Here is a 144,179-nt window from a genome sequence, read left to right on the forward strand (position 1 = left end):
TTTTCTTTTCTTTTCTTTCTTCTTTTCTATCTTATCATTCTCTTTTACTTTCTTACATTTCAACAATATAAATTATCTTCGCACTCTTCTCTCGCCTTTTCCTCGATGTTTTATGAAGGAAGATCGGAAAATTCTTAGCTTAGATTTGTCTTTCTAAAACTTTTAGAAAAGATTACTGTTTATCCTTCTATTATATCATAAATAAAATAATATCTTTTAAATAAAATACTAATATTTATATAAGTCTTTGGGATGAGCAAAAAAAAGAGACTCAAGCTAGGAGTGAGGAAGGCAATAAGTCAGCCACCTAAACATATAGACCTCACACTTGATTGAGGCTTCAAACTCTTTAGGATTTTCTTTTGATATGTAATGTTGTTATGTAGGGGTTTTAGTCATATTATGCCATGTGACTCTTCTTTATTTATGGTATGGACCACTTTTATTATGTGGGTAGACCATTGTTATGAGTTGGTAGATTATTTATTTTGTGACTATCTAAGTGTCTTAAAATATATAATACAAAAATACTTGGTGTCTATTATAAACTATAGATACATTGTCTATAATTCAATACATCTTTTGTTGTCACTACTTTTTACTCTATATCATATTTATGTGCATCTTAAATAGTAAAGGAACAATATTCATTGAAAGAAATTAAACATATAATATATCTTCACTGCATTCAAAATAAACAAGACACTTTTGAATTATATAGACTATTATATTTTCATGACAGCTATAATTTTTACACCTTTATATATAAGACTGCAACAATCAAAACACTAAATATCAATATCAACATAATTTGAATCTTGTTTTGCTTCTTTATAGTGTCTTCCATTTTACCAAGTTGCTCTTGGACTGAACTGAGCTCACCACACAACATTTTCACACAAGCATCTATTTGTCCACTTTCCGTATTTAATTTCTCTAGATCGACACTTAATCTCTCTATCTTCCTTTCTTGTTTTTCTAATTCTCTGACCCTTTCAAACTCTTGCTGGGAATCCACTAATCCATCATCACCAGAATTTTTTTTTCGTTTTCATCAACCCATTCAAAAAACTTGTATCTCTTGTTAGGATAAGAAATGAATCTTCTGTTTAAATTTTTTGATGTATTTGAATTCCGGAGAATGAGAGTGCCTTCACAAAAGCAACGAACCCTCCTTTCTTTTTGCTTCAACCATCAACTCTTCTATCTTTTTCATCATCAATCTATTCGAATAACTTATATTTTGGCATTCTCCCACAACGAACATATCTTCTTCTATGGCTTGCTACTGCTGAAGAAGACATGACAGCAACTGTCTCACCACAAAAATAAAGATGACTCTTTCTTATGAGGGTTTTGGAGCTACAAATTTCTGAAGATAAGTGACTTTCATCCATGAATATTCACAGACTATGAGAAGCAAACAGAGGAGAAGAAGGGTTAGGAAGAGGCGAAGAGAATCAGAACTTAGAACTCTACTGAGTGTGAGTGATTTGTAAAGGGTAAATGATGGGTATAATGTTCGATTTACTCATCCTTAATGTTTTTTGTAATGTTTACTGTCAATAGAGACTTAATTGAAAAAAAAAATTGATACAGGACCCAATTAAAAGGAAAAAAGTATAGAAATTTAATTGAAAATTTGGTGAAACGATAAGGACCAATAGAATAATTAAACATTAAATTATATTATATCTAAATTGATTTAATTTGATCTAGTATAAATTGTATACTTTTTTATTTTGTAAATCGATCAAAATCACAGTATGAATATTATTTTAATCGTAAATTTTTTAAAATAATATATTTTTTTAAATTTCATATATCTCATTTTAAGCAATTTTAATTCGTATAAACGAAATATGTAAAAGAAATAGAAATGAGTAAATATGCTACAAATTACCTATATCTATAAATAAATATTTAAATTATTTATTTATAAAAAATCCCAGCAATGACAATATTTAATTAAAAACAAACAAAACAAATAAATAAAATAAAAATAATAATATTAAATTAATTTAAAAAAAAAAACCCACGTCAATAATTAATCTGTAAGATGCGCCAGCAGCAGCTATTGGCCACCATAACCACCGCCATCGCCACCATGAGTCCCCCTTGTCCTCCACCTCCACCGCCACCAAAACCCAAATCTACGCCGATTTCCGGCGCGTGCAGCTGCAAGCACTCACCGTCGGCGACTCTGGACCTTCTCATTCTCATATTAGTGCTCTTCTCTGGCGCGTTCCTCCTCTCATCGTATTTCTCCTACATCTTCAACTCCCTCTCCCTCCTCCTCGCGCAATCGGCGCCTAACCTCCACCAGCTCCCGATCTCGTGGCTGCTAGGGTTCTTCACCTTCTTCGGCGTCTCGATCGTGATCGTCGATTTCTGGTGCGGCGCGCGATCCAGGAAGTGCCGGGCGCCGGGCTGCAAGGGACTCAAGAAGGCGATGGAGTTCGATTTGCAGCTGCAGACGGAGGAGAACCTCCGTTGCGGCGCCTCCGATGAGATTGACAGGCTGCCATGGAAGGGCGGCAGGGAAGGCAATCCTGACTACGAGTGCCTTCGGTCTGAGCTCAGGAAGATGGCTCCCGCCAACGGACGCGCCGTCTTACTCTTCCGAGCGCGTTGCGGCTGCCCCATTGCCAAGCTCGAAGGTTGGGGCCCCAAGAAAGGAAAGCGCCATAAGAAGTCAGTTCTTCTCCCCTCTTTTGATTTGCTCAATTTATGAATTTGCTGTGTTTTCTGTCCTATTGCAATGTGACTAGTGTTGTTTGTTTTTATAAGTGGTTCACTTTTTTATTGGTTGGGACTTTATTAATTTGCATGAATTATCTTGAGTCATTGAAGATGTAATCTGATTATGTCTCTTTGAATGGAGAATTGTTGCTCTGGCTGCTGCATTGTGCTGTGTTTCTGAGTTCTGGTTGATATCTTAGCCGTTAGGCGTAGAAGCTATCACCCTTTATCTGGTTTTTCCATTCGGTTGTAGATCAAGTTTAAGATTTATCCCCTTTGGTATAATAGCAAGTTAGCAACTCCATGTATGCATCTGTAGACTCTGCTGAACTTGGCTTAGTTCACAAGTCACAACCACCTTTGAGTCTATACCTCTTTCCACAGAGTTTCATTTCCTAAATCGCCATTAAGTGACGGCCTTCTCGCCGTCATATTTCTATGAGCCCTGGGAAAGAGAGTTGTCAGTAAGAATACAGTGTTCACTCTTCATGTGCAAGATTACCTGTGATTTTCTCCCTATCGCTATAGTATGAGCTTCCTTTGAGTTTAGGATTTCATTGACAGTAATCTTAATGCCTATATCTGAGGGTCTAAAAGTTTGAGGAGTGTCTAAGCAGTCCATACCTGTTGTATACCTGACAAAATAAAACTTGTAGGAGCCTTTATTAGACATTCCGAATATTATTGGGGTTGTTTGAGTGTTTCTGCTACTTCTATGTTCCAGTGCCAGCAACTTTTTGGGTTGGAAACGTTTTTATTGGGTGTTTTAAGTGTTTTTGATTTATGACTTACTCTGTTTCTTACTTCATCAATTTCTTATAACCTTAATACTGAAAAACATGTGAAATCTTTGGAGTTTCCTGGGAGATAACTCATTTGACTTCAAAGTGAGCATGCAGTTGCTAGTTGCGGTATACTAAAGTTTATGACATCAGTTATTAGACTGTGTTAAGTTTTGAAATAAGGGGCAGGTTTAGACTAGAATGGCATGTAGTTACGGTTCTAAGTCGAAGGAATGTAGTTTTGAACCTAGTGATTGCATTCCAGGCTTTGGTACATATTTGTAAAAGAAACATGTAATTACCTATATACGAATGTTTTTAGGTCGTTGGTACATATATGTATAAATGATAGAATTAATTACCAACGCATGAATTTTTGTAGGTCTGAATTCTACTTCCATTAATCTAGAATATATTTTAGCAAACAGATGCCCTCGACCTGCTCAGGATTCAGGACAACATTCAACGACATGTATGGATCATATGTAAGATGTTGAATGCAAATACTGCAGTAAACAATTGAGACTTTATAGGCTTAAGCATAAGATATATACAGTGGAAAACATTACCAGGAAAAATAATTTGTTAATTTCTCTTTTCCTCGGGAAAAATAGGGGAAAAAAAAAACGACGACAGAAACCAGGAAACACAATAGAAATGAGAGAGTAAAAAACCATGAAGTTGATTGTCAGGTGAAGAACTGTTCTAGTTGAATAATGCATTAATAATTCAATCTATGATCAATAATTATGCTAGTATTCTTCTGGTTCAGAGAACTTTAGACTTGGCTTACCTGGTTACTGTGTCTGTGAGGCTTAGGTGGATGATCAGAGAATAAATACCATATTTCACAGATTGGGAAGAAGGAAAACTGATCAAATTCTGGGTTAGATATTCTCAGTTCTCAATGTGTTATTTCATTCTTGTCTGAATGAAAACTTACTGGTGACATGGTCGCTTGATATTATGGTTGAGAGTAAGTAGTAAGCATAAGTTTGTTAACCAAAAGTTTGAACCTCCAACTGTGTTTCCCTTGTTCAACAATTTTCAACGCTGAAATAGGGTGTAAGCTTTATGCTTTATGGATCAATTGAAACACAGATAGTTTCCACACTTATGATCTCCCTGGTCCCTACTTGCATCATCTGAATTCTTTTGCAGTATTTTGCTGTGAGCTTTATTGTAAATATCTCTCTCGCTGTCGTATGCATTCAATTCTCTCATAAACTGTCCTGCCTAAATTTCTGTTAACCCACAAAATCTGAAGTGCATCATGCATTCACGTAGAAAATAGAAGTGGAAACTGACCTTGCCAATGATTCATGAATTATTTCACAATTGCATTAGCTACCCATCTAGTAGTTAAAATTTGTTGCAATCTATGACTTGAATGAGTTCTTTGAAATTCTATTTTGGTGCTTCCCTGACACAATAATTTTAATGATACGAGCAGATCCCTACAGAATGCGACTGTTAATGGAAAAGGAGATCATCGCTGATACACTGTGGTGTGGTGTGGTGTTTCCATCACCGGCATCTCAATATATATCATTACCATCTCAATGTTCAATGTTTCACTATTTACTTGGAGACTTGTTCACAATCAGAATCAATTTTTTGTTAAGGAAAAAAGAAAAGTTTATAATCTGATATTTTAGTATTACCCGTCCTTCCTTATGTCTGAACTATATCTATATATCTATCTAGGCTAGGGGTCTATCATCTTTGGAAGGATCATACAAAATTAACTGCAATATAATAAATATTGGATTTATCATCGTTGACCCCTTTCCTTGGCTTTACTTATCCACAAGTTGCTGATCCTAAACTTGTTCATCCCTTGGTTTGCTCCTTTGACGAAAATATCGTTTCGGGGTATGATTTGAAACATTGTTTGGACTGTAAAACAAACATGTTTTAAATTTAAATAAGATGCTTGATTACGCTGGTCTATACAATTGGTTGTGTACATACATGGAACTTTCCTAGGAATGTTCACTCCAATTTTGCTTGTGGAATAAATAATAATAATTCATCGACTTTGACTGCATATAAGAAAAATGAAAATATTGACATTCTGGAATAAAGGAGTTTTCTTTAGCAGCCTTTGTTTCTATGTTATTCTTAATGTTTACTATCGATATTTCGATATATGCTTAATTTTATTGGAATTAAAAAGTTGTTAGGCTAATAACCTTCAAAAAGAAAAAAAAAAAAAAAGAGAAAAAAAGGAATCCAGAAGAATATAGGTTAACTTTGAAACTAAAATATTATCGATTAGTAATCATCATGCGAAGAACTATGTCAATATTAGTCATATCGTTGTCACTCTTCCACAAGAATCCGTCAATATCAAAAGAAAGTCATTTTCATGCATGCAGAATCTGAATGCCTGGATGGCTTATTGAAAATGGAATAAAAAGTCGTCCGAATGTATGAAGAATCTGCACCTTAATCAGCATAGAGCTTAATTAAACCTGGAGTGCATATAAGAATAAATAAATAAAAAGAAGAAAGGCTACTAGAAATATTATAGTTGGACCATTTGGTAATGTCCTTGGAATTTGGATATCTTCATATTTTTAATTAGTTAGCATGCATATACCATTGTTTTGCGTTGGAACTCCATTCATACCATAAAGTATTAATAGTATTATTTTAGTTAGAATTATAAAGGGTTGGCAAACTAGCATTTATAAATAGAAAATTAAAGCTAATTGTATTAATTTTCACCAAAAGCAAACAAAATAAAATAATTTACGACTGGTAATATAAGCCAAATACACACAATTCTACAATCGAATGAAAATATGAAATCAACCTTGTAAATTAAAAAAATGACTTGTACCTAGACATGCACATTTTTCTCTAGAGATAGAACCACATAATTGGTAGCTCAACACAATTAATTTAACACCTAAACAACAATAACAAGGTGGAACCCACCACCCTAATATATCGCTGTAAGTATTTACATTCCAAAATCCCAACAAATATAATCAACTCACTTTTGTTTAATTAATTTAATTAAATTTGATGACTTTATCTTCCCATGTCATGAGCACCTGAAGAAAACGCTTTTGCCGCATGAACAAAGCTTTTCTCCTGAGACTCAACGTCGTCGTTTGACTCTTGATCCTCCACATCAAACCCCAGAGAAAAATACTGCACCTTTTCACCATAAAGCTTCACCAAACCCAAGTACATAGAGACCGCAAACACAGTGACCAAGATGATGAACCAACTGAACTCAATGTTGACGAGCGAAATGGCACGATGAAGTGCCTCATTGCTCGAGCACCTCACAACTTGGTGACCTTCCTCGTCATTGATGAAGCAACCTTTTGGTATAAGCGATGGTGTCCACAGCATGTAACCCATCACTATCAACCACAAACCCTGGAAGAATATGCTTATTGAACGCACGAAGCTCACCAAGAAGCTCTTTGGGAACCCAATCCCCATTAACGTGGTGGAAAGAGAAACAAATATAACGAGCTGAAGGAGAAGGTGGTATTGTCCTTCTGGACCCATGTGATCCGCTGAGTGAAGGTGGAAGAGAAGGAGTTGCTGAGAGAAGGCGATGGCCGCAAGCAACTGCGATAAACCATGTTGCGAAGGGGTGTTGAGTTTGTCGAGAATGATTGAAAAGACGGCGAAGACGAAGAAGGTGAGGGAGATGGAGGAGTGCTCGAAGTTGTGGAGGTGGTTGGAGGGTATGGTTCCGTCTGGGTCGAGAGGTTGATGGCGTTCAGGGCCTATGAAAAGTTCCATGGATACAGAAGCCATGGAAGCAGCCATGATGAGAATAAGCTCAAGGTATTTGAACTTGGAAGATGGGAACCATGGCTTTGAGGTGTAGGATTTAGGGTTGAGTGCATGGAGCTTGATGTTGTTGAAGAGGTGCCATAAACCAATTAGCAAGAACCCAAAACCTGGTGCCACGTGTCCCACCAGAGTCCCCATATTTGTGTTTGTTTGAGAGGGAAAATGTGTTAATATTTGTGATGATGAGGCAAATTAAAGAGAGACAGAGTTGTATTTAAGAGGGAAAATGAAAATGTCTAGAGTGTTCTCTTGTAAAGCGAAGGGTTTTGAAGTCCAACTTTGTTTGCTTATCTTTGGTTTTTGCTTGAGGAATAAGCTTATACTATATATTATATGTTGAATGTTGTTTACTTTTAATTCTTGGAGTTTGACCATATGAACCTTGACGAATGCGATGAGGGTAGCGCTGGCTTTCTAGAATATAAAAATAAACATACCACGAACTTCTTGTGCTCTTTGCTGATTTTGACAATTATTAATGATATGTTATTCCTTGCCTAAGTTTTAATTATCTTCTTTTTATAATAAGACGAAAACATGTTTTCCCCGTTCAAATTTGGCACTTGTTTTGTTTCTTTATTTTTGTATTCGCCTTAATGTTCTTGCGTGCAATTATATTTCTATTTGTATTTACTATAATTTGAACAGATAATTTTAAATTAATGGTTTGTACCATGAATCCGGATAGTGTTTGATTTTCATAGTTGTGCGATATGTTATCATTTTGATTTCATAACATGGCTTAGTTGGCCATGAAACAACAAAGAGGATAACTTAAGCGTAAGCGTCATGCAAATATTACGAAACCGGCGGCGAAAAATCGAGGGGTTGGTACCATTTGTTTCCTGTATATGTTTATCTTCTTTGTTGGATATACAAATATTCGGTCTTCAAGTTAATTCAATAAGGTTATGTTGGGTCTGACTTTCTGTTTGGTCATTGTATTATTTGCTGAGTTTTCTTATCAAAAATGCAAATTTGAATTCCAACCGCAAAATATATTGAATTCTTTCCCTAACAAAGCTGACCAACTTATATGCTTTTCTTCTTTGTGCCTTTGTTACGATAACTGTCCCTTTCAAGGCAATTTGTTGAAAAAAAAAAGAAGAAAATTCTTTTTGGACAATTTTAATTTTTACTGCTTCTTTTAATCATACTTTTCCAAATGGATTTTTAAGACAGAGATTAATCTATTTTTGTTAATAAAACTTTCTTTTAAATTAAAATAATATTATATGTCTTCCATCTTTAAAGAATATAATTTTTAGAATATTTATAAATATAAAATATCTCTCGTCTGAGATAGTTATCAAACCTTAAAGAGGATGTATTACAACTATTCTCTTTACTATTGATTTGTGAGATTATTGCAATTTTCATATATCAAGACACCAGGGACGGATGTATGTATAAGAGTGTGGGGTAATACGATTTAAAATTTTGTTGAGTAATATATGATAATATTTATTTATTTTCACTAAATTATTAAATTTGACTCTATAATAATTTTTTACTTAATTTTTGTACTTTATAGTCAATTTAAAAATTTTATATTAGATGTCATTAAAATTATCAATTCTCAATTTAAATGAAATTTGTATTTTTTCTTAGAAATCAACTCAAAAAAGTGTTATTTTTTTTTTATATATTAGTTTTAATTTTTTTCTGTAAATACATTAATTGAAAGAACTTTTTTAACTATGAATCTCAATAAGAATTGACTTCTAATTGTATAAGAAGTAAATTTTTAAATAAGTATTTACTTATATATATGTAAAAGAAATACTATACATCCAACTCTTTTTATGAATTAAGTCTAATCAAGTTAAACAATAAAACTTAAAATAATATTAGTCATAACAGATTTTTGTTGTTTTAAACAAATTTGATTGGACTTGGTTAACAAAAAAATATGAATATGTAGTATTATCCTATATAAAAAACAGATATTTATAAGGGTAAAGTATATTTTTTTTCCCCGAAGTTTGGCAAAAGTTTTTAAAATACACTTAAGTTTTATTTTGTTTCAATTTTGTTCCAAAAATTTTCGATTTGCATCAAATATACCCTCGGAGGCTAAATTTTCAAAAAATTTAAGACCAATATAACAATAATGCATGAAAATTATGCTTGATTTGCTTGTGTTGAGGGGTTGTTCTTATGAAATTGTTGTTGAATCGATCTTAATTTTTTTGAAAAATTAGCCATCAGAAGTATATTTGATGCAAATCGAAAACTTTTGGGACAAAATTAAAACAAAATAAAACTTAGGGATATTTTTAAAACTTTTATCAAACTTTAAGGACAAAAAAGTATACTTTACCCTAGCTATTTATAAATGATTATTTTAGTATTTTAATTTGTAAAATTAGATATTATAAAAATTAATCATGTTATATTTACATCGAAAATAACTACCTGTGTATATATATTAAAATAAAAAATACACATTAAAAATAAATTAAACAATATATATATTTATATACGAAGACATAATAATTAATAAATAATTTGATAACTAATTTTTATGTACACATAATATTTTTATTTTATATATATATATTTTTACCTTATTATCAAAATTTTCTGGATCAGTTACAAAGACACCAATCACATTGCAGAATGTCACCTTAGCACATGTACCGGTTGATTTGTGTTACGATTCTTTAGTAGCTATATACATTGACATTGATATGTTCTGTGTCCCACATTTTTAATTTTGGTAAAAACTTACGTTACAATTGCCTATGAGTGACGTTGATAATTAGAATCCTCGTATAAGGATTTTTTTGGGGAAAATTATTCTAAAAGATAAGATTTAATTATTAAAAAAGATTTTTAATACTAAAATTATTAAAAAGAATCAAACTTTTTTATAATATTTAAGGTGTGCGAACCAAATTTTTTTATAAAAAAATAAATATATCTTTAATTTTTTTATTTTATTTTTATAATTTTTATGTTGATAAATTTTATTTCTCTTAAAATTTTAGTGATTTTTATTAATTATTTATTTATTTTTATTTATTTTTTTATTTTTATGATCTTTATCTAACGAAAAAAAAGACAAAAGATCATAAAAGTAAAAAATAAATAAATAATAAAAATTACTAAAATTTTAGAAAAAATAAAAATTGTTAATATAAAAATTATAAAAAATAAATAAATAATAGTTAAGAATTAATATTTTAATAATTAAATCTCCATAACGATCTTTTAGAATAATTTTTTATAAATTAATTAACTAATTAATTCCAAGTGAATATTCATACATATCTATATAGCGTTGAGAATCAAACAGCATATATTAAAGATTATAAAAATAAATAAATAAATAGTTAAGAATATATTTATCTCCTTATAAAAAGATTTGGTTTTTTTTCTTAAATATTATAAAAAAATTTGGTCTTTCTTAATAATTTTGATATTAATGGTCCTTTTTAATAATTAAATCTTCCTAACGGTTCTTTAGAATAATTTTTTCTTAAATTAGAGTAATGTGAGGTAATTAATTTTTTTAGTTAATATTAATTAATTTTTTTAAAAGAATGAATATTTATTTTTACTTTTGACATTTTTTTAAAGGATTACGAGATTCTAGATAATAAAACTCTCTTTTTAGTTTTTATTTTTAATTTTGTAAAACTGATTAATTCTTTTGTTAATAAATTTTTTATGGAGTTAGAGTTAACTAAACATGCATATGTGATACGTTAATCAATTAATTTTTTGTTGGAATCTTATTTTTTTGAGGTAATTATCAGGAACTGTTTAGAATTTTTTTTTGTGACCTCTTTCATATATATTAACTAAATTTGTTGTATAAAAAATAAAAAATATTAGTGATTTTTTTTTAATTTTTACTTATAAAAATTAAATAAATGATATACATTACTGAAAATAACATTGCTTATCTGTTATATTTATTTGTCATTAATTATTCTAAAATGTTAAACTTTGAATCTTTGATATTATCTCTATCTAATTAGTTAACATAAATATTCTTATCCATTGTATTTATTTTAGATAAAATATTGAATTAATTTTTTTCATTATTCGAATAGAGCATACATTTCTAATAATAATGATTTTATGTAAAGAGAAAAATTCAAGGGCTAACAGAATTTATTATTTTTAGCCTACACTTTTAGCTATTAGCCTAATTTCTTTAATCTAAAAATCCAACATCATACTTTTAATTCATACTTTAAAATATTAATAGTTAACAACAGGCTATTACGCTAGTACTCTATCATTCCTCTTATATGAATTATGATGTTTAATACTTTAATAATTCCGCTAGATAGACAACGAAAATTGTGAACAACGTGAACAAGTTGCACTCCCGGCCTACAAAAAGTGAAAAAAAAAAAAAAGAAAAACAGTCCATCACAAATTACCCTCCCAAAAATCTAATTTTCACTTTTAGCACTTTAACCATCCACCTTCTGACCCTTTTACATTAGCACTACCATTCCCCAAATCCTGATCGCATTGTCGTTTCCTACCTCACCAGCCAATCTCAGCACTGCCGAGTTTTCTCCCCATCAAGCCGTCGGTGTTATGCCAACTTCCCTACTAGACGCATCTTTTCAACTGATTTACTGGGTGTATGGGTGATAATTCGGCAAATTTGATAGTTGTTACTTAAGAATTGAGGAGGATGTTCGTCTTGTCATGTATGCGGTTGGTTCTTTTATAAGAGAAGTGCATGTTTATTTGATTTAGTACCATTGCTCTATTACTTGAATTGATAGCTTCGGCATGCACATGCTCCGCATGTTTATTTTGTTATGTGCTTCGGATTTAATTTGGTTTAATTATGCTTGAATAGAAATTGGATTTGATTTGAGTCATTTAAGTTGGGTGCACAGGTAATATTTTGGTCAATGAGTTAGTTGTTACTGAAGTATTAAAGAGAATATTCATTTTACCTAATATGTGGATGGTTATTGCCCATCAAAAAGAGGATGTTTATTTGGATTATACCAATGGTCTTTGACTTGATTTCCTATGTAGTTTTGGAGTTAATTAAACAGTTAGTTTAAACTTAGTTTAATTGTTCCTTATTTTACATAATAAAATTAGTTTCAATAGTATGCATTTATTATATTTTTTTAATTAAAATGTATGGTTATTCTATTATTCGTTAAATATGTGAAACTTAACCCTTTGTTGGTTCTTAACAGATTATAAACCCACTTGATTTGTGTTGTTGATAGGGTAATATGCAGTTCACTGTTATTGACTTTTACTTTAACATAATTGTATTTGCTCCTTACGGCTATTTCCTTTGTTGACAGAAACTAGTAAAGACGCATTGTTCACTTTGTTACAAGAACAGTATGATAAGCCACTTGGAAAAAAATAATGCCGAAACAAAACTGGTGGAAATAGAAGCTATAGGATTCGGATTCCTGAATCCCGCACTAGCCTGTGAAGCAGGATATCATAGTTCAGCTAGCAAGGGACAACGACATCCGAACAAGCACAATGAAAATAGATGACGACAAAATTTGCATTAACGCCGAGTTAATTGGACGGGTTTTAGGCATTCCTTCTGGTGGTGAGTTTATCTTCCATATTAAGTAGCCTTTGCTGTGCCTAGTCGTTTGATTTTGATGTTTTTATCCTACCGGTAATATGTATTTGGATGTTTCAATAATGTAAGGCAACGACTTTCCCAAATTCAACAAAAAGAATATTGCCCATGTGGCTATCAAACGATAATTCCAAAGAGGAATGACCACCAAACTGCATGATTTCGTCTACAACTGCTTTATGGAAACCGAAGCAAACATGATGGATTTCAGACGATATTTTATCTTAATGGTCTTAAAAATGTTCCTGTGCCCAACAACTCAACAAACAATCTCGCCGTGGCACATACCCCTGATTTTGGATGTCTTAGACCCAAGTAGATTCAATTGGTCATTGAAGACTTTCAAGTGGTTGGAAAAGGCAATCGAAAAATATAAAGTTAAAAAGCATCAAACATGAGAGGGCTACCTGTTCGCCCTATTGGTATGTTGCATTATTAAACTACTAGTAGATGCAGCATACGATTCATATTACAAATCATGAATTGCGACCACCTTCTCTCTAGGTATTGTACTTCCAGCAACTAAAACATGATCCGCTCGATGACCGTCAAGAACTAGAGCCCTGGATCACTGCATGGACTGCCGCTGAACTCGAGAAGAAGGCAATTAATGTTCTTTCCGAGGTAGTAACTTAAACAAGTTATTCTTTATACTGTACTATGATACCTTGCTTCCACATGAATAGTATGATTTTTATAACTCGGACTTTTTTTTTCATATCTAATTTGGATGATTATTATCTGATACATTGGATCTTTAAAAATCAGGGATGCATCGCAGACAAAGCAGAAGAAGGTGAAGAACTTAAAGGCCGAGCACGTAAGACAAAAATAAAACCACATTCCAAAGAAGTACACTCAAAGAAGGCATAAAGAAAGATGAAAGATGAAAGGTTGTTTATGGAATTACGAACAAAAATTTAATAATTGGTTATTTTTGTCGAACAAAACTTATCTTATATGGGTATAACTTTAATTTTAATTTTTCATAGTCAGTTTTGTCAGCGTTCGAATCTTTCATGGTTAGAAATGGCTATTTACTCTTAGATAAAAGAAACACTTTATGCTTTTAAAGGAATTAGAATTGTAACATATGCAAAATGGACACAGGTAACAGATTGTTACAAATAACTTGCCTTTCAAAATCATATCCTCTAAGTTGCACTGGTGCTATTGATAATTTTGTGTTCCTTCTGCATGATCTGCCTTTAACAACGCACACCTTTCTCCTCGTAGCTTCCATTCTTTCCTGTGTTGTAAATATCTATCTGGGCACAAAACAGAAACAACCAATATATTAAAAAATGTAGATAAAATAAAGCAGAAGAAGATGAATCTAAATAAAAAAACATCGATTATAATGCAGAAATAAACCTCCAATTGATCCGTCTAAATAACATCCACCTATATCATAAAGACGAGCTAAAGAATGGAACCTATACACAATAAAATGTACTCATCACCTTAGGAGCTGCTGTCTATTTTTCTGATTGTTATCTGCATCTTTGTCTTGAGGGTGGTTTTGTTTTTCCATTTGTTGTGTGCGTCCTCGTCTTGAAGGTGGTTTTGTTGTGGTCTTACGGAGCTGCCTTCTCATAGATTCCTCCTTACTCTCTCTAGCATTAGTGCTTTCCTGTTCGAATACATCCAAAAATAAAAAAATAACCATGCAATTGTTTACGTAAGAATACTAAAATTGTAACCATACAAAATATCCAATGCATACTGAAACACAGAACCACTTTTACAATTAAGGAAACCTACACCAAACTATTAAATAATCTACTCACTTCAACCTAGCATCTTTCTCTTACTTAAAAGATAATGAATGGAACTTACATACATTTCAATAGGTACTTACTATGAGAGGCACTGAAGTTTTTCGTATCCTTTTTGAGTGTGCTTTTTTGAAATGTGGTTTTGTTGTCTTACGTGCTCGGTCGGCCCATAAGTTCTTCACCTTTTTTCGCTTTGTCTGTGATGCATCCTTGATTTTTAAAGATCCAATGTATCAGTTAATAATCATCCAAATTAGATATGAAAAAAGATGTCCGAGTTATAAAAATCTTACTATTCATGTGGAAGCAAGGTATCATAGTACAGTATAAAGAAGAACTCGTTTAAGTTAGTATCTCGAAAAGAACATTAGTTGCCTTCTCGAATTTAACGGAAATCCATGCAGTAATCCATGGCTATGATTCTTGACAGTCATCGAGAAAGCTATGTTTCAGTCCCTAGAAGTACAATACCAAAGAGAAGCTCACAAATTATGGTTTACAACATAATGGTATGCTGCATCTACTAGTAGTTTAATAATGTAACATACCAATAGCGCCAATATGCAGGCCTCACATGTTTGGTTCTTTTTAACTTTATATTTTTCGATTGCCTTTTTCCAACCACTTGAAAATCTTCAACGGTCAATTGAATCTACTTAGGTCCAAGACATCCTGGATCAGGGGTATGTGCCACGGCGAGATTTTTGTTGAGTTTTTTAGTACAGGAACATCTTTAAGACCACTAAGATGAAATGTTGTATAAACTTCATCCTGTCTGCTTCGATTTTCATAGAGCAACTGTAGACTAAATTGCGCAATTCGGTGGTTATTCTTTTCTGGAATTGTCCTTTGATGGCCACATGGACAGCATTCTATTTGTTGAATTCGGGGAAGTCGTCGCCTACATTATTGAAACATCCAAATACATACAATTACCAGTAGGATAGAAACATCGAAATCGAACGATTAGGCACAACAAAGGCTACTTAATATGGAAGATAAACTCACCACTAGAAGGAATGTCTAAAACCCACCCAATCAAGTTGGCGTTAATGCGAATGTTGCCGACATCTACTTTTAATGTACTTGTTCGGACATCGTAGGCCCTTTCTAGCTGAACCATAATATCCTATTTCACAGACCAGTGCGAGATTCGCTTCAAGAATCCGAATCCTGTAGCTTCTACTTCCACCAGCTTTGCTTCGGCATTTTTTACCAATTGGCTCATTATACTGTTCATGTAACAAGGTGAACAACGCGTCTCTACTAGTTTCTGTCAACAAAGAAAGTAGCCGTAAGAAGCAAGTATAATCATGTTGGAGTAGAAGCCAATAACAGTGAACTGCGTCTTACATTTTTTTTTTCATCTGACTAGACTTTTCAACAACAGAAATCAGGTGGGTTTATAATCTGTTAAGAACCAACAAAGGGTTAAGTTTCACACAATCTGAAACTTACAATCTAATTTACAATCTAATCTGAAAACAAGCATTTAACAAATAATAGAATAACCATACATTTTAATTAGAAAAATATAAGGAATGCATACTATTGAAACTAATTTAATTATGTAAAATCAGGAACAATTAAACTAAGTTTAAACTAACTATTTAATTAACTCCAAAACCACATAAGAAATCAAGCCAAAGACCATTGGTATAATCCGAATAAACATCCTCTTTTTGATGGGCAATAACCATCCACATATTAGGTAAAATGAACATTCTCCTTAGTTCTTCAGTAACAACCAACTCATTGACCAAAATATCACCTGTGCACCTGGTTTAAATGATTCAAATCAAACCAATTTCAATTCAAACATAATTAAACTAAATCAAATCCAAAGCACATAACAAAATAAACATGCGGAGCATGTACATGCTGAAGCCAGCAATTCAAGTAACAGAGCAATGGTACTAAATTAAATAAATATGCAATTCTCATATAAAAGAACCAACCACATACATGACAAAATGAACATCCTCCTCAATTCTTAAGTAACAACTATTAAATTTGCCGAACTATCACCCGTACATCCGATAAATCAGTTGAAACCATATATTCACGCATATAAAATAGTTTAAAAGAGGAATAAGCATCTGTTAGTTCAACAAATTTAAATAACATCTCATTCGAACATTCGTACATACTACCTAATCCTAGATTAATACCTAACATCAATTTAACCAAACTAAGATGAGAAACATATAGTATAGGGAAAAAAAATAAAAACTAAGCAAATTAGTAACAGTCACTTTTTTTTTCCAATTGAGACCAATTATTCAAATATCTAAAATGGTTTACAAGAAAAAGAAAATTCCACTAATTCAACTAAATCAAAGAACATCTAATCACTGTAACTATTACTTGAAGCCTAATACATAGCAAAAACATCCTCTAAAAAAATAAAACCCTAACTATCAATTAATCTTTTGCAGACCAATGGGTGAAGAAGCAAAGCAGCATGGTGGGATAAACCAATCTATAGTTCCTTCTGACAAAAAACATTAAAAAAAAAAACAGAAACACTATGAACTGAAGAACCTACACGTTACCTTGTCAATGATGTTGTTGCAGTTAATGGCGACGGCGGAATATAGACAGCGATGGGACCGACTCAGGGCTGGTGTACCGGCACCTTTGACATGCAACTTCTTCCCACTGCTCGATCTATGGCACCGATTGAAGGCAGCGGCGCAACTTCGAGCAGGGGTGCGGTGTCATGCATGGGATTGTGGAGGAGAGGGAGAGTGGGGATGGTGGCAGAGCATCAACGACGCGTCTGGTAGGGAAGTTGGCACAATACCGACAGCTTGATGGGGAGGAAACTCGACGGCACTGAGGCTGACTGGTGAATTAGGGAACGACAGCATCATTAGGGTTTAGAGAGTGGTAGTGCTGCGGTAAAAAAATTAGAAAGTGGATAATTAAAGTATAAAAAATGAAAATAGGAAGTCCAGCCTATTAGGCTGCGTTTGTTTTGTGTATATATTAAGACATAGACATTAAGAGTTAAGACATAGACACTTGAGACATAGACATAAAATATTTGTGTTTATGTATGCCGTTTGGATATGATAGACATGGTATTAGTATAATGTCTAATATTATGTTTGGTTTACATAGAATAAGACACTACATAATTAAAAGAAAAAAAGCTATTCAGATTCCATTTTTCTCAAATTGGTTCAAGGGTTCCCACCCCCCCCCCACCCTACCCCAAAAAATCTCTCTTCTCCCTAATTGACCTCCTCCTTCTTCGCCGTTTGCTGGATCTTTTCTGTGCGGTTCTTCTTCGTCGAGGATTCTTCTTCTTCGAGATGAATCTCTTTGCCGTTGTTGTTGTTGTTGTTGTTCTTCTTCTTCTTCTTCTTCTTCTTCTTCTTCTTCTTAATTGTTTTGTGGGTATTTGCAGGTATAGTGTATTTGATGATTTGTTGCTGGGTTTAGGACATTGGGTTCAAGGGTTTCAATGCTTCCCATGGTTGGCAGTGAATTTCTTCCTCAAGGATGGACTCAATGTGGACTCTTCAAAACTCCAAATTCTCCTGGATTCAGCTAATCGTCCAATGGTTGGGAAGCCCCTATATGGACTTGTGTCGGATTGAATCCACATTTCTGACCAGCATCGTGTTCCCCATACAACCCTTAGAGGTAAGAACCCAATGTCAAACAAATTCACATACTGTTTTGTTTTTCTATCTGATTTTAGTCACACTAACTCGAAGTTGTGCAATTTGTTAGTTAGGAACTTTAATAATTTGTTTTCAATTTCATGGTATTAGTGAAAATAGAGAGAGAATGAAAGAGATTACTTTCCTGTGATTGTTATTGTCATAAGAATTGATTGAAACCACCTCATTGGATGTGATTTTTTGTCATCTGATTTCGAAAAACACTACTGCATAAAGGAAAAAAGAATGAAAAAAAACTTAGGACTAAGAAACATATTTGACATTATTTCTTAAATTAAATCTGAATTTCTTTGCTATTTTTGTTAAGGTCTTTTAATACACTCAGATATTGCAATTCAATTATTCCTAATAATACTAAAAAAGGTGTTATGGTTAACACCTCGTAAAGCTTGTTTTTGTCTCTCTATGATTCATTCCATTTTTCTAATAAAATTAATGTATCTAAACTTACTCTTCTTTTTGCAGCTATTTATTATGTATGTTGAGGTAAGTAGTTAATTAATTTTATGACTAGATTAATCAATTGGCATATCAGGAATTTATCCCATTTTCAGTTTTTGGTGAAAATATCTTACTAATTTCTAGATTGTTAAAATCAGAACTGGAGGAGTTGTTCATGATACTTTTTCTATCCATTTATCATCTAAAAGTCTAAACCAATTACTTTGATTTCTATTAGGATTTTTGGGTTTTTGTAACAAACAATTTCTATGTTGGATAAGATGTAAGTAGTTTTCATTTGAATTAATCAAAAGGCATTCATACTTCTTGTTGCTTTAAGGATAATCATATCTATCAAATCTTTGAATTATTCCCATCATTATAGTTTGTTGTTTTTTAAAGTTTTACCGATGATATAACTAATTCATAAATCCCCATTCATTTGTATATGCAGGAGACTTGTAGGCATTGTCATGGTTAGTCATAGCAATCTAGTTGGCAAATATGTTGATTTTCACAATATCTATATACGTCCTCCATCAATCAAGAACTCTCAGTCATCTTCCTCATGACTACTACTCAGTCTCCAATTCTTGATAACATTCTGTTTTTGAAAGCTCTCTTGGTCTTCCAAATAGTACATCTGCAGGGATAAGGAAACTATTCTCACAGCTATTGGATGCTTTAAGAATAGTATAAGAGTTATATTTGTATAGTTTTAGGAAATACACAATTTTTTGTTGGTTCCTTCACTTGTAATGAACTTATGTAAATTGAAAATTCAATGGAAAGTGGTTTCTTTTATATGTATTTTGGTTTGCTGTTTCTTTTTTTAGCTAATAGTATCTTTTTTTAACTTATAAGAGTATACTTTGGTTTCTTTTTATGAATATGTAGGTGCAAAAATTAAGAACTCAGGTTGTAAATATTATGCAGAAAATTAATAAATATTATGCAGGAAATTAACATAAGAGATACATTAGACCCATTGATTAACTTAAGTACAAAATAGCAGAAAATCAACACATAGTAACCAAAATTTGATGAAGTAAAATTACAGATACTTATTAAAGTATATTTTGGGGCAAAATTACCCAATACAAGTAAAATTCACCTGAGAGTTAACATAGATAATGCAGAATTGAATAAAATTTTGTGGGATTGCATAGTTTTAAGTGCAAAATTGCATAATGCAATTAAGATTCACCTAGTGGATAATTTAGTTGTATAATAGCAGAAAATCGACATAGACAAATTACCCAATACAAATAAAATTCAACAGAACGCATAAAAGAGTTGCAATGTAGGTAGTGTACTTCAATTGTCCAATATAAGAAAAAAACAATATAACGCTGAGAAGTCTATTAAGTTTACCAAAATACTCTAGTAAGTTTACCAAAATATCTCGGTAAGTTTAGCAATACACCCAACAATAGCTAAAAGTTTTCCATTATATCTCGAGCGAATGTCGCCTTTTCCTCGTTCAAACTCCAAAAAGTTGCCTTCAATTCTGGATTCTGCACAAATTTTTTTGCAATTTGCACGATCTCCATTGTGTTAAAACCAAGACTCTTTCGCGTTCGGCCAAGATTCACTTGTTCATTAACACCGGACAGGGACGGACCCAAGCATAACAATGAGGGGGCACTTGCCCCCATGATGTTTTTAATTTTTGTTTTAAAAAATTATAGTTATATATAATATACCCCCACTTCAAATTTTAAATGACCCCACTACAAATAAAATAAATTCAATTAATTAAAGTTTTAAATTTATTATTTTATTTTTTTATCATTTTGACTATTATTTAACCTACAAATTTAATTATTGTACCGTCAATTCTCCAATTTTTTTATATAGCTCTCCATCAAAAAGCAAATTTTAAATTCTCCAATTTTTTTATATAGCTCTCCATGACTCTATGTATCTTTCAATTTTATTATTTTTCTTTTTGATATTTTCAATTACAATTTTTAATTCAAACAATTATAGTTTAGGTATCAATTTAATATTTTATTTTTTTTCGTGACTTTATATATTTTATTTTATTCTCGATTTATCCATCCTTATTACTTATTTTTTATCTTTTGTTCTATTATATGTACCTATGTTGCATATAAAATTTTAAAATGAACTGATTAATTTACTAATTTAGAATATATATTTTATTTTTAAAAATAATGATAAAATTATTTTAATTATAATATATAATTAAACGTATACATAAAATATTTTATCTAACATTATATCAAAATTAAATTAAAAAATATATAACAAAATTAATTATTTTAAAAAAATAAAAAAATTGTAAAAATTATATTTTTATTATTTTATATAAACATACTTTTCATATAAAGATTTAATTTTTCTAGTATTTATATATAATTCTAATTTTAAATTATAAATACTAATGTATCATTAGGCGTTAATATGCCAGTTAATTCAGTCTTTTATTATTAAATGTATATAAAAAGATTAGTTAGGATAATAAGTTATCTATAATTTAATTAAAATATTTTAATTTTAAATTTTAGAAATAAAAAAATATTTTTTTATAAATTATATATAATAAATAGTATTTTAAGAATAAAAGTGTTCACTAACTCTTTTTAATTTTTATATCTCCATATAATTAATAATATTTAACAAAATTTATTTAATATATATATATTTTTGCCCCCACTCCTAAAATTTTCTGGGTCCGTCACTGACACCGGACATTACATTGGCTAGTACCTGCACATGCTTTCCTTGATCCTCAACCGTAGCTCTAAAAGTTTCAGCTAAGTTTGATAGCACTGTAGCATCATTACTTTTTTTAGTTGCACTGTGACGTCCTTAATTTTTCTCACTTGATGAAGCAAACGAGGTTGAAAAGGTATTGGGTAGTTCGCTCTCGGCAGCTGCTAAATCCTCCATGTCAACATCGTCTCTGCCTAAACCCAAGATAACAATTAAAAAGCTCACCTATTAATAATTTGATAAGCAATTTGATTAACATATTAATCAGTAATTAGAACAACATTTTTATCACTAGTTTAACCAACAATCAGCACTAATAACAAGAGCGGATCAATAACAAAATTTTATTTATCGCAGCAGCAAAAACTCCTTCTACAACTCTTTTCTTTTTAAAGATTTTGCTGTATAGTTGGCCAGAAAATGTTTGATGGTGAGAACAATTTATCAAGTATAATTTATAATAACTTGTTTCTTTCAATTAGACACATGGCTTTTTCCATTCTTTTTCCTTTTGGATTAGGGAAAATAACTTATCAAGCTTCAAAATGCATTAAAACAACCACCACCGAGATTATCCATTGCCTATTGAAAATTTCAGATGAAAATAAAATGAATAATGAACAATACCTAAATACCCAGGTTTACATACAACTCGATTGTCCACATACCCAAATACTAGAATAGCAATTAAACAACAGTATAACCCATCTGATCAATAATCAAAATTAAAACAAGAAACTTCACAAAAGAGAAAATACCAGAGACAACGAAGCAAAGCATACCGATAGAGCAGATGTTGCAGCGGTGGAGGATAAAAGACTCAACGCACAGCAGAAGCACAGCTAGGGTTTGAGGCTAATGCGACTGCAGGATGGAGAGGCAAAGGTGGCAGAGTAGCAACACAAGCTCACCGCGACCGGAGCATAACACGTAGTAATCAGAGAGGAGAGTCGGTGGGAAACATAGACGATGTGCGGTAATGGTACAGCTTCGATGATGTAGAACAATTACACAAGAAATTATCACTGGTTAGGGTTTGAAACAATCAGGGGAGACATTTAGAATTTCAAAAAATGAACGAAGATAAAATCGTCTGAAAATAATGATACAGATCCGTGTTCATCACCCAAAATCCGTGTCTCAGCATTTTACTGAGACATAAAATACATGTATCTTATGTGTGTTTGTGTGTAAGCGTGTTCTTTTTATTTTTGTGTCTTAGAATCCAAACAATAGACACCCTTATTAACGTAGTTCATAATTTTTATTGTCTATCTAATAAAATTAATATAAAAAAAGACAACTTTTCTGACCATACAAATCTATCAATCTATCAATCTTAACTAACACTTAACAGATAAATAAGCAGTTTAAGCGTAAGCACATCATTGATACACGAAATTATAAATTAAAGGCCAGAAAGGACTTTTTTCCCTGGAATTTGGTTATCTCTCAGATAATTACCAGGACTGTTTAGAGTTATTTTTTAAATTATTTAATTTAATTTAAATTTAAATTATAAATTTTTTATCACTAAATTTTAAATTATAAATCTAAATCTTAAAATTCATTAAGGTTTTAACTCATACTCTACTTTTTCCGGGTCAAACGTCTCGAATTTAACTATCAAATCTACCACAATGGGTGAGATATCCTAAAGACCTCAACTTTTAGTTTCGTTTCATATTAAATTTAATAATCATTCATCACAGAGCGGGTAAAATACTAAAATGGCGTAACAGTAATTTCAATCCAACTGAACTGTACAGCTTTAACACTTCATAGCAGAAGCATGATAACATTCACGGGCGCGGGGAGGAATGATAAAATTTGGAAAAGCATTGATACAAATTAAAATCGGTTTCGATCTGTTGCAACTCACCGTTGACAACTTCCATGCTTGCCTTCACGCCATCCGAAATATCATTAACCGTAGCATTGCCGTCAGAAACAGAAGCGAGCAACAACGAGATTGAGTCCATAACTTTGGCGGCTCTGGAAGCGCAACCGGCAATGTGGGCGTAGGTACGCTGGATGATCGCCTTCATAAATTGCGGCGACGAAATTAGGGTTTTCCATGACTTACACACGCAGCGAAGTTCCACCACGTCTTTCGCCGGAATCCTCCACAGGATCTCCTGGATCAGTTCGCCTGGAAGAACGGCAAGTGAGCCCCTCTCACGCGCTGGCTTCAAGCGCCGTTCCCTCTGCTTCCGAGTACCACCCATGTGCGCTCGCGTAATCGGAGTTAAGCGTCTTTGGTTTGGTTCATTGCTTGTTTCTGAGTTCTGACTTCTGAGTTCTCAGATGTCACGTTTTTGTAGGTTTTGGGTCGGTTGCCAAATTTCAATTTGGGCCTCCGCACCTCTTTGTTGTTTTGGTCTCAACTCGGGCCCATTAAACAAATATCTTTAATCAGACCAAAAAATAAAACAAACATCAATTCCCCTACCTTACGGCTATACACCTTTTATAATAAATACTATTTTGATATTGGTATTTTCTTAATAACCATTTATTAATTAAAAATAAATTAAATATATAATTAATTAATAACAATCGTATTTTAATATTTTATACGAATGTCAAGAATATTTAGGGTATTTCAACAATAAATGCCCCTTAAGAGAATTAGTCACTAAGTTGCTGCTTCTTCAATCTTTTATTTATTTTTTAATTGATATTGTATGATAAAAAATTATATTTTACATCATTAATAAAAAAATTAAAAAGATTTATTTTCACTTCTGTTTATGCAAGCTCCTGCAATAATGAAAAAAAAAAAAAGCTACGTATAAATTTCAAAAATTGAGTTTAACAAACATGTAATATGAAGGGATAAGTATTGTTTTGGTCCCTCACGTTGAGGGTCGGAATCGAACCCGTCTCTGATGTATCTTTTGATTTAAAATCATCCTTAACGTATTTTTTTGTATTAAAATCGTCCTTTTTTTTAAAAAAAATAATTTTATTCCTAAAATATTCCTAGTTTAATAAAAAAATTTATTAAAAAAAAAAAGAACACGTTTTGGATCACCAGCACCTTTTCTTCAACCTTTCTCTTCTCCTTTCACTACCACGAGCATCATGATCTTCAATCATCTTCGAAATAATTGGACCAAACACACTTGAAAGACCTTCCTCGTCCTTCTTAAACTCATCCACCGTTGCAAAATCACTCTCATCAATCCATTTCAATGTATAATCAATAGCTTTGTTAATCAACACAAAAATCCCTAATTCCACAAACACCTAACAGTTACACTTGCAGTACACTGAAAGCAAACCCAGTTAACACACCAAAAACCCATTCAAATCAAAACCCACACAAAAACAAAGGTCTCATAGTGCAGAAGGTAACCAATTCCTCTGCAAGAACCACAGTGTATTTCACAAATTCAACAAATCCAAAAATCAATTTAACAAATCCAGAAATAAAAAATTCAACAAATCAACCCAAATTCCACAACCAAATCAAAAAATAACACATCCAAACCAGAAGCAGAGGCAGTCACAAATGCAAAAGCAGAGGCAGTCATAGAATCAGAAACAGAAACTCAAGCAGAAGCATATGAAGAAGAAGAAGATGCTGATGCAGAAGCTGAAGCTGCAGAAACAGATACAGCAGAACAAGAAACAGAAGAAGCAGATGCAACAGAAGAAGAAGCAGAAAAAGCAGATGCAAAACCACCGGCGCTTAGCCACCCATCCCCAGCGACGGCGACGGAGCGTTCGAGGACCGGCGACGCACTCCACCCTCGGATCCCTCTCTCTCCTCGGCCACCCATCACCCGCGGACCGGCGACGGAGCATGCGCGGACCAGCTCAGCCTCGGATCCTACTCTCTCTCCTTCGCGTGCCGCCCTCCTCGTGTCGTGCTCCTCTTCCCAGCGACGCACTCCACGGCGGCAGAAGCATGCATGAACGGTCCTCCCTTCCACCAGCGCTCCCTCTCTCTTTCCCCTCTTCTCTTCTCCCCCCGTCGCAGCCCCTCTCCTTTCTTCTTTCTTCCGGTGACGGCGACGGCAGCTTCAAGCTTCGCTGTCGCGGTCCCCTCTTCCCCCCCCCCTTCCCCTTCCCCCTCTCCCTCCCCTCCCCCCTTCGCATTTCCTTTCGGCCCTCCCACTCCCCAAAAACGCGTTTCCTCTCCCACCCCCCCCCCCCAAAACGTGTTCTTTTCTTTTTTTTAATTTTATAATTTTTTCATTATTAAGGTAGGGGTATTTTAGGAATAAAATTATTTTTTTTAAAAAAAGAACGATTTTAATACAAAAAAATACGTTAAGGATGATTTTTAAATCAAAATATACATCAGGGACGGGTTCGATTCTGACCCTCAACGTGAGGGACCAAAACAATACTTATCCCTAATATTAAAATGAGAAATTCTCCACATACAAGTATTTTTTTATACAAGTCTTTACAAGTCATCTATATTAACACGCTTCGAACTGTTTTCACTACACCTCCTTCTTTTTTTTGCTGCACGTTCTTCTTCCTCTTCCTCTTCTTCTTTTCTTTCGTTTCTTGCCTTCTCTTTCTCCTTCTTCAACCGTTACTGCACATTTTCGCTGCATCTTCTTCTTCTTCTTGCTGCACGTTCTTCTTCCTCTTCTTATTCTTCTTTTCTTTCGTTGCTTGCCTTCTCTTTCTCCTTCTTCGTTTACGTGCTTTTCTCTCTGTTTTCTTTCTTCATTATTCTCGATTTCCATTATTTTTTGACATCAAGCTCTGAAATCATTTTTGAAGAAGAAGAAGCAGTAGAAGATGAGGAGGAGAAAGAGAAAGAGTTCTGAATTATGCATAAGGTGTACTTCAACGAATTTTGGGTGTATTTCTTAAATCCTTTGGGTGTAGTTTTTGTAATCCTTTGGGTGTATTTCTGTAATCCTTTGAGTGTATTTCTATAATCGTCTGGGTGAATTCCTGTAACCATTTGGGTGTATTTCTGTAATCCTTTGGGTGTATTGATGTAATTCTTTGGGTGTATTTATGTAATCGTTTGGGTGTATTTTTGAAGTTCCATTATCTTCAAAACGATTTCAAAGCTTGATTTCTGAAACCATGAAAATCGAAAATAAATAAAAAAGAAGAAGAAGAAGAGGAAGAGGAAGAGGAAGAGGAAGAGGAAGAAGAAGAAGAATCGTTCATAATACATGGTGAGTGTAGCACTTTGAAAACAGGAAACGGTTGAATAACGCATTAAAAGGCCGGTATGTGTAGCAACTTGTAAGACTTGTAAGTCAAAAAGACTTGTATGTGTAGCACGCCTCAATTAAAATACATGTTAAGATTATTGGTAATAATTTTTTTAATTTTTTAATAAATACATAAAAAATTCGTTAAAATTATAATAAACTACTAAAATGGTATAAAAAACTCATATCACTAATAAAAATAACCTTTAAAAATATGAACGACAAATAAGTCTCTGAATAATTTAAAAAAACGAAAAAATAATTAACAAATATTATATTTTTTTATAAGTGGCTAAAAAATTTTTGTATTTAACAAGCAACTTGTAGATTTGATGTGAACTTTTTGTGACAATATTTGTATAACTATTTAAAAGATACACGCAAAAAATAGAATAAAAATTAATTTTTAGATTTTTTTTATTTTTAAAAAAAAAATAGTCATTCAGAATAAATTTTTTTTAAAAATAAAAAAATGTATTATCATATCTATGTACCTTTTAAAAATTGAAGACGAAATCAATCCATTTTCTAATTTTATATTTTAAATTTATTCTTTTATTTTTTATTATTTTGATATTATATTTATTTATATTATTATATAGAATTAGATTTTATCTTATTCTCCTCCATTTACTCTTTTCTACTTATTTTATTAACTGATTGATGATGAATTTCCTAAATACATGGCATGGAGTTTTGAAAAGGGGGTAGGGTACTCCCCAAATATACTTATTTTTTTTTCTACTCATTCTAGTGATCCAAAATATCTCTTTCACGGAGGCAACGAGGTAGAGTACTACAAAAGAAAGTTAATCATGGATCATAAAAAAGAATCAATTTGATTCTTCTTATATCTACGTCCGAATAATTAATTGAGTCAGACTGTATATATATCCAACGAATTTACAGTCTGACCCAATTAATTATTATATATCAAATTTAGTTTGATTCAATTAACTATAAAAAGATATAATTATTTATTATTTTTTGAGAATAACTGATATGTTCAAATATAAGTGAAAATAAAATATGATAAATTTTTAAAAAAATTTATATACCATATATACATATAAAATTTAAATTTTGTTAATAATCTAGATTTTTATTAGAATTTCTAAGTATAATATAAAAGAGGATTAAATTCAAAAAATAAAGATAAAAAGAGACTATTTTATTTATTATTCTTTTGTATTGATGGATTTATTTTTCAATTGATTTGGTGATAATAAATGAAAAGATTATAATTAATTTATGTTAAGAGTAAAACACTTAATTAAATCAAGTACCAACTTATATTACACAAAAATTTTAAAATGAATAATGTTACATGTATGTCTCCATTCATATTTTTATATAAATCGAATCTATATGATTCGAATTAGTAAGATTTTATATAAATCAATGTTAATAGATTCAATCTACCTAGGAAAGAAATTTGGAATATAATAAATCAATAGTAAATCTAATCAATTCGATTCGATTTACTAGATATACTAGATATGTTATATCAATAGTTGATTTGATTTATTACTTCTGCATGATATATAGTAAATCGAATCTAGTTAATTCAATTTTCTATTTGTACAAATTATTGACATTTATTACTTTTAAGTTAATATTAACTTTAAAACATAAATGTCAATAAAAAATACCTCCATTTATATTCAAATAAAATATAAAAAAAATCAAAACGAATAAGAATATAAATTTAAATTTTGTGTTTTAGTTCAAATTTCAGAAAATCTACATTTTTACAAACTTACAAATTCAAAACCGAACAATAAACAATTTCTAAAAATTCGTTAAAAATCATCCTTTGACTCATCAACATCTAAAGACATTACCGGAAACTTTTTATATTGAAAAATTTAATATAAAATATAGCTCTCCAAAGTGAAATAAGAATTAAAACTTAGATTTTTCAAAGTCAGAAATAACATATAGTTATACAATATAAAAAGATTAATTATATTTATACAATATGTAATTTAAAAAAATTAAAATATTATATCAATTAAATTATCATTTTAAGTATAAAACTGATGCTTTTTTGATGTTATGCTGAGTTAGAAATAATGTCATCAATCTAGTTATATTAAAATATTTTATTAATATAGTTATACAATATAAAATATTATATTTAATATAATATAGTTGATTTTTTTATATTGTATAACTATTTTTTATTTTCGAGTATTCTGACTTTGAAAAATCTAAGTTTTAACTTCTATATCACCTTGAAGGACTATACTTTATATTAAATTTTTCAACATCAAAAATTCCGGTAATGATTCCTTAGATATTAATGAGTCAAAGAATGATATTTAACGAATTTTTAAAAATTATTTATTGTTCCGTTTTGAATTGTAAATTTGTAAAAATGTAGATTTTCTAAAATTTAAAATAAAACACAAATTTTGAATTTCTATTCTTATTCGTTTTGATTTTTTTTATATTTTATTTGAATCCAAATAGAATTATTTTCTTATTAACATTTATGTTTTAAAATTAATAGTATTAACTTAAAAGTAGTAAATGTCAATAATTTGTATAGATAGTAAATTGCATGGTTCTGAAAACCGGACCGAACTGACCGGTTCAACCGGAAAAACTGGGAACCGGTTACCTGGCCGGTCCGGGTAACCTCAAAAACCGAATGGCAAAGAACCGGTCAAACCGGCGGTTAACCAACGAACCGGAAGAACCGTCCGATTTTTTGACGGTTCAGTGGTTTGGAAATTCAGAAGCCAAATGACGTCGTTTTGGCTATTTAAAAAAAAAAAAAAAACTGGCGTACGCGTTAACCTTAACCAACCTAACCCTAATCAATCAGCCACCCACCAAACCCCCGAAGCTCCCAGCCTCCTCCCCTTTCTTCCCCCCTCATCCACCAAGGCCACCATTGCCACCGCCCACCAAGCTCCAGATTCCAGCAGCGCTCCTCATTCGCGATCCAGCATCGCTCCTCATTCGCCACCCAGCAGCGCTCCTCAGCAGCCGCGACCACCACCGTGTTGAGCCCGCCTCCTCGTCGCCGAACCTCGATGAGCTCGCCGAGGCCGCCTCTCATTCGCCGGTAAGACTGATTTTCTTGTCTTCTTGATTTTGATCATTCTTCCTTCTAGCTCGCCTGTTCTGTTTGAAAAAAAAATAACAGGGCATCTGATTCTGTTTGCTGGTTCATGGATAACATGCTAATCTTAATTTTTGTTTTTGATTCTCTATGCTGCCTGTTCTGTTTGCTTATTCTATTTGCTGGTTCATGAATATACTCTATGCTTCTGTTTGCTCTATGCTCGACCATTCTGTTTGCTTCTGCTTTTTGTTGCTTCTAAATGGAAATAGTTTTAAATTTTTATTTTACCTGAATCAGTTGATTTTTGTGACTATCAAGCTGCATGAAGTTGATCTATGCTGCCTGTTCTGTTTGTTGGAATCTGGAAATAGTTTTTGATTCTCTATGTTGCCTGTTCTGTTTGCTGGAAATAGTTTTTGATTCTCTATGCTGCCTGTTCTGTTTACTGCTTCATTATTTTCATGGTTTTTTGAAGTTGATTTCTTGTCTTTGATTTTCTGATTGTTATAGATGGAACAATCACAAAGTAACTCACAGCCACAAGATAATGCTGCTCAAAATTCTCAAACTGGTTCATCTAGAGGTAAATCTGATCCAGCTTGGCAGTATTTTACAGTGAAGTATGACAAAAATAACAAGGCTCAATATACATGTATTTTCTGCTTGAATACTTATAATGGATGGGGGATATATAGAATGAAATATCATCTTGCAAAAATTTCTGGACAAATTAAAGTTTGTAACAAGGCTCATTGCATCAATCTTATCTTAAAAGACATAGCAAGTCTTCCTCACATAGCTGACCTTGCCTCTCGTGCTTCAAAAGTGACTGCCTTTGTTTACAATCATATGATTTTCTTGTCATGGCTTAGAAAAAGAAAAGAGTGGAAAGAAATTGTTCAACCAGGTGTAACACGTTTTGCTACTGTTTTCATTACTTTGAAAAGTATATATGATCATAAACAAGACTTGCAAGCATTGGTGATTGACAAATATTTCACTTCTCATAAATTATCCAAGAGTGTCAATGGGAAGATGGTTAGTTCAATTATCTTGGATAGTAAGTTTTGGGAGGATTGTTTTACTACTGTTATGCTTGTTGGTCCTCTGATTAAGTTATTGAGGCTTGTTGATGCTGATGAGAAACCTTCTCTGGGTATCGTGTATGCGGGCATGCAAAGAGCCAAAATTAATATCAAGACAATGTTTAGAAATAGGAAATCTGCATACACACCTTATACAAGTATCTTGAAAATGCGGTGGGATAAGCATTTGAAGCGTGACCTCCATGCAGCAGCATACTTTTTGAATCCAGATTACTTCTATAGTGAGGGGTTTGTTGAGAAGGCAAATATCTTGAGGTCTTTGCTTGATTTATTTGATATTAAAACTCTTTGCGATGACTCGGTTGTCGCAATGCAAGAGATACAGTTGTATCGAGATCGAAAAGGAAGTTTTGGAAGGGAAAGTGCATTGAAAGCAATTAAGAGACTTGAACCTGGTAAGTATTTATATTTCTATGTTCAATTTACTTTGAATGTTTTTTAAATATTGAATGAGAATTGATAGTTGAATTTCATATTCTGGTAGGTGAATGGTGGAGGCTACACGGTGGGAGTGCTCCTAACTTGCAAAAAATGGCAATTCGTCTTCTTCATCAAACATCTTCATCATCCGGCTGCGAGAGGAACTGGAGCCTCTTTGAACAAATCCATTCAAAGAGGAGGAACCGATCAGAGCATCAAAGGCTAAGTGACATTGTTTATGTCACTTATAATCTACGCCTTCAATCTAGAATGCATCGCAAGAAGAAGAATTATGATCCAATTGACATTCAAAGCATTGACACAGTAGATTTTTGGGTAATGCCGGATGAAGAAGATCCTGAATTTACTAATGGAGACATTGAAGGCATTGAAAATTTAATTTATACGGATAATGCTATGCCTTCATATCCTACAGGTTATTGAAATAGCAAAACTTGTTTCATTTTCTCTCTATATCTGATGTAAAGTTCTAACTTTAATTTTTTCTTGGTTTTCTATTTTATTTTATTAGATGGAGGAGATGTGGAACTTGATGTGAATTTCCCTAATGTTGCTGATTCTTCAAATACAGCTTCTTTTGGTGGTACTTCTGATGATGGTGGCTTTGGATTACCTGTTTATGATGGAGATGTTGGAACACTTAATGATAATTATGATTTTTGATGAGTTGCATCTTTGATTAGTTGAAAACTTGCTAGTAATTGTATCTTTTGAATGTAGAATATGGGTTTGTCATTATGTACGTTTTATTTTTTGTTTAGTTATAAACTTTGATGTTTGAAGTTGTTTGTGAACCTTTAATATTAAGTAATGGATAATTTATTATATGAAATATTAAATGTTATTAAGTTAGAAATTATTGAATTTATATACTTAAGATTATTTTAAGTTTTTTAATAATTTTATTTAATATTTAATTAAACCGATTGAACTTCAGTCGAACCAGTAAACCATTAAACCAGTGACCTCACCGGTTTATTGACCGGTCCGGTTCTCGCAACCTTGATACAATGCCACTAGCCCACTATGTACGGTACGGTACGGTACGCTGCTACTTCAAGCTTTGCTCTTTCCATCCACTATGTCTCATGGTCGTTGCTACACGTATTGATAATGGGGTACACGCACAGACAAAAGCTGTTCCGCTGCAAAAGCTGTTCCGCTGCAAAAGCTGTTCCGCTGCAGTGGTTGCAGAGTCTGGATAATCACGTAGGTTAGCTTATATTAATGATAGTTATGTTTTTGTGGGTCATGGCCTCATGGGTTTTTTTGGTTGTAAGGGTGGACTTAGGATTTTTAAGGGTTATTTTTGTATTTGAAAATATACAGTTCATGTTGATATAATGATATTAGACCATGTAATATGGAAAAAGGCATTTGTTTCTTCTTTTTATATATAGTAGAGACCTGGAAGGGTTTTGTTCGGTAGGTCGGGTACCGGACGATTCGGGTTAGGACCCTGAGGTCAACGTTTCGGATGATGGAGAAGCTCGTCTGGTCGTGGTTTCCAGTCCCCGGGTGAGCGAGATCCCGAGCACTTCTGATGGAGAAAGGGGGGGTGCCACCTGCAAAGACACTCCGACGCCCTTGTCAGAATATGTGCAGGCGGAGAGGAAATGGTGTGTGAATGTGACGTACCTTGGGGGGAGAGCCAGTCTCCCCCTTATATACATGTCAGTAGTGGGCCCCTTCAATGGCCAGGCCCATGCCCTCAAGGGCGTTGTCATTCGGCTGTGTGCAAGCCGTACGGGACGCGTGTCCGGGTCGGGCGGAGGGCGTATTATATATTATATGGCCGGCGAGAACTCGGGTCGGGTCGACCCGCGCGAGTTTGGGCCAGGCCGTAACAGTGCCCCCGACGCGTCAGCGATGGTCGTGGGGGCCATTGGTGGCGCGTGACGTTCACACTCGTGCGTTGTCGTCGGGTCGGCTGATCGTGGGAGGGACGCGTCTCTTGCGCGCGTCTCTTGATCTGCTGTGGCATCTGTTGCCGTTTCGTTCTCCGCGCTGGGCATTTAATGCTCATAATGATTTGAAAAACCCGTGCGCAAAGACAATCTTGCCCCTGCTTCCTTTCGCGCTTTTGGGGGTGGTTTTTAAACAGTTTTTTCCCTATCCACCTCCCACTCTCACTATTTCCATCCCCTTTTTCTCCCTAGCATCCAAAGCTTTCTGTGCGAACTCCCTCTTGCTCCAACTTTCATTCCAGATTTTCTTCATCGTTTCAGGTAATCTTCTGGTTTCTTTCTTCTGGTATCTGTGTTATGTTCTGTTGTTGTGTGATTTGTTGTTTGCATTTGTTGCATGGCTGGTTTATTTTTGTTAAGGGGTTTTTCCAGTGTTGGGATAGGTGAGTTAGGGAAGGGGTACCATTCCAGGATAGGCCTTTTTGGGTGGTTTGTGAGGTAGGTGTAGTTTTTAGTCGTATCTGGTTATGATTGAGTTGAAAAGGTGAAGTTTCTGAGAATTTTTCGGGCTCCCGACCTCATAGACTAACGGAGTGGTACCCCGCTGTAGGTATGCCTCGCGTTGTCTCCCGGTCTTCCGGATCTGCTGCGGCTTACGACCCGTATACTTGGGTGACCGACGATATAAGGAGTTCACCCAACCAGATGGACTTGGGGGAGCTGACGGAGTTCCGGCAGGCCGGCTACTTGTGTGGGGGTACTGACGAGGAGGCCAACTACGAGGCCATTGTCCCGCTTCCTCATGAGCGTATTTATGAGCTCAATTTTCATTCTCCCCGCGTCCCCGATTGGATCTGGTTTTATAAGTCCATGTTCACACAAGTTGGTGTTTGGATACCGTTCTCCGATTTTCAAATGGCGTTGCTGAACCGGATATCCGTTCCCCCGTCTCAACTTCATCCGAACAGCTGGGCTTCGATCCGCTGCTTCGAGATGGTCTGCGAGTACTTAGAGCTGCCGGCGTCGGTGGACGTTTTTCTCTTTTATTTCAACCTTACCAACCCCTCCAAACAGGGGAAAGCAAGAAAAGGGTTTCTTTCTTTCCGTGCTGCCCAGGGTAGGAAGATTTTTAGCCTTTTTGAGGATTCCTACCATGGTTTTAAGGATAAGTATTTCAAGGTTCGTCCCGTCAAGGGTCGCCACCCCTTCTGGTTGTCGTTAGAGGGGGAGCGCCTTATCCAGACTTACTGGAGCTTCGGCGCGGGGTCGAATCCTTTTGTGAAAGTGTCGTACAAGAGGTTGTCGGCTGTAGATAAGCAGATAGCGAACGTTCTTCTTGCTATCTTTGAAAAGAATCCTGTGAATCCCCACCTTCTTATGGGAGAACGGGAGGCCGGTCGAAGCTATATTCGTGAGTTGCTTTTCTTGTTTGTCTATGTTTCTTTGTCGTTGTTCTTCTTATTTCCGGTTTGACGACTAACGTTCTTGTTGTTTATTCGCAGTGGAAATGTCTGCCACCGTGACCGGTCTCGAGAATCTGATGAAGACCTTTTTTGAGGCTAGTGATGATGAGAATGCCGAAGAGAAGGACGCCGGCAAGTCGAAGGGTCCGTCAGGGGAAAAGGAGGGCCAGGCTTCCCCTGCCCAGGATACCGAGACGTCGAGAAAGCAGGGCTTAGGGGATCGGGCTTCCCCTACCCATGAGGAGGGACCTGCCGACGGGAAGGCGACCCTCTCCCCTCATCCGGATAGCGACGTGGAGCTTATCCACACTCCTAAGAAACGAAAGATGTCTTCCAGCCCGGAGGGGGTCCTAACCGTAATGGAGAGGAATTTTGATGCTTCCAAGTTCATTGACTCCCAGCTGATACCCGGGACAGAAGAGCATTTTCATGCAACCGAGCTGTCCGGGCAGGCGAGGTGGATGTATCGCACCTTGCTTCGTGGGGCCGTGATAGCTCGGAAGGCCGAGTTTGAGCTATCTGGTATGGAGGCGCTTTGGAGGAAGCTTGAGTCTTCTGTTAAGGCGAATAATGACTTTAAGGCTCAAGTTGAGCTCCTCCAGGGTCAGCTGTCCGAGATGGGGGGAAAGCTTAATGCTGCTGAGGAGAAGTCGTCGTTTGTTGCGGAGAGGCTGAAGGCGTCCGATGAGACCGTGGCTCGGCTTCTTGAGCGTGAGATGACATTGGAAGGTCAACTGAACGCCGCTCAGGGTCGAGTTGTCGCTTTGGAAAAGGAGCGGGAGCAGGCCATCTCGGAGGCGAAAGCCGCTAAGGCAGAGGCCGTTGATCTTAAGAAGAAGCTTAAGGTGGCCAAGGAGCAAGGGAAGAATGCCATCTTGATGACCGAAGATGCCCCGAAGGCCCAGCTGAAGATTGCTGCTCCTGATTTCGAGACGTCGTCAATTGGTGTTTTCAAGACTATCCAGGACGGGAAAATTGTCGATATGCCGAGGAAGTGAAGTCTCATAACTTAGGATATTTTGTAATGTATTTGTTGAACAACCTGTTGATACTTTGTCGTTTTGTTTGCCTTGAACAATTTTACTTGTCCGTTCCGTATTTTGACGCTTTATAAGTTATCGTCGTTTGATTGCTATGATTTTTGCTTGTTTCATTATTTTGTCGTGTTGTCGTTTTCGTGTTACCGTTTATTCTGGGCGGGCTTATATCTTGTGCCCGTCTTGCCGTTTTCGCATTTGGTAGCAGTTCGGACCGATTCGGTCGCGTAGTCGTCGAATTGGTTGAGGCCTATGAGCCGTCTGGCTCCCGGGGTGATCAGTCCCGGGGTGCCGTTTTAGATTTTGGTCACGAGGAACAGATATGAAGTAAGAAAGTTTTAACAAGTAAAAAATTTGAACAAGTGAAAATTACTCGTCAGTTGGGTAAGTATTTGACAAAGTAAGTAAATAAGTTGAATTAACATGTGGATGGGGCGAATACTAACTATCTTGCTAGGCTCCCTGGTCGGTGAGCCGGTGGGTCAGGAGTAGAACCTCTTTAGGTTACTTGCGTTCCACGTTCTGGGTATTTCCTTGCCGTCAAGTTTTTCGAGTTTGTAAGCGCCCTTGCCGAGTACCTCCCTTACCCTGTAGGGACCTTCCCAATTTACCGCCAGCTTGCCTTCTCCTGGGGTCGGGACGCCGATGTCGTTGCGTCGCAGGACGAGGTCCCTTTCTTCGAAGTCTCGTTTGAGGACTTTTGCGTTGTAATGCAGGGCTATTCTTTGTTTCAGCGCCGTTTCTGTTAGGTGAGCCATCTCCCTTGTTTCTTCGATCAGGTCTTTCTCAACCGCTTCGCTCATGCCCGCGAGGAGTAGTCGGGGGCTTGGTTCGCCGATTTCGACTGGTATCACCGCGTCTACCCCGTAGGTTAGGCGAAAGGGGGTTTCCCCCGTGGCGCTTTGCTCGGTTGTCCGGTAGGACCATAAGACGGAGGGGAGTTCGTCGGCCCAGTTTCCCTTCTTACTGTCTAGGCGCTTCTTTAGACCAAGAAGGATGACTTTGTTTGCGGCCTCTACCTGCCCGTTTGTTTGGGGGTGTTCTACTGAGGAGAACTTTTGCTTTATCCCCAGGCCAGAGAGGAATTCCATGAACTTCTTGTCGGTGAACTGGGTCCCATTGTCCGAGATAACGACCTCTGGGATGCCGAAACGGGTTATCACCTGCCTCCACATGAACTTCCGGCAGTTGGAGGACGATATCGTGGCTAGTGGTTCAGCCTCTACCCATTTGGTATAGTAGTCAATGGCTACAATGAGGTATTTGACTTGTCCTGGGCCGACTGGGAAGGGTCCCAGGAGGTCAACTCCCCATTGTGAAAAAGGACGTGTAGTCGTTAGCGAGCTTAGCTCGGAGGCTGGTGCCTTGTGGAAGTTGGCGTTTTGTTGACACTTTGTGCATTTTGTGACAAATTCCTTCGAGTCCTTCATCATTGTTGGCCAGTAGTATCCTGCTCGGATGAGCTTCCTTGCCAGGGCTTTGCCCCCGATGTGATGTCCGCAACACCCTTCGTGGACTTCTCTAAGCACGTAGTCCGTTTGGTCGGGGTGCAAACACTTCAATAGGGGCTGGCTGAGTCCCTTTTTGAATAGTTGTCCCTGTATGAATGCGTATCTGGCCGCCTCCCTTCTTAAAACTTTGGCCGCCTTCTCATCTTCAGGCAACTTGCCGAGTTCCAGGAAGTTGGTAATGGGGTCCAGCCATGAGGGGCTCGACTCCGTCAGGTGGAGGGCGACCGTTGGTTCCTTCACCATGCCCTGGATGAGCGACCGGTTACCCGATCCTGGCTTTGTGCTCGCAAGCTTCGACAAAAGGTCTGCTCGTGTGTTCTTTTCTCTTGGAACGTGCTGGATAATGACCTCCTGGAACTGGCTTGTCATTTGCTTAACCTTTTCCAAGTACTTTTGGAGGAGGGGGTCCCGGGCTTGGTAGCTTCCGTTTATCTGCGAGGTGACGACTTGGGAGTCGCTGCATACTTCGACCCTTGTCGCCCCGACTTCCCGAGCCAGCATTAGTCCGCCTAGGAGAGCCTCATATTCTGCTTGGTTGTTCGACACGGGGAACTCGAACTTGGTCGATTGCTCATAGATGACCCCTGCTGGGCTTTCCAAGATGACCCCTGCTCCTCCGGACGTTTGGTTGGAGGCTCCGTCCACATGAAGCCTCCACCGTGTGCCCGTTTCCTCGGGAGGGTCGCTCGTTACTTCCACCAAGAAGTCTGCCATCGCTTGGGCCTTGATTGCGTGTCGCGGCTCATACTGTAGGTCATATTGTGAGAGCTCGATGGCCCAGGTCATCATCCTACCAGCCAAATCAGGTTTTTGTAGTATTTGCCGAATCGCCTGATCTGTCCTCACGACTATACGATGACTCTGGAAGTATTGTCTTAACCTTCGGGAGGATACTAGGAGCGCCAGCGCCAGTCTTTCCAGTTTACTGTACCTCAGCTCTGGTCCCTGGAGTGCCCTGCTCACGAAGTAGACGGGCTGTTGTGTCCTTGCCTCTTCTGTAACGAGGACCGCGGCAAGCGCTTCCTCGGTTACTGATAGATAGAGGTAGAGCGGTTCTCCGGCTCTGGGTTTCCCAAGGACTGGTGGTGCCGCCAAGATTTGCTTGAAGTGGTTGAATGCCTCTTCGCACGCTGGTGTCCATTCGAACGTCATTCCCTTTCTCATTAAGTTGAAGAAAGGTATGGCCCTTGCCGCCGATGCGCCGAGGAAACGGGACAAAGCTGTCAATCTCCCAGCAAGTCTCTGGACGTCTTTGATGCAACCCGGACTCTTCATTTGAAGGACCGCTTGGCATTTTTCGGGATTGGCTTCCACTCCTCTTTGAGTGATCATGAAGCCTAGGAACTTTTCGGCCTCCATGGCGAACGCGCATTTGAGTGGATTAAGCCTCATGCCGTGTTGCCGTAGGGACGAGAAAACGTCGTTAAGGTCACTCAGGAGATCGTCAGGTCGGGCGGTCTTTGCGAGTATGTCATCTACATAGACTTCCACTGTTTTGCCCAGGAGTTCGCTGAATATCTTATTCATCAACCTTTGGTATGTGGCTCCTGCGTTTTTTAGGCCAAATGGCATTACCTTGTAACAATAGATGCCCCCCGGCGTTATGAACGCCGTTTTTTCCTCGTCGGGTCGGTGCATCGGTATCTGATTGTACCCTGAATAGGCATCCATGAAACTCAGATATCTGTACCCTGCCGCTGCGTCGACGAGTGTATCAATATTAGGTAGGGGGTAGCAGTCCTTGGGACAAGCCTTGTTGAGGTCAGAGTAGTCTACGCACATTCTCCACCTCCCGTTGTGTTTTTTAACCAGAACCACATTCGACAACCAAGTCGAGTAATCCAATCCCCGGATGAATCCCGCTTCTAAGAGGCTGGCCGTTTGCTTGGCTACCTCGTCTGCCCTTTCCTGCAACATTTTCCTCCTTCTCTGGGCCACCGGTTTGGCTCCTGCCTTTACGGCCAGGTGATGCGACATGAGCTGGGGGTCTATCGCTGGCATGTCCGCAGGCGTCCAGGTGAAGAGGTCGGCGTTAGCCCTGATCATCTCCATCAAAGGCTCCTTTATTTCGTGCGGGAGGTTTCTGTTTATGAATGTGAACTTATCGTGCTCCTCGCCGACTCTGAACTTTTCCAAGTCTCCTTCTGGCTCTGGTCTGGGTTTGTCGTCTACCCTGGCGTCCAGGTCGGCCAGGAAAACCCCTGACGCCTCCTTGGATTTTTTCCTGAGAGAAAGGCTGGCATGGTCGCAAGCGACCGCCGTTTCCAAGTCGCCCCGGAGGGATCCCACGGATCCGTCATCGGTGATGAACTTCATCACCAGTAGTTTCGTACTGATAGCTGCCCCCAGGTCGTTAATGGTCTTTCTCCCCAGGATGATGTTATAGGCCGTCGAATCTCGTAATATTACAAAGTCTGCCATGATTGTCCTTCGTCTTTGCCCTTGTCCCACAGAGGTCGGGAGTGTGATGATTCCGTCTGGCTTGATGAAGTGGTCTCCTAACCCTACCACACCGTGCTGGTGGGTCGTTAGGTCGGAATCTCTCAATCCCAGGGCATCGAAAATGTTTCGGAACATGATGTTTGAGTCTGCCCCCGTGTCTACCAGGATTCGTTTAACGAGGCCAGTTCCGACCCTAGCCGTGATGACCATGGGCGGACTTTCCGGCACTTCGTCAAACCATTAGTCCTCCGGGCCGAAAGAGATAGGTGGGAGACCCTTAAGACCTCTAACAGGTGGGGTGGAGACCGCTAAGACCTTGGCATCTTTCTTCTGCGCCGATTTCGACCTCGGGGGGGTATTCCTGGCCGTCACCACGTTTACCACCGTGAGACCGTGGTCGTCACCCTCTGGCTCCTGTCGTCGTCTTGTTGGTCGGGGTCTGTCCTCGTTGTCGTTGTCCCGGTTGCGTCTCCTTGGTTCCCTTATAAGGTGGGAGAAGTCCTGATAGCTTGCTCGAGGGCATCCTTTAGGTCAAAGCAGTCTTGGGTCTTGTGCCCGTAACCCTTGTGGTACTCGCAGTATAGGTTCTTGTTTCCTCCCGTCCTGTCCTTCAGTGGTCGGGGCTTCAACAGTATCCCCTTTTCTGCTATCTGTTGGTAAACTTCAGTGATCGATGCCGTGAGGGGGGTGTAGTTGGTGAACTTCCCAACTCGGGGGAACAGTTTGGATGGTTTACTCGGACCGCCGTCCTTGGCGTGTTCCTTTGGTCTTTCTCTGGCTTCGAAGTGCCGGGATTGGTTGTAGGCGGGCTGCCGTTTATTGGCAGCCACGACCCGGCTGACTTCCTCGTCATTAATGTATTCTTTGGCCACGCACTGGATCTCTTGCATCTTCCAGACGGGCTTCGTGGTGAGGTGTTTCCTGAAATCCTCATTCGAGAGCCCGTTCGTTAAGCACAAACTTGCCACTGAGTCCGTCAGACCATCAATTTCCAAGCACTCGTCATTAAAACGGTCCAGGTACTTCCTGGTCGGTTCTCCGGGTCTCTGTGTCACCCCCAGCAAATTGATTGGGTATTTAGCTTTGACAATCCTAGTTGTGAACTGAGCCAAGAAGGCGCGGCTGATGTCGGAGAATTGGGTCACCGAGCCTTGCGGGAGGTTGTTAAACCACCGTATTGCCGGGCCCGCTAAGGTGACCGGGAAAGCGCGACATCTGACCTCGTCTCCCACCCCTTCTAGGTTCATCCTGGCCTCGAAGGCCGTCAAGTGTTCCAGGGGGTCTTGCGTTCCGTCATACTTCATGTCTGTTGGCTTGTCGAAATGTTTTGGTAGTCGGACCTCGAGTACAGAGCGGTGGAAAGGGGTCGCTCCTATTATGACGGGTCCTCGGGCGGTTCTTCTCGACTCATTGTTCTCGCGGTGGGCTTCCTCGTTGCCTCTGTTCGACGCGCGCCGCCTTTCGTGTCGGGCGTAGATAATGGGGTCGCGACTTCTTCTTCTGGGGCGTACCCGTTCCCCAGTACTCTCCGACTCGTATTGGGGGCTCGGCGTGCACCTCGAGCGGCTCCGTGAACGGGAACGGGTGGGGCTCCGCTCTGGGGAGCGTTGGTCGCGCTCTCTTTCTGCTAGCCTGCGCTCTAAGTCCTGCATTCTGTGGCGTAGTTCTTGCATTATCCTGGCGTGGTTATCACCTGTCCCCCCGAAGGGGCGTCTCTCGTGAGTCTGCGTCGCATCCCTCGGGGGCGACCGTTGCTGTTGCCGGGATTCCGCCGCGACGGCGCCTCCCCCGAGCACGGGAGGCGCTACCTCGGAACCTGTCCCAGTCTGGACCAGCACGAAATCCATGACCGTTTTATCCCCACAGACGGCGCCAATGTTCGGTAGGTCGGGTACCGGACGATTCGGGTTAGGACTCTGAGGTCAACGTTTCGGATGATGGAGAAGCTCGTCTGGTCGTGGTTTCCAGTCCCCGGGTGAGCGAGATCCCGAGCACTTCTGATGGAGAAAGGGGGGTGCCACTTGCAAAGACACTCCGACGCCCTTGTCAGAATATGTGCAGGCGGAGAGGAAATGGTGTGTGAATGTGACGTACCTTGGGGGGAGAGCCAGTCTCCCCCTTATATACATGTCAGTAGTGGGCCCCTTCAATGGCCAGGCCCATGCCCTCAAGGGCGTTGTCATTCGGCTGTGTGCAAGCCGTACGGGACGCGTGTCCGGGTCGGGCGGAGGGCGTATTATATGGCCGGCGAGAACTCGGGTCGGGTCGACCCGCGCGAGTTTGGGCCAGGCCGTAACAGGTTTAGAATTTCAGGTAGGACAATTGATAAATCGATAATGTATGGAGAACATGAACATTAGGTACACATGCATGTTTAGTCTAATTTTAAACGGAAATGTGTTAAATAGGAGTTGATTAGTGGAAGTGCATGTGATTAGTAGTTGCTGGGTATTTAAAGTTCTGAGGGTTTAGGTGTTAACAAATGCTGGTAATGATTAAGGTTGTAATCAGTGTATGAAGTTCAGAAGTTGATCATGGTTAAGTGTTAAAATAAATCCACCGGTTTAAGTCCCTCACTACTAGGTACAATACCATATTACCATGTGTTATTCCAATTTTCACCATGCATTCAATACATTATTTTTCTATTTCAAAGTAAACATGCATATTGGACTCATGGAAATTAGGTATTTTTTAAAGGAAAAGTCTAGGGGCCAGCAACTTTATTAAATTCTGACCAGCATGTAATCAGCAAAACAAAGTGAGTTATTGGATAAAATCTCACACCAATCTCGCACCATTAAAACCATCTTGATGGCTATTTGATGGCTACAAATCACAAAAGTTACTGCCCCTAGCATTCTTCTTTTTTAAATCTATGTAATTTATTATTATTTTATGTTTTATTAGTTTCTAATTTAATATTTTATATTAGAAAAAATATTAAACAAAGATTAGTGTAATTGTATTCTTGTAGATTGATAAAGAATTATAAGTTGTAATTTTTTGAAATTTTACTATTTTAAACTAATTTTTAAGTAATTATATTTTTTCTTTATCATCTTTAAGAAATTGGTTAATTTTTTATCTATTTAACTTAGGATTATTTTATATTTTATTGACTCCTTAATCAATTAACATAAGGTTAAAAAATAAGATAAAAAATAATTTTCTATTACATTAAAAAAGAAATGGCTGCAATGTTTAGTTTTGATTTAAATATTAAAAATTTTAAATCATTCAAAATTTAAAGAGTACCATTTAAAAGTATTTTATAATTTTTATTTATATAATAATTTTTTTTATGTTGAAAATAGATTAAATATTAGTTTTTTCACATTTAATATTATGTTTTTGGGTGTAGCTAATAATAAAACAAGAGAAAATTTCACTCCCTTCCCTTGCGAGATGCTAAAATGACACTCCCCTCCAAGGTTCTGAAAACCGGTTCGAACTGGACGATTGAACCGGTCAAACCGCGAACCGCTATCAATTATGATTCGGACAGAAGGCAAAACCGGCAAATTTGAAAACCGCCGTTGGATCGTTGAACCGGTCGGTAACCGGTTGATCGAACCAAACCGTGACCCGACCGGTTTTTGAATAACAAAAACGCGAACCGAACCCTAAGTTCCATAACCCCTCTTCCTTCTAGTCTCCAGCCTCCACAACGTGAAGCAGCAGTCCAGAGTCCAGACTCTAGCCCCAATTCGTCTCAACCTCATCGAAGCCGCCGGCGCATGTCCGTCCAGCCACCGCCGCCGTCCCAACTTCGAGCTTCGAAGGCAACGGCGCAACGTCTGTCCAGCCACCACCGTTTGATCTTCGAAAATCGAATCCACTGTCGCCGGTCTCGCCTCTTGCATCTGTCGCGCAGTCACTTTCTGCCGGTGCCAGCTCTGTTCCACACCACCACGTCGGCCACTATCTTCCCAGCCACTTCCACACCCTCGCCAGCTCTGCCCTGTTCCAGCCTTCCAGGATCCAGCTTCTAGCCTAGGTATTGATTTTTTTTGTAATAATAATGTTGAATAATTGATTTATGTTACTCTGTTGCTGCTTTTTTTAATTTCTGAATGTGAAATTGTGAAGGAAAATCAAATAATTGATTTTGTATTATTGAAATTATTGCTAAAAATAGATTTGATACTCTTTTGCTGTTTTTTTTTTATTTCTGAATGTGAAATTGTGAATGGAAATTAAATAATTGATTTTGTATTGTTGAAATTATTGCTAAAAATAGATTTGTTACTCTATAGCTATCATTGGAGCCATTCACACACCACTTTGGCCAAGCTCTCTGCTAAACGGCAAGAAGTTCTTTCTCCAGCAGGCAACATTGTTGAACGGGTCAATAATACACTAAAGTATTAATCTTGGGAGCTTCTTTTAACTTTTTTTTTCATCTGGGGTGGTGTTGTGATTGTTGTTGATGATGTTGAGGCTTTTTTTTTTTTTTTGCAGACTATTGTTCAAATCAGAGTGGTGTTGGGCTGTTGGCATTTGTTGGGGAGAATAGAGCACTGCAAGGTTACTCATCTTCATTGGGGATTGCTCAGCAGCGGCTCCGAAAAGAGCATGGTTGTGTCCCTCATAGAGAGATTCTATCAAGTAAACTTAAAAGTTACAATTTCTCAATTTGAGTGATGGCTAAGTAAAGTTGCATTCTTGTTTAGTATGTAGTTTATTTGCTTGTCAAAAAATTTGGAACTGAAGTTATGCATATTAATCAAAAGCCATATGATATGGTATAGTATGTTATGTGACACTAATTAATTGAAGAAATTGTATGTAAGACAAGTTTTGTTAGATGGGAATGATGTTAAGAGTTTAAAGCTAAAATGGTTGAGGCAGCAAATAGGACTAGTGAGTCAAGAACTGGCTTTGTTTGCGATAACAATTAGAGAAAATATGCTCTTAGAAAGATCTGATGCTGACCAAGTTGAGATTGAAGAAGCTACAAGAGTAGCCAATGCTCATTCTTTCATTATCAAACTTCCAGAGGGTTATGAAACACAAGTCAGCCAATATAGAGTTTCAATTCCTATTCTGATTTATTGGAATCAAAATTGTTTAATTTTTTGTATCATTGAAAATCTAGATGATGACTTGTAATTCTATGTTTAATTTTAGTTTTATAGTATATTTTGATAAGATCATATGGCTTTGGTCGATGACTGACAAACCCCAATTTGACGGTTTGTTTTGTATTGATTTTTGGGGATTTTATCACCTTTTACCCATATTTATTCAAGAAATAGCATGGTTTTGTATATTCTCCTTTAATTGTGCTTGAATGTGAAAACATGCTTTTTAGGACTCAAAATAGCTAAATTTAATTCACCTTGATTCTATTAGATGCCTTGATATGTTTGTTAAGTGATTTAAGGTTTAGGAGGCAAAGATTGGATCAAGGGAATGAAGAAAGAAAGCATGAAAAGTTGGAGAACTCATGAAGAAATGAAAGAACCGGAAAGCTGTCAAGCCGACCTCTTCGCACTTAATCGGCCATAACTTGAGCTACAGAGGTCCAAATGATGCGGTTTCAGTTGGGTTGGAAAGCTAACATCCGGGGCTTCGAAACGATATAAGATTTGCCATAGTTGCTACACGTATGGTGGCGCGCACGCGCAAAGTACGCGCACGTGCCGTTGCTGCCACCTAGTTCACTTAAAGCAAAACGTCGCCAACGAATTCTAATGCCTTGTGGGCCCAATCCAACTCATTTCTGATGCTATTTAACCCAAGGAGTGAAGAGGGAAACATGTGTTAGTTACCAATTAGTTTAGTTTAGCTTTGTAGTTAGTTTCTAGAGAGAGAAGCTCTCACTTCTCTCTAGAATTAGGATTAGGTTTAGTTCAATAATCTTAGATCTAGATTTTAATTCATGCTTTCATCTCCTTCTATCTCTCAATTCTTTGTTGCTACATTCATCTTCTTCCATTCTTTAGTTGTAATTTCCTTTATGTTGTTCTTATATTTTGTTGTAGATCTACTTTTGCTCCTTCTATTTTCTCTCAATTCAATTAGAGGTAATTCATAATAATTGTGTTCCTTTTGATTGTTGTTGTTAATTCATTGCCATAATTGTTGTTAGATTCTATTTTTGTTATCAAATCACTTTGCTTTTCCTTTATGCCTTCTAAGTGTTTGATGAAATGCTTGGTTGGATTTTAGTATAGATTTTGTTCCTCTTGGCTATGGTAGAGTAACTAGTGACGCTTGAGTTATCTAATTCCTTTGTTGATTGATAATTGGAGAGATTGCTAATTAGTTTGGAGTGCACTAAAGCTAGTCTTTCCTTGGGAGTTGGCTAGGACTTGTGGCTCAAGTCAATTCATCCACTTGACTTTCCTTTAATTAGTAAGAGTTAACTAAGTGGTAGCAATGAACAATTCTCATCACAATTGAAAAGGATAACTAGGATAGGACTTCTAGTTCTCACACCTTTCCAAGAGCCTTTTATAATTTTTAGTTTATTTTCATTGCCATTTACTTTTCATGCTCCCTATCCAAAACCCCAAAATAACTCATAACCAATAACAAGACACTTTATTGTAATTCCTAGGGAGAACGACCCGAGGTCCAATACTTCGGTTTATAAATTTTAGGGGTTTGTACTAGTGACAAACAACTTTTTGTATGAAAGGATTAGTGATTGGTTTAGAAACTATACTTGCAACGAGAATTCATTTGTGAAATTCTAAACCATCAAAAATCCAATCGTCAAAAATGGCGCCGTTGCCGGGGAATTGCAATGGTGTTATGTTATTGGTTATTGTACATATGTGAATAGTGTGAATATCTTGCTTTTTGCTTTATTTGCTAGTTGTAGAATTTTATTTCTCTTATTTTCCATTATCTTTTGATTTTTGTTTTCTCTTTCCATTATGAATTCTCATTTTGGCTATGAGTGTGATTACAACTATGTTGTAGGTGATGAGGACTACAATGAAGATGTGTATCAAGAATGGGATAACCAAAGGTGGGAAGAGCCACATGCACATGATCAATCTTCATGGCAACAACCTCCACCAATACACTATGAAGAAGAGCCATTCTTTGATACATATCAATCTAATGGCTATGGTGAACTCCCTTGTGACTTTCAAGAACCACCACCATATGCCTATGAGCCATACCCTCAACATGACCCTCAACCACACTCACAAGCCTATTTTCAACAAACACCTCCATATGACCATGATCCTTACCCACCATACCAACCTCCTTTTGAACCATATGAGCCATACATGGAACCACAATTCCAAGATTACTACTCCCAAGAACCACTTCAATACACACCACCACCTCACCAAGAAGAACCACCTTCCTATAATGAACCCTTTCTCCAAGACAATGAACCTTCTTATCCACTCCAACCTCTAATGGATGGAACCCTTGGTGTTCTTCTTCAAGGACATGAGGAGATGACAAGGGATGTGCAACAATTCATGACCGCCTTGGATGCAGTGGTAAACCGGTTAGCATCCCAACTTTTGGACACTCAAGGAACTCCCATGGCTCAAGAAGAGCATAGCATGAAGGAGAGATTGGAAACTCCGGTGGAAAAAGAGGAAGGCTACTTTGTGTTAGAACAATTGGAGGAACCTATGACCATTGAAGAAGAGGAAGAAGTGGTTGAAGACTTAGGAGATGCGGAACTTCCATGGGAAGCTAAAATCAAAGAAAATCCCTCCAAGAAGAGTAAATTTGATGTTGAGGAGGAATATGCACAACCTCCAAGGCATATTCTATATGAAGACTTGGAGAGAATGAAGCAAGAATTGAGTTCCCTTGGTGATGAAGATCATGCATCCAACCATCTTGGTGGTGAATCCTTTGAATTTGAAGAACCTTCTCCCAATGAGATAGAAAGCAATGTGGAGGTAGATTTCTCTCAACCTCCCATTTATGATTTGAGTGATGAGGAAGAGTTAGATGAAATTGATGAACAAAGGATTGGAAGTGAAGAAGCTTATGAAGAGGTGGAGATTAATAAGGAAGAACACAAGGGAGTAAAGCTTGCTAGCACGTTGGAGATACCTCTCCCCAAGCCACCACCATCCATTCTTTCATTCAAGTGGGTAAATTCCTTATACTCAAGCTTTATTATTCCCCTTGAATATGGTTTGCTTGAGACGGATGGTCAACTTAGACATATTTGTGGCTTTAAAAGCAAAAAGGAAATGGCTAGTGGTTGGAAACATTATTCTAGGCTCATTATGGTTGCATGTTCAAAGCTTAATTGCACGGTTTGGTATAGAGCTAGATTGTTTGGGTCTAGGGGAATGTTTGGTCACTTTATTGAGAATTCTAAGGTCATGCCACCCAAATGGAATAATGATAATCAACTTGAAGATGGGTGTGGAAATAAGATATGGGATCCGGGAATATATGAGGATCAATTTTGGGAGCCCATGGTTTGTGAAGAACTCCATCAAGGCTTGAAGATATTAAAATTGAAGAATGGAGCTTATTGGAGATTCAAGCATTGGTGGATGTTCAAGGATAGCTTCAAGCACAAGCCACCTTGAGAGGAGCTCCCCATAAGTCCAACTTAAGGACAATAAACAAAAGTGCTAGGTGGGAGACAACCCACCATGGTAAAATCCTTTCATTTTCTCTTTTGTATATATTGGTAGAATTAGTTTAATTTCATATTTTGTTTAGTTAGTTGAGTATGTTTGGTAGTTTAAGTATGTTAAATAAGGTTTTATGGTGTTTTGGTAGCTGTTTGGAGGTTTGGAATGCTTGGATTGGTGCAAAAACATAGAAAAAAAATTTTTGAAAAACAGAGCACCATCCACGCGTACGCGTACATGGCGCGTACGCGCACTTACAGCATTTCTGACCATCCACGCGCGTGCGCCATGCGTGCGTACGCGTGGATTGAGAAGTTCCAACCTCCATACATTTTCCAGAGAGTTGTGCCTGCGCCGCGCCAACGTTGTGCCTCTGGCACAAACCCCACTTGCGAACACGCGCACATGACGCGTACGCGCCACTCTCGAAATAAGCCAACGACGTGCGCGCGCCATGCGTGCGTACGCGCGGATTTCTTTCTCCCATCCACTTTTCTTTTCTTCTCCTCTTTCCAATTCTTTCCTTCTCCTTTCTTCTTCCCTTCTCCTACCCCTCATCCAACACTTCCAAACACCATGGATAACCATTTATTTTAGTTAGTTAATTAGTTAGTTGGTTAGTTAATTAGTTAGTTTTAGTTTAGTTTTCATTTTATTTTCTCTCTTTTCATCATAAGTGTTGGAGTATTGACTTTGTTTACTATACATTGCTATATCCCTTATTGCCTAAATGCTATTTTAGCATGAATGTTTTTAGATAATCTTTGTTGGATTCTATGATTGAGGTTATATTTTGTTACTTGGTTTTGAGTTCTTCATGCTTACCTTTTGAAAAAAAATACCAAGTGATGAGAATTGTCTTCGAGCTTATAACTCTTTTGAATTGCATGTTGTAGCTAGCCACCATGTGATTTGGATCCTTTTCCCTCGATTAGGCAACCTCTTGATGGATGATGTTGTGCATTTACCTTAATGCATTGTATTTCATGATTATATCCATCCATATGTTTGACTTGAATGCTTTCATACTTCTCTAATGCTTGTCTTACCTTACAAGCTTACTTAAAGCATCTCAAGCACACTAGGATAAGTGAAGTGCATGCTTCTTTTGTGACATAGCTTTTATGCTAATGTGTATTCTAAACCGTGCAATTTAGAATTCACACACCTAATATTTCTTAATGTCACACTAATTCACTCACTCAATTCTAGTGATTTACCTCATTCCAACAATGTATGCTTCCTTGCTTTTATATCTTCTCATCTTATGGTGTTATATTTTTGTTTTTCATAACAAATGCACCACAAGCAACCATGGAAGCGGAAGAAAGAACACATAGCAATCCGGAGAGTCGCCGTACCCCCTTGCTCATCTTTGAGTGCACCGAGGACGGTGCAAACTTTTAAGTGTGGGGAGGTCGTCCGACCGATCGGCAATCTTGGGTGACAAATTTCTAATCCAACACTTTTACATTTCATTTTAGGTTCTTAGGATTTTTACTTTCATTTTCTTATTTTTTTGCATATGCATACACAATAAGCTTAGTCAAAATAATGAGAATTTTTCAAGATTTCTATCTATAGGGAATGTCAATTGATTTAAGTGAAAACTTTTCATAGAACTTGCTTGAATTATATATATTATGGATCATGTTTTGAGCTAAGAACACAATCTTGTGAGACTTGAGCCTAATGATGTGGTTACATCTTATAACCACTTATTTTTCCTTCTTGTGTGCATTATTCTCTTTCTATGATTGTAATCTTTGATTTGTTTGATTCTTTATGTCCATTATTTTGTGTATTTATGCATTTATGTGATTGAGGCCATCATTTCATTAGCTCACTCACCCAAATAGCCTACCTTTTATCTTCCATTGTTAGCCAAATTTGAGCCTACGATTAACCCACTTGTTCTTAATTTAGCACATTACAAGCCTTAAAGCGAAAAACAATAAATGTCCTTATTTGGATCTTTGATTAGCTTAGGCTAGAGTGTGTGTATCATTCAAGTGTGGGAACCTTGGGACATTGGGTGAATAAAAGGGTAGTTTTGTATTATTATTGTAAATATTGGGAATTGGGTACATGCTCATGTATTGATTAAATGTATAGACCTTATGCATTGGTACTCTTGTATATAGTTTGAAAGAAAGAAAAAATGAGAAAAACAAAAAAAAATATGAAAAGTATAGAAAAAAATGGAAAAAGAAAGAAAACGAAAAAGAAAGAAATAAAAAGGGGACAAAATGCCCCAAGGTGAAGCTCAATAAGATCAATGCATATGAGTTGTGAAATGAAAAGAAAATGCATGAGTATGTGAAAAGGTGAAAAATGGGTAGCTAGATTAGAACTTAATTGTATAGGATGTCATAGGTTAGGTGGGAAGTTTAAGCTTATCAAAGATTCAAATTTCAAGCTCACTTGACCAAATATGCATCCTACCTTGACCCTAGCCCCATTACAACCAATGAAAAGACCTCATGATACTTGTATGCATGCATGAAATAAATGTTGATTGTTAGAAGAAAAACAAATCTTGGAAAGCATGAAATAGAGGAGAATTGAGTGAATCAACCCTAAACACTTGAGCGAATAGAGTGCAAACACATCCGGTGAGGGTTTGATGCTCAATTACATGTTTTCACCTATGATCATAATTTTCATGCAAGTTTATAAAAATATTTAATAACTCAATTCAATTGTGGATTAGACTTGCTAGTCCTTAGCCCTTGTGCATATATGTTTCTTGGGAATTGATTTATTTTGACCAAGCACTTGCATTCATTTAGATAGTTGCATATAGGTAGATTGCATTTAATTAGTTTCCATTGAATAAATGCCATACCCTTACTTCATTCTTGGTTTAAGCATGAGGACATGCTTGGTTTAAGTGTGGGGAGGTTGACAAACCCCAATTTGACGGTTTGTTTTGTATTGATTTTTGGGGATTTTATCACCTTTTACCCATATTTATTCAAGAAATAGCATGGTTTTGTATATTCTCCTTTAATTGTGCTTGAATGTGAAAACATGCTTTTTAGGACTCAAAATAGCTAAATTTAATTCACCTTGATTCTATTAGATGCCTTGATATGTTTGTTAAGTGATTTAAGGTTTAGGAGGCAAAGATTGGATCAAGGGAATGAAGAAAGAAAGCATGAAAAGTTGGAGAACTCATGAAGAAATGAAAGAACCGGAAAGCTGTCAAGCCGACCTCTTCGCACTTAATCGGCCATAACTTGAGCTACAGAGGTCCAAATGATGCGGTTCCAGTTGGGTTGGAAAGCTAACATCCGTGGCTTCGAAACGATATAAGATTTGCCATAGTTTCTATACGTATGGTGGCGCGCACGCGCAAAGTACGCGCACGCGCCGTTGCTGCCACCTAGTTCACTTAAAGCAAAACGTCGCCAACGAATTCTAATGCCTTGTGGGCCCAATCCAACTCATTTCTGATGCTATTTAACCCAAGGAGTGAAGAGGGAAACATGTGTTAGTTACCAATTAGTTTAGTTTAGCTTTGTAGTTAGTTTCTAGAGAGAGAAGCTCTCACTTCTCTCTAGAATTAGGATTAGGTTTAGTTCAATAATCTTAGATCTAGATTTTAATTCATGCTTTCATCTCCTTCTATCTCTCAATTCTTTGTTGCTACATTCATCTTCTTCCATTCTTTAGTTGTAATTTCCTTTATGTTGTTCTTATATTTTGTTGTAGATCTACTTTTGCTCCTTCTATTTTCTCTCAATTCAATTAGAGGTAATTCATAATAATTGTGTTCCTTTTGATTGTTGTTGTTAATTCATTGCCATAATTGTTGTTAGATTCTATTTTTGTTATCAAATCACTTTGCTTTTCCTTTATGCCTTCTAAGTGTTTGATGAAATGCTTGGTTGGATTTTAGTATAGATTTTGTTCCTCTTGGCTATGGTAGAGTAACTAGTGACGCTTGAGTTATCTAATTCCTTTGTTGATTGATAATTGGAGAGATTGCTAATTGGTTTGGAGTGCACTAAAGCTAGTCTTTCCTTGGGAGTTGGCTAGGACTTGTGGCTCAAGTCAATTCATCCACTTGACTTTCCTTTAATTAGTAAGAGTTAACTAAGTGGTAGCAATGAACAATTCTCATCACAATTGAAAAGGATAACTAGGATAGGACTTCTAGTTCTCACACCTTTCCAAGAGCCTTTTATAGTTTTTAGTTTATTTTCATTGCCATTTACTTTTCATGCTCCCTATCCAAAACCCCAAAATAACTCATAACCAATAACAAGACACTTTATTGTAATTCCTAGGGAGAACGACCCGAGGTCCAATACTTCAGTTTATAAATTTTAGGGGTTTGTACTAGTGACAAACAACTTTTTGTATGAAAGGATTAGTGATTGGTTTAGAAACTATACTTGCAACGAGAATTCATTTGTGAAATTCTAAACCATCAAAAATCCAATCGTCAATGACATTTCATGTAGTGTTTTAAATTTGGAAGATAGTTTAAGATATATATTAAACTATAATTATATTTTAAAATGTTTATTTTTTTGGTGACTGAAATAAATTAAACAAAGAAAAACAAAACAAACAAAACAAGGAACTGCCTAAATAGAGGGACAGTCCCGTTTAAGACTACTCTTAAACTCCTCCCAAGGTGAAAAAAGCTCCACATGCGAAAGTTGTAACTTCATCGCCATCTTTGCCATAGTATCTGCCACCGTGTTTGCATCTCTCATAATCAAACGAAAGTCAACCCGCCAATTTCAATGCATGATATCTCTTATTTTGAGCACCAGTGGATCAATAAACCCAAAACCATCTTGAGTAACAAGATTAAATGCTTCCACACAATCCGTCTCACAAATAACATCTCGTTGACCCACATCCCAAGCTAAGAGATATCCTCTCCAAATAGCAAACAATTCTCCTTGAAGAATACTATTACTCTCAATCATTCCCAAACACCCCCTTTGCCAGCTCCCATTACAATCTCTAATAACACAAGCAAAACCAACACTATCACCCGAACCAAAATAACTAGCATCACAATTAATCTTAAAAGTACCAATGGATGGGGGATTCCAAAAACCATTTAGAGTAGAGGGAAGGGACATACGTTGTAATTCAAAGATATTCCTAAGCTCCTTTTCTGAAGTTAATGCCAGATAAATCACTTTTTCCGGAGGCCAAGTTTCATCGGGATTAAAGATGTCATTATTCCTTGCTCGCTATATCCACCAAAGTCCCGAAAAGAACTTGAACGGATGCTCTCTGCTATGATACAAGAACCAGTTCTTCAAATCCAAAGGATGACAAGAAATATCCAACCTATGCCAGACAAGCTGAGCTTTGGGACAATCCCGAATACAATGTAAAACTGATTCCTGACTAGAAAGACATCTTGGACACTTATCCGATGACGACATCCCTCTTCTAAAGCGAAAACTTGCAGTAGGAAGAGCCTCCTTAAGACACAACCAAGCCAAAAATTTATGCTTTTCCGGAACAAGCTGGCGCCAAAGCCAAAGCCAATTCTCCCACTCCTCCCAACCAAACAGCTGCTTACACAACCACAAGTAACCATTGCGAGAGTTATAGACTTTGGCAGCAGACCCACTCCAATACCAACCCACTTCCGGACCTGCTTGTTCATCTGGATTGTAAGAAAGAATATTATCTTTCAGATTTTGAGATAAAGGAGAATAAAGAGTATCCAAATGCCACCTACCAACCGACCAAATATCCTGTATCCGGAGATTCGAATCAGAAATGTGAACATAATCGATCTCATTAGATAACCGTCCTTCTTTCCTCCAGCTAGAAAACCAAAAATTCTGGTTCAAATCTCCAATACACCAAGCAAACCCATCCTTCAACACTTCCCAAGCCTTGCAAAGACACCTCCAAATGGGAGAGTCCTTGTTCTTAGGATAACTAAAACAGTCATATAGAGATGATCGGTATTTGGCATCCAACAATTGGACCCATAGCTTGTTTGGCTGCTGGAAGAAAGTCCAAACTAGCTTCCCAAGAAGAGCAATATTTACACAATAAGGATCTCTAATCCCTAAACCTCCATATTTTTTTGGAGTAACCAGTACCTTCCAACTAACAAGATTCAATCCTCTTCCATCAACTTGTCCTTTCCAAAGAAAATTCCTCATCATAGACTCCAATTTACTAATGATTCTTTTGGGAAAAATAGAGACCTGCATCTGGTACGTGGGAATAGCAGCGACAACAGAATTAACCAAGCAAAGTCTACCAGCCCGATTGAGTAAACTTCCTTTCCAGCTTGCTAGCCTACTCCGAATCTTATCCAGGACACCATTGAAAGCTGAATGAGTCACCCTAGAATGGCTAAGGGTAACTCCAAGATACTTGCCCAAGTCCTAGACAAATCTGATAGAGGATACCCCAGTGAAAACCTCTTTCCTTGTTGCAGAGACATTCTTGGAGCAAAGCGCTTTAGACTTCTCCACATTAATCTTCATCCCAGATGCTTTGCAAAAAGTCTCTAAAACCAACATCACATTTTGCACTTGTCTCTTTGTAGCTTTACAGAATAGAAGCAAGTCATCCGCAAACATTAAGTGGGATATTCTTGGTCCTCCTCTAGAAATAGCAACCGGTTCCCACAAGCCCAAATCAACCTGATGACTAATAAAGCATGCCAATCGCTCCATACACAACACAAAAAGATAGGGTGACATAGGGTCTCCTTGTCTAAGACCTCGGCTAGGAGTAAAGCCATTCAGACGACTCCCATTCCAAAGAATAGATAAGGAAGAAGCAATGACACAATTCATAATCAAATTAAGTGTAGGAATAGGAAAACCAAAGCTTTTAAGGGTATGAGCTAAAAATCTCCAGTCAACTCTGTCATAAGCTTTCTCCAGATCAATCTTAAATGCCAGTGTGCCTTTCTTTGATTTAGTCTTCTTCATAAAGTGGAGGACTTCTTGGGTAATAATGATGTTGTCAAGAGTTCCTCGTCCCGGAATAAATCCTCCTTGAAGCGGGCCAACAATCTCCGCAAGATGAGGACGAAGCCTATTAACAAGGACCTTCGTGATGATCTTGTAAACTACATTGCAGAGACTAATCGGCCTGAAATCTTTCATAGATACCGGTGATTCAACTATTGGAATGAGAACTAGTAAAGTCTCCAACATTCTTGGATCAAGAGGAACACCGGAGAATGCCTGCTTAACCATCTTCCAAACATCAAGACCAATGATCTCCCAATATTCTTTGAAGAAGAAAGCTTGAAACCCATCAGGACCCGGAGCTTTAAAAGAGTTCATGTGAAAAACCGCTGCTTTGACTTCCTCCATAGTAACTGGTGCCGTAAGGTTATTGCAAGCTTCCTCATTTAGAGAAGGAAGAGGCACATCACCAAGGCAACCCAAATCAACATCATCCAAATGACAGAATAAGCTTTTATAGAAAGACTCTACTTCTTGACTCAGAACCTCTGGATCAGTTTCCCACACTCCATCCTTGAGAAAAAGACCATGAATCTTATTATGCTTCCTTCGCGCAAGAGTTTGAATATGAAAGAATCTTGTATTCCTATCCCCGAACCTTACCCACTGCTCTCTGGACTTTTGGAACCATAGGAGCTCTTCTTGCACTAGAGTATTATTATAATCATCAAGCAACTGTCGCTCTTTCTGATGCAAATAAATACTATCCACCACTTCCAAACGCTTTTGTAAATAATTAATCTGCTGCTCTAATTCACATTTCTTAACAAAAATGTTACCAAATACCTTCGAGTTAAACTCTAGTGAATTCTTCTGTACTTCCGAAAGCTTGCCATGAATTCCTCTATTACCAGACCACCATGACTGGTTCACAATATCCCTATACCCAGGATGAGTAGCCCAAGCAGCAACAAATCGGAAAGGTCGATTCTCTTTAGGCTGAGGACGACCTTTACAACGCACCAGAATAGGGCAATGATCAGACTGAAGCCTATTTAAAACTTCTGCATAAGCCTCTGGAAAGATAGATAACCAACTATTATTTATACAGACTCGATCAAGCTTTTTTGCCACGTCAACATAATTTTTCACCCTTCTGTACCAAGAAAACTGCCTCCCAATAGTCTTCAGATCAAACAAACCACTATCCCCTAATGAAGTAGCAAACATGTCTGCTCTTTGATGAGAAAACTGACAGCCCTTAGATTCATGAGAAAATTTGACTTCATTAAAATCACCAAGAACAATCCAAGGTCCTTGAAAAACCATGGATTGTGCAACAAGATAATCCCAAAGGAGAACCCTTTTATTAAATTGAGGACTGCCATAAATACCACTACACCTTCAAATTAAATTATCAAAGTGAACCTCAACAGTAACACCCTGATCAAAAGCATCAATGAACTTACAACAAACACCCTTCATAGAGGATAGAAACCAAATACCTCCCTTATGCCCCTCTGCTTCTACTATACCAACAGAGTGATACCCCAATCTTTCCCAGAATAATTTTAAATGCTGAAAAGGGGAGTGAGTTTCAACCACAATAAAGAAAACAGGTCTAAATTTCCTAACAAGTTCCTTGCAATGCACACGGGTTAACTTATTAGAAGCACCCCTAATATTCCAAACAATCATATTTAAACTATCCATAAATAATAGGGACAGAATAAATAAGAACATAAAACTCTAAACAGAATCACCAACCTCAATAGGTGGTTTGTCCTGCGGTACTGGCACACTCTGATCCTCAATAATTGCCACCTTCGGACCTCCTGACACTGCACCTGCCATGCTTCCATCTACTAAGGTTTCCTCCATTGTGCCACCATTTTTATCAACTGGCGAGTTCTGCAAGGAGGAAGGCCGAGGACGCTTCCGTAGAGAAATTCCACGACGTGCAGGAGTTCTGCGTGATGGAGATGGCGCAATTTCATGTTTTTCTCGCTTTCCCATCCTAATGCCAATTGATTTACCTCCATCACCATGCAAATTGGGTCTTGGAACCCTTCTCAAACCAAACTTGTGCTGCTTTCCATCTTGGTCCTTCAAACCTGATGACTGGCCCATTGTGAATTTTCCCTTACGGAGCACTTGTTGCCAGCCCTCTCCATCATCCATGCATGCCTCATTAACATGACCATCAGGCACGTGAGGAGCCAATGATTTCGTAACCACATCCTTCCCTTTAACAACTCCTAATTTCTCACCCAAATTACGAGGATTCTCACCCAAAACACGAGCTTCTGATTCAGCCTCTTGTTGAATCTCATGATTGTTGTGTGGCACTAGTGTCGGGGCTTCATTATTTTTTTCATCACCAAAGGAATTCCCGTTTCCTTCCAATGACTCCTTCTCCATGCATAACGATTTATCATGCCCATATCGTGCACAAGTAGCACAAATCAACGGTAAACTCTCGTACTCCACTTCATAAGTCACACCTTCCACTATAATATGTTTGATTACAGGCAACTCAAGATTAATTTGAACACAAGCTCGAGCATATTTTCCTCTTTCTGCAAGCTTAGTAGCCAAATCTACTTTCACCGGAATCCCTATTGCAGAAGCAATTCGCAGCATTGCTTGTTCCTGGTAGCACCAAATTGGAAGTCCCGAGACTCGAATCCATACCAGCGTTGATCCAAAGGATTTTTCGCATGGCCTAAAATCCACATCCCATGGCTTTACTGCAACATAGTGACCGTCTATCAACCACGGGCCACCAAGAATGACTTTCTCACGATCCGCAGCAATATCAAATTTAACCAAAAAATACCCAAACCCCACATCCAACAAATCAAACCCTCCTTTGATGCGCCATACTATCCGAAGCTTATGCATGAGAGCCGTGTAGCCATAATGCTTATCCAGCACCTTGATCACGATGGCTTCCTTATAAGGTTCAGCTAGACAACTCTTTGCCTCCTTGGTAAAATTGACACTTGGTGGACGAGAATCACCCTGCTTACCTGTCACCGTCGCGATACCATCCCCAGATAAAGACCCTACTAATGCAAAGGCCTTAGACTTTTCTGCACCAATGACTTTATCTCTAAAAGAGACCTTGGATGGCTTTTCTAACCCCTCTCGAGAAGAACCCTCCTTAACACCGGATACACACCCACCCACGCTCTCCCCTTATCTCTTCCGATGGCATGGCCATCTTCCTCACTGTGTTTCACCCTCAACCGTTCGCCCCCGCTCTCTCCTTCTCTCATTCTCCTTGAGTACGGAGTACGTACTCTTTCTCTGCTAGGTTTTTTTTTATGATCTATCTAATTTAGATCACGATTTGAAAATTATTTATAATTTATTTATTATTTTATATTTTTTATTTCAAAACAGTTTTTTCGGTTAAATCATGGTTGAATCGGTTGAACCAGTAAACCAGTGAACCAGTAACTAAAACGGTTCGATGACCGATTCGGTTCTCAGAACCTTGGTAAATTGTGTACTAGTAGTAAATCGAATTAACTAGCATTAAAATGGTTAATTCAAATTTCGAATTCAATGAATTCGATTTATTTAAATATATGAAACACTACTAATTCGAATCTGTTTAATTCGATTTAATACTAGAAGACCTAATTTAAATTCATTGAATTCAATTTATATAAATATATGAATGAATACATACATATAACGTTAGAACTTTTGTGTAATATTAGTATGTGTTTGGTTTATACATGTATTTTATTCATAAATATATCTATTTAAAATCCGATCTCTAACGTTATTTTTTTAGAATATATATTTAACATTTGTTTATTTTTGTCACATTTCGAAAATTTATTTATGTTAATATCATTTTTGAAATTTTTGTCAAGATGCAAACTTTTATGGTTGTTTACTCTTACAAATTATTCAATAAAACTGATAGAGGTTACATCGAAGGTCACAATCCAGTTACTTACATATACGAGGTTGTCATAGCGTTTAAGGTGGTATGTAGTTACGCCCCTGCTAACTAGTAGAAAGTTCATCATCAATGCCATATGAAAACAACTGATCCTCCTTTTCTTCTTTACCTTAAAATCCTCGTCCATTTTAATTTCCATTCTAATGGCGATGTTTTCCAACAATACCACTGCTCTGAAAACAAAATTTTAGATATGCACAACTTGTTTAATAATACGCTAACATAATACAAGGAGGCACTAAAGTGGCAACATAAGTAGTTCAGATTTCACTGTCAATGATAAGCTCTGCTGCAATGCTCATTGTCCCAATCCCACCACAACCCAATAAGGCTAGAGCAAGTTCTTCCTCATACAGTTGCCTCAGCCCATTGCTTAGTCTCTTTAACACATCTACATCCACTTCTAGCACCCAAATTGGCGTGCAACCGATCATCAGGCTCACAAACCCAGACACATAGGCTCGCCAAGTAGCCGAATCACACCCGAGCGATATCTTACCATCAAGTGCACTTGCCAGAAACTCCATGTGGATGCCTAATATGTGTGGACGTCGCTTTGAAGCAGATGAAGATGAATCAACCCCCCAGGCAAAAGCCCCGCAAAGTACTGCAAAGTAAGCAAGTGCATACCCACCAAGCATTGCAACCATTCCATCTGATTTCTCTTCCATCTGAGATCGGTGAACAGATATAAACCATGAAGGAAGAGTTTCTTTCATTAGTAGTTGAACCAGCATTAACCCTCCTGATAACCACACTAGAGAAGCTGCTAGGGAAGCTGCAAGCTTCACCTGGGTCATCGATGCAGCAAGTGAAACCTGTCCATATTTTGTGCCACCTTTGGTTGCTTTCAACTTTTCCAATTTTTCCCTTGGAAGGCCACTGGATACAATTTCCCTCACCGAGTGCATCAAGATTGAGAGAATCTCTTCAGTCAGGAACACGACATCTCTAACTGATCGATAGACACGTAGATAGAGAATCCCGGGAGCTACAGGGCAAATCCCTCCACATAAATGGGATTTAAATCCATGGCCAAGGAGAGCTCCAACACCACCATTGGATGATAAAGGATAGCTGTTCATACCAAGGGTAGCTGTGAAGCAGCTTTTAAGGAGTTGGACAACTGCGTCAGTGTTGTGGAGGAAAACAGTTCTTGATGCCGAGAAGATAAGGAAGTCAGTCCAACGTTTTGCCTTTTGTGTCCACAAGGAACCCACAATTGGCATGCAAGGCCATGGACAACTTGCAGCAAGGGACTCGAGTGCTGGGCCAGCTAAATTAAGAAAACGCTCCGCAGCTCTGTCTAGTTTGTAGGTAATAGTAAGGCTCACAAAGGCAGCCAAGGGCAGTGGAAGCGTGGCAGGAGAGCTTCCTCCTGCAAGCATGAATAAAGAATACATTTCATAAACACCAATTGGATATATTTAATCAGCACAAGAAGGATGAAATATGAATTGTATTGATACAGATTGTAATTAAAAATATGTTGGTACTTCGCATCTTGAGAAAGCATTTAGAATATACTAGGATCAGACGAGTGAACCTGGAGCTAGACTTGGCACATGAACACCAGTTGCAGCTACAATTTTCTTGATCTCTTCCTCAACAATCAGTAGATTTGCAGCAGGACTTGGCCAATCTGTTCCATTCATAAATACTGGTTTCCAAACGCCACGAGTTACTTCTGCAGAGAAGTAACTTACTATGGAGGCCAGAGATGCAGGAAGAAAATCAGCTAAATCTTTAAGCCCTGACATTAAGGAGAGCATTATGCTACTATGACACTGTTGCATGCATCAAGGAACATCTACTTGAATATTGCTTAATCTGATTTTAGAGGCCAAATATAGGGAAGTTTTGACGAGTTTTGGCAAATTTTTAAGGTTTGGAAACAGATTATCTTCCGTAACATAGAAGAGATATTTTAAAACGTATTTGGTGTGTTCCCTTGGATTTATTTGATTAAAACACATACCTATTGCTAACTCACGTGGAGATAGTCTTCCATGTGCACACGCAGTGAGAGCGGCATCAACTACAAAGGGAATTGCTTCCAGAATATCCCAAGCAGGCAATTTTGGCCTTAAAGAGGCATCATCATTCCCAGGTCCAGAAGAGCTACTGCTTCCGGATATTGTAATTGAATTCTGGTTTCCTCTATTAATCTTTTTGGTCATCATGTTAAGTAGCCCTTCAACAATCTGATGAAAAGGGGTTCCATGGACAAGACCCGAGAGTGTTGAAGCTATACACGCTTGATGCTGCCGATACCAGGCTTTCAATTTAGGAAAAGAGTCAACAAATACAGAATCTGGTGATGATAAACTTGCAATTGTTGACAGTCTCATTCGATTTCTATCGTTGTGGACACTACTGGTCGACATTAAGTGGGAGTTTCGTACCAATAATAGGTATTCAGGAGTTAATTGAGAACCAACAGTTGGTACATCTCCAATTCCATGTTCAAGAGGAGGACGATCAAACCTCCACAGTCTCAAAAGAAGAATGAATGCATTGGAAAACACAGCATGAGCAGATATTTCTTCCCCTGATGTTAGTTTCCATGAGACATTAGGGACACAAGACCCAAAAACTTCACAGATTGGCATCAAGGAACATGCAAGCGTTGGAACCTGATTGGTGATTTGCACATTGCATTAGTTCAAATCAATATAATTTCATAAAATCTTTCATTGCGGAATATAAATTCAACTTACCAAGCCATGTAGTGAAAATATTTGAACACAATCAACAGGTGCAATTCCAACTATTACTACGTTTATCAGCCGAGCATAATTAATCAAATGATTATATCCTTCAGTGTTCTCAGCTGGCTTTGATGGAGATAATAACCTGATGATAAACTGAACAGTGTGTTCCTGCATGAAATAGAGAGCTAATTGCGTTGAAGAGGATTACATAAAAATAAAATAAAATATTAAATGCTAGTAGAATAGTTAAGTAGTCTTCAACTTTAATACCTGTATATTCCATCCCCGAATTAGTGATGCCCCGCAAAGAATGGAAGCAGCAAATATCTTTTCATCTTCTGATCCTCCGGTTGCAACTTTGAATATTTTCTCCAATTCTGCTAAGCTTCCATCAAATCCAGTAGCGTAATTTCAGTTGCTTTACCTTTTTGGTAAATTTACAAATAAGAGCATCTGACATACCTGGCTTCAGGAAAGAGAAAGAGGCAAAGAGCAACTGAAGACCAGGCCATGATTTTTGTGTGGAAAAAAAAAAAAAAAAAAAAAACTAAAAGCTAACCACTAACGAACACCTAAATATGAAGCAGAATGCGTATATTACCTTGAAGCAGGACTTGAAACCAGAGCATTTGCCATCACTGAGGTAAGAGGTGCTCCCTTCATAAATGATGCCCACCCAGGTACTTGAGCTTGCATGCACTGAGGCAATTGATTGATTCGTCCATTCACATAACCTGGCCATAAATATGCAGATGTGTCGAGTAGGCCGCGAGCAATGCATGCCTCAACTATCAGATGATGCATGTTTCCAGCTGAAAAAGAGAACATTGTTAAAAACTTTATCTAAGATCCGGACATAATATTCCTTTTCCTGATTGATACTGAAAGCAAATATCTCTTACAACAGTCAATAGGCATCTCCTTCATCCCAAGGCAATCAAAATATGCACTTCCTGGTGTGATTCCAGAAACAAATAGCATTGCTTTTGCAGCAGCTTGGTTAGCATAAGCAACAACAGATTGAGGTGGAGTGAGCAAGCTATGATAATTGCTTAAAACCTGTAGACTTGATACTAAATCATTGCGACACTTTCCAGGTACCCTTTCCTCTTTCCATTGATCGGTAGGTCCAGTCTCTGTTTCATCAACTGGTGTCCTTTCCTCCTCCTCAATAAGATCAGCAATAACAATAGGTATAATACCCAAGAGCATGCATAAGCGAGTATCAAGACGAGGCATAGGACCCTCAATAGGCTCCCTTTCCTGGAATCATGTAAAAAAACAAAAACCTCATAAAGGGAGTAGCCCAAAACTTCAGTTATAAACAAACTGGTTACCAGAGGAGGAGTTCTACCCTCTGCACAAGACGAAGAGCTGCTAACCAAAGACCTAAAAATGTGTCATGCCAAGACGTGCCATTTATTGCTCGTAGTGTCCTTACCAAACCTACGAAGAATACATTCATCTAGTAAGTACCTGTTTAAAAGTAAAAGAGATGGCATCTGACAATTCAATCATATTTCCATGGTCAAACCCAGTCATACCACTAATTATTTCGATACCACTTGTTGTGCTAACTTGATAGCCATCCATGGCATCTTCCAGTACCAGATCAAGAGGAATCCAAATAGCAGAATGACTAGCACCATGGCAGAGTGAAGCAGAGGAAGAAAGATATTCAAAACCCATGACTGCATGGAACTTTTGCTGTGAACTTGTTTTGCATTCTCTAGTCAACACCATATACTTATCTGAAGTCAATTGCAAAAATGCTTCAGGACTCAAAGTTCCTGAATTCCTCAATGCTGATGAATTTGCTGCCAGGAGCTGCAGACGCTGAACAAAGCTAAACCAGTGTGCAGGCCTGAAAAAATTAGCAGAAAGATGTTGTTGAGCTGATACGACTTCAGAAGAGCCAGAAATTCTAGTCTTCACTGAAATAGTTTCATAAAGGATAATAAACAAGAGCAGTGGAAATTCATGAACTACATACGTTGAGGAAAGCCAATATAACAGGGACAAACACTCACAAGTTACGACGAGCCAAGCAAAGAATCCTTGAAGATACTTTGTCCTGCATAAATTTCCCAATAATCTCAACAGCCGCAAGAGTATTTGCATTTTGCAACTGTTCATGAAACTCAGTCTTCTTAGTGCTATAATTTTCATGCCATTCCATTTCTTGGTACAGTGCTCCCCATCTGGACTTCTTTTCAGGAGTGAGTTCCAGCAATCCCTCGTCATCCAACGATGCATCAAGCAGCTGCCAAACAATCGAGAAAACTAATTCAACCACGAGAACTCCAGGCTCACTTTGTGAAGTTCCAAATATTTGCGAAAGATGAAGAACATCATCAATAGATTTCATGATCCTGCCCAAATCAGAAAGAGAGAGGTACATAAACTAATACATCACCAAACGCCATAACAGATCCTATCATTAATTATACATAACTAACTAAACAAAGACATGAAGAAGACATATGAAAAAAAAAAAAAAAGGAAGGTTGGTTACTTTGGATAATTCGGTGTGTTAATGTGAGATTTAAGTTGAAAAGCATGTCTTCTGAGAAGTTCCAAGTAGAGTCTATAGGCGGCAGGTTGAGAGCGTCTACATGGAATAACCCTGCAAAAACACCGATAAATCAATCAATAATTTACATGAGATGGTCATATTATATCAGAATATCAGATACACACAATAAGAGAGAAACCTGAGAGATAGAAGAGAGAGAAGGAAAATCGGTGGAACGAAGTTGAGAAGAAGGGCTTTTTCTAGAAACTTCCAGAGAATTGGAACATTGTTGTCCCAGCATATGTAGGAGACTAGCACCTCCGCCAGCTCCAAGGAGGGGAGGGACTCTCCAGCCGCCTTCAGATTTGAATACACCTCAACCGCCCACAGCACCGCATCGGTCTCCTTTTTCTGCGCCGCCTTCGTCACCTCCACCACCACCTCTCCCCACGGCCTCATTCCTCCGCAAACCTCCATCCTTTGCCCATTCAGTAGTATAATTGCTACTATTATTACTATGTAAGGTTCCAAGATTCACTTTTAGTGTGTGGATCGGTTGTTTCATATGAGTGTTCATGTACTAGAAACAAAAGAAAAGTCAGCTTCCCCGTGGAATTAAATTACTACTTTGGCCTTCCAATGAGGAGAGAAAGAATCGTGGTTTGGGGATAAGGACAGAGAGTAAGATTCAAAGCGATTGGATCTCCACACTGTAGATGGAGGCCGAGGAGTATTTGCGTGGGGCCCACTTAACACTGTCAACCCAAGTGTACTATCATAAGGAATTTGCAGAGGTATATATAGCAGGGTGGTTGAACTTTTGAGGCGATGACATTTTGCAACGAACCATGTTTGTTGGGTTAGGTAGAGATGATGACTGCAGCACTATATAGCACTACTCACTCAGGTCACGTGGGTCCCACATTTTTGCCTGCCTTTTGTTCCACTATCGGAACTTGAAGCATCTCCCCAATCTTCATCCCCCTTCTCTGTGTATGCGGCTTATGATTGAATTGGTGGTAGGTAAAGTACAAGTGCCTTTTAATTGATTCCTATGCCATGTGCTTCACTACTGTTTGATCAAGCAAACAGTTACATGATATGGTTCTACCCCTAGTGCAATCAAACATAGATGTTGTGCTATATCCAGTAATAAGTGAGCTGTGAACCACATAATTACATTACAAAATTAAAATATTTCTGTAGGATTGTTTTCATGAACACTAACGTCGTTATCTGAAGTGGGATAATAATAACTTTGTACACTCGGTAATGCTAATCATAAGAAATAAGAATTGAGAAATAAATCGACTTGGTCTGTGCTTGTTTGTGGAGAAAAGCCCCCACCATTGGCAAGTGGTTTCTTTGATGGTCGTCATTTACAATTTTGCACATTCGCTTGGAATCAGTGAATCACGCCACCAACTCTACTTTCATCAATAGTTAGGCCTTCCTAATACTTCTTTAAATACCAATTAGATTAGTCAAACTAGTGTTAATTTGTTAAACAACTTAGCTTAATGTTTGTAGTTTATCGCTTTTCTTTTGTGTGATCGCAATTCTGCTCCTACAAGTAAGCATTAAGATGCACTTTCGTTATGAATAAATTAATTGTATAAGTTGTTTTAACAGGAAATAGTTTATATATATATATATATATATATATATATATATATATATATATATTATTTTTATATTAAAATAATCAAATCTGTGATAACAAAATTTGTTTATAATAGTATAATAATTTTTTTTTATAAAATATCAAATATGTATAATGAGAATGACTAATTAATAACTACTTTTTAATATACAAGTTAATTTTTATATAGGTAAACTAGAAGACAATACTATCAAAAGAAAAGTATTATTTATAGACAAAAGAACTATATACATCAAATTCTAACTGCTATTCTGGTGTACATGCAATAAACTCCGATCATTTCCAGAAAATTATAGAGAAAAAAACAAATCTAATAAAATCCTAAAAAGTAATTTGTATATTTGTCGTTCCCAGTTAAGAGAGTCATGTTAACAATGGAAGCCAGGAATATCTGTATTCATGGCCGTGTTTGCAACCACTAGAAATATTACATTCCATTGAACAATAGAACTAAACATATTATACAAGTGACCTGATTTAAGGTAGACCTACCAACTAGCTCGCTAGGAACAATTTGCATGTGTGGACTAAAATGTTGCTCAAAAAACGACAAAAAATTCTGATGCCCAATTCAACATCTTCCTACTAATTGAAGCAGTAACAGAACAAGCATGATTAGAAGTCCTCGTCAAGCTTGAAAACAAAGTTCTTCCCACTATCTTGGAGGCTTGACATTACAGATGCCTTCTGATAATCACCCACTCTTCTCTCAAAGAAGTTAGTCTTTCCTCTGCACGATCAAGTGAAAAAATTAAGATAAACATCTCAATCAACCAAGAAAAGCTGGAAAGCTTAAAGCAATAGTAGTGCAAGAATTAAGAAACCATATCTACTAAATACTCACTGCAGGGAAATAAACTCCATCCAATCAAAGGGATTGTCCACATTGTACTTTTTCTCGTACCCCAAGGCAACCTGAAACGGCAAAAAGAAAAGCGATTAACCACCTTAGGACAGGGAAGTGGGGGAGAGAATCAACTTCCCTTCCCATCTTACCCAGTCAAAGTGAAACTGAAACTTTAGTATATCATACCAATAGCCTGTCTGCAACAAATTTTATGTACTGACTCATGAGCTCTGAGTTCATTCCAATCAATGCACAAGGCAGGGCATCGCACACAAACTCGGTTTCGATTTCAACAGCATCATCTACAAGCTTATGAACCTTTTCAGAATCTAGCTGCTTCCGTAACAAACTGCAGAAAATTGAAGTCAACAGACTAATCAATGTCCCACCAATGCCTTATCAATCCTCCAAATCAAATGTATTCTAGTAATAGATAACATACATTGTTCTATATAGAAATATCAATGAAGAAAGTCAGCATTACCTGTACAGAAGGCAAGCAAAGTCACAATGAAGCCCCTCATCTCTAGATATTAGCTCATTTGAAAATGTCAAACCTGGCATTAATCCTCTCTTTTTAAGCCAGAATATAGCACAGAAGCTGAAAGCAAAACCAGAGAGCGGAAAAAAAAAATTAGGCGAAATGTAGGACAAGACCATTATAAATCACATTAAAGAAGCTTGATTAGTTTTTCTTTTTCTTGAGGTGACTACCTTCCAGAGAAAAATATCCCTTCAACACATGCAAAAGCAACAAGTCTCTCTGCAAATGAATGAGAACTGTGGCACATGCATTGCAACAAGTTAGGAGAAAGCAATTTCTATGTTCCCTTAGAAGAGACAGAAAAAACTAACAAAGATCACATAACTACAATACATAACAGAAGTACCGAAGTTACTAAGACTATTAAGACATTAACAACAAACAATTCTGCACAAGAAGTACTATATTCTTTCCTTTCCTATTTCTTTTTTATCTTTCAATTTAAAACTAAAAGCAGGAAAGTTGACTAAAATCCAGGAAATTATTCTGGCTCAAACATTCATGACCCATCCTTTTGTTGTGCGGGCCAGCCTCTGCTGGCTCAATGAATGGCAATGGTATAGTAGACCAGCAAAAAAGAAATGGCCCAAATGCACCAACCATGTCTGACAAACCTGGCTTTAATCACTATTTGGGCCTGACAGGCTCACCAATTGACCAATCAAATTTTCTAGACATGGCCCGGTTTTAACAGGTTCATTCTCTTAACAGCCGTATCAGTCATGTTATTCAGAGTGCAATTAGATTAACTTTCACCTATGATGAATAATACCAAAGAAAATAAAAAATCACCTATGAATCCAATTTACTGCCCATGCTGCTTTCCTTGCAACACAAGGAAGATTTTCAATTGCATTGAATAGTCTATGCTTCTCTTTTGAATCTTTAATATATGTCTCCAACAGCAAGCTGTACATCTCTGTGAAAACAAACCTCATATCAGGCAGAAAGTAGATATTATGTTAAGGAAGAAAAGAAGACATCAAGTACATATCTATACCAGAATGAATATTTTCCATTGCTATTTGAAACCCATAGAATGCCCGAGCCTGCCAATAATTATATTCTTATGGTTAAATGCTAATGAAGTGGCAGCAGCAAAAGAAAAAAGAGAATCATAATTCAAGGAACAAATAGTTAAAAGACATTACTTACCTCTTGTTTCTCAGAAGAAAAAACATAAACGAAAAAGCCTTCGTAACAAAGAACATTAAATGAAAAATTGAAAGAAAAAGTTATGTTACATAAAAAGTAGTATCAGAACTAAAGCATAAAGTAGTATTTGAACAGATAATCACAATTCACAAACAAGAACTTCTTCATAACTTCAAGGGCAGAGTCCATCCAACAAACTTAAAATATTACCTCTGGAATCTGAACATCATTCAGAAACCTTGCGGCCAAATTCTCCAATACAATTCCATCAGATGCAGCGAAAAAAGCTAGGACATGAGTTATGAAGTGCTTCTCAGAATCCGACAAAGTTTCCCAATGTTGCACGTCATAGGACAGATCAACCTCTTCGGCTGTCAAATTATTTACAAGCTATGTAAGAAGACACCATATTCCGGAGATAGTATGAAACATATTGCATAATAAATCAATCATATTTATTCTTTTGGATGACCATTTGGTTGTGAAATGTGAAAATTGATAACTTCTTGCCGATGTAAAATACCTAATTACTCATGTATTGTTGGTCCCAAAGGTAAACGCAAAATTAATCAAGGCAAGAAATGAGATTACTCTAATTTGTAAGAATATAAGCCCCATTCACCATGTGTAAAAGTTTCCAGACTACAATCACCGGTGTACGGGAAATAAAAAAGTTCAAAGAGAGAAATCATTACTACAAGAATTGCAGGGAAAACAAAGAAAATGAAGTTAAGAAGTGGAATAGAAGGTGAAGAAAGTGTACGGACCGGTCCAGAAACTGGCTTCGGCCTTCTTATACATCTCCCAGAGTTGCTTGTACCGAATGGGGAACATACAAAACCGCTGCGTTTGTTCCTTCAGTATGGGTTCCTGTTCCTGTTCTTGTTCTTGTTCCTGTTTTGTTGGTTTGTCGGCTACGTTATCCAAAGACCCCATTGTTGAAGAGAAGAGAAGAAAAGAAAGGATAATATGAGGGTAAACCCTACAAAAACCCTTATATCTGTATGACCGTAACTAACGCGAAGGAAGGGTACTAGCTACTAGGCATGGAATGGAATAGGAACAGAACACTACCTATAATCTGTGAACTATGATTGCTACTTTCAGTTTTGTTCCTTTTCATCCATCTTTATACTTTTTTGTTCTCCTCTGCTCATCACCTAATACGACGACGTTTACCTTTCTGAGCCTCTCATTTCTTCCAATTTGTTACCCTACCCTACCCAGCTACCCTTTCATTTTCATTTCTTTTGTTTTTTCCCATAATATGTTTTTTAAAAAAATTACCATGAATAATAAAATTTTTACTGAATTATCTGTGATAAGTTTATATACTAGTAATTCACTCTTTTGTTTGTTGTGTATAAAATTAATAAAAATAAAACTAATTGAAATAGTAAGTAACTCAATTTAATTGAGAGGGTTTGGATTCAAGTACTGAAAATAAAAAAAATATATTTTATATAAATAAAGAAAGATGTTTTGGAAAAAAATTTGACATCAATCCATTTTATATTCCTATTATATTTACTAGCGGCTCAACAGGCACTATCGTGACTGTTCAGCCGCTTTTCTATTGTTTTTAAGAAATTAATTTTACTTTTTTTGTTAATATATCATTTACTCTTTAAATTTATTAGATAAGTATTTTTTATTTTAATATTGATGTGATCTTATTTATATCATATTTTATTAAAATTAAAATTACTATAAAAAATCTTTAAAATGTTAAATTATAAAAACTCACAATAAAGAGGTATATATATATTATCAGAAAAAATATAATTTAAAAAATAATGATAATAACATTATCCTGATTCAAAAAGAGTATATATAAACTAAAATACATATTAATTATTTATAAAAGATAATGTCTACATAAATATCATGGATATTCATATTTGTCTTTATCTTTTTCTAGTGGTAGGTCAAAATATGGATCTAAATATGAGAAAGCCTTCATTTTTTTATAAATAGTAAAAAATAGAAGTAATGAGAATGCTTTTTTTTTTTTAAATATCAAACTCTAAGAATAATTAATAAGCAAAATAGGAGAGTATAAAAATCATTCATAATTCATCATATATCTCCTTATCGATAACTTCTCAATTCTTGAAAAATTGTCAGATTTATTGATCATATAAATAACTATATAAACATTTCAAGATTATTAGTTAAAAATTATGCGTAACAAAATCAAAATAAAAATTTAAAAATATTAGTTACAAATTAACTATTTATAAACGTTATTAAGTTTAATTATTTATTTTTAATTGTAGTTAATTTGAGGTCGAGATAAAAATTTATATTCAAAAGACTCTTTATCTTCATACATAATTTCAATTGTTAAAAAATATTTTATTTTTCTTTTTAATTTTATATTTAATTTTTTAAATTTTCTTTAATTTCATTAATTTTTTAAAATTATTAATTTATATTTTTATTATATCCTCTTACTATATTAAACACTATTCTTTCTCTTACTATTATTCTCTAAACACATACTTGTCATTGTCTCATCGCCATTATTATATTTTTTTGTTCTCTTTTCTCATTTTTTCCTTCTCCTTCCACCTTCTTGTCACCCGATCGTAATTAATTATCACCAAGTATTATTATCGCAACTTTTAATCTTGTCTATTACTTTGATTTATAATCATCTATTCTGTTAACATTTATGAGTTGTTGAAATTTCGTTAAAAGAAGTAAGACATAAAGCATTTAAAATTTTTACCCAAATTATCAAATTAACTTTTAGAATGTATAAATTTATAAATTTAAATTAAATAAGATATTAAACAAATTTATTATGTTGTTATTATGTGTAACATAATCAAAATTAAAATTTAGAAATATTTTTTACAAATTTACTATTTATTAAGTTTAGTTATTTATTTTTAATAGTATTTAATTTGAAGCTAAGATAAAAATTTATATTTAAAACACTATTTATCTTCGTGTATAATTCTAATTGATAAAAAATATTTTAATTTTTTTATTTTATATTTAATCTTATAAATTATCTTTAACTTTGTTATTTTTTAAAATTATTAATTTATATTTTTATTATATCCCCTTACTATATCAAACAATATTCTTTCTCCTACTATTATTCTCTATACACATACTTGTAATTGTCTCATCGTCATTATTATATTACCTTGTTCTTCTTTTTCTTTTTTTTCTTCTCCTTCCACCTTCTCTTAACCCGACCGTAATTAATTATCACCAAGTATTATTATCGCAACTTTTAATCTTGTCTATCACTTTGATTTATAATCATCTATTCTATTAATTTTTATGAGTTGTTGAAGTTTTGTTAAAAGAAGTAAGACATAAAGCATTTAAATTTTCTTTTCAAATTATCAAAATTTGATGTCAGTAATCCCAAAAAAATAATCTCAAAATATGTTATTTTTAACTAAAATAATAAAAAATAATACATAATTGTATGTTTTTTAATTAATAATTAAAAATTAAGTTGCAATTTAATATAGTACCTTAGGACAAAAGGTAATCATTGCTATTCATGTTTGACTGCTACTATTTAAGTTTCACATTTATTTTATTGTGCATATTAATTAAAGTGTATTTTATTATTTTATTTTACATGTTTTGAAATAATGCCACTGTATTATAAGGATGAGATTAATTTTTATAATCTAAAGCAAATCTTTTTATTATTTTGCTTGTCATTTGAATACTATCCATTTAAAATAGTTACTTAAAGTGAAACACTATATAAAGAGAGATAGAAAATTTTTAGATTTATGGTTTTAGTATGCTTCTTATTAATTCTCACATAATATACTCAAATTTAATAGTTTTGATGGTGGTGAATTTTTATAATTAATTAAAAAATTTTAACTTTTCCTTTCTCTCTGTCTCTCTCTACGATTTTGAACAAACTCAATTTTATTATTAAATAGTTTTTTAAGTTCAGAATATTTTTAACTTTTTACATAATAATTAAACTTAATAAATTACTAAAATTTAAACCTATATTCTCTTGAACTACTTATTGATCATATAATTCGAATCGTTTAAACGAAAGATCATTAGGCCTTAAAATTTTCAAAGTAAAAGAATAATATAATAAAATAAATTAAAAAACCTAATAAAATAAAATAGTTAAAAAATAGAATATATATATATATATATATATATATATATATAGAAAAATAATAAATTAAAACTTACATGGCTCATGAGATAGAAAAATAAAGAGAAGAAAATAATCATAACATAGTTCTTATCTTATTACATTTAAATGTTATATGTCAATCTAATAATTAATAAAAAATAATATCATCAAATGTAAAATAGATTAAAAATAAAAAAGAGATTAATAAAATCAATTAACAAAATTTTTATCTTAGGTCGCCAGATTATTTGAAAAATCAATTAACAAAGTTCTTATATTACTACATTTATTGTGTTATCTGTCGAACTAATAATCAATAAAAAATAATATTATCCAATGTAAAATAGATTACAAATAAAAAAAAAAGAAATTAACAAAATATGTGTGAGAATTTTTCATTCTACCATTGGTAGGTGTAGGTTTTTTTTATCTTTTATATGTTAATTATGTGACAAATGAATAATATTAAATTAATTAATTTTCTTGAAATACAATTTAGGAAATTAATAAATGTCAAACATACTACTCTATATAACTAAATATCAAATCCAGTACTTAGATAGTTTAGGAAATTAACATATTAATGTTTTGAACAAATCTTTGATAAGTGTGAACTTTCTTGCGTCCTATATATATGCCAATCAAATAACTTAGCCAATATACAAAATAAATAATATTGTAGTAGACAAAATTAATAATTTAATTTAGTTTCAAAGTAAATATTTATGTATTCAAATTTTGAATATAATACTCTACATAATCAATATTTTAGAAAATTAAAAAAAGATTATTGCAAAGCAATTAAAAAAAATAACAAAATATTTATGAAATTTTCATTCATTGATAGTCAAAGGCATATAAAAAAATATAAAAACAGATATCAAATAAAAAGAAATGATTTTCTTTCTGCATCAAATTGATAAGACTAAACAAATTATTTCTTTTTACATTAAATTGATAAAAACAAAAGGAGATATAGTACTATTTTCATATGTCAAAAGTTGGGAATAAATTAAAAAGGCAGAGAAATGACTGAAAATACAGATTAGATAAGTAAATTAAAGAGAAGAAGAGATATAAGTGAATGTTACAAGTAAAAGTAATAACTGCCAAATCGAAGGAAATTTGCAACTACAGAAAGACAATGGAAGAGGATGGAGGCGAGAGTGTTGAAAAAAGGAGAATAACAGAACAGAAAGAAAAATATAGAAAAGTAAAAACCAAACTGCAGTGGATGGAGGCAATGGAAGATGTGCTATTATAGTTATAGAAGTAACAAAACTGTTTTCATTTTAGTAGGAAGTTATTGGATTTTTCAAAAAAAATTTATGTCTATTTTGTCCTTATAATTTGCTTTATGAAATAGTTTATTGTAAGGTTAATATAGTCCAAAAAAATTGGACACCAAAGTTATGGTCAACTCTCTGTATTGGATTTATATATTGTTATAGTCAAAAGTTGGGAATAAATTAAAAAGGCATGTGTTATTATAGTTATAGAAGTAACAAAACTGTTTTCATTTTAGTGGAAAGTTATTGGATTTTTCAAAAAAAAATTTATGTCTATTTTGTCCTTATAATTTGATTTATGAAATAGTTTATTGTAGGGTTAATATAGTCCAAAGAAATTGGACACCAAAATTATGGTCAACTCTCAGTATTGACTTTATATATTGTTATAAAAAATATAATGGTATATATATTTTTTATGTACAATCATATAAAATAATTTATACAATAACTAATCATGTATTATTTTTATATTATGATAAACTGTATATATTTATATATGTTATTTTGTATAAAAAATACTAGATAATCCCTCTCTCTTATAATCTAGTGGATTTATTTTACCCACCAATTGTATCATTGTTACATTGGTTCAATTCAGCTAAAAATGGTGTAAATGTGCAATCACATAACATTACTTTATTCTTTTTCAAAATATTTTTTCTACTATTTTAAGTTCATTAAAAAAATTAACCTATTTAGACAATACCCTTGTCTAGATTCACACCGCATGAATTTTAAAAAACAACATACATTTATTTTGAAAAAGAAGTAGATATTTTGAGCAATAACTAGTCAACTATTTGATTGAGTGCGACTACTCAACAATTGGAAAGTAAAATAGAATTGAAAATTAGTCATTTTTTATATTCTTTACAAAGAATTTAGCTAATACATATGTTAGAAACATACGTTAAGATTATAACTAGTGAAATAAAATATTTTAAATTTTTTGTTTTGATAAATATAAAATAATTATGTTGTTGTTCTGTAAGGTTGTATTGACAAAGACACTAAACAGAAATATAAAATTTAGTATTTTTATATTGTATTTGATAATAAAATAAAATAAATTATAAAAATTTAATTTTTTTATTTAAAATTTTTAATTTTTTAAGAAGAAAAATATAATAATAAAAAATTAATAAAAATAATAAAAAAATAAAAAATAAAATATATTTCTGTGATTCTGTTCTAGAATAAAAAATAATTTTTTTAATACTGCAGAGACACATAAAATAAATGACCTTTCAAAACAAACAAGTTCCATTCCTATCCTTCGATATCGGCAATATTAAGAATTCAAAATACTGGCAGAACTGACTTTTCAAAAAACCAATAACATTTATGGAAATTAAATGGTAAGGAGTCCGTACACGTACAATAATGCACATGCAAATTTAAAAATTTAAAAAAAATAATAATAAATAAATTTCTAAAAATTTATATTTTAGATAAATTAATTTAAAAAAATATTAATAATTTTTTTAAAATAATAAATCTAAATAAATTAGTTTAAATTAAGACTTTTTATTTTAATTATAAAAATTAATTTAAAAATAATATATCTATATTTATTATATTAAAAAATTTTATTAATATTTTTTTAAAAATTAATTTATCTAAAATATAAATTTTCAAAAAGACTTATTTGTCATTTTATTCTTCCTATTAAATATCCATTAAATGTTTTTCACTTTTACTCATCAAACATAAGGTTGAAAGTTGAGAGAAGCAACCAATTTATAACTTTTAAGTGCTATGGATAAAAACCATGTGTGTTTTGTCTACTACTACTGCTGCTGATAATCTACTACTAGTAGTGTTAGGTACCGATTAATGGTGATTTTGGTTGGTGGTGGTGACAATATATATAGATAGTGAACTACTTAGTTTACTACTCAACACAAAATCAAACTAAAATAAAGAGAGAAAAAAAAAATGGCAGGTGCAGAGTGCTGCTCAAACCCTCCTACCCTGAACCCAAATGCAGGAATAGGCCATGTTGAAAAGTTTGCTGGTCTTGATTCCTATCTCACCGGCTCTTCTCACTCCAACCTCGCAGTTCTTCTCATCTCCGATGTTTTTGGTTCGTGCTTCCTACCATCACATCCTTTCACTTTCCATCTATGCATTTTTGAGTGCGTTGACTTTTTGGGTGTGGTTGGATTTCATCATATGCTTGTCTTTAAATCATTATGAATATGTGTAACTTTATAACCCCCCATAGACTTTGTGGAATTTAGTTTAAAAATCAGTTTCTTTAAGGGTTTGACTATGCAGGGTTGCCCAAGTCACTAATTAGTTCTTTATAAACTCTTCGATTTGAAAGTTCTGAAGAAATATTTCGGTCTGAGGTTTCTCATTGTGACATTGAGTTCACAGCATAATACGTTAATAAACCAATTTGTCTTTCAGGCTATGTAGCATAAATTTATTGCTGGTGTTAAACATTTTATATGTATAAATTCTACACTCACTTCAAATGTTTCATTTGTCTTTCAGGGTATGAAGCACCAAATCTAAGGTATGGCCACTTCTCATGTTTGTTTTATGAAGCTAATTTACTAACTTTTAATAGAATGATTCAAGAAATTAAATTATTGTTTATGGATTTGCTTTGACAAATTCAAAGTAATAAACCATGTTGATCATAAGGAAGGATACTATGTTGATAACTTGATATTCACACTACTTGTCCTTTTAAAACAAAAATCGACAGATTGGCATAATAGTATAGATCCATGGTTTGTGAAAGATATGCTGTACATGTTATGTTAGATTGTAATATTCTTCACACATTATATAATCAATTGGTTTTTGGTACAGTGGTAGTGGTTGTTTATCCTTTCACTTAAAATTTCTGAAGGTTTTGATAAATTATACCACCAATAGAAGCAGGAGGCTAATCTGATTCGATCTGCTCTTATTGTCAATTATCTCTGTTTCCATCTCAATGTGTTCCTGTCCTAAATAAATAACATTGTTCATCTTTTGTTGTTTAGGAAGCTTGCAGACAAGATTGCGGCTTCTGGTTACTATGTGGTTGTTCCGGACTTCTTTTATGGTGAACCCTATGATCCTCGGAATACTAACACACCTATAGAAGAGTGGCTAAAAGATCATGGAACGGTTAGTTCTTTTCAATGATTTAACATTATTTCTTTGTTCATAACTTTCTTTATTGAAGAAAAGTTTGTATTATTAGTATCATCATTTAATTCAAATTTGAACTTAGATAACTCTGATTTTGGAGGATATGTGACTGAGTATTACACTATTACTTAGTTACTTAATCTTATTATAACTTGAAATTGGCTTGCCATAGTACCACTGTTATGGCTGGTTCATAGTCTTAATGCTAAGTATCTCAGATCGGCTATATATACCCAAGTTGTGACACCTTTGATGCTTAGCTATTCTATTATGTATTAGGATAAAGGTTTTGAAGATGCAAAACCCGTTGTTGAAGCCTTAAAAAGTAAAGGTATCTCTGCTATTGGTGCAGTTGGTTTTTGTTGGGGTGGTGAGTGCCTCTTATTATGATCCTTATTGGTGGTTGGATTTAAAGCTATCGACACAGCTAAGTTAACACTGAACTCACACTATATGTTCTCTTCTTTCTCTCAGCTAAGGTTGTGGTTGAACTTGCAAAACCTAAACTTATCCAAGTTGCTGTGCTGTTACATCCATCATTTGTCACTGTTGAAGATATCAGTGGTATGTATTTCCAATATTGTAATGGCAGACAGATTCTTCTCAATTCTAACTCTTTCACTTAATCATGGCCTTGTTACCTTTTCAGCTGTTGATATTCCAATTGGCATTCTTGGAGCTGAAATAGATCAAATTTCCCCTCCAGAACTTATAAAGAAGTTTGAAGAAGTCCTGAAGGCTAAACCTTGGGTCAGATATGATTTCCTTTCCTTCAATTTGTTGTCAACCAGTGAGACATGTGATGATTGATGAACCTGATTTTATTGGTTTGGTGCAGGTTGACAGTTATGTTAAGGTAGTTCCAAATGTGGCACATGGTTGGACTGTGAGGTATGATCCTCAAGATTCAAAAGCAGTGAAGGATGCTGAGGAGGCTCATCAGTTCGTTTTGGACTGGTTTGCTAAACATCTCAAGTGAGAAATTGTGTCAAGAATATATCACTTATGTTTCTTTGCTTGTTGGACATGAATATTACATTCATCTATCGTTATTAAACACTACTATGATTGTGGAATGAGACTCGAATCCGCGACTTCGGGATGAGTATGGAGAGATTATGTCATTTGAATTATAACTCGTTGGCTGGTGTTTTAAGGATTTTCTAATAATTAATATGGACATAATCATATAATATACATATTTTATACGAAAAATTAATAAAAATAATTAATGTCATATTGATCTTCTCGATAATAAGTAGAATACATAATATTTGTTGCTGACCGCATCCTATGCAAGATTCGATCCTTATTCATTCGATAAGGAAAAATTTAGGAGGCCAGCAACTTTATTAAATTCTGGCCAGTATGTAACCAACAAAAGAAAAATGAGTAATCCCACACTATTGGATGAAATTTCACACCATTAAAAACATCATTGATGATTACTTGATAGCTACAAATCACAAAAGTTGTTGGTCCCTAACACTCCTCCATTCGATAATTATCTGTCGTTATAAATCTCCACTTATTTATAATATGTTCAAGGAGCAGATATTATTAAGAGTTTAATTTTTTTTTTGTGACTTTATTAAGATTTTAATTAATGTGTTACAAGAGCATATGATAAATTATTACTTTATTTTTTTTATAATTTGTTAACTTAATTATACTTATCATACATACTTTGAACTTCTTGTAATGTATATGTATATTATGCAATAGCAATTTTTATTAAAAAACCTATGAACCTTAGCTTTCACCACTTGTGATTATTTTTGGAAATAAAAAAAAAATGAATGAATTAATGAATGGAAGGAATGGAGCGTGGAACCTGCAACTCCACAAGCTGACTGATTAATGGTCTATTTGAAAAGTTTTAAAAGCAATTTTTTGAGCTTTTAACTTATAAAAAGTAGTAGTATTAATGTCTAGTGTAATTTTTAAAATTAAATTGTAATTTTCTAAGAAGTTATTTAGGAGTTTATAGAGAAATTAAAACAAATGACTTTTCTTATAATACTATTACTTTTTATCACATTTTTATAAAATAAGCATTTTTACGTACTATTTGGATCAATAGAAATCAAAAGAAAAGAAAATGCAAGGAAGGAAAACAGATGGAGAACTTCATTTTCCATTGATTGGATGAGAATGGAAATTGGAAGGAAAGGAAAAAGAGTGGCGTGGGACCCATCCCCAAATTTTCCTTCCAAACTTGCAATGAAAATGGATGACAATTCTAAAATGATAGACAAATTACCAATTTATCTATGGTGTTAACATTAAAAGCAAAAGAAAAATGAAGGATATTAACGTAATTTTATTTGGTTATGATTTTTTTTTTCTATTTTTTTCACTCATTTTCTCTTCATCCAAATAACATAAAAAAAAATTAATTTTTTCTCTCATTTTCTTTCTTTTTATTTTCTTTCCTTCTATTTTCTTTTTTCTCATTTTTCATCTTCCATCCAAACAAAGTGTTAAAACTAAAAATCTAAATACAAAATAACTTATTTATAAATTACTTTTAATATAGTCATTTATTATTTAAACTATTTTTTTAAAAAGAATTTAATTAACCTGTCTACCAGAGGAACAAAAACAATTTGATTATGATCCTTTATTAAGCAACCAATACAGCAAGTATAAAAAAAAAGCCGCCTGAATAGTGTCCACAGTAGAAAATCCAAATCCAAATCAAGTATAATAAAAGTAGCACAATGTGCGTAATGAATTCCCTCTTTTTTTTTAATTTTTTTGTAAAGTGTATTTAAAAAAAAAACTCAATACAAAAAAGTAAAGCAGGTAAAAACTAAAAATAAAACACAAAAAACTACAATAAAATAGGATATAATTCATTGTCATCTCTAGCATTGTTATCAATAATTAGACGAATCAATACCACACCATTTTTTAACTCAAAAACAGCGTACTCTTAATTCCATCAACACCTACTTTTGAGTTTTGGAATACTCTACTATTATGTTCTAATTAAATGTTCTAAATAACCTATTTTTTTTACTTAGAGTTACGACTAGGCACTCCAATCCAACTCTCAAAAAATCCTTTGACAGTTTTCGGAATAACTCAAACTCTATCAGCAAACAAGTGCATCACACCTGCCACGTAAACTTACAGCCAAGAAATAAATGATGCACAAATTCTATATCTTTTTTACATAAGAACTCCGCTAGGAAGACAATGAGAAATCTTGACAATCTGTACAAGGGGTTGGTTATTTAGCCCAATAAGAGTGAAACCACTCCACAAATTACCCTAAATTCAAAAAGTCCCATTCAATTTTTTCACATCCAAATCCTAATTACAAACAGTTTTCACCCCCCAAATCCTTCTTCCTCTCGAAATGGCAGCCACCCCGTCCTTCTTCACTGACCATCCAACCCTCAGCGGCGTTTAGCTTCGACTCCAGTCCATCTGCCTCTCTTGCGCGCGTGTGTCTCCAAGCAGCCAACAGCTTGGACGGACGCCTCCTTCCCGTCGCGAGTCTCCGTGTCATCCGCCGGCCGCCCGCGTGGAGGCAAGCCATCGTCATTTTGGTCGCGTGTCCTCGGTGCCTGGCTCGCCGCTCTCTCTCGCGTCGGTACCCAGCCTGGTGGTCAAGTCCTGCCTCCGCCGCTCTAGCATCGCAGATCGCCGCGCTCGTGGATGCTGAACAGCTCGGCCCCTTGCTACAACGACACCCACCCCCAGACGTTGTCGACCTGCTACCAAAGGTTAGTTGCTGAATATGTTTAATTGATGAATTTGGTTTTACTTGTAACTAGATGTTCATGCCAAGAATTTGTTTTCTCTCTTCTTTAACACCTCTGATTTGATTCTGCTCTCTTTTACAATCTAGTCGCCGTCGACTCTCTCCACCCCGCAAATGTGCTGGATGTTCAATTCATTAGGTATGTAGATGGTTTATTTTAATTCTTAATTCGATGGTTATTTTGTTCGATTCAATTTAAGTATATACAATTAACAAATGTTGAATGGTCATTTCACTAGGTAGCCGGATGATTATTTTAATAACTACGTGGATGGTTGTTTGATGACGATTTCACGACGATAACGAGGGAGGGGGCTATAGGGGTAGCTTCCGGTTGGGGAGGAAGAGTGATTTGGGAGTGAAATACTTGAAGAAGTTAAATCACATGCGAAGAGGGAGAGTTTGCCATACACGTAACTGCCATTGTTGCAAAAAAATTTTTTAATTCAAAATAGAAAATTATTAAAAATTAATTAAATTAATTATCATGTGATCTTAATTCTTTTTATTTCTATTGTATACTAAATTTATTATCTCTTTATATTTTTTTGTTTACACAAAATACAAATATTATTATTACGAAGAATAAAAATGTGATTTTTTATCATATTTTTTTAATAAGTGAGACAAAAAAATATGTAAAAAAAAGTATTAAATAATGAAAAATCAAACTTTGCACACAAAAATGGTGAGGATCAATTTTTTGCAATAGTGTTGTCAGAATATATTAGGATCAATTATGATTCATTAGAATTATTTAGTATATTTAAATATTTATTATAGAATATTACGTCTTTATTATTATGATTCTCTTAATACCTATAAATATCCTATTATGTTGTATCATTTCAGACAACTTGAACACACTCAATTATACACAAATTCTTTTTTCAGTTTAGTCTCTTGTTTCTAACATGATATTTAAACCATGGTATTCTCCTTGAGGATGATATTTCTTTTGGTGAAATCACCGTATTTTTCATATTTTTTCTATGTCATTTTTTTTCCTTCTCTTTTGTCAATACTTTGATATTTTTTCACTTAACCGATTATCTCATTCAGTACTTACTTATTCTCATGGAGAAATCATATATTTTTCGTCACCTTCAGATAGTTTGCCATCTCTTTACACTTTGTCACTTTTTTAGCAGTTTTTTGGCAGTTGGCCACTCTTTCGGCAGTTCCGTCTGTGTTTTCTTGTGTCAGTTCTGTTTGCGTTTCTTTGTGGCAGTTCCGTTTGCGCTTTCTTCAGACAGCGACAGTTTCGTCTGCGCTTCCTTCAGACAACAGCAGTTCCGTGTTTGCTTCCTTCAGACAGTTCCGTCTGCACCCGTTCTATCCGTTTATGCATTTTTTTTATTTCGTTATTTTAAATAAGTTTCAAACTCAAAGTTGTCATCGTCACAAAAAAAACTCAAGTTGTCATGAGTTTGAGGGGATGTCAGAATATATTATGAACAATTAGCATGTATTAGAATTATTTAGTATATCTGAATATTTATTATAGAATATTATGTTTTTATTATTACGACTCTCTTAGCGCCTATAAATACTCTATTATATTATATTGTATCATTTCAAACAACTTGAATACACTCAATAATAAACAAATCGAGTTTAATCTCTTTTTTTTAACAAGTGCCACGTGTATTCTTTTTGTCTTTTTCATTCACAAACTCACCGAGTTACACCTTCGACCTTTTCGGTTCAAACTAGACAGATCCTACCTCCTCCCTTTTATTTTTATTTTTATAAAGGTCTCTCTTAAGCTGCTAAACATTTACTCAGAGAATTTAAAAAATAAACAAGTATATTCCATTTTATTCTATCTCTGTTTTTAGGTAATCAGTCAAAAATTTTGTAAGCACCAAAAATTTCACCTTCTATAAATAAGTAGATATTAGAATTCAGAACCAGAAAACCCCCTCCAAAATTGAGTGAGCGATAGAACAATGTCAGGCCCAGAGTGCTGCTCAAACCCTCCTACCCTGAACCCAAATGCAGGAATAGGCCATGTTGAAAAGTTTGCTGGTCTTGATTCCTATCTCACCGGCTCTTCTCACTCCAACCTCGCCGTTCTTCTCATCTCCGATGTTTTTGGTTCGTGCTTCCTACCATCACATCCTTTCACTTTCCATCTTTTCCTCTTCTTTTATTGATCTGAACCTTTTGATGACTTTGGTTGCCATCTATGCCTTTTTGAGTGCGTTGACTTCTTGGGTGTGGTTGGATTTCATCATATGCTTGTCTTTAAATTATTATGAATGTGTGTAACTTTATAACCCCCTAGACTTTGTGGAATTTAGTTTAAAAATCAGTTTCTTTAAGGGTTTGACTATGCAGGATTGCCCAAGTCACTAATTAGTTCTTTATAAACTCTTCGATTTGAAAGTTCTGAAGAAATATTTCGGTCTGAGGTTTCTCATTCTGACATTGAGTTCACAGCATAATACGTTAATAAACCATTTTGTCTTTCAGGCAGCATAAATTTATTGCAGGTGTTAAACATTTTATATGTATAAATTCTACACTCACTTCACATGTTTCATTTGTCCTTCAGGGTATGAAGCACCAAATCTAAGGTATGGCCACTTCTCATGTTTGTTTTTTGAAGCTAATTTACTAACTTTTCATAAAATGGTTCAAGAAATTAAATTATTGTTTATGGCTTTGCCTTCACAAATTCAAAGTAATATACCATGTAGATCATAAGGAAGGATACTATGTTGATATTCACACTATGTGTCCTTTTAAAACAAAAATGGACATATTAGCATAATAGTATAGATTCATGGTTTGTGAAAGATATGCTGTGCATGTTATGTTAGATTGTAATATTCTTCATACATTATATAGTCAATTGGTTTTTGGTACAGTGGTAGTGGTTGTTCATCCTTTCACTTAAAATTTCCGAAGGTTTTGATAAATTATACCACCAATAGAAGCAGGAGGCTAATCTGATTCAATCTGCTCTTATTGTCAATTATCTCTGTTTCTATCTCAATGTGTTCCTGTCCTAAATAAATAACATTGTTCATCTTTTGTTGTTTAGGAAGCTTGCAGACAAGATTGCGACTTCTGGTTACTATGTGGTTGTTCCAGACTTCTTTTATGGTGAACCCTTTGATCGTCAGAATACTAACAGACCTATAGGAGAGTGGCTAAAAGATCATGGACAGGTTAGTTCTTTTTAATGATTTAACATTATTTCTTTGTTCATAACTTTCTTTATTGAAGAAAAGTGTGTATTATTAGTATCATCATTTAATTCAAATTTGAACTTAGATAACTCTGATTTTGGAGGATATGTGACTGAGTATTACACTATTACTTAGTTACTTAATCTTATTATAACTTGAAATTGGCTTGCCATACTACCACTGTTATGGCTGGTTTATAATCTTAATGCTAAGTATCTCAGATCGGCTATATATACCCAAGTTGTGACACCTTTGATGCTTAGCTATTCTATTATTTATTAGGATAAAGGTTTTGAAGATGCAAAACCCGTTGTTGAAGCCTTAAAAAGTAAAGGTATCTCTGCTATTGGTGCAGTTGGTTTTTGTTGGGGTGGTGAGTGCCTCTTATTATGATCCTTATTGGTGGTTGGATTTAAAGCTATCGACACAGCTAAGTTAACACTGAACTCACACTATATGTTCTCTTCTTTCTCTCAGCTAAGGTTGTGGTTGAACTTGCAAAACCTAAACTTATCCAAGTTGCTGTGCTGTTACATCCAACATTTGTCACTGTTGAAGATATCAGTGGTATGTATTTCCAATATTGTAATGGCAGACAGATTCTTCTCAATTCTAACTCTTTCACTTAATCGTTGGCCTTGTTACCTTTTCAGCTGTTGATATTCCAATTGGCATTCTTGGAGCTGAAATAGATCAAGTTTCCCCTCCAGAACTTATAAAGAAGTTTGAAGAAGTCCTGAAGGCTAAATCTTGGGTCAGATATGATTTCCTTTCCTTCAATTTGTTGTCAACCAGTGAGACATGTGATGATTGATGAACCTGATTTTATTGGTTTGGTGCAGGTTGACAGTTATGTTAAGGTAGTTCCAAATGTGGCACATGGTTGGACTGTGAGGTATGACCCTCAAGATTCAAAAGCAGTGAAGGATGCTGAGGAGGCTCATCAGTTCGTTTTGGACTGGTTTGCTAAACATCTCAAGTGAGAAATTGTGTCAAGAATATATCACTTATGTTTCTTTGCTTGTTGGACATGAACATTACATTCATCTATCGTTATTAAACACTTCTATGATTGTGGAACGAGACTCGAATCCGCGACTTCGGGATGAGTAGTTATAGCTGGTTGGCTGGTGTTGTAAGGATTTTCTAATAATTAATATGGACATAATCATATAATATACATATTTTATACGAAAATTAATAAAAATAATTAATGTCATATTGATCTTCTCGATAATAAGTAGAATACACAATATTTGTTGCTGACCGCATCCTATGCGAGATTCGATCCTTATTCATTCGTTAATTATCTGTCGTTATAAATCTCTATTTGTTTATGATATGTTCAAGGAGCAGATATTATTAAGAGTTTAATTAATGTGTTACAGGAGCATATGATAAATTATTGCTTAATTTTTTTTATAATTTGTTAACTTAATTATACTTATCATACATACTTTGAACTTCTTGTAATCTATATGTATATTATGCAATAGCAATTTTTATTTAAAAAACTATCAACCTTAGCTTTCACCACTTATGATTATTTTTGGAAATTAAAAAAATGAATGAATGGAAGGAATGGACGTGGAACCTGCAATCCCACAAGCTGACCTAACCAACTAAGTAACGAAAACAATTTGATTTTGATCATTTATTAAGCAACCAATACAGCAAGTATAAAAGAAAAAAAAGCCGCCTGAACAGTGTCAGCAATAGAAAATCCAAATCCGAATCTAGTAAAATAAAAGTAGCACAATCGTGGCGAATGAATTCTCTCGCTTTTTTTTTTTTTTTTTTGTAAAGTGTGATTTTTCTTAACAAAAAGAAGCTCAATATAATAAACTAAAGTCGATAAAAACTAAAAATATAATACAAAAATCACAATAAAATAAGATATAATTTATTGTCATCTCTATCATTGTTATCAACAATTAAACGAATCAATACCATACCATTTTTTATAACTCAAAAACGATATATTCTTAATTCTATCAATATCTTAGTTCTGGAATATTCTACTATTCGGTTTAACTAAATGTTTTAAAAAACCGCAAAGAACTCTATCAAAGTTACAACCAAACACTCCAATCTTGTTAGAAACAAGAGACTGAGAGAGTAATCTGAAAGGTGTATTATTGAGTTGTAATCAAAAGTATAATATACAAGAGGTATTTATAGGTGCTAAATGAATCAGAGTAATAAAGGCATAGAATCCTATAATTAATATACAGATATACTATATAAATATAGACGATACTAATTGATCATAATTGATGCTAATGATTCTCTAACATCCCCCCTCAAACTCAAGTGGGAGCTAAGGATACCAACTTGAGTTTGGATAACAAAGTCCGGAAACGAGTCGGGTGATGAGCTTTCGTGAAGATATTAGCAGTCTGATCTAGTGTTCCAACAGCAATGAGACGAATAGCATCAATAAGGATACGTTGCCGTACAAAGTGACAATCAAGCTCAATGTGTTTGGTGCGTTCATGAAGACATCATTATGGGCGATCTGAATAGCACTGCGATTATCACAAAAAACATCAGTAGGGGACGACTGAGGAGCACCCAAATCTTCGAGAAGCCAACGAACCGAGACAACTTCAGCAGTGGTGTCAGCGAGGGCACGGTACTCAGCTTCTGTGCTTGAGCGAGCAGTGAACGTTTGCTTCTTAGCACGCCAAGAAATGAGAGCGTCGCCAAGAAACAAACAGTAACCAGTAGTAGAACGACGATCAGTGGGATCACCAGCCCAATCAGCATCGGAGTAAGCCTGAAGAGATAAAGAGGAATGGGCAGAAAAATAAAGACCATGAAAGAGAGTGCCTTTGATGTAGCGAAGAATGCGTAGAACTGCCGCATAGTGAGTAGTACGAGGAGCTGACAAGAACTGGCTAAGTACATGAACCGGATAGGCGATGTCTGGACGGGTGATAGTCAAGTAGACCAGACCACCAACTAACTGTCGATAGAGAGTCGGATTATCCAAAATAGTGCCATCCATAGGGGTAAATCGAACATTAGGCTCAAGAGGAGTAGACTCAGTGCGACTATCTGTAATCCCAGCACGAGCAAGAAGATCTGAAGCATACTTAGCCTGAGAGAGATACTATATAAATATAGACGATACTAATTGATCATAATTGATGCTAATGATTCTCTAACAAATCTAATTCTCAAAAAATCTTTTAACAGTTCTGAATAACCCAAGCTCTATCAACACATGTTAAATAAGTGTATCACATCTATCACTTAAATTCACAGCCAAAAAATAAATGATGCACTAATTCTATATTTTTTTATACAAAATACAAATATTATCGTTATGATGAATAAAAATATGATTTTTTATTATATTTTTTTTAAGTGAGACAAAAAAATATGTAAAAAATCAAACTTTACAAAAAAAAAATGGTGAGGATCAATTTTCCACAATAGTGTGTTACCTTGGATGTCAGTGCTAACACAACCACGTGTATTCTTTTTGTCTTTTTCATTCACAAACTCACAGTTACACCTGCCACCTTTTCAGTTCAAACTAGACAGATCTTACCTCCTCCCTTTTATTTTTATTTTTAAAAAAAAGATAAATAGGTTTCTGACTTTTTAAATTTTTGAAAAATACATTTTTGACAAAATTTAAATACAAAAAGTCCCTGACTTTAACAAATGGAGAACAATTTAATTTTTCCGTCTATTTGCTTCTCATATACGAAACGGAACTGGCTGACGTGGTTGAAACAGTATTCAGGTGTCTGTTACGGTGCCACGCTGGAAGAGGAATAAAGTTCGAAGGACAAATAGGTCTTTGCTGATGAAAACGACGTCGTTTTGCAAAGGTAACCCTAATGAGATTTAAACTGAATTTTTTGACGTAACATACGCAGTAGTTGTTCATATTTGTTCATGGTGGTGTTGTTTATATTGATGGCCAGTGATGGAAGCTCATCAATCATGAGACAACGCGGAGGTGGTGGCAGACGACAGGAAGGCTCGGTTGTAAATGAAGCTCCATGTTCAGTTCAAGCTGGGGATGAGAAAGATGACGTCGCTCCAAAATGCTTCTGCGGGATGTATGCAATATTTTACATGTCGAAGACAAATACCAACCCAAACAGACTATTTTTTGGATGTCCATTCTTCAAGGTAAGCTCACAATTTTTCATGTATATGGATGAAGTTGAGAGTTTTTTTTACCAACATATTTTTATACTATCCGAATTGATTTAGGTGAAACAACCATGTTGCAAATTCTTTGTGTGGGTTGATGACCATATTGGAAGAATTGGGTGCATGGAGCCAACAAGAAAATTGGGTGACAATCAGAGCTTAAATGTTGAAGAACATTTTGGGAAGAAAGAATTGGAGAACAGAATGGCTGATCTAGAGCAAAGAATAATTTACCTAGAGAACAAGTTTAGCAGTAACTTCTGGGTCATAGTTCTAGGCTTGATTGTTGGTCTTTGTTTATTTAGGGTATGAAAAATATGAAAAAAAATGTGGATTGTAATGAATTATGTCTGTTGACTATTTTGGTTAATATGAATGAAAGAAAGAAAATTTGAATTATCTATATCTTGTTGGCTTGAAACAGATATAGAATGCGTGTAAATTAATGTTTATTTTCAAGAGATGAACCTAAGCCAGAAACAAGCCATATATAATTCATTCAATCAACAATAATTCATTCATTCAACCTATTATTTAATTATTTGTAGCTAAAAATCAGTCGCAAGTCTCACTAACTCAAGTTTATAAATTTTTGAAAAATTAAATCAAATGCATAAATAAACTAATGCTATTGGTATGATGAAAACTGAACTAATGCAGTTTGATAAATTCTAATATAATACACAAATGCACTAATGCTAACTAATGTTAACTAATGTGATAAAACTTAACGAATGCTAACTAGTAAAAAAAAGTAAAAACAGAACAAGCCTCAATTCTGCAGTTTTAATACAAATAACCTAAATTACAGAATATAACAAATTAACTAGATTTTAAAATACAAGCATAATTTTATAAACTAAATTCTCATAATAGAAGCATAATGAACTAGATTTCAGAACATAAGCATAAACAAATATATTACTAACTTTTTGTTGATCTGACATAAAGTTCCATCCGTGCACACTTGCATTCCCAAGATCTTCTTGTAAAAGATTTAAAAATCATTTCCATGACTCCTTTGTTTTGATCCGATAACAGCATAAGCAATGGTATAGAAATGATTATTGGCATCTTGTGCCATCGCTGAAAGTAACTGTCCACCAAAGTACTCTTTTAAAAAGCATCCATCCAAACTTATTAGAGGTCTACAGCCACTCTTGAAGCCTTTTTTGCATGCATCCAGGCATATATATATATATATATATATATATATATATATATATATATATATATATATATATCTTATCAAACACTGGTGAGGATTGTGGAATTGGTATCACTTCTAAGAGTGCAGTAGATCCAGGGTTGCTGCGTAAAAGTTCGAATAGATAATCCCTCAGCTTTCCATATTGCTCACTCTCGCTTCCGACCTATCTCTTGCCTCCTTTAGTGCCCTGTAAACCATCTTATCATGAGGATGTATCCCAAACTCATCTTTCAGAAAATCACTAGCCTCCTTCCTAGTCATCTGAGGATGGATAACTAGCTTTTTTTTCAATTTTCTTACTCAGCCAGTGTTGGTCAGCAGCATTACTGCCCATGTCCCTTACACATGTATGCTCAAATTTTAAAGTTTTAACCTGGAAGCACCTAAGAGAATTATTGTAGGATACATGTACAACCCATAGACATTCTTCTCCTTTGCAGCCCACCCGAACCCTTTCTTTATCATTTTTAATCCACTGAAACTTCCTACCCTCAGATATGAACAAGTCCTTCACCACTTCTTTAAAATCATCAAGAGTTGCAAATTTGGTGCCTACTTCAAAGTGGCCTTCTCCAAATCCATACTCATTATTGAACTCGGGCCAGTGTTGCTTTTCAGCTTTTTCATCAGAAGAAATAAGGGTATGCAAATCCTCTGAATGGTATTCATAGTCATACTCTGAATCAGTGCAGCTTGAGTGTTGGTCAGGCCCATTACAAGGCCCAATAGTTTTCAAAGAAGGCCCAGCTCATTGGTCTACACTGGGTCCAACACCTGGTTATACATTGAGTCTTTTTCCACCAATATTCGATCTATTCTTCCTTGGTGTATCCTTCCTCTTTAGTGGATCCTTCTTGTTCTCTTTCTTTTTTCTTTTTGGTATAGCCACTTTTTTTTCCTTGTAAGTCATACTTCTCTTCTTTTTGGTACGTTTCTCTTCTCCACTGCTATCCTCATCATCACTGTCATCATTATACCCCAGAGGTGGAGGCTTGTAAGGTTCATCTTCCGTGCTCTCGTAGCCGATATTAGAGGATGATGTCATCAGAATATCACAAATGTCATCTAGTTCTATGCACTCAACATTCCTAGTTCCTGCATTCCCGCCTCCTGCTTCTTCTACATACTTAAGTTCATTGACAACATGATCAAAGTAAACATAGAACTCATCTTTTTCTTCATTCCTAATCAAATTGTCACAATTCACGAATCCCACTATACCCTGTTAAACGATGAAGCCCAGATTCTATATCACTAGCCGTACTATTAAACCAGTATATTGCCTTGTAACCAGGATATCTTAAACCCTCATACAACTTCACCAAATCACCAAAGTTGATAAAATCTATGTCCATCTCTGGAAATTTTTTTACTTTTTCATTCACATAAACAAGTCCCTCATTACCATTCCTCACAAACTTTTTTCTATGGTGAAAAACAGGAATTACATATCTATCAGTCATCTGTAATTTTCAAACAAAAACAAAATCAACCCACAATGCATAAAACCCTAAGAAATTTTAAAATGAGGACACAATAACTTTTTTCAAATAGACTGAAACAGAAAGCAACCATGGCAGAATGCATTTGCATGCATCACACCATACACTAAATGGAACCCTAATGCGAATGTGATCATGAATGTTGTGGACTTGCTTATCTTGATTGATGACTGAACTTCTTCAGCATACGAACTAAGTCTCTCCTACTCCACCTTCTTCGATGATGCTTCAGTTTTGTTTCAGAGGGAAGGAAGCTCTGGCTTGATGAAGGGGTTAGGGCAATATATGGTAATTTCTGTCTTGCCAAAGGGTTTTTAATAAGAATGGGCTACCTTTGCAAAACGACGTCGTTTTCATCAGCAAGGACCTATTTGTCCTTCGAGCTTTATTCCTCTTTCAGCATGGCACCGTAACGGACACTTGGACACCGTTTTAATCACGTCAGCCAGTTCCGTTTTGTGTATGAGAGGCAAATAGACGGAAGGATTAAATTGTCCTCCGTTTGTTAAAGTCACGAACTTTTTTGTATTTAAATTTTGTCAGAAATATATTTGTCAAAAATTTAAAAAATCAAATACCTATTTATCTTTTTCCTTTTATTTTTATAAAGGTCTCTCTTAAGCTGCTAAACATTTACTCAGAATTTAAAAAATAAACAAGTATATTCCATTTTGTTCTATCTCTGTTTTTACTTTTTAGTTAATCAGTCGAAAATTTTGTAAGCACCAAAAAATTCACCTTCTATAAATAAGTAGATATTAGAATTCAGAACCAGAAAAGCCCCTCCAAAATTGAGTGAGCGATAGAACAATGTCAGGCCCAGAATGCTGCTCAAACCCACCAACCCTTAATCCCACCGGAGGCGCCGGCCACGTTGACAACCTCGCCGGTCTCCGCACCTATTTCAATGGCTCCCCTCACTCCAACCGCGCCCTTCTCCTTGTCTCCGATATTTATGGCAAGCACCTCCTCATGCTTTACTAATTCTTCTCTTCAGTTCATTGAACTTCATCTTTTTAACTTAACAATATGCTCCTTTTGCTTTGCATTGCAGGATTTGAAGCCCCAAATTTAAGGTATTCCTTTATTCTCTAGTCTTGCCCGTTTTTGTTTTTTTTTTCTCTCTCTCTCTTGGCATAGCGTCATCCATATATATATATATATATATGAGATTTTTTTTTTAATCATCAATTAGCCATCAATTTTAAAAGTGTAGGCTAAAATACGTTGTTAAATTAGTACACTAAAAAAATTGGGTTGATGAGTTTAGTCGAAAACAATAAATTTTTATGAACCTCTAGCATTTTTCTTATATATTATGATTATGATAATAATATGTGTAGTTTTTGTCTGGTTGTTAAGGAAACTTGCTGACAAGGTTGCAGCTGCTGGCTATTATGTGGTCGTTCCTGATTTCTTCCATGGTGATGCCTATAATCCTGACAATTCTGCCAGGCCTTTACCTGTTTGGTTGAAAGATCATGGAGCGGTTGGCTCTTACTCTATGAATTATCACACTTGGTTCTGTAAAATTCTTTTTCTATAACTGTATTATTTTAAGTAAATTTATGCCATTCTTTTTATTAATAGGACAAAGGATTTGAAGCTTCGAAACCCTTGATTGAAGCATTAAAAGCTAAAGGTGTGTCTGCTATTGGGGCTGTTGGATTTTGTTGGGGTGGTAAGTGCCTCTCATTCCACTTATTTTGGTATATGCTTTTTTTCATTTATTATTATTATTCCTTTTGTTAATAACATTGTAGTAGTCTAAATCTCTCCTAAGTGTAATTCCAGTTTAATTTCCAGTTTTAAACAGAAGTATGATACTAAATTGGTAATCAAACTCGAAGGATGTACTTATTTTCTTCTTTTTTTCAGCTAAGGTTGTGGTTGAACTCGCAAAAAACAGACTTATCCAGGGTGCTGTGCTGTTACATCCTTCATTTGTCACTCTAGATGACATCAAGGGTAAGAATTTTCAATGCTCTGATTCTTGATTTGCACTTACTTGTCCGGGGAAAATTTGTCCTCCTCTTCTAATGAAGAAAGAGTGTTAAATTTAAACCTTTTTTGTCATACTATCAATTGAAGCATGTTTACAATAATTTGTGCTGCCTTACATGATTTAGTACCCTTGTTTGTCCACCCCTACTTTATGAATACTTGAAATTTGAAAAGGCTTCTGGGGAGTGGACGAAACTTTTGTCGGAATGACCTGAAATGACTCATCATGATGGAGTGTGCTTCAAATGCCAGCATTACATTCATACTTGATAAACTTGTCATTGGTCTTTCTGTTTACATTAAGATACAAGGAGCAATTGCAAGCTGTTTTTTGGAAGCAGCGAATGGGATCTTTGAATTCTAAGTCAATGGCGGATCTTTCAGGTGTTGATATACCAATTGCTGTACTTGGAGCTGAGATTGACAAAATGTCTCCTCCAGAGCTTCTAAAACAATTTGAAGAAGTGCTTGCTGCTAAACCTGGGGTGAGATGATACTTTCATTTCTTTTGTGGTGTATTTTCCATCATTTTCAGATTACCTTTATGACTTATTGCTAGTGGCACTTTTTTGTGTATTTTTCAGTTTCAAAATTTTATGTTCTTTCTTCTCCTTTATTTATCTTTTTGGGGCTTCGGACTGGTGAGAACAAGTGGGAAATGATGCATCTATCCCTAATTAGTTTTTGTTCAAATTTCAGTTTTATACCCCTCTTCTGTTTTCTCCCTGTTGTCTGAAACAATCATTGTCACTATCTTGTCCTTTTGAATGTTGAAAACATATGATCTACACAACAGAACGCGCTAAGGAAAGTTTCTGTGATAAGAATGCTCTGTGATAAGAATTGGCATTCGATTCTCAATATTTATAACTTAGGATCTCTCCATGCAATATAATTGAGAAAGTAATTGTTTTTCTTGGTCTTTGAATTTGCTGGTACACAAGAATGAATCTCCTCTCTATATGCAGCAAATCTTTGTTTTATTTGTGTACATGTGTTTTTTAACTTATTTTCAATGTTTTTTAACTTATTTTTAATGTGTATTTTTTATTTCAACATTTATTATATATAGGTGACTAATTTGGTAGCTGATATTTTGTGTATATGTGTATGTTTTGGTTCTGTCTCCTCTTGCAGGTTGCGAGTTATGTGAAAGTGTTTCCCAAAGTATCACATGGTTGGAGTGTGAGGTACAACACCGAAGATGCAGTGACCGTGAAGGCTGCAGAGGAAGCCCATCAGGATTTGCTTGTCTGGTTTGATAAACATCTCAAGTGAGAAAATAATTAAATCTCACATCATTCTGTGAAGAAACTTATAAATGGATTTACAATGCTGCTCCTCATTTCTCATAGCACTAGTTTAATATAAAAAATAAATGCTTAGTATTATAGTGTATTGTGGAACATGCATCATCATGTTGCTACATTTATGTACCTATATTTTAGCTTTCATGAATTATCTTAACTGTGTTAGGGATAAGACAGAGTCGGAGCGGAAGCAAGCCAAATAATTTACATGGAGAGTGACGGAATCAATATGCCAATAAAATAGGTTAAGGAAGAGAGATAGAGTAACACCAATATTTTAACGTAAAAAAATCTTTAAAATGAACGAAGTAAAAAACCACAGGCCAACACTCTGAAAAATATCCATTATATTAAAGATAATTATAATATAGCGTACCACAATAAGACATTCTTATACTACAATTAGTAGTATCTAGTGAGTACTACAGAGTATAATTAAACTCTAATGTGTATCACTCACAACTTTTAGAATTTTATCACGCTCTCTAATATTACACTCACTATTTTATAAGAGAACTCATTCAAAACTAAAAAACCACATACATACAAAGCTAAGAGAAATGCTTCGTTGCTTTTGTGTTTTATGTGTTGATGAAAAATAAGAATTCATTGTGCTCTATTATTAGTTGAAGACAATGAACCACATCCACTCCTTCCTTCCATTATTTTATTTCTAATATCTTCAATAATAAAAACTACTCCATTTCACCTGCTTCAACCACTTTGCTTTCGGTGAATTGATAATGCAAGTTATTATAAATAATTCTCCACATTGACTTGAATTGTCATTTATCTTTGATTTCTGCAAACATTAACCAAGATCAAACATTAACCAAGTTCAAGCGATGCTTAAACTTGTCAATCGACAACAATTTGGTCATCATGTTGCTCGATTGTCAATTGTAGCTATTTTTTGAATTGCATCAGTACTATTGTTAATTATTTCTCTGACAAAATGAAGTCGGATGTCAATGTGTTTAGTCTGTTCATGATAAACTAGGTTTTTAGCCAAGTGAATAGCACTTTGGCTATCACAATGTATAATTGGTACATCTGAATTTAATCCAAGGCTATCCAAAAGACTTTGTACCCAATTACTTTCTTTAATAGCCTCAGTCAAGGTCATATACTCAGCTTTAGTTGTCGATAATACCACCATATATTGCAATATTGCCTTCCAGCTAATAGTACATGCAAAGACTATAAAGTAATAGCCTGTCAATGATCTCTTTTTATCCAGGTCACCAGCATAATCAAAATCAACAAAGTTAACAACTCCTTGTCTTCTCTCACCATCAAGCACCAGACACACATCAGTAGAACCTCCTAAGTACCGCATAATTCATTTCACACCCTTCTAATGCACCTTTCGGATTGCTCATAAACCTGCTTACTACACTTACAGCTTGTGAAATATTTGGTCTAGTGCACACTATGGCATACATGTGACTGCCAACAACACTAGAGTATGGTATATGAGACATGTGCTCTATGTCCTTCTCAGTTTTCGGACAATCCTTTGAGGATAGCTTAAAGTGAGCAACTAATGGAGTACCAACTGGTTTAAGCCGATCCATATTGAAGCATGGTAGCACTTTTGTAATATAATTTTTTGCGTCAACCATAGCCTGCTACAATGCCTCTCCCTGTAAATTTCCATTCCCAGAATTCTCCTTTCTGCGCCTAAGTTCTTCATCTCAAATTTCTTTCCTAGTAGGGTTTTCGACATGCTAATTTCAGCTTTATTGTTAGTTGTTATTAGCATATCATCAACATATATCAACAGATAAATCCTTGAACCATCTGGAAGCTCCTTAGAATATATGCAATTGTCATATTGGTTTTTGTTGTAACCAATATTAATCATAAATGCATCAAACTTCTTATTCCATTGCCTTGGGGATTGCTTTAAACCATACAATGACTTCTTCAGCAAACAAACATGGTCTTTCTTCTCAGGATCAGTAAATTCTTCTGGTTGACTCATCGTTTCCTCTAGCTCACCACTGTTTTCACATCAAGTTGCTCTAGCTCCAGGTCAAACGTACTTACAGTAACTAATAGGACTCGAATAGAGCTATGTTTCACAACATGAGAAAATACTTCATTGAAGTCAATACCCTCTTTCTGAGTAAAGTCCTTTGCTACCAGTCTTGCCTTGAACCTTAGCGGTTCAACTCTAGGAATCCCTTCCTTTCTTTTGAAGACGTATTTGCATCCAATTACTCTTTTTCCCTCTGAAAATTCTACTAGCTCCCATGTCTGATTTTTATGAAGAGACTCAATTTCCTCTTTCATTGCGGTTAGTCACTGCTTTGATTCCATGCTGTGAATTGCTTCATGACAGGAGTTTGGCTCATTTCCTACCACGTCATCTGCCATAGCCAATGCGAAAGCTATAGAATATGCCTCTGCTGAGTCAAATACAGAAGAAGATGAATCTTGATATCTTTTTGGTATGAATTTGTCGCTTCTCTCTGTCAGTAGCAATACTATATGGTTCTACTTCTCTGGTTTCTTCACCAATAACTCTATCATCATATTCATCTACTTGTTCTTCTTCAGGTTGAGTAGTCCTTGAAGTGTTGGGCCGAATTTCTTCTTTTTGCTTTATCTTTCCATTGTCAACGCCTAGCTCCACCTGCTTTTGGACACCATGATATGTTTCTGCCTAATCTATTTTAAATTTCTGCTTCTAATTTATCATTGCCACCTCATCAAAAGTGACATTTCTACTGACAATGATTTTTGGGGAACCTGCCTTTTCTATAGACTACAGTTTTTAGTCTTTCCCCCTCGTGCATACTGTAACACCCTATCACCATAAGTCTTACCTCTAGCCATAAAGCAAAGGATAACAAAGTGCCATGACAGTTCTAAAGCTCATATCATATTATATATATAGAAAGGAGTAGTAATACTAGAAGCCCGATGAAGGAATAAAAGCTCAAAGTCGCATAAAGCGGAATTACAAAGCGCGAAACATTCACACACGGTAACTAAACGCGTAGGTACGAACAGAACAAAACATAATACATATAAAATTTTGTAGATAGCTCCAGGATACACAAAGTAATAATTAAAGTAAACAAGATATATATATAAGTATGATATTCAAAAAGAGGACTAGTCACAGGCTGCGGAGTTTAGGCCGGCTAGTCAAACTGAATACAACAGAATTTTGAAATTTAAAACAGCAACAATCTATCTCTCAAAGTAAGCCTCTAAGGCAACAGAGTATGATAAAAAAAAAAGTGAGAGAACTACAACATAATAACCAAAATACAAAGAGATAGCAAAAGATCCTCTACTCTGTCACCATCCTGCAACTCACCGAAGTGGGTTACAACCTGCATCTGAAAAGCAACAACAACATATGGTATGAGAACTGGAGGTACAATATGGTGTTCCTGGTACAATATGGTCTCTCACTATATCATTATCTCTGCAGAACTCTATGAATTCTTGACTACAAAATTCTCTGCGATTGTTAGTTCTTCGTCACTTGGTTGACTGCCCGGTTAGCTTCTCAGCCATGGCTTTCCATTGCTTGAATCTTTCAAACACTTCATCTTTTTTCTTCAGGAAATAAACCCAAACTTTTCTAGAATAATCATCAATTAGTGTAAGAATATATCCAGCTCCACCTAGAGAGTTGACAAGGGCAGGACTCCACACATCTGAGTGGATGTACTCTAATATCCCTTTGTTATTATGGTTTTCAGTGCTAAACTTTTCTCGTTTTTGTTTTTCAAAGACAATTTTCACAGAAACCAAATTGCAATCCTTCAAGCCTTTTAACAAGCCTCTATTAGCAAGTATGGACATTCCTTTCTCACTCAGGTGACCAAGTCTCATGTGCCACAATTGTGTAGCATCATTATGATTCTCTTCAGAGGATAGAACAACAGCATTTCCGTTTACTATGCTTTTCTGCAATATGTAGATCCCTCCGTGTAACCTTCCTTTCATCACCATCATCAAACCTTTGAATATCTTCAAGAAATCTCCCTTGCCTATGAATTTGTAACCATTTTTAATTATTGCGCTCAGCGAGATTAGATTTCTGTCCAGTTTCAGTACATGTCATGCATGAAGCAATATATTGGTCCCATAATCTGATTTGATTTTGACTTGCTCTTCACCTACCACTGGAATTAAGGGCGTGTTTGGTAAACATGTTGAAAGCACAAGAAGTGCGTTTAGTCTTTTTGAACGCTGTAATTTTTGTTTGGCTAATTTTTTTCTCTAAACGCGAACATGATTTTGGGTTTGAACTCCCGTTCAGCAGAAACAACAAATTGTAGCTTTTGCGTTTAGCTTTTGTGTTCACTTCATAAATTAAAAAATTAATTGACATTCTACCAATTTTGCCATTCAATCTCATCTACAGTAAGAAATACCAAAAACAATCATCAGAGTTTTTGAATTTTTTTCATAACTATGCTTTACAAACAAATATTTTTTTAATATTATTATTAGTACTCTTTGTTAAGTTTTATTTTTATCAATTTTTATTTATCTTTTTTATTAATAGTATGGATATTTTGTTTAGAATTTTTGTATGTTCACCTATGTATATCATTGTATTTTTTTAATAGAATTTTTAGTATTCATTGTTTATGTCTTTTTTTAATTATTTTTATTAATATGTATTTTTTATAGAACTTTATTTTTTTATTTAACTTTGTATATTTTTTACTATGTATTCTTAAATTAGTATATATTTTATTTATTATTATTAATTTTTATAATATAAATTTTATTAAAAAGATATAATTAAATACAAAAAGAGTACTAAAGAAGAGTATTAACAAATTATAACAAAAGAGTACTAATTTTCAATACATAAATTTAAATTCTTTTCAAAAGTAATTATAGTAAAAAAATATTAAAATAATATAGATTTGAATGATATAAATTTATGTCCTTTTTATTAATTTTTGTCTAAACGTAATTTTGAATAATGTAATCCAAACAACATTCATTTTATTATAATCCATTTTGATACAAAATTATCAAACATAAATCACGTTAACAACAACTCACTCTTTATCACAATCAAGTTTATAAAATCAATTTTATACAAAAGTTCGTTTGCAAACTTTAATCTAAACACACACTAATTGGTTATGTTCTAGTCAGACACTTTCATCCCTATTTTTGTACGAAATAAAAATATCTTTGTTAGGTGATATGTGAAATGATGCACCAGAATCCAGGATCCACTCGTTTTCGTAGTTACCAGTGAATATGGTTAGAGCAGAACCAACATCACTATCTTCAGAATCATCAATTATTATGTTGGCAGAATTTTTTGATTTCTCCTTTTTCTGTGGGCAATATCTTCTAATGTGTCTTAATTGGTTACAATAGAAGCACTTTATAGATTTGTGCTTTTGAAACTTTGACTTCGATCTACTCTTGCTTGAGCTTGTGGACACTTTTTCTTCACTGCGACCTCTTGTCATAAACAACCCATTGGCAGGATTGCCTATAGTGGATCTAGATACTAATTTTTGATGTTCTTTTGTCAATAGTGCATCTTTAATATTTTGCACTATGATTTTAGATCTACCATATAACATGGTATCACAAAAATTATCATATGACGAGAAAATGACGTGAACAAGATCACAGCTTAATCAACATCTTCGACATTTATTCCAGCTGCAGCAACATCGGATATCATTCGATTAAAGTCATCTATGTGGACTCTCATAAATTTATCTCCTGAATATTTAAATGTATACAACCTCTTCCTTTGGTATAACTTGTTGGACAAGGTCTTGACAGAATATTTTTTATCCAAGGCCTTCCATAATGAATCAGCAGTTTTTTTTCATCCATTACCTCTTGCAACCCGTTGTCTGTTAGGCATAAATGGATTGTACTTCTTACTTTTGCCATTGTACCTGCCTTTTTATCACCAGACAATGTCTTCGGCAATTCTATTAATCCGTCCAACACCTTTGCTATGCCTTGCTGATCTAGCAAAGCTTGCACCTGTCATTTCCATAGCTGGAAGTCATTGGAACCGTCAAATTTTTCTACTTCAAATTTTTGGATCGATATCTTATATCAAGATGAAAAAATTTTTCTAATGTGGAAGATCAGACAAAGCTTCAATCACAGAGCATACGAAGAATTGAACCTTTTCCCTAAACTTAAGTGGATCTGATACCACTTGTTAGAGATAAGACAATCGGAGCGGAGACGAGCCAAATATTTACATGGAGAATGACGGAATCAATATGCCAATAAAATAGGTTAAGGAAGAGAGAGTAACATCAATATTTTAAAGTGAAAAAATTTCCAAAATGAACAGGGCAAAAAACCACGGGCCAGCACTCCAAAAAATATCCACTGTATTAAGGATAATTACAATATAGTAGATAATAAATAGGTTAAAGTAGCCTTCTAAAAATTTACTATGTTGACAAAATTGATAAATTGTTAAATAGTTTTGTTTTTGTTACATATAAAAGACTGACATGATACTATGTAAGATTATCATCAATTGTATTTGCAAATTTTTTAAATCTTTAAAGGATTTTTTTTTCATTTTAGTTGTTAATTCTGAATCTTTAAAGGATTGTGTTAATTTATATATCAATGCATGTTAAAAAAATATATTTACATATCCTTAAACTATATATTTGATACATGTTTCAAAAATATTTATAACATTTGTAGACACTAACATATTTATAATCTATTTTTTTATAATTAAATATTAATAAATACTTAATATTCTAAATAAGACATTTGTCTTGAATTAATCTATTTTTTTTTATAAATGTTTACTAACTATTTTCGGAGAAAATGATCACTATGAATATTTTAAAAAAATTTAAAAATAAAAAATTTACTTTAACTTAATATATAGTGAAAAGTTGAAGATCTAATTCTAGTTGTCAATTGGCCAAATCAACAACAGCTACTATTGGAGAAGCTAAGGTGCAACAACAAAGAAGAGAGATATTGCAGTTCAAGTCAAATGAAATGTTGGTGGCATGATTTGAAAGATGTCAAAGTCAAAAGCTCTTTCAAGTCAAATGAAATGTTTAGTGATTGTGAATCACTCTTGGATTCATTGCCAATAAATCCTTATTCCCCGGATCTTCAGCTTAACTTTCAGTTAGAGTGGGACTTATTACAGTAATTTGTTATTTCGTTTTGTTTTTTTTTCTCTTTCTTTGTTGCCTTCTTTGTGTTGAATGATGAGCGGATAATTTAAACGCTTTTTGGCATTGTTTTTAGTATGTTTTTAGTAGGATCTAGTTAACTTTAGGGATATTTTTATTAGTTTTTATGTTAAATTCACATTTCTGGACTTTACTATGAGTTTGTGTGTTTTTCTGTGATTTCAGGTATTTTCTGACTGAAATTGAGGGACTTGGGCAAAAATCAGATTCAGAGGTTGAAGAAGGACTGCTGATGCTGTTAGATTCTGACCTCCCTGCACTCAAAGTGAATTTTCTGGAGCTACAGAACTCCAAATGGCGCGCTCTCAACGTTGTTGGAAAGTAGACATCCAGGATTTTTCAGCAATATATAATAGTCCATACTTTGCCCGAGTTTAGATGACACAAAAGGGCGTTGAACGCCAGTTCTACGCTGCAGTCTAGAGTTAAACGCCAGAAACACGTCACAAACCAGAGTTGAACGCCAAAAACACGTTACGACTTGGCATTCAACTCCAAAAGAAGCCTCTGCACGTGTAAACTTCAAGCTCAGCCCAAGCACACACCAAGTGGGCCCCGGAAGTGGATTTATGCATCAATTACTTACTTTTGTAAACCCTAGTAGCTAGTCTAGTATATATAGAACTTTTCACTATTGTATTCACATCTTTGGAATAATCTTCGGATCATTTTAGTCTTGGTTACTTCGGTTCCCCTCTGGGGCCGAGACCAATGAACTCCATTATCACTTATGTATTTTCAACGGTAGAGTTTCTGCACTCCATAGATTAAGGTGTGGAGCTCTGCTGTTCCTCATGATTTAATGCAAAGTACTACTGTTTTCTATTCAATTCAACTTATTCCGCTTCTAAGATATCCATTCGCACCCAAGAACATGATGAATGTGATGATTATGTGACGCTCATCATCATTCTCACTTATGAACGCGTGCCTGACAAACACTTCCGTTCTACATGCAAACAAGCTAGAATGAGTATCTCTTAGATATCTAATACAGAGGACCGAGTCCGAGATATTAAAATCTTCGTGGTATAAGTTAGAACCCATGGATGGCCATTCCTGAGATCCGAAAAGTCTAAACATTGTTTGTGGTATTCCGAGTAGGATCTGGGAAGGGATGGCTATGACGAACTTCAAACTTGCGAGTGCTGGGCGTAGTGACAGACGCAAAAGGAGGGTGAATCCTAATCCAGTATGATCGAGAACCTCCAGATGATTAGCCGTGCCGTGACAGAGCATTTAGACCTTTTTCACAGAGAAGATGGGATGTAGCCATTGACAACGGTGATGCCTTACAGAAAGCTTGCCATGGAAAGGAGTAGGAATGATTGGATGAAGACAGCAGGAAAGCAGAGGTTCAGAGGAACGAAAGCATCTCTATACGCTTATCTGAAATTCTCACTAATGAACTACATAAGTATTTCTATCTTTATTTTCTGTTTATTTACTATTATAATTTGAAAACTCATTAACCATTTGATATCTGCCTGACTGAGATTTACAAGATGACCATAGCTTGCTTCATACCAACAATCTTCGTGGGATTGACCCTTACTCACGTAAGATTTTATTACTTGGACGACCCAGTGCACTTGTTGGTTAGTTGTATCGAAGTTGTGACAAATTATGAATGAAGATTAGAGCACCAAGTTTTTGGAGCCATTACCAGGGATCACAATTTCGTACACCAAGTTTTTGGCGCCGTTGCCGGAGATTGTTCGAGTTTGGACAACTGACGGTTCATCTTGTTGCTCAGATTAGGTAATTTTCTTTTTGTTTTATTTTCAAAAAAAAAAATTTTCTCATCTGTTTTCGAAAATTATTCTAAATTTTTAAGAATGAATTCTAGTGTTTCATGAAGCATGTTGAAGCCTGGCTGGCTGTAAAGCCATGTCTAATTCTTTTGGACTGTAGCTTCCAATCATCAGCATAGAGGCAAGTTAATTGGAATATCAGCTGTTGCATGCCTGATTTATATCCTGAAGCTGGCTGGCTATTAAGCCATGCCCAACCCTTGGATTGGAGCTTTAGGCCAACATTGAAAGATTCCTGGGATTCTTATTAAAAATTTTGAATTTCTTATTTTCTTTTTCCTATATGTTTTTCGAAAAAATTTTTTTTAAAGAAAATACAAAAAAATCATAAAAACATAAAAACCAAAAATATTTTGTGTTTCTTGTTTGAGTCTAGAGTCAATTTTTAAGTTTGGTGTCAATCGCATTTTTTCTTCTAAAAATTTATGCATTTTTCGAAAATTCATGCATTCATAGTGTTCTTCATGATCTTCAAGTTGTTCTTGGCCAGTCTTCTTGTTTGATCTTCATATTTTCTTGTTTTGTGTCTTTTCTTGTTTTTCATATGCATTTTTAACTTGTTAGTGTCTAATTATTGAAAATCTCTAAGTTTGGTGTCTTGCATGTTTTTCTTTCATTAAAAAATTTCAAAAATAAGTCTTGATGTTCATCTTGGTCTTCAAAGTGTTCTTGGTGTTCATCTTGACATTCATAGTGTTCTTGCATGCATTCATTGTTTTGATCTAAAAATTCTCATGCATTGAGTCTTTTTCATGTTTTTCTCTTTCTTCATTAAAAATTCAAAAAAAAAAAATATCTTTTCCTTTTTCACTCATAAATTTTCGAAAATTTGAGTTGACTTTTTCAAAACTTTTTAAAATTTAGTTGTTTCTTATGAGTCAAATCAAATTTTCAATTTAAAAATCTTATCTTTTTCAAAATCTTTTTCAAAAATTATATCTTTTCCATTTTTTTATTTATTTTCGAAAATTTCAAAAATCTTTTTCAAAATATTTTCAAAATCTTTTTCTTATTCTATCATATTTTCGAAAATCACATCATCAATTAATGTTTTGATTCAAAAATTTCAAGTTTGTTACTTACTTGTTAAGAAAGATTCAAACTTTAAGTTCTAGAATCATATCTTGTGATTACTTGTGAGTCAAGTCATTAATTGTGATTTTAAAATTCAAATCTTTTTCAAAACTATTTTTAATCATATCTTTCTATCATATCTTTTTAAATCATATCTTTCTCAAAAAAATTTGATTTTAAAATATCTTTTCTAACTTCTTATCTTCTTATCTTTTAAAAATTGATTTTCAAAATTTGTTTCAACTAACTAATTAACTTTTTGTTTGTTTCTTATCTCTTTCAAAACTACCTAACTAACTATCCCTCTCTAATTTTCGAAAATACCTCCCTCTTTTTCAAAAATTCTTTTTAATTAATTAATTGTTTCAATTTTTAATTTTAATTTTAATTTTATCTTAATTTTCGAAAATCATTAACTCTTTTTCAAAATTTATTTTTCGAAATTCCCTCTCTCCCACCTCCTTCTATTTATTTATTCATTTACTAACACTTTTCTTCATCTCAAATCACTGCTCCTATCCTCACCCTTGTGTTTGGATTATCCATTCTTCTTCACTCTTATTCCCTTTCTTCTTCTACTAACAACAAGGGAACCTCTATACTGTGGTAAAGAGGATCCCCGGTATCTTTAGTCCTCTTCTTTTTCACATGAGTAGGAGCAAGGACAAGAACATTCTTGTTGAAGCATATCTTGAACCTGAAAGGACTCTGAAAAGGAAACTAAGAAAAGCTAAAATACAACAATCCAGAGACAACCTTACAGGAATTTTCGAACAGAAAGAGGATATGGTAGCCGGAAATAATAACAATGCAAGGAAGATGCTTGGTGACTTTACTGCACTAAATTCCAATTTACATGGAAGAAGTATCTCCATCCCTACCATTGGAGCAAACAATTTTGAGCTGAAACCTCAATTAGTTTCTCTGATGCAACAGAACTGCAAGTTTCATGGACTTCCATCTGAAGATCCTTTTCAGTTCTTAACTGAATTCTTGCAGATATGTGATACTGTTAAGGCTAATAGAGTAGATCCTGAAGTCTACAGGCTCATGCTTTTCCCTTTTGCTGTAAGAGACAGAGCTAGAATATGGTTGGACTCTCAACCCAAAGATAGCCTGAACTCTTGGGATAAGCTGGTCACGACTTTCATAGCCAAGTTCTTTCCTCCTCAAAAGCTGAGTAAGCTTAGAGTGGATGTTCAAACCTTCAGACAGAAAGAAGGTGAATCCCTCTATGAAGCTTGGGAGAGATATAAGCAACTGACCAAAAAGTGTCCTTCTGACATGCTTTCAGAATGGACCATCCTGGATATATTCTATGATGATCTGTCTGAATTAGCTTAAGATGTCATTGGATACTTCTGCAAGTGGATCCATTCACCTAAAGAAAATGCCTGCAGAAGCTCAAGAACTTATTGACATGGTTGCTAATAACCAGTTCATGTACACTTCTGAGAGGAATCTTGTGAGTAATGGGACGCCTCAGAAGAAGGGAGTTCTTGAAATTGATACTCTGAATGTCATATTGGCTCAGAACAAAATATTGACTCAGCAAGTCAATATGATTTCTCAGAGTCTGAATGGAATGCAGCTGCATCCAACAGTACTCAAGAGGCATCTTCTGAAGAAGAAGCTTATGATCCTGAAAACCCTGCAATAGCAGAGGTGAATTATATGGGTGAACCTTATGGAAACACCTATAACCCCTCATGGAGAAATCACCCAAATTTCTCATGGAAGGATCAACAAAAGCCTCAACAAGGCTTTAATAATGGTGGAAGAAACAGGTTTAACAGTAGTAAACCTTTTCCATCATCCACTAAGCAACAGACAGAGAATTCTTAGCAGAATCCATCTAACTTAGCAAATTTAGTCTCTGATATATCTAAGGCCACTCTGAGTTTCATGAATAAAACAAGGTCCTCTATTAGAAATTTAGAGGCACAAGTGGGCCAGCTGAGTAAGAAGATCACTGAAACTCCTCCTACTACTCTCCCAAGCAATACAGAAGAGAATCCAAAGAGAGATTGCAAGGCCATTGATATAACCATCATGGCCGAATCCAAGGAGGAAGGGGAGGACGTGAATCCCAAGGATGAAGACTTCCTGGGACATCCAGTGATCAATAAGGAGTTTCCCTCTGAGGAACCAAAGGACTCTGAGGCTCATCTAGAGACCATAGAGATTCCATTAAACCTCCTTACGCCCTTCATGAGCTCTGATGAGTATTCTTCTTCTGAAGAGAATGAGGATGTTACTGAAGAGCAAGTTGCCAAGTTCCTTGGTGCAATCATGAAGCTGAATGCCAATTTATTTGGTAATGAGACTTGGGGAGATGAACCTCCCCTGTTCACCAATGAACTAAATGCATTGGATCAACTGAGATTGCCTCAGAAGAAACAGGATCCTGGAAAGTTCCTAATACCTTGTACCATAGGCACCATGACCTTTGAGAAAGCTCTATGTGACCTTGGGTCAGGAATAAACCTCATGCCACTCTCTGTAATGGAGAAACTGGGAATCTTTGAGGTGCAAGCTGCTAGAATCTCATTAGAGATGGCAGACAATTCCAGAAAACAGGCTTATGGACAAGTAGAGGACATGTTAGTAAAGGTTGAAGGCCTTTACATCCCTGCTGATTTCATAATCCTAGATACTGGAAAGGATGAGGATGAATCCATCATCCTTGGAAGACCTTTCCTAGCCACAGCAAGAGCTGTGATTGATGTGGACAGAGGAGAATTGATCCTTCAATTAAATGAGGACAACCTTGTGTTTAAAACTCAAGGATCTCCTTCTGTAATCATGGAGAGGAAGCATGAAAAGCTTCTCTCACTGCAAAGTCAACCAGAGCCCCCACAGTCAAACTCTAAGTTTGGTGTTGGGAAGTCTCAACAATGCTCTGGACATCTGTGAGGCTCCATGAGAGCTCACTGTCAAGCTATTGACATTAAAGAAGCACTTGTTGGGAGGCAATCCAATTTTTATTTATCTAATTTTATTTTTATTTTTATTGTTCTTTCATGTTTTATTAGGTTCATGATCATGTAGAGTCACAAAATAAATAGAAAAATTAAAAACAGAATAAAAAATAACAGAAGAAAAATCACACCCTGGAGGAAGGGCTTACTGGCGTTTAAACGCCAGTAAGGAGCATCTGGCTGTCGTTCAACGCCAGAACAGAGCATGGATCTGGCGTTGAACGCCAGAAACAAGCAACATCCTAGCGTTCAGACGCCAGGAATGCACACTGAGGAAAGCTGGCGCTGAACGCCAGAAACAAGCATAGAGCTGGCGTTCAACGCCAGAAACATGCTACATCTGGGCGTTGAACGCTCAGAACAAGCATCAATTCGGCGTTTAAATGCCAGAATTGCATGCAAAGGCATTTTACATGCCTCAATGGTGCAGGGATGTAAATCCTTGACACCTCAGGATCTGTGGACACCACAGGATCCCCACATACCTCCACTCACCTTCCCTCCTCATAATCCTATATCACCCTTTCCCAAGAACCCTTCACCAATCACCTCCAATTCCCCTCCAAAACCATCATACACCCACCTACACCCACCCACTCAAATTCAAACCATCACTCCTTCCTTTTCACACATCACAACCCTCCCTCTCCTCCATATTTTCTCTTCTTCTTTTTCTTTTCTTTCTTCTCTTGCTCGAGGGCGAGCAATATTCTAAGTTTGGTGTGGTAAAAGCATAGCTTTTTATTTTTTCATAACCATTTATCGCACCTAAGACCAGAGAAACCTCTAGAAAGAGGAAAGGGAATATAAAAGCTTCCACCTCCGAGTCATAGGAGATGCAGAGATTCATCTCAAGGGTCTATAGCTCAGTGGTAGAACATTTGACTGCAAATCAAGAGATCCCTGAGATACCTCATGAGATACATTTTCCTCCACACAATTATTGGGGACAACTAAGGATGGAGCACCAAGAGCACTCCATCATCCTTCATGAAATTAGAGAAGATCAAAGAGCAATGAGGGAGGAGCAACAAAGACAAGGAAGAGACATAGAAGAGCTCAAGAACATTATTGGTTCCTCAAGAAGGAAACGTCACCATCACTAAGGTGGACTCATTCCTTGTTCTTAAATTTTCTGTTTTTTCGTTTTCTTATGCTAAATGTTTATCTATGTTTGTGTCTTTATTACATGATCATTAGTGTCTAAGTGTCTATGCCTTAAAGTAGTGAATATGAATCCATCACCTCTCTTAAATGAAAAAATATTTTAAAAACAAAAGAACAAGAAGTACATGAGTTTCGAATTTATCCTTGAACTTAGTTTAATTATATTGATGTGGTGACAATACTTTTTGTTTTCTGAATGAATGCTTGGACAGTGCATATGTCTTTTGAAGTTGTTGTTTATGAATGTTAAATATGTTGGCTCTTGAAAGAATGATGAAAAGGAGAAATGTTATTTGATAATCTGAAAAATCATAAAAATGATTCTTGAAGCAAGAAAAAGCAGTAAATACAAAAGCTTGCAGAAAAAAAAAAAGAGAAAAAAATGGCAAAAAAAATAGAAATAGAAAAAGCAAGCAGAAAAAGCCAAAAGCTCTTAAAACCAAAAGGCAAGAGCAAAAAGCCAATAACCCTTAAAACCAAAAGGCAAGGGTAAATAAAAAGGATCCCAAGGCTTTGAGCATCAGTGGATAGGAGGGCCTAAAGGAATAAAACCCTGGCCTAAGCGGCTAAACCAAGCTGTCCCTAACCATGTGCTTGTGGCGTGAAGGTGTCAAGTGAAAACTTGAGACTGAGCGGTTAAAGTCAAGGTCCAAAGCAAAAGAAGAGTGTGCTTAAGAACCCTGGACACCTCTAATTGGGGACTTTGGCAAAGCTGAGTCACAATCTGAAAAGGTTCACCCAATTATATATCTGTGGCATTTATGTATCCGGTGGTAATACTGGAAAACAAAGTGCTTAGGGCCACGGCCAAGACTCATAAAGTAGCTGTGTTCAAGAATCAACATACTGAACTAGGAGGATCAATAACACTATCTGAACTCTGAGTTCCTATAGATGCCAATCATTCTGAACCTCAATGGATAAAGTGAGATGCCAAAACTATTCAAGAGGCAAAAAGCTACAAATCCCGCTCATCTGATTGGAGCTATGTTTCATTGATAGTTTGGAATTTATAGTATATTCTCTTCTTTTTATCCTATTTGATTTTTAGTTGCTTGGGGACAAGCAACAATTTAAGTTTGGTATTGTGATGAGCAGATAATTTATACGCTTTTTGGCATTGTTTTTAGTATGTTTTTAGTAGGATCTAGTTATTTTTAGAGATGTTTTTATTAGTTTTTATGTTAAATTCACATTTCTGGACTTTACTATGAGTTTTTGTGTTTTTCTATGATTTCAGGTATTTTCTGGCTGAAATTGAGGGAGTTGAGCAAAAATCAGATTCAGAGGTTGAAGAAGGACTGCCGATGCTATTGGATTCTGACCTCCCTGCACTCAAAGTGGATTTTCTGGAGCTACAGAACTCCAAATGGCGCGCTCTCAATGGCGTTGGAAAGTAGACATCCAGGGCTTTTCAGCAATATATAATAGTCCATACTTTGCCCGAGTTTAGATGACGCAAAAGGGCGTTGAACGCCAGTTCTACGCTGCAGTTTGGAGTTAAACCCCAGAAACACGTCACAAACCAGAGTTGAACACCAAAAACACGTTATAACTTGGCATTCAACTTCAAAAGAAGCCTCTGCACATGTAAACTTCAAGCTCAGCCCAAGCACACACCAAGTAGGCCCCGGAAGTGGATTTATGCATCAATTACTTACTTTTGTAAACCCTAGTAGCTAGTCTAGTATATATAGAACTTTTCACTATTGTATTCACATTTTTGGAATAATCTTCGGATCATTTTAGTCTTGGTTACTCCGGTTCCCCTCTGGGGCCGAGACCAATGAACTCTATTATCACTTATGTATTTTCAACGGTAGAGTTTCTGCACTCCATAGATTAAGGTGTGGAGCTCTGCTGTTCCTCATGATTTAATGCAAAGTACTACTGTTTTCTATTCAATTCAACTTATTCCGCTTCTAAGATATCCATTCGCACCCAAGAACATGATGAATGTGATGATTATGTGACGCTCATCATCATTCTCACTTATGAACGCGTGCCTGACAAACACTTCCGTTCTACATGCAAACAAGCTAGAATGAGTATCTCTTAGATATCTAATACAGAGGACCGAGTCCGAGATATTAGAATCTTCGTGGTATAAGTTAGAACCCATGGATGGCCATTCCTGAGATCCGGAAAGTCTAAACCTTGTCTGTGGTATTCCGAGTAGGATCTGGGAAGGGATGGCTGTGACGAACTTCAAACTTGCGAGTGCTGGGCGTAGTGACAGACGCAAAAGGAGGGTGAATCCTAATCCAGTATGATCGAGAACCTCCATATGATTAGCCGTGCCGTGACAGAGCATTTGGACCTTTTTCACAGAGAGGATGGGATGTAGCCATTGACAACGGTGATGCCTTACAGAAAGCTTGCCATGGAAAGGAGTAGGAATGATTGGATGAAGACAGCAGGAAAGCAGAGGTTCAGAGGAACGAAAGCATCTCTATACGCTTATCTGAAATTCTCACTAATGAACTACATAAGTATTTCTATCTTTATTTTCTGTTTATTTACTATTATAATTCGAAAACTCATTAACCATTTGATATCCGCCTGACTGAGATTTACAAGATGACCATAGCTTGCTTCATACCAACAATCTCCGTGGGATCGACCCTTACTCACGTAAGGTTTTATTACTTGGACGACCCAGTGCACTTGCTGGTTAGTTGTATCGAAGTTGTGACAAATTATGAATGAAGATTAGAGCACCAAGTTTTTGAAGCCATTACCAGGGATCACAATTTCGTACACCATTGAACTTTAACTTTTGATGAACCAGTTGAAAGTAATTGATATGTTCTACTTTGACATTTCACATCTAAATTTCATAACACATAATGTTTTAACTTTCAACTATAATATAATAGAAAATTTTCTACGGCATAAAAAATAAGTTATTGTGTATAATACATGTTATTTTGCACAATTTTAACATTTTATATCAGAATAATCAAGTTTATCAAAGATTTTATATTAGAATAATTAAACATATCGTTAAAGAATATATAATCATATGTTTTTAATAATAAATTCAAACTATTTTTTGTAAATACCAAACAAAATATTCTTGTTTGTTAACTAGTTAATGACTTATTTCTAAAATCTATGGAGTATTTTTTAACAATTATATGTTATATGTATATAAAAAATTAGATACTAATTAACTATTAAATATAGAAATATATATTTAACAACTCATAATTTTTTTATGATACTACTATAAAAAAATTCATTATTTATTGCATATTTACTTATTTGAGTTTATAATATATTTGATGGTTATTTTTAATATATGTAGAATATTTTTAATTTGTAATTTATTTCATAAGAGAAATAAGTCAAATAACACATCCTATAGATAATGATTTGAAGTTAATCAATTCTAGTCTGAATTTACTTTGATAAATATCAAATTAATTTACCTATTTTATAGTTATAATTGTTCATAGTTATACATAACATACATAAATTAATTTTTTTCCACTAAGTTCAAAAATTGATGTATAAAAGTTAAATAAAGAGCAAAATGCCATATTCAGCCAAATAGAAGAGGAAATTACGTCATTCTACCAAAGCAAAAAATATAACATGCATCAACCAAAAATATATTTTAATATAATTCAAATGAATCTTAGTTCGAATTATGCATGAGTGGATCCAAGGAGTAATTCGAATCATATTGATTCGAACTACATGCAAACGTGACCCATACTAGTTTGAATCAGGCTGATTCGAACTAGCCCACTATTTTGACACCCATAGTAATTCGAAACAGGTTAATTCGAATACACATAATAATCCATACAATTATTTCGATACATTAACAATTATATCTATATGGAACTAATGCTAAATCAATTAGTTCAATAATACGAATCTATGAAAAAAAATTGCATTTTATAAAGTTTAAAAATTTTTATTATGTGATAAGTTTAGTAAAAGAGTACATTACAAATTTTTATAGTACTCATCCTAATAATGTTTAATTTAAAAATTGTTATTTAAATTTTAGTTGTACTTATTACAAAATGAATAATTACAATAAAAAATTTTAAAAATTATAACAATATATAAATATACAATAAATTGACTGATTTAAAAATAGGACAATCTAATAATATTGAAAGCCATTTAATTTAAATATGTAATTTAAAAAATAAATCCTTCGCATACTTACATAATTATAAATTTATGATATGATAAATACTTCTTAAGAAGCTATTCTAATACTTGACTTCTAAACACCAAATTATTTATTTAAATAGTTTAATTTTTATCTAACCTAATATAATAAAGTATGTTTGAACCTTATTATTATTATTATTATTATTATTATTATTATTATTATTATTATTATTATTGTAAATAATTTTATAAAATGTGAAAATATTTTAGAAGATTTTATGAGTACTATTAAAATTTGTAAGTCAATTTGTAAATCGATTCAAGATACTTTTTATAATATTCATGTCATCTTTTTACCGAAGTTTTATAAAAAAAATTGATTGTAATTATTATTTTATAATGAGTACAACTAAAATTTAAATAACAATTTTAAATTAAACATTGTTATGATGAGTACTATAAAAATTTGTAATATCCTCCTTTACTAACCTATTACATAATAAAAATTTTTAAACTTTATAAAATATAATTTTTTTCATAGACTCGTGTTATTGAACTAATTGAATTCGATTTAACATTAGTTCCATATCGATATAATTGTTGGGGTATCAAAATAATTGTATGGATTACTATGTGTGCAATTCGAATCAACCTGTTTCGAATTACTATGAATGTCAACATGATGGGCTAGTTCAAATCAGTGTCATTCGAACCAGTGTGGGTTACGTTTACATGTAATTAGAATCAATATACTTCGAATTACTCCTTGAATATACTCGTACATAATTCGAACTAACCTCATTTCAATTATATTAAAATATGTTTTTGGCGGATGCATGTTATATTTTTTGTTTTGGTAGAATCACATAATTTTCTCTTCCATTTGATTTAATATGGCATTTTGCCCTTAAATAAAATTATGGATAACATACAAATTATAATATTTAATATGTATAAAAATAGACAATCAAAAGAGAGATTTTTTATTTCTATTGAATTCAATGAGACAATCTACTTTGAATATAAAGATCTCCAAGTTAAAGCCGTACTATGTGCTTTTGATTTTTTGTTTTAAGTATGCTTTAAAAAAGGTGAACAATAAATACTTTTAGAAAACAAATACAAAACTTAAAAGGAAAATTATAAGTATAATATCTTTCAAATGGATCCTTAACTTTTAAAATTTGTAAAAACAAGTATATATATTTATTTTAGTTAAAAAATATAAAACAAGATACTTATGCTAAAAAAAACTTATATTAAAAAAAAAGACTACAAACATAAATACATAATTATTTTTAATTTATCAAGTATAAATGATGTATTTGCAAGCACAATTATCTCTCTAAAAATCTTTTATCAAATTATGTTCTATTTTAATTAACCAAATACTATAATTTATAAAAAACTACAAGTCATAAATTAATTTTAATAAACTAAAAATAAAAGTTTTATCACACTAAATCACCAATAATTACGATTAATATAATAAATAAAATAAACAAATATACTAATAGTAATTAACTCAAATACTTGTGAAGAGAAACTATATTAATCCTAGTATATGTTAATAAAATCTAATAATATTTTAATATATTTATATTAACCATACATTAGAAAATGAGCATACATTTTTTTGTTAATCTATTTATATTAATAAAATCTCTCCTTGAGGTTTGTTATTCCCTAAATCTGTTAAAAAAATTTAACAAAAATGAAAACTAATAATAAACAAGAGATAATAATAATTGAAAAAAATAAATTAAAAATAAAAAATAAAAGACAAAAAAAAAATTGAATATAAAAAAATCATTCTACTTTTTATCTAATTTTTTACGAAGCAACTTGACTCCTCAACCTTTTATCTAATTGCTCGATACAACAAGAAAAGATACTCACTCAACCTAATATTATTGTCCACGTCATAGTTTTATCAATGAAACTAAAATGTACTTTAGTACTCTTTTAATTTCTCTATACAATAACTATAATAATTCAGGAGGTATTTATAATTTCTTATAAGGTTGAAATAATAAAAATCCTAAATTTACTGACATAAAATCTAATCTAGTAATTAAAATACATCAAATTAAATTAATAATAAAGTATATATTATTTTCTCTAACGTTTGTAATTTTTTTTTTCAAAAAATACTCGTGACTTTTAATGTTACTTAGTTTTGTCCCTGACATTTTCTGTATGTATCAAAATTATCGTGGATGTAAAATTGAAAAAGTCAACAACACAATTGAATAAATCGAAAACGTTAGGGATAAAATTGAATAAAATTAAACGTCAAGGATATTTTTGAAAAAAATTATGAACTTTTAAAGAAAAAAATATACTTTATCCTTAAATTAAATATCCTAAAGAGAAAGTTTAGATATCAGCATTTTTATTAAAATTTGGCCAGTATTTAGCCAGCAAAAAAAGTGAATAATTCCACACCAATAATAACTAATTAATGGCTACAAATCACAAAACCTACTAACTCTCAGTACTCTTCTATTTTAAAAATATCAACTAATAATACTTAAAATAATACTTAAACTCTCATACGCTCCGGCACGTCCCCGCGTGCTTCAACGATTAGAGCACGGATGTGCTCGATGGATGCTGCCTCCTCAAAAGAGGCTTGCACCGGATTGCTGTCGGACATTCCTTACAGTCTGGGCGCCCACTGAAAGCAGTCGGAATTGTCTATCTACTCATGCAGCAGTATGATAGGTTTAGTGTCTTCATAAAACAATAGCATCAAGTTGTAGTGGGTTCCCCATATATAGTGGACGTTAGAAGGTTCTAGGGTTTACTTTGTCCGTCGTGGTAGAATTGGTAACTTTTTTTCGAAATCACAATTTTAAACTCTTAAATAAAAGTTTTCTAAAATTAAACAGCATATTATCAACTGATCTATGGTGTTAACTGATAGATTTGTTATCGTAGTTGTAAGGATTAAACCGATTAGACTATTGGTTCATTAATCTTTTGATTCAATTCAGGAATCACTAATTGAATCGTTAAAATCGGTTCTACATAAATAAAAAAAATTAGTACTTATTAATAAATAATATTGATAAATATCATATAAGTGTAAAAACATAATTATATTGTCGTTAATAAAGGTTTGATACTTTTATTTATACATATCTAAATAATATTTGTATGAATAATTATGAATAATCAAACAGATAATTAATTTAAATATACGTGCATGTAAAATTAAAATAATACGTAAAGAAATTATTTAGCGACAACAGGAGCATATAGCATAAGTAGGATTTAGGTTCAAACTACTTCTTCATCAATTTTTGACGGAAAATAAAGTTTTTTTATGATATAGTTCTTCTTCCAGATTAACAAGGTTACTTTTGTAACATTCTTTAATACGCGCTTCATTATTTTCTTTACTATTATGAATCCTTTCATTATTATCTTCTCTAATTATAAATCTCCTTATAAAATATATTTGGTATATTTAAACTCTTTATACTATCGTCGCTGAAAATTTCAAGTACCATTATAAAATTCTAGATTTTTTTTATCATATTGTTCTTAAATTATACATTACACTGTTTATTCGAAGAGTTTTATCTTTTCTGAAACACGTGTGACGTTAAATACTTTGTTAACGGATACAAAGGGATAATGAAGTTGAAGTGCGTAACAAAATTGATTATATAATAAGAGACAAATTTATAGAATTCCTAGCACAAGTGACAAATTTTTTGTTCGACAATATATTTTTACTGTTATTTTCAAAGTTTGTTTTACTTTTTCTCACGATTTTTCCTAGATTTTTCTATTACTTATGCTTGGGGTTAATTCATCACAAATTTACGTCTTGCATAGCAAAATTTATCAATCATAAAATACAAATGACGTAACCAAAATCATTTTACGAATGTTGATTAATCACAAAATAAAAAGAAATAAATTGTATTTTAATAATGTTATAAAAGATAAATTGGGGTTTTTTCCAATTAGTTATTTCCCATTAGTGTTAACTTAAACGATAATAAGGTAAAAACTAGTACCAATTGTAAATAATAACTTATTCTACATAATTATACCGCCAAAATTCCTCCTTATTATATCTCATTCGTTTTTATTCATTGGTGATCTTCAGTTGTCTATGTTAAATACAAATTGAATTAATTGAGATGGTTTTTTGTTTTCTATTTAGTCATATAATTGTCGTGAGGAAATGCGTTGCTCAGTAATACGTTTTAGATTATCATCATTGAGGATACTAATTAATTCTGGAGGAGATAAATGTCAAAACACAAAATTAATATCTAAACTTCAACTTGTTTTTTTTACTAGACAATGAGCACATCTATTATTTTCTTTATAAATTTGTACAAAAAAAGCACTCCAATCCTTCTTTTTTCACTCATTTACTTTTCTAATTATATTTGCATCTATTATTCTATTTTGCAAACAAGAGCATTAATACAGTTCTTTTAATTAGGTCCAATGTTTGTTATTGTTTTGGTCAATAGCCCAATCTTTCTTAAATCGGGCTTCGCCATCTCACTCAAGCCCAATTGTTGTTTCTACATATTTTCAACTAGTCTACGTCTAGGGTTTCGCCACTTCCTCCATAAACAAGAACAAAGAAAGCGCAGCAGAAGCAGAGAAGAAAGATGGTGAAGTTCTTGAAACCAAACAAAGCGGTTATCGTGCTGCAAAGCCGATACGCGGGTCGGAAGCTGTCATCATACGCACCTTCGACGATGGCACCCGCGACCGCCCCTACGGCCACTGCCTCGTCGCCGGGATCAAGAAGTACCCTTCGAAGGTTGTGAAGAGGGACTCCGCCAAGAAGACGGCGAAGAAGTCGCACGTCAAGGCGTTCGTTAAGATGGTTAACTACCAACACGTGATGCCCACGCGCTACATGCTTGACGTGGATTTGAAGGACGCCGTCACAGTCGAGTCTCTTCAGGCGAAGGACAAGAAGGTTGCGGCGCTTAAAGAGACCAAGAAGAGGCTCGAGGAGAGATTCAAGACTGGCAAAAATTGTTGGTTCTTTACCAAGCTCAGATTCTAAGCATTTCAAAAAAAAAAATGGTGTTGTTTTCTATTTTACTCGTCTCTAAAAGTTTCTTAGTATTAGTTTTGGGGATTTTTGTGTTGTGAGCTTATTCGGGATCTGTTTAGATTTTAATAGTTTCATTTCTTATATTATGTTTTCCAAAGGATGCGTTTCATCAAATTCTACATTTTGGGTCATATGCCAGTAGATAACTGTTGAGTTAAGAAATTAACCAAATTAATTAGTGATGACAAACATTATTTTTGGGTAAAATAAATAATTAGTGTTGATTAATTATAATTACTTATTACTAATTATTTATTATTGCAGGCCAGAATTCAACAGCCCAAATGGAATGAAAAGCAACTAGCAAGGATGGTGGGCTGAAAGCAAAATTGAGAACCCAAGGAAAGGCAAAAAGCCAAAGAAATCAAAACGGGCTGAACTTGAGAAGAACCCGATCCAAGCCCGAATTGAATTTCAATTCCCTCTCACTTGCTTTCACCAAATCAACGTTCCTTTCTTCTCTGTCTCAGTCAAATCAGAAAATCAGAAAAGTGAGAAAGAGAGAAAGAGCTTCTTCCCTAAGCTAGTCACCAAAGAAGCAAGAGAGAGAAGGACTAAGCTTGAAACATAGAAATCTAATCAGAAAATCCAAACCAAATCAAGCTTAGGTTAAAGGTAACCCATTTCCTCTTGCATGCATCAGATCTTCTCTTCTTCCCAACTCTCTGCTCTATCCGTAATGGGATACAAAGGAAAGATGGTTTCTGTTCTTCTCTGCTGTGTATCCACGGTCTTAAACATGACTTGGGGACTAAGTTGGTTTTCAAGGGCTAAGATCAAGTTGACCATGGGAAGATTTCTATGGTTGCTGCTATATGACTTTCGGTCAAGATGAGGAAGTCAGAAGGAGAGTTTCTGCTCTGGGGATTAAGGAGAAAAAGTGTATCTGTGGGTTGGTGAAGCTCAAGGCTCAAGGTGTTGACCTTGGAAGAAGAACCCAGCAACATGCAAGGAGATAAAAGAAGACTTTCTGCTCATTCAGAAGCAAGGAGAGAAAACCAGTGAATAGAGGTTTTGTTCTGAGAGAGCTCTTTGAAGAAGTTCAACTAACTGGACAGTGTAACCTAATCAAAGGTGCATTCCGCCAGTATGAAGAACTGAATCAGAGGCTTGCCAATCTGGTTTTTCGCATAGCACAGTGTAATTTACTTTTCTAAGTTTATCTTTCTGTAATTTCTTGTGAGAAAAGGCACTGTGAGAAAGCTTAAGAAAAAGCCATGAGTGGAAAAAGGTTGAGAGAAACACTTGAGAGAAAAGCCTAGAGTTATTTTCTGATTTCTTTAGGTTGGTTAAGTGTCTTGTATCTTGTACCTGTAAGGTATCCCTTTCTTAGTTGGGTTAGCACTAAGAGTGAATAGTTAAGTATTAGCATAGCCAATGTCAAGTTAGGTTAGAACTTGAGTGTGAAAGGATTGGGTCAATCCTGTGAAATTGGTATATGTGATATTGTTAACTATAGTGAAAATTCTTTCGCTGTTGTGGAGGAGACTGGACGTAGGTTGCATAGCACAAGGCAACCGAACCAGGATACATGCTGGTGTTAGCTTTTCTCTTCTCTGCTGTATTCTGTTTTCTGATATTCATGAGACAAAAATAAATTATCTCATAAATTTCCGCTGCTTAGTTTAAACAAAATTAGAATTGTAATTTTGTTTAAAAGGGTCATAACAGCAACAAAAAGGAAGGCATAGATTCAACCCCCCTTCTCTAAGCCTACCACAACCTTCAATTGGTATCAGGAGCTAAGGTCTCAAGAATCAAGCTTAACCGCTTGGAGCAAAGATCCAATGGCGAACAACTTGGGGATCACCACAGTTGCCTACACCCTCACTGATGGCCAGTCAAACAACCGGCCACCTTTCTTCAACGGGAAGAACTACTCCTAATGGAAAGAAAGGATAAGGATTTTCATCCAATCCATTGACTACAACTTATGGAAGATTGTTGTGAGCGGTCCCAAGATCCCAACAAAAACAAGCGCTGATGGAGTGGTGACTCCAAAAGAAGAAGCTGAATGGAATGAAGATGATAAGAAGAAGATAGAGCTGAATGCTAAAGCAATCAACCTTCTTCATTGTGCTATCAGCTTTGAAGAGTACCAGAAGGTGTCTAGATGCAAGACAGCCAAAGAAATCTGGGAAAAACTCCAAGTTACACATGAAGGCACTAAACATGTCAAAGAAATGAGGATAGATATGCTGCGAAAAGAGTACAAGATGTTTATCATAAAGGATGGAGAAAGCATTGATGAAGCGTTTGAGAGATTCTCAATCATAATCAACAACCTTGATGCTATGGGTACAAACTATGCAGAACAAACCTTGGTGAGAAAACTCCTTAGAAGCCTCACAAAAGATGGGAAAACACTGCCACTGTCCTAACCGAGAGTAACAACATAAGTCCCATAACCTATGATGAGCTGAGAGGAAAACTCCTTGCCTATGAAGCCACACACACAAACACAGACTCAAAGAAAAAGGGAATAGCCCTCAAGTCACAAATAGAACCGAAAGAGAGTGAGTCTAGTAATGGTATTTCAGATGATGAGCTTTTGTTTTTTGCTAGGAGATTCAGAAGGATGATGAAGAACAAGGGCAAATACAAGGGTTCAGCACAAGATCAACTTGAGCAAAGTGATGTGCCATCATTGCAAGGAGGCTGGACACTTCAAGCTAAACTGTCCAAAGCTAAAAAAGGAGGACAAAGGAAAGAAGGAAAGGAAAAGAGTACTCATGGCAGCTTGGGAGGATCTTGAGAATGACTCAAATGAAGAAGAAGAATCTGAAGGAGATGACAAAGATTGCTTCATGGCTGGAAACAACAATCTTGATGAGGTAAATTATTATGATTTGACCATTGAGGACTTACATGCTATTATTGATGATCTCACTTTAAATTTCTCAAAATTGCTTGACAAGTACAATGAATGCAGATCTGAAAGAGATGTGTTAAGAGCTGAAAATGATTTTTTAAAAGAAAAAGTGAAGGAAACTGAATGTGCTTTGGACATCATTGAAGAAAACAGATTTCTAAAATCTGAACTTGAAAAATTAAAATGAAAGCACATTGTGGATCCTTCTCATGAGTTAATTGCTGAAAATGAAAGATTAAATGATATGATTAAAAGGCTGTATGGTGACTTAGCAAAATTTGCTCAAGGTTCTAGTAACTTGGACAAATTACTTGCAAGTTAAAGACCATTGTTTGAAAAATCTGGTTTAGGCTACATAGCCAAGGAAGATGCAGTTTCCAACACTTCCTCTATAAAATTTGTGACTTCTTCATCAAATACCAAATCCATACCAAACAGATCGGGTATTGGATATATTTCAACTTTTGAAGAAAAATTTGATGAAGTATACACAAGTGAAACTGAGCCTTCACCAAGAACTGATCCGAGTTCAAACTGGCCAGGTTTGGGTTACATTTCAAAAAATGAGGCTGTTTTCAAGAAACCACCATGTTACAACAAAACCTCATATTCGAAAGGTAAAAATGTTCAAAGAAATTATGGTGAAAATGCTTTTTCAAAGAGGAATAACTTTAATAAAAATCAGTTTGTCAAAAGAAAAGCATCTCCTCCAAAAACCAGAAAATTTCAACACTTTAATTATTTCAAGCAATATAACTCACCTCAATTTCAGCAACATACATCAGAAAATCATTGTGTCAATTGCAAGAAATTTGATCACTCATATGCATAATATTTCATTGAAAAGAGAGTTATAGGAAACAAAGTTTACAATGTTGTTGGTGATTTCAATGCACTTAGGCAACCAAGATGGATTAACTTCAAAGGATCCAAATTAATTTGGATACCTAAGGCTAATTGAAACTCTTCATGCAGATTTGCCTAGCATCCAAGAACAAAAAGGACATGTGGTACATGGATAGTGGATGTTCAAGGCACATGACTGGAAGGTCAACTTACTTCATCAAACTAAATAAGTATGATGGAGGTTTTGTGACCTTTGGAGATGATGGTAAAGGTAAAATCATTGCTGTTGGAAAAGTAGGTAATGAACAATCTACTTTCATTGATGATGTACTTTTGGTATATGGTTTGAAGCACAATCTTTTGAGTATAAGTCAGCTGTGTGACTTAGGATATTTAGTAATTTTCAAAAGAGTTGAATGCTGTGTTGTTAATGAAAGAACAAATGAAGTGAGTTTGTTGCCAAGCGTTTTAATAATATATATGGACTTACTCTTGATGAACTAAAGGATCAAAATGTAGCTTGTCTTCACTTTAAAGAATCTGAAAAGTGGTTATGGCACAAGAGATTGGGCCATGCAAGTATGTTTCAAATAAACAAACTTGTAAAGAAAGAATTAGTAAGAGGTCTTCCTTTGATAAAGTTTGACAAAGACATCACTTGTGATGCTTGCCAAATGGAAAAATAAACCAAAAGTTCTTTTAAACCAAAGGAAGACATCTCTACTAAAAGACCACTTGAGTTGCTACACATTTATTTATTTGGTCCAACAAGAACTTAAAGCCTAGGTGGTAAACATTATGGGTTAGTAATTGTGGATGACTATACTAGGTTTGGTTGGGTTTTATTTCTTGCACACAAAAATGAAGCCTTTTCGGCCTTTGAACCTTTTTGCAAGAAAATTCAAAATAAAAAGGATTTAAAAATCTCTTCTATAAGAAGTGATCATGGAACTGAATTTGAAAATAATTTATTTGAATCCTTTTGGGAGGAATTTGGAATATCTCACAACTTCTCTTGTCCAAGAACACCACAACAAAATGGTGTTGTGGAAAGAAGAAATAGAAGCATACAAGAAATGACAAGAGCTATGCTTTGTGAGAGTAATGTTCCAAAATTCCTTTGGGCTGAAGCGGTTAACACGGCTTGCCACATTTTGAATAGAATAATCATAAGGAAATTTTTGAAGAAAACCCCTTATGAACTTCGGAAAGGCTACCCACCAAACTTAGATTACTTACACATCTTTGGATGCAAATGTTTTGTTTTGAATAACAAAGAGAATTTGAGTAAGTTTGATCCAAAGGCGTATGAGTGTTTGTTTGTAGGATATTCCATAACTAGTAAAGCCTATAGGGTTTATCATCAAGATGCTAGGATTATTGAAGAGTCCATACATGTTAAATTTTGTGATACTAACTTGGTGCAAAGCATTTTGGAAGATTGTGATGCAGGAAATCAAGCTCAAAAGGAAGTTGAAACTGTACAAAATCAAGAAAATGAAAATTCTGTTCAAGCTGAATCAGAAACTGCTGTTGCTGAAAATTTAAGAGACAATTCCATTTTGTCTCACGAATCTGAAGGAAACCCTGAAGCTAACAGCACCCAGATTCTCTTGGTATATGAATCTGCCTCCAAATCCACCAGACCTCATGAATGGAGATTCTTGAAGAATTATCCTGAGGAATTTGTCATTGGGGATGTTTCTCATGGAGTGCAAACACGGTCTTCCACTAGAAAGACAAATGAAGGATCAAACATTGCCCTTCTTTCACAAATAGAGCCTCAAAATGTCAAGGAAGCCCTTAGTGACCCTTCTTGGGTTAAAGCTATGGAGGATGAGCTTCTTGAGTTTGAAAAGAACCAAGTGTGGACTTTGGTTCCAAGGCCAAGTGGAAAGAAAGTGACCGGCACCAAGTGGATATTTCGAAACAAATTGGGAGAATATGGTAGCATTGCAAGAAACAAGGCAAGGCTAGTGGCACAAGGATATGACCAAGAAGAAGGAATAGACTTTGATGAATCCTTTGCCCCTGTTGCCCGAATGGAAGCCATAAGACTTCTCTTAGCTTATGCTGCATTTTGTGGTTTTAAATTATATCAAATGGATGTGAAATGTGAATTTTTGAATGGTGTGATAGATAGAGAAGTGTATGTAGAGCAGCCTCCTGGTTTTAAAAATAAAGAGCATCCTAATCAGGTTTTCAAATTATCTAAAGATCTCTATGGTTTAAGACAAGCTCCTAGAGCTTGGTATGAGAGACTTAGCTATTTTCTTTTGAAAAATGGTTTTCAAAGAGGCACCATTGACACAACTCTATTTATCAAGAATTCTAATGATTCCTTTATTCTAATCCAAATATATGTTGATGACATTATTTTTGGATCAGCTAATGAATCCCTTTGTTCTGAATTTGGAAAGCTCATGACAAGTGAATTTGACATGAGTATGATGGGTGAACTTAATTTTTTTCTTGGGCTACAAATTAAACAAAATGAAAATGGTATTTTCATTCATCAAGAGAAGTATGCCAAGGAATTAGTTAAGAAATTTGGTATGAAAAATGCCAAACCCATGGGTACTCCCATGCATCCTAATTCAAAATTAGATAAGGGAGAAATTGAGAAAGATGTTGATGAGACTAGATATAGAGGAATGATTGGTTCTCTTATGTACTTAAATTCCTCTAAACCCGATATTGTGCAAAGTGTTGGATTGTGTTCTAGGTTCCAATCCAAACCAAAAGAGTCACATCTTTCTGCAGTTAAGAGGATCATTAGATATGTTCATGGCACATCCAATTTTGGTCTTTGGTATCCTAAGATTGATGATTTTTCTGCAGTTGGTTATTGCGATGCAGATTTTGCTGGTGATAGAGTTGATAGAAGGAGTACTTCAGGTCTATGTTGCTTCCTTGGAAAGTCATTGAATGCTTGGTTAAGTAAAAAGTAACCAACAGTGGCCTTATCCACTGCTGAGGCTGAGTATATTGCTGCTTCTTCTTGTTGTTCTCAGCTTTTATGGTTAAAAACACAGCTTGCCGATTACAAATTAAATGCTAAAAATATTCCCTTGATGTGTGATAATACGAGTGCCATTAATATTTCTAAAAATCCAGTTTTGCACTCTAGGACTAAGCATATTGAAGTGAAATTTCACTCAATAAGAGAACATGTCCAAAAGGGGGATATTAGTATTCAATTTGTTAAATCAGAGGAGCAATTAGCAGATATTTTCACAAAACCATTAGCTGAGGATAGATTCTGCATGCTTAGGACTTGTCTAGGAATTTTGAGTTATGATTTTTTATTTGAAAAATGCTGATGTATTTGCTGGAGATTTTTGTCTCATAAACAGGTATGAGACAATTCTGGGCAGGTGATGAACGTTTCCTTCAAATCAGCGTGTTCTGGGCTTGTTTCAAGTGAAAGTTAATCTGGGCCAACCTTAAGTCAGATCTGGGTAGCCCTATGTGTTTCCTTTGTTTAACCCACCTATGGGCCCAACATGAATGTTACAATTTTGTTTGTTATTTTTGATGGCTTGTGTGTTTAAGTTTTCATAAAAGGTTTTCATTTAATGTTTTGTGGCCCAAAAGGGTTTTCAAGTGGATTTAATTTTTTAGTCCAAAAAGGGTTTCAGTTTAATTTTGTTGTCTTTCAAAATTTAAAATTAATTTTCTATTTTATTTTTAAATCAAATAAAATCTTTCTTGTGTGAGGTCATGTCTTTTCAAGTCTTTTCAATAGATGATGCAGTTGCATGGTTTGAGAAACTCTCTTTTGGGTACGGTTACCAACACTCTCTCTCTTCCCTCCATAACTCTTCGGTTTCTTCCCACTCACTTTACTGCTTATCTTCCCTCAAAAGACAGAAACCAACTAAATGAGGAAGAAAACCATTGCTAAAAGGCCTCCTCGTAAAAAAGTGTACAAGCTTCCCACAAAGCCTTCCACTCGATCCCAAGACCGGACCTTTACTCCATCTCCTTGTCCTCCTACCTCTCCTCCTCGCACTACTCCCATGGCACGAACCAAGACCATGCCAAGGTACCCTGCCCCTGCCAAGCCGACACCACCACCAAAGGTCACACCTTCCAAGCCAGGCTCTTCAAAACCTGGTTCTGCGAAGCCTAGCTCCTCCAAGGGCAAACGTCTGGCGGCTGAGGAACCCGTTCCCGAACCAAGATAACCCAAATCCAGGTCAGTTCCTGTGCGCTCTCAACAAGGTAACTCTCGAGTCCCTCTCAAAAATGTTAAAGAACCAGACATTAGACCTTTTGATCGCAAAGCCTATTTTTTGACCTCTCATTCGAACTATAATCCCTATAGATTCAAATCTGTCATGAATAATGACTTTTATGATGGGGTTACAAGTATCGTACCATGTGTCCCTCTTTTCTCGCTAATCTGCTATCTTTGAAAAGAAAAGGTTTTCCATTTGTTGATAACTTGATTTTTCTGGACTGGAATCATCTTTTTGACATCAAAAAGCCTGTTTATCCCTTATTGGTCAAAGAATTTTATACAAACATGACTTATCATGAAGGCACTGCTCATTCATATGTAAAGGGCCGAGACATAGTTTTAAACAATGAAACTATCAGTGATACTTTGAAGTATACTGATGTTGGGCCTTGTGCTTACACTTCGGTTAAGTGGGACGAAGGTGTTGGAATTTCTTATCATGATGCATTGGCACACATCTGTGAATATGTTTCTTTAATTGATGGCATTACACCCACTCACAAAGCCCTAGGGTATGAGCATGCTCAGTTGCACCAAATGGTCAACCACATTATTCTTCCTCAAAGTGGCTCATATCAAAGGGTTTCCTACACAAATACTCTTGTTTTATATGCCCTTCTCACCAAAACTGAAATTTCATTTTCATACTTGATGGTTAGATATATGTTTGATACTGTTAGGAGTGAAAAGGACAAAGCACTTCCTTATGGCATATTTCTAACTTGCATATTTGAGTATTTTGGTGTTGACTTGACCAATGAGGAATATCAAAATAGACATTCATACCTAAAAGGGGGTGGTTCAGTGAAACAGCAAAAAGGACCCACTAGATCTGAAAGAGTTGTCCTAGATGATGAAGATGATGACTTTGTCCCTGAGGATTCTCCTGCTCCTTCCACTGAGGGTATATCCATCTCTACTGGAAAGAAATTTGCCTTGCTGAATGTGGTCAAAGATGTTGTTCAGGAGTTTGTTTCTCAATCAAATCACTTGATTGCTATGAGCAAAGAGCAAAGGAAGCTGGCTAGCAAGCATGAAAACTTCCTAAAGAAATAAAGGGATAGAGTGGCTGTGTTCATGTCCTTCATCGATAACCTTCAAGAGGATGAAGACCCTGCCACTGATGTTGAAGAGGAAGCTAATTCGGAAGGGAATGGTTCTGATGCCTAGAAATTGTCTCATGAAAACTGCTGCTGCTCTCTTTTTGTCTCATGAACTCTGTTTTTCTTTCGCTACTTTTGAACTATTTTATTTTGGATGACTGTAATAACTCTAAATACTGTTGCACCTTTGGTAGTTTAGTTAGTACTTTGCACTATGAACTAACTCTTTTCTGCAGGATTCAAGACATTGTATTTGTTGATCATGCTTATTATCCGCCCTTGATGACAAAAGGGGGAGTAATAGCACTAGGATAATAGGATGGTAAATATGTCCTAGGAATTTTTTTGGCAATGCTACAGCTACTAGTACTTCTTTTAGGATTTTTGTCCAATTACTGCATTAAAACTTGATTTCACATGCTGAATCCTTTTGTTGCAGATATTAGCTTGATGTTGTGCTGATTATGTGATGTTGCTTATTTGATATCCCTTAGCCAAGATAAATGTATGTAGCTCTTTATTGCGCTCTCTTTAAGAACAATGAAAAACAGGAACAAAGAGGAAAGCATAAATCCAGGGGGAGCTAATCTTGAAAAGGGAAGGGGGAGCAACATAAAAGCAAATGACAAAAATCAAAGGGAGTTTCTATACCTTACTCAAATTGATTTCCTTTTTTATTATTGCTTAAATCATGTTTGTCATCAAGGGAGAGATTGTTGAGTTAAGAAATTAACCAAATTAATTAGTGATGACAAACATTATTTTTGGGCAAAATAAATAATTAGTGTTGATTAATTATAATTACTTATTACTAATTGTTTATTATTGCAGGCCAGAATTCAACAGCCCAAATGGAATGAAAAGCAACTAGCAAGGATGGTGGGCTAAAAGCAAAATTGAGAGCCCAAGGAAAAGCAAAAAGCCAAAGAAATCAAAACGGGTTGAACTTGAGAAGAACCCGATCCAAGCCCGAATTGAATTTCAATTCCCTCTCACTTGCTTTCACCAAATCAACGTTCCTTTCTTCTCTGTCTCAGTCAAATCAGAAAATCAGAAAAGTGAGAAAGAGAAAAAGAGCTTCTTCCCTAAGCTAGTCACCAAAGAAGCAAGAGAGAGAAGGACTAAGCTTGAAACACAGAAGTCTAATCAGAAAATCCAAACCAAATCAAGCTTAGGTTAAAGGTAACCCATTTTCTCTTGCATGCATAAGATCTTCTTCTCTTCTTTCCAAACCTCTGCTCTATCCGAAATGGGATACAAAGGAAAGATGGTTTCTGTTCTTCTCTGCTGTGTATCCACGGTCTTAAACATGACTTGGGGACCAAGTTGGTTTTCAAGGGCTAAGATCAAGTTGACCATGGGAAGATTTCTATGGTTGCTGCTATATGACTTTCGGTCAAGATGAGGAAGTCAGAAGGAGAGTTTCTGCTCTGGGGATTAAGGAGAAAAAGTGTATCTGTGGGTTGGTGAAGCTCAAGGCTCAAGGTGTTGACCTTGGAAGAAGAACCCAGCAACATGCAAGGAGATAAAAGAAGACTTTCTGCTCATTCAGAAGCAAGGAGAGAAAACCAGTGAATAGAGGTTTTGTTCTGAGAGAGCTCTTTGAAGAAGTTCAACTAACTGGACAGTGTAACCTAATCAAAGGTGCATTCCGCCAGTATAAAGAACTGAATCAGAGGCTTGCCAATCTGGTTTTTCGCATAGCACAGAGGCTGTTGATGAAATCAATCTCCTTCATGTTTTACTGATTGTAATTTATTTTTCTAAGTTTATTTTTCTGTAATTTCTTGTGAGAAAAGGCATTGTGAGAAAGCTTAAGAAAAAACCATGAGTGGAAAAAGGCTGAGAGAAACACTTGAGAGAAAAGCCTAGAGTTATTTTCTGATTTCTTTAGGTTGGTTAAGTGTCTTGTATCTTGTACCTGTAAGGTATCCCTTTCTTAGTTGGGTTAGCACTAAGAGTGAATAGTTAAGTATTAGCATAGCTAATGTCAAGTTAGGTTAGAACTTGAGTGTGAAAGGATTGGGTCAATCCTGTGAAATTGGTGTATGTAATACTGTTAACTATAGTGAAAATTCTTCCACTGTTGTGGAGGAGACTGGACGTAGGTTGTATAGCACAAGGCAACTGAACCAGGATACATGCTGGTGTTAGGATTTTTCTTCTCTGCTGTGTTCTGTTTTCTGATATTCATGAGACAAAAATAAATTGTCTCATAAATTTTCGCTGCTTAGTTTAAAAAGAATCAGAATTGTAATTTTGTTTAAAAGGGTCATAACAACAACAAAAAGGAAGGCATATATTCAACCCCCTCTTCTCTAAGCCTACCACAACTTTCAATAACTGTGGCTATTGTCTGTTGAATCTAATTTGTATTAAGTATTTAATTTAGTTTAATCTAATAAAAATAGCTTACTAATAAATTGAGTAAACGTGTTGCGAGTTTTACAAATTTTGTACACAAGATTGTTAAGCCTAGTTGGTCTGAATACCATTAAAAAAATGGAGAAATGATACTTGAATCTGTAGGAGTAAACAAACACCCTAAATATAGATAGAAAGAATTGTAAAGAAAGAAAGGAATTAAATCGTGGCTCCATGTTTTGAACACATTGAAGATCTATTCATTTGGGGTCACAGGAGGATGATCTAGTTAAGGCCAGGATTTGAACCAAATTCTCTGTATTTCATGTAGGCACCAATGAACACATGCTATAGTGCTATACCATGTTATTCAATCATGTTTCTCTTTCAGTTCTCATTTTAACTATCCAGTTCTTCATATGGTAAACCATGACATCCAAATATGGAACTCCTCAAATTCACATGGCCTCAGGCCTTGTAGCTTGGACTTTTTTTTTGTTGACTGGATCTTTTATATCTTAGCTTGTTATGTTAACAATTATTATAATTTACATCCTTTAGCTTTACGAGTCTATTATCACTTGATTGCAATAGGAAAAAGATAGGATGCGCATGAATTTAATTTTGTTTATTATGATGATGATTTGATGTTTGATATTTGGAATAAAACACAATTACAGAATTGAATTTAATTTATATAAAAAGAATTTAATTATATGGATCGGAATGCCTATAACTAGAATTGGCTTTTCCTTTTTCTCTTCCCCACCCGGCAACCCCACCCAGTTACAGGAATTGAATTCTCGTATAATTTCAAAACAGATAATTTTAATTGGCTATTGTAATTTTATCATGTCCAATTCTCAGAAATATTCAAATTTATGTCATTATTTAGCGTAAAATCTAAAGAATTCAATTCTATAATATTCAGAACGCTCAATTCGGAATACAGCCTTGTGGTTAAAATTATTCATTTCCCAATTCTAGAATCATCCAAAGAGGGCAAAGTATTTTTAGCTTCAAACATTCAATATTTCAATGTATTTACTATTTACAACGTTTGTTTTTTTTTTATATTTTTAATCTTTTTTAATAAGAATATAAAATAACATTAAGCAATTGGCAATCTGATTGGTTTGGGTTGCCAGAATAACATAGCATTTTTGAGGTGATAAAGCGATTAGCCTCCCAATACTTGAACACTCAAGGAACTCCCATGGCCACATGCGGAGAATCAATTGAAGAGCATAGCATGAAGGAGAGATTGGGAACTCTGGTGAAAAATGAGGAATGTTGCTTTGTGTTAGAACAATTAGAGGAACCTATGGTTGTTAAAGAAGAGGAAGAAGTGGTTGAAGACTTAGGAGATGCGGAACCGCCATGGGAATATAAAGTCAAAGAAAACTCCTCCAAGAAGATTGAATTTGATGTTGAGGAGGAAAGTGCACAACCTCCAAGGCATATTCCATATGAAGAATTGGATGGGATAGAGCAAGAATTGAGTTCCCCTGGTGATGAAGATCATGCATCAAACCTTCTTGGTGGTGAATCCTTTGAATTTGAAGAACCTTCTTCCGTTGAGATAGAAAGTGCTGTGGAGGTAGATTTCTCTCATCCTCCCATTTATGATTTGAGTGATAGAGAAGAGTTAGATGAAATTGATGAACAAAGGATTGAATTTGAAAAATCTTGTGAAGAGGTGGAGGTCCTTAGAAAAAGAAGGATGTGAGTTGAATACGCTTTGTCAAGATCCTTGGAAGGTTACGTTCTTTACCTAGGTTGTCATCTACTCCTACATTTGAGTGGGTGAAGTTCATCTCTATTAGCTTTATTATCCCACTCAAATATGGCTTGCTTGAAACGGATGGTCAACTTAGGAAACTTTGTGGGATGAAGCGCAAAAGAAGGATGTTTCGTGGTTGGCGTTGCAAATCAAGGCTCATTTCGGTTGACACATCAAGGATGAAATACAAAGATTGGACTAGTGCTCAATTAGGTGGGTCTAGAAGGAGAATTCGGCACTTCATTGAGAATTCATCTTGCTTTCCACCCGGATAGACTAATGATGATCAATTTAAAGATGGTGTCAAAACAAAGTGTGGGATCCCGGATCGCACAAGGATAATCAATTTTGGGAGCTCATGGTTTGTGAAGAACTCCATCAAGGCTTGAACCTATTAAATTTGAAGAATGGAGCTTATTGGGCATTGGTGGATGTTCAAGGATGAATTCAAGCACAAGCCACCTTGATGAGGAGCTCCCCATAAGTCCAACTTAAGGACAATAAATAAAAGTGTTAGGTGGGAGACACCCCACCATGGTAACATCTTTTCATTTTTATCTTTTTGTAAATATTGGTAAAATTAGTTTAATTTCATGTTTTGATTGGTTTGTTGAGTTTAGTTGGTAGTCTAATATGTTACATAAGGTTTTATGGTGTTTTGGTAGCTGTTTGGAGGTTTGCAATGCTTGGTTTGGTGCAAGAACTTAGAAAAATTTTGAAAAATAGAGCACCATCCACGCGTACGCATGCCCCCAAGCTTTTCAACCATCCACGCGCACGCGTCATCCACGCATAAGTGTGGATCCAAAATTTTCACCCCCATACAAATTCTAGAGTGTTATGCCTACTTGGTGCGCGTTTTGTGCCTTAGGCACAAGCCTACCCACGCGTACGCGTCACCTCACGCGTATGCGTCGCCTCTCTGAATAACGCATCGCACGTACACGTAACCCACGTGTACGCGTCGCTCCCATTTCACCACCCCACGTGCACGCGTCACCCTATGTGTACGCGTGGATAGCCCTGTTTCATCACCTTCTTTTCTTCTCTTATTTCCATTTCTTTCCTTCTCTTCCTTTCTTCTCTTTTCATTTCTTTCTTCAACCATCATCCAACACTACCAAACACCATTTATAACTATTCCCTTTAGATAGTTAGTTGTTTAGTTAGTTTAATTTTCATCAATTTTCTATTTTTCATTATAAGTGTTGGATTGTTAATCTTGTTTACTATCTCTTGCTGCTGATTATTGATGCGGTGTTAGTTTAACATCATTGTTGTTAATTATCCTTGTTGGATTCTTTATCGAGGTTATATTTTGTTACTTGGTTTTGAGATTCTAATGCTTCATGTTTGTGAACACCAAGTGAATGACATTGCCTTCAAGCTTTTTAAGTCTTTTGAATTGCATGATTTGGCCACCATGTGATTTGAACCCTTTTCTTTGACTAGGTAATTTCTTGATGGATGTTGTGCATTTATCTTAATGCATTGTGTTTCTTGATCATATGCATCCATATGTTTTTGGCTTGAATGCTTTCATGCTTCTTTATTACTTGTTTGGTTGTCTTGACCCACAAGTTTAGAGCATCTCAAGCACATTAGGATGAGTGAAGTGCATGTTCCTTTCGTGTAACTGTGACATAGCTTTTTATGTTAGTATGTGTGTTCTAAATCGCGTGCAACTTAGAATACACACTTACTTTTATCCATGTCATACTAATTCACTTACTTTATTCTAGTGATTTACCTCATTCCAACAATTTATGCTTCCTTGCTTTTACATTTACTTTTCTTACTATCCTGTCCTCTATTTTCAGGATGAGCACCATAAGCAACAATGGAAGCGGGACGAAGAACATGCAGCAGCCGGTTGATCCACCAGCTGAAGGTGGCAATTCGGCAAGTCACCGTACCCCCTAGCTCATCTTTGAATGCACCGAAGACGGTGCAAACTTTTAAGTCTGGGGAGGTCGTCCAACCAGTCGGCATTTTTGGGTGACAAATTTCTAATTCCAACACTTTTGCATTTCATTTTTAGTCTTTTAGGATTTTAGTTGCATTTTCTTATTTTTGTATATATATACTTAATAAGCTTAGTCAAAATAATAAAAATTTTCAAGAAATTTATCTATAGGCCATTGACATCCCAATTGATTTGAGTAAAAAAAATTTTTTTCATTGGAACTTGCTTGAATTATATATTGTGGATCGTGTTTTTGAGCTAAGAACACAAGCATGTGAGATTTGAGCCTAATTCTGTGGTTACATCTTATAACCACTATTTTTCTTCTTGTGTGATTATTCTCTTTCTATGATTGTAATCTTTGATTTGTTTGATTCTTTATGTCAATTATTTTGTGTAGACATGCATTTATATGATTGAGGCCATTATTTCATTTAGCTCACTTACCCAAATAGCCTTACCTCTTATCTTCCATTGTTAGCCAACTTTGAGCCTACGATTAACCCACTTGTTCTTAATTTTAGCACATTACAAGCCTTAAAGCGAAAAAATAATAAATGTCCTTTATTTAGATCTTTGATTAGCTTAGGCTAGTGAGTGTGTATCGTTCAAGTGTGAAAAAATTTGGGACATTGGTTGAGAAAAAGGTGTGTTTTGCATTTTTGTTGAAAATCATGGGAATTGGGTACATACTCATATGTTAATTAAATGTAAAACCATATGCATTGATACTTTTGTATATACTTTATATATATATATATATATATATATATATAAAAATAGAAAAAGAAAGAAAAGAAGAAAAGCAATAAAAAAGGGGACAAAATGCCCCAAAGTGAAGTCTAATAAAAATCAATGCATATGAGTTGTGATCAAAGAAGAATGCATGAGTATGTGAAAAAGTGAAGAATAGGTAGTTAGGTTTGTTTAGAATTGTATAGGTTGTTATATAGGTTAGGTGGGAAGTTTAAGTTAATCAAAGATTCAAATTCTAGTCCACTTAACCATATACAATCCTACCTTGACCCTAGCCCCATTACAACCTATGGAAAAGACCTCAAAATATTTGTATGCATGCATAAAATAATTGTTGATTGTTAGATGAAAAATAAACCTTGAAAAGCTTGATTAGGAGAGAATTGAGTAAATCAACCCCATACACTTAAGTGATTAGAGCGGATATACATCTAGTGAGGGTTCGATTGCTCAATTACATGTTTTCACCTAGAATCATCACTTTTCTTGCAAGTTTGTAAAATTTCAATAACTTAATTCAATTGTGGTTTGGCTTGATTGTTAATACCTTTAGCCTTTATGTGCATATATACTTTCTTGGAAATTGATTTATTTTGACCAAGTAATTGCATCCATTTAGATAGATTACATGTAGGTAGATTGCATTTAGTTAGTTTATATTTTAATAAATGATGATACCCTTTGTCTCTTTCTTGGTTTAGCATGAGGACATGCTATTGTTTAAGTGTGGGGAGATTTGATGCACCACTATTTTGTGGTGTATTTTATGCTGAATTGAGGGGATTTTATCACCTTTTCTCACACTTATTCAATGAAATGGCATGGTTTTGTAATTCTCCCTTAATTTGTACTTAAGTGTGAAAACATGCTTTTTAGGCCCTTAATTGGTTAATTTTAATTCACCTTTGATTCCACTTGATGCCTTGATGTGTTTGTTAGTGAATTCAGGTTGAAAAGGCTAGGAATGGATCAAAAGAGTGAAGAGAAAAGTATGCAAAGTGGAGAGATCATGGAAAATCAAGGATTGGGAGTGCATTCATCGACGCGCACACGTGAAACGATGCGTACGCGTGAATATGGAGTCGCATGGCGACGCGTACGCGTGACATGATGTGTACGCGTGGGAAGTAAAATGCCAATTGACGCATACGCGTGACCCATGCGTACGCGTCGCAGCTCGCATGTGACCTCATTAAAGTGAAAACGCTGGAGGCGATTTCTGAGCTTCCCAAGCCTAAATCCAACTCATTCCAGAGCCTATTACATGAAAAATTCAAGAGGAGTCAAAGGGGGGGGGGAGCACATAGGGAGTTTTCATCATGCTTTAGTTAGTTTCTAGAGAGAGAAGCTCTCTCTTCTCTCTAGAATTAGGTTAGATGTAGATTAGGATTTCTTAGATCTAGGTTTAATTCATGCTTTGATTTACTTTTCCTTTACAAATTCTTGTTCCTTTACCTTTGCTTCTTTAGTTTAGTATTTTACTCTTTGTATTTGTTTACTTTGTTGTTGATGCACTCTTGTTTCTTCTATTTTCCTTTAATACAATTTATGTTTCATGTTCCTTTATTGTTGATTTGAGTTGTTGTTGTTAATTTACTTGCAATTGGTAGTTGTAGATTTATATTTCTTGCAATCTTGTTTTACTTTCCTTTTGTGCCTTCCAAGTGTTTGATAAAATGCTTGGAAGGATGTTAGAGTAGATTTTTGTGTTCTTGACTTGGGATGGTAACTTAGGTGAAATTGAGTTGCTAATGTCCAAGTCTTGATAATTGGTGTCCATTGACTCTAGCTTCCACGAAGTTAATTAGTGAGTGGCTAGGACTTATGGATTAGGATTGGTGTAGCTCATTTGACTTTTCTTCACTTGTTAGAGGATGACTTAATGAGATTGATCCTTGCAATTATCATGTTATGGTTAGTAACAAGGATAAAGATCCTTATAAAGATCCTTAACCATCAACTCTTGCCAAGCCCTTTTTACTATTAGAGTTTCATTTACTGCTTTTGCTATTTACATTTCTTGTCCCTTATTCAAAACCCCAAAATATACTTGTTCCATAACCAATAACAAGAACACTTTCCTGCAATTCCTTGAGAGACGACCCGAGGTTTAAATACTTCGGTTTATATTTTTATTGGGGTTTGTACTTGTGACAAACAAATTTTTTATTGAGGAATTGTTTGTTGGTTTAGAACTATACTTGCAACTAGATTTTATTTGCGAAATTCTTTATCGACACACAAATTTCCCTTCATCAGTCTTTCTTATAAACCAATTCTAACAAAATTAAACAATAAGATTTGGAGCAATGCTATCCAATATCGATAATTAATTTTTATTGATGTTAGACTAACTTAGTTGGACTTAGTTAACAAAAATACTTGGATATGTAGCATTCTTTTTTTCGAAAAAAAAGGTAAACATTAACATTAAGGACTAAATGATAAATTCCACAAACGAACGAAAGAAAGAAAGCGATGTTTGAAGACGTGCTAGCAGAAGCTATATTAAGTTATTAAGATTATAGGTTTGAGGAAGAAGCATTTACCGAAGAAACGTTTTCCCTTCTTTGAATCTGTCACTGCTAATGCTCTGAGTTAGGGTTTCTTTTAATTGGAGATCATCTCACCCCAAATCCTCTGTTGACTTATTGAGTCGCCCTAAGCCCAAATCCCTCGCCGATTTTGAAGACAAAACCCTCAGTCCTCAGCAAACGCTAGCAGCAACTTCATCATCTATGGAAGAACTAGCTCATCTTTTTTTTACGTCAACTTTGTTAGAAAATTAAATTTTGATGTAAATTTTTATAGTCATTATTAAAAAATAAGATTTTTGTTAAGTAAATTTTTTTTACGGGGAATGACAATATTTTTTAAAATAAAAAAATTAAAAATTAAATTTTGTTTTGAATTTTTTATATTTTTTAAGTATTTATTCAAATATTACAATAAAAATGAGATCAAATAAATAAATCGTTTATTAGATATAATTTTTTTATTATTTATAAAATATATAATATTTATTAATTCTTTTATCGTATTTTTAAATTATTTAAAAATAATTTTGTCATTAACATTTTTTAAAAACCTTCTATCAGTACTGATAGTAAACTCCTTATCTTTTATTAGGTTATAACTTTTCAACAACTGGAAGTTCCTATTTTACCCGAATTAAATCGTAAAATTGTACTTAAAGTGATTTTTTAAATTAATAGTCATCAAAATTTGCCATCCAAGTTACATTCCTCAAACATTCAATGTATTTAGTATTTACGACGTTTGTTTCTTTAATATTTTTTAATCATTTCTAATAAGAATATAAAATAATATTAAGCAATTGGCAATATGATTGGTTTGAGTTTCTGAATGGCATAGCAATTTTGACTTACCAAACTAGAACACATTATATTATACACAAATGGCATACAATCAAGTGAATTTAGATTTATTTTAAATTTGTCAAAAAAATATAAAATTGAGTGGCATTGTTTTAAAATAATCCGTTATAATGAATTCAATAGGAGTTACATATTTTCCTAAGTTTTCATCCACGTATTGTATTCATTGTTTAAGAATTTTTCTTCCTGTTATTTATTCATTTAGTTAATTTCTTCAAGTGCCATCAATGGAGTACTGAGAGCAGTATGCAATGATGCATATTAGGGGTGTTCGCGGTGCGATTTGGTTCGGTTTTTGAGGGAAAAATCATCCGATTCGATCGTCTAATTAAATTGCGGTTCAGTTTGGTTCGGTTTTTTATTAAGGCCATCCGAATCAAACCAAATAAATGGTTCGGTTTGTTCAGTTTTTTCAATCAATTCAAAAAAAATACTACCATACTATTATGCAAAGTCATAACATTGAAATCGACAAACAGAAATACACAATAACTAACAAAGTCTTGATCTAATGAAATTTAACGACAACAGAATTCAAATACGACAATTAAAGAAGTTTAATAGTTCAACAGTCAACACAACTGAAAATAAAAATAAATTGTCATTAAACTGATAGCAAAGTTATGGTGTCTTCTCTAACAAAATAGCTAAACTTCTTAATGCAAACCAACCTGAAATAAAAAAAAAAACAGTTACTAGTGGCATTTTTATGTGTATCACAAGCATAACTAGTCCCACACCAATTACATTTAGCTCTAGGATACTGTGGATTACTAGTTTCATCTTTAGTAAAGTGATCCCATGTCCAAGACCTAGGTCTACAAGGTTTTCTCTTACCTTCGTCGGTCTCAGTTTCAGCAGAGTCATATTCTCACTTGAACTGACGTCAAAATACATAAACAAATACAATAAATTAGGGACAGAAACCAACAATAAACTGAACAATAAATCAATAACCAACAATACCAAATTATCAACAATAGATTGAGCAATAAACTGACCAGTAATAAACTGAACAAAAAATCAATAACCAGCAATACCAAATTATCAAGAATAAACTGAACAAAACCTGATAATCTGAACAATTAATTAAGGACAGAAACCAGTAATAAACTAACCAGCAATAAACTGAATAATAAATCAATAACCAACATTGCATATTGCCTTTTATCTTGTGACCATATATTTTGAGCTGGCCTTTTACAATCCTTGCTTTAGGATTCATGATTTTATTATCACGTGTTAATGTTATTGATCATGAAGATGAAATCAATTATGATAACAAAAAGTATCTAATTTCTAAAGTAATCCATTCTTAACACTTTCTGATAACAAGGAAAGCTTTTTTGTAAAAAAATTGGACATGTATAAAGTTTTTGTCAGAATACATGGTGGGCTTGTATCCTGAATACACTGAGCCCAGCCCTTCGACACAGGCCCAATCATATTAGATTTTATATTCATCTAGATCTAGGGTTTAACACGCCTCACTCCTCTTCATAACCGAGAACACGCAGCGGAAGCAGAAGAAGGAAGATGGTGAAGTTCTTGAAACCAAACAAAGCGGTTATCGTGCTGCAAGGCCGATACGCGGGTCGCAAGGCCGTCATCATACGAGCCTTCGACGATGGCACTCGCGACCGCCCCTACGGCCACTGCCTCGTCGCCGGGATCAAGAAGTACCCTTCGAAGGTTGTGAAGAGGGACTCCACCAAGAAGACGGCGAAGAAGTCGCGCGTGAAGGCGTTCGTTAAGATGGTTAACTACCAGCACGTGATGCCAACGCGCTACACGCTTGACGTGGATTTGAAGGACGCCGTTACGGTCGAGTCGCTTCAGTCGAAGGACAAGAAGGTTGCGGCGCTTAAAGAGTCCAAGAAGAGGCTCGAGGAGAGGTTCAAGACTGGCAAGAATCGTTGGTTCTTCACCAAGCTCAGATTCTAAGCATTTCACAAAAATGGTGCCTTTTTTTTTTTCATTTTACATTTCTAAAGATGTTTAAGTATTTAGTTTTGGTGCTTATATGTGTTCTGAGTTTATTCAGGATCTGTTTGGATTGTAATAGTTTCATTTTCGAGATTATGGTTTTCAAACGCTGCGTTTTACCAAATGCTACCTTTTGGATTATATGCTGGTAGATAAATGATGTTGTTGAATCTAATTTAGTTTAATCCGATAAAAATAACTTATAGCTAGAGTAAATGTGGCAGCAATTTTGTTAAGATTAATGTTGATTTTCTGAGTTTTTGCCTTTGGTTTCATATGGTACTGGGTTTCACCTTTTTATAATACAGAGTACAGAGTGTTGTAGCATGCCTTTAAGAATGTTCAGATAACATGTTCAGCAAAGAGCTATGATTTTGTGAACGATGACTTTTAAGAGTTAAGACCGTGGTAGATGAATTGCCAAATTTTGGTGGTGTTACTGAGAATGCTATTCAGTGTAGTAGTATATATTTCATCTTTGTTTCTATTGTGGTAAGAATAGCAGGGCTGTTGAAATACCTTGTTCTGGTGCACTTTCAATGAGTGAATGTTTTTCTATGTTGCAAGTTTTGTTCAATAATTATACCCTCCTTTCAATGTTGCAAATTGTAAGACAGAATATACTTCAATTCTAAATATGACATCACAATGAAACTTAGAGCTGCAAGACCTCAAATTCTTTAAACCTTTCTGATGAAGTCATATCAACGCTGGGTTTCTCGCCTGAGCCGTAAGATGAAATAAGTGTGTTTGGTATAGCATGAATACTGTTTGGGTGAGAACAATAATTTCAATCTTTGTCAATATTCAATAGAGAAGCTTTAGTTAGCTTGCTTCCTTGAATGAGAATTGAGAAAACCGTTATTATCTGGTAACAAAAGTAATAGATGAATTTTAAATCAATTTTAAAGTAATAGATGAATTTTAAATCAATTTTAAAATAAAAATTGATTTAAAAAAACAATTTTTTTTTTCATTTAAAGATCGAATTTTTTACTTGAAAACCAATTTTTCATTTAGAATTGATATTTTCATTTAAAAAGTCACTTTTATGTAAAATCAATTTTAATTTATAAATAAGTTTTTGATGCTTCAACAAACCAATGTAGCCTTTTTTTTTTGTCCTTATAAAACTAGGTTAAATTTGTAAACCAATTTTTTACCTTTTTGCCTACCTTATAAGTTAGAACACATTTATGTTGGAAAAATTTAATCTAAAACTCCAAACTATCAATATATGTTTGCCTAGGTCAGATGGTAATTTTGTTTGCCTCACTTGGAGCTGCACTAGGTTAAAATCCTCATGGAAGAATATAGAACTATACTAATAGAGTAATAATAGAAGTGGGTGATTCTATGCTAATAGAGTAATAATAGAGATGGGTGTGTGAGTTGGTGAATGTTGTGTAAGACAAAAAAAAAAAAAAAGAACAATCAATATATGTGTTTTGTATTTTGTATTTTATACGAAAAACTGATTTGGCGATTATTTTTTGTATACACATATTGATTTTTTTGTGTATACATATTATAATCTATTGGAAATGGAATGCTCAAATTTAAACTAATTTAAACAAAATCGCTCATTCAATCTAATACAAACCGAAATCCAATCAAAATTCGATACTAAGTTACTAGCCGAAATTCAAACTAATTTGGATTAGATCGGCTTCTATTTTTATCAAATCGCATGGATTTGATCGGATTTTGTATCCACTTTTAAAAACTGAACCAATTTAATCTAAATTACAAAATGTAATATAATATTATTATTTATTGTTAAATTTAAATTTTAAATATAAAATGTTTAATTTGTTACGTATTTTTATCTTATTCATATACTATTATTAGTAAGTATTTTGTAAATATAAAATGAGATTCATTTATTTATTTGTTTTATCAAATTAAAATTATTTCTATTTTTAATAATAAAATTTTAAAATTTTGTTTTTTTAAAAACTAATTAAACCAAACCAATCAAAAGCGCAATAGCTTGGATATGTCTTGATTGAATTTAAAAATAAAATCAAACCGATCCAACCTAAGGTGCAACAAATTATATACTTCAAATCGTATTGAATTTTTTTTTTCAAAACTAATTTAAACCGAACCGTAACATGTGGAAATTTGATTAAAAAAGGCGTTTATTCTACTAATTCGTTTGTATAGGTTTTGTAGGAAGAGACTTTGGATGAGGAGCTTCTGAAATTCAGGTTCACCAAGAAGATATGGAAAGGCTTAGTTCCGCCTCGTGTGGAGCTGTTTGCGTGGTTTGCTTTGGTAGGCTGGGTCAACACAAAGGACCGACTAAGTAGACTGAGAATCCTACAACAGAATGATGTGATGTGCGTGCTGTGCAAGAAAGATGTTGAAAATATACAACATTTATTTATTACATGTGAGTACTCTTGGCAGGTGTGGTGTGCTTGGATCTCGGCGTTTGGACAGACATGGATTGTCCCTGGTACGTTGAAAGAGCACTTTGAAAGTTGGAGATCCGTGTCAATGAAAAAAGAGAGGCGCAAGCATTGGCTAGTTGGGTTCTTCTCATTTATATGGATTATCTGGTTACGCAGGAACGATGCCATATTTCAGTGTAAGATAACAGGGATTGGTGACTGTGTCGAGCAATCTTTCTCATGTGCTAAAGAATGGTGTTGTAAATAACTCATGTTGTTGATAGCAATATTGGAGATGACATAAGAGTTATTATACTTTTATCGGTCTTGTAACTGATTACATTGCTCCACTTCAGTGTTGAGCCTTTACTTTCAAAAAAAAAAAAAAAAAAACCGAACCGTAACATCCTAGTTGGAGAATCAATCTAGGATTGAATTTCAAATTAATCTCATATGCAATTTAATATAGTAATTAAATTTAAAAAAAAAGATTTGATATGTAATAACTAATAACTAATAACACAGCATGATAACCTAGTTAACTAAATCACAACCCTACTATAATTGGAAAGAATATATATAATCCAATTAAAATTAAGGAGAACTAAAAGGGCAACAATATCAGATAATACTCGTAACCACGGTAGAGATTGTGGAAAGCTTCTTGCCCCATCACCAAGGTCATGTAAAGCTACTAAAAAAATATCTGCAAAATAAGAGACTGTTACAGTGTAAGTTTTGCAACAAAAAATTCTCCAATAGCCAAACTTTGGGAGGGCATCAGAATGCACACAAAGAGAAGAGAACGGCGGTTAAGAGAGACAACAGTTGCCGCCGGGAAATCAAATCATGAATCCTCAATACAGCAGGCATTAGTTGCCGCCGGGACCTAAGTCGCCCCCGACAGAGAAGTACTGTCGCAAAAAGAAATATCGCCAGTGAATTTGTTACCACAACAGTCACGGTTGAGTTTAGGTGAAAACATGAATCCAAACCAAACAAATAAACAACAACAACCAGGTAATGTTGTAGCATTGCATCCATGAATTACACTTATATAGCTTTTAATTCTAATTCTATCATCATCATGTTCAAGTATATGTTTTTTGATACGTGATCCAAATATTCTTGACACAGAGAGTTTAAGTATTATTTAAAGATTATTGGTTGATATTTTTAGAATATTTCATTTAAGGGTAACATATTATTTTGGGTAAACTATCATTTCTACTCACGAAACTTAAAAACGTTGACACATCTATTCATAAAAAAAAAAAAAAAAAAATTACCATTTGTACCCATAAAACATGAGTTTCATATAACAAAATTATCCAAACACTAAAAATCACATAAAACTCCCAAATTATCCTTATCATCATGTGCATCATCTTTTTTCTTCCACCACCACCACCACTAACACCATCCTCTCTCTCTCTCCTTCCATTTTCTGAACTCCTCGCCGCCGCCAGAGTCCGTCAACTCTGCCAACTCATTCCTCTCTCTCTTTCTCTCTCTCTCTCTCTCTCTTCCCTTTCTGTGTTTTGCTTCTCTCTCTTCTGCTTTTTCGAATCCTCAACCCAAAAAAGGGGCTTCTTTTAGAATCAACATGCAAGTTAAAACGAGAAGATAAGCACACACATATAAAGAGGCATTATTGAATGAAGAAAAGAATGAAAATAGAAAATTGCAATTATGGGATTGCAGATTTTGCATTGATTGAGTTATGAAAATGGGAAGAAAATAAAAATAGGAAACTCACAGCAGTGAAGGGCGTGGATGAATTGGACAACAAATTTAAAATTGCGGTGTCTCCTCTGCTGTTTGAAACCACACCGCAGCTACAAATTTCTCCCTTCTCAATTTCATAGCATTTTCTTCTTATGTAGATCTGTCACTGTCTTCTTCGTTTTTCCTCTTTACTTTTTCTATTGCTGTTGTTGTTGTTGTTGTTGTTGTTGTTGTTGTTGTTGTTGTTGTTGTTTTATGTGAAGAAGATGATAATGGAGGTATGTGGTGGTGGTGGTGATGATAGTGATGAAGAAAATGAGGTGGTGGTGCCTTTGAACTCAGAGTTTGGCTCAGGCGAGGGTGAGACAGGGAAGGAGAGAAGGAGGGATGGATGATGCGGATGATGATAAGGGTAATTTGGGGTTCTTATGTAATTTTTTAGTGTTGGAATAATTTTGTTATATGGAACTTATGTTTTATGGGTGCAAATGATAATTTCTTTTTTTTATGGGTAGATATGTCAGCGTTTTCAACTTTCGTTGGTAGAAATGGTAGTTTACTCTATTATTTTTCTTAAAAGTTTATAATTTTTTTCAAAAATATCTCCGATATTTAATTTTATTCAATTTTGCCTTTAACATTTTCGATTTATTCAATTGTATATTTGTATCTTAATGTTTTCGATTTGTTTCAAAATTATTCTTAAAAATTTTTGATTTTATCCGCAATATTTTAGATGGAGATAATATCTAGAGTAATTTT

The 144,179-nt window shown here is 35.0% G+C and overlaps 10 protein-coding genes, 1 long non-coding RNA gene, 1 other non-coding gene and 1 pseudogene across 18 annotated transcripts; 8 read left to right on the plus strand and 5 right to left on the minus strand.

The window, feature by feature from the left end:
- The first annotated feature begins 1,914 nt into the window (after nucleotides 1-1,914).
- On the plus strand, nucleotides 1,915-5,308 carry LOC112722984 (uncharacterized protein At5g19025). The gene is made up of 2 exons (XM_025774194.3): nucleotides 1,915-2,694; nucleotides 4,978-5,308. Exons 1-2 carry the CDS (start codon nucleotides 2,060-2,062, stop codon nucleotides 5,021-5,023), a joined length of 681 nt encoding a protein of 226 aa, XP_025629979.1. The 5' UTR covers nucleotides 1,915-2,059; the 3' UTR covers nucleotides 5,024-5,308.
- Nucleotides 5,309-6,272: 964 nt separating this feature from the next.
- LOC112722983 (uncharacterized) lies at nucleotides 6,273-7,605 on the minus strand. Its single transcript, XM_025774193.3, has one exon. The coding sequence runs from the start codon at nucleotides 7,488-7,490 to the stop codon at nucleotides 6,567-6,569; it is 924 nt and encodes a 307-aa protein (XP_025629978.1). The 5' UTR covers nucleotides 7,491-7,605; the 3' UTR covers nucleotides 6,273-6,566.
- A 12,557-nt stretch (nucleotides 7,606-20,162) lies between these two features.
- On the minus strand, nucleotides 20,163-23,908 carry LOC112722985 (putative F-box protein At5g41500). Of its 6 annotated transcripts, none has more exons than XR_003162997.3 (3): nucleotides 23,493-23,908; nucleotides 22,393-22,598; nucleotides 20,163-21,804 (listed from the first exon to the last, which is right to left on the minus strand). XR_003162997.3 is itself a non-coding variant. In XM_025774198.3 (2 exons), exons 1-2 carry the CDS (start codon nucleotides 23,836-23,838, stop codon nucleotides 22,453-22,455), a joined length of 492 nt encoding a protein of 163 aa, XP_025629983.1. In that variant the 5' UTR covers nucleotides 23,839-23,908; the 3' UTR covers nucleotides 22,157-22,452. The 6 variants fall into 6 exon arrangements, 2 of the variants coding, with proteins under 2 accessions (XP_025629983.1, XP_025629982.1); XR_003162998.3 differs by having other exon boundaries at nucleotides 21,448-21,800; nucleotides 23,493-23,894; XR_003162996.3 differs by having other exon boundaries at nucleotides 21,448-21,800; nucleotides 22,393-22,635; nucleotides 23,493-23,894.
- Nucleotides 23,909-30,394: 6,486 nt separating this feature from the next.
- LOC112722000 (uncharacterized) lies at nucleotides 30,395-32,094 on the plus strand. Its single transcript, XM_025772988.1, has 3 exons — nucleotides 30,395-31,385; nucleotides 31,475-31,846; nucleotides 31,943-32,094. The coding sequence occupies exons 1-3, from the start codon at nucleotides 30,395-30,397 to the stop codon at nucleotides 32,092-32,094; spliced, it is 1,515 nt and encodes a 504-aa protein (XP_025628773.1).
- A 27,103-nt stretch (nucleotides 32,095-59,197) lies between these two features.
- On the minus strand, nucleotides 59,198-65,951 carry LOC112722986 (mediator of RNA polymerase II transcription subunit 33A). The gene is made up of 12 exons (XM_025774199.3): nucleotides 64,710-65,951; nucleotides 64,511-64,621; nucleotides 64,026-64,367; nucleotides 63,540-63,859; nucleotides 63,350-63,441; nucleotides 62,898-63,258; nucleotides 62,597-62,807; nucleotides 62,266-62,380; nucleotides 62,002-62,163; nucleotides 61,260-61,917; nucleotides 60,828-61,034; nucleotides 59,198-60,659 (listed from the first exon to the last, which is right to left on the minus strand). The coding sequence occupies exons 1-12, from the start codon at nucleotides 64,985-64,987 to the stop codon at nucleotides 59,542-59,544; spliced, it is 3,975 nt and encodes a 1,324-aa protein (XP_025629984.1). The 5' UTR covers nucleotides 64,988-65,951; the 3' UTR covers nucleotides 59,198-59,541.
- Nucleotides 65,952-66,487: 536 nt separating this feature from the next.
- On the minus strand, nucleotides 66,488-69,927 carry LOC112722987 (ribonucleoside-diphosphate reductase small chain A). The gene is made up of 9 exons (XM_025774201.3): nucleotides 69,487-69,927; nucleotides 68,930-69,090; nucleotides 68,565-68,613; nucleotides 68,357-68,483; nucleotides 67,735-67,800; nucleotides 67,505-67,621; nucleotides 67,207-67,369; nucleotides 67,018-67,088; nucleotides 66,488-66,903 (listed from the first exon to the last, which is right to left on the minus strand). The coding sequence occupies exons 1-9, from the start codon at nucleotides 69,653-69,655 to the stop codon at nucleotides 66,789-66,791; spliced, it is 1,038 nt and encodes a 345-aa protein (XP_025629986.1). The 5' UTR covers nucleotides 69,656-69,927; the 3' UTR covers nucleotides 66,488-66,788.
- A 5,913-nt stretch (nucleotides 69,928-75,840) lies between these two features.
- LOC112722988 (endo-1,3;1,4-beta-D-glucanase) lies at nucleotides 75,841-78,444 on the plus strand. Its single transcript, XM_025774202.3, has 7 exons — nucleotides 75,841-76,241; nucleotides 76,658-76,679; nucleotides 77,158-77,284; nucleotides 77,588-77,678; nucleotides 77,783-77,872; nucleotides 77,958-78,058; nucleotides 78,147-78,444. The coding sequence occupies exons 1-7, from the start codon at nucleotides 76,094-76,096 to the stop codon at nucleotides 78,285-78,287; spliced, it is 720 nt and encodes a 239-aa protein (XP_025629987.1). The 5' UTR covers nucleotides 75,841-76,093; the 3' UTR covers nucleotides 78,288-78,444.
- A 4,334-nt stretch (nucleotides 78,445-82,778) lies between these two features.
- On the plus strand, nucleotides 82,779-85,502 carry LOC112722990 (endo-1,3;1,4-beta-D-glucanase). Its single transcript, XM_025774203.3, has 7 exons — nucleotides 82,779-83,183; nucleotides 83,644-83,665; nucleotides 84,136-84,262; nucleotides 84,566-84,656; nucleotides 84,761-84,850; nucleotides 84,937-85,037; nucleotides 85,126-85,502. The coding sequence occupies exons 1-7, from the start codon at nucleotides 83,036-83,038 to the stop codon at nucleotides 85,264-85,266; spliced, it is 720 nt and encodes a 239-aa protein (XP_025629988.1). The 5' UTR covers nucleotides 82,779-83,035; the 3' UTR covers nucleotides 85,267-85,502.
- Nucleotides 85,503-91,903: 6,401 nt separating this feature from the next.
- On the plus strand, nucleotides 91,904-94,636 carry LOC112722991 (endo-1,3;1,4-beta-D-glucanase). 2 transcript variants are annotated; one of them, XM_025774204.2, is made up of 7 exons: nucleotides 91,929-92,129; nucleotides 92,226-92,247; nucleotides 92,534-92,660; nucleotides 92,762-92,852; nucleotides 93,050-93,139; nucleotides 93,560-93,660; nucleotides 94,313-94,636. In XM_025774204.2, the coding sequence occupies exons 1-7, from the start codon at nucleotides 91,982-91,984 to the stop codon at nucleotides 94,451-94,453; spliced, it is 720 nt and encodes a 239-aa protein (XP_025629989.1). In that variant the 5' UTR covers nucleotides 91,929-91,981; the 3' UTR covers nucleotides 94,454-94,636. The 2 variants fall into 2 exon arrangements, with proteins under 2 accessions (XP_072063652.1, XP_025629989.1); XM_072207551.1 differs by lacking the exon at nucleotides 92,226-92,247 and having other exon boundaries at nucleotides 91,904-92,129; nucleotides 92,515-92,660.
- A 2,172-nt stretch (nucleotides 94,637-96,808) lies between these two features.
- LOC140176420 (uncharacterized) lies at nucleotides 96,809-97,272 on the plus strand. Its single transcript, XR_011867937.1, has 2 exons — nucleotides 96,809-96,941; nucleotides 97,051-97,272. It is a non-coding gene; the product is annotated as an uncharacterized lncRNA (long non-coding RNA).
- An 8,491-nt stretch (nucleotides 97,273-105,763) lies between these two features.
- On the minus strand, nucleotides 105,764-105,871 carry LOC112724892 (small nucleolar RNA R71). Its single transcript, XR_003164032.1, has one exon. It is a non-coding gene; the product is annotated as a small nucleolar RNA R71 (small nucleolar RNA).
- An 11,632-nt stretch (nucleotides 105,872-117,503) lies between these two features.
- On the plus strand, nucleotides 117,504-117,927 carry LOC112724093 (large ribosomal subunit protein eL27-like; annotated as a pseudogene).
- Nucleotides 117,928-138,750: 20,823 nt separating this feature from the next.
- On the plus strand, nucleotides 138,751-139,465 carry LOC112722992 (large ribosomal subunit protein eL27). The gene has a single exon (XM_025774205.3). It carries the CDS (start codon nucleotides 138,841-138,843, stop codon nucleotides 139,246-139,248), a length of 408 nt encoding a protein of 135 aa, XP_025629990.1. The 5' UTR covers nucleotides 138,751-138,840; the 3' UTR covers nucleotides 139,249-139,465.
- The last annotated feature ends 4,714 nt before the right edge of the window (nucleotides 139,466-144,179 follow it).

This window comes from Arachis hypogaea, chromosome 11 (assembly GCF_003086295.3).
Source record: "Arachis hypogaea cultivar Tifrunner chromosome 11, arahy.Tifrunner.gnm2.J5K5, whole genome shotgun sequence".
In the NCBI taxonomy this organism is placed as follows: domain Eukaryota; kingdom Viridiplantae; phylum Streptophyta; class Magnoliopsida; order Fabales; family Fabaceae; genus Arachis; species Arachis hypogaea.

Bases quoted from the DNA above. Each gene is read 5' to 3' on its own strand.
- LOC112722000 (XM_025772988.1), top strand. From the start codon at position 30,395: ATGGAACAATCACAAAGTAACTCACAGCCACAAGATAATGCTGCTCAA. The intron at 31,386-31,474 runs GTAAGTATTTAT...ATATTCTGGTAG, and splicing joins AATTAAGAGACTTGAACCTG to GTGAATGGTGGAGGCTACAC. The intron at 31,847-31,942 runs GTTATTGAAATA...TTATTTTATTAG, and splicing joins TATGCCTTCATATCCTACAG to ATGGAGGAGATGTGGAACTT.
- LOC112722984 (XM_025774194.3), top strand. From the start codon at position 2,060: ATGCGCCAGCAGCAGCTATTGGCCACCATAACCACCGCCATCGCCACC. The intron at 2,695-4,977 runs GTCAGTTCTTCT...TGATACGAGCAG, and splicing joins AAAGGAAAGCGCCATAAGAA to ATCCCTACAGAATGCGACTG.
- LOC112722987 (XM_025774201.3), bottom strand. From the start codon at position 69,655: ATGGGGTCTTTGGATAACGTAGCCGACAAACCAACAAAACAGGAACAA. The intron at 68,614-68,929 runs GTAATATTTTAA...AATTATTGGCAG, and splicing joins ATGATGTTCAGATTCCAGAG to GCTCGGGCATTCTATGGGTT. The intron at 67,370-67,504 runs GTAATGCTGACT...AATTTTCTGCAG, and splicing joins TTTGCTTGCCTTCTGTACAG to TTTGTTACGGAAGCAGCTAG.
- LOC112722986 (XM_025774199.3), bottom strand. From the start codon at position 64,987: ATGGAGGTTTGCGGAGGAATGAGGCCGTGGGGAGAGGTGGTGGTGGAG. The intron at 64,622-64,709 runs GTTTCTCTCTTA...GTGTTTTTGCAG, and splicing joins CTCTCTCTTCTATCTCTCAG to GGTTATTCCATGTAGACGCT. The intron at 60,660-60,827 runs GTTCACTCGTCT...TCATGCTTGCAG, and splicing joins TGTGCCAAGTCTAGCTCCAG to GAGGAAGCTCTCCTGCCACG.
- LOC112722992 (XM_025774205.3), top strand. From the start codon at position 138,841: ATGGTGAAGTTCTTGAAACCAAACAAAGCGGTTATCGTGCTGCAAGGC.
- LOC112722983 (XM_025774193.3), bottom strand. From the start codon at position 7,490: ATGGGGACTCTGGTGGGACACGTGGCACCAGGTTTTGGGTTCTTGCTA.
- LOC112722985 (XM_025774197.3), bottom strand. From the start codon at position 23,838: ATGGGTGGTACTCGGAAGCAGAGGGAACGGCGCTTGAAGCCAGCGCGT. The intron at 22,636-23,492 runs GTGAGTTGCAAC...AACCCTAACCAG, and splicing joins AAGCATGGAAGTTGTCAACG to TGATAATTTCTTGTGTAATT.
- LOC112722990 (XM_025774203.3), top strand. From the start codon at position 83,036: ATGTCAGGCCCAGAGTGCTGCTCAAACCCTCCTACCCTGAACCCAAAT. The intron at 83,666-84,135 runs GTATGGCCACTT...TTTGTTGTTTAG, and splicing joins TATGAAGCACCAAATCTAAG to GAAGCTTGCAGACAAGATTG. The intron at 84,851-84,936 runs GTATGTATTTCC...TTACCTTTTCAG, and splicing joins CACTGTTGAAGATATCAGTG to CTGTTGATATTCCAATTGGC.
- LOC112722988 (XM_025774202.3), top strand. From the start codon at position 76,094: ATGGCAGGTGCAGAGTGCTGCTCAAACCCTCCTACCCTGAACCCAAAT. The intron at 77,285-77,587 runs GTTAGTTCTTTT...ATTATGTATTAG, and splicing joins GGCTAAAAGATCATGGAACG to GATAAAGGTTTTGAAGATGC. The intron at 77,679-77,782 runs GTGAGTGCCTCT...TCTTTCTCTCAG, and splicing joins AGTTGGTTTTTGTTGGGGTG to CTAAGGTTGTGGTTGAACTT.
- LOC112722991 (XM_025774204.2), top strand. From the start codon at position 91,982: ATGTCAGGCCCAGAATGCTGCTCAAACCCACCAACCCTTAATCCCACC. The intron at 92,661-92,761 runs GTTGGCTCTTAC...TTTTATTAATAG, and splicing joins GGTTGAAAGATCATGGAGCG to GACAAAGGATTTGAAGCTTC. The intron at 93,661-94,312 runs GTGAGATGATAC...CTCCTCTTGCAG, and splicing joins TGCTTGCTGCTAAACCTGGG to GTTGCGAGTTATGTGAAAGT.